Raw genomic sequence first — 102,488 nt, forward strand, 5'->3', positions numbered from 1 at the left:
ATACGGTGTTTTCAATTTGTACAGAATAGATAGAATATTCTATTAAAGTTGTGAAACATGATCGTTGGTGCCTGTCTGATCCGTGACGCTTCCTGAGTTAAGTGAACACCCCTTTGCCTTTGGTAGGGAATGGTGAAGTGTTTTAACATGGCACACTCCAGCTGTTTGCCCATGCGGCTCCTGGCTCAACATCCTCCTTTGTTGTCAAAAGCCAAAGAACAGGAGCTCTTGTAAACATTAAATTATGGAGTTCTTTGATGTAAATCAGAGCAAACTTGCTTAATTTGCAAGTAAACAGTCTACAGTGTTTTGTAGGATTTGGGGTTTTTAGGGAGGCAGTGTCATAAGGTTCCACATTATCTGTGCAATTTGGTCATGGACTGAATGAGGTGCTGGCAGGCAAACCGGTTTATGATGTGTTAAGATATTCCCACATCAATACCTCGCAGTCACAAAATGTGTAACACTGTTGCTCAGGTGACATAGTGCTAGGGCAGGAACGGGGGGAGAAGGCAGGAACAGCGATAGGTTCTGGGCTTTGTTTTAAAAAAAGTAGATTTTGTAACCTACCACTACACCTGCAGTGCACTGTGGCAGGCACAGTGTAAAGGCACGTCTGACAAGGAGGGAATAAGGAATGGAGCTTGCCCATATGTAGACTAGCTCACAGCAGTGCCAGGGATGCTAGAAACATCAAATAAGAGTTCACCGGGTTTGTTCCTCTTTATATTGGAAGAAATTCAATGACAGTTCCCCCATCCTGAAAAAGCACTTTCCACTACATGGTTAAAGGGGAGTGCTGCTACCTGGAGATAAAAATCTGCAAATTAGCACACCGAAGTAATTTATGTGCATGAATCCTGAAAGGCGGACTTTAATTTTGAGAAAACGGGAAATTCCAGAACATGCAGAGCAAATGTGCCAGCATCCAGGGAGCTCAAATGAGATGCGTGGATAATGAAGCTGCCTAGCAAGATGTTCATCCTAGGGAAAGTGATGGGAAAGCTGAGCTGGGATTCGTTCAAGCAGAGTTCATGTGAGTTGACACAGCCTAATAGACAACAGATCTTGTCAAAGCCCAGCCGTGCTCTTCCCATTGCAGATCTCGCTGATAGAGGCAAAGATGAGCATTTCTTAGACTTCTCTGTTTTCTATAGACTTTTTCTACAGGAGAGGTAACTAACTGGTACTTGCACAGCCCCTTCCTTTAACAGAAAAGAGTATGAAGAACTGATGAGTTGGTTGACAGAATGTCACGGCCAGATAAGTCTAGCCTGGATGGTAAATACCAGAAGTGATTAATTGTTTGAAGAGAAATTTTTTTAAAGAATCAATACTGGTGTTTTCTGAGGACTGGGCCTCAAGACAAGTAAATGGGGGGCCCTATGCAAAACTAGTGGGAAGTTTGAAAAATGGTGAGGTGATACCAAAAAGTGAGTCTAGGTGCATCTGTGCCTGATTGCCATCACAGCACCCCAGTAAAAAAACACTGAAGTCTGTGGGAACATGCTCTCATGATGCAGCCTTCATGTTCGTGGCTTCTCATTTGAGGGGGAAAAAAAAAGCTCCGTTTCTGGGTCTGAAAGTTGAAGCAGCTGGAAGTGCTCCAAGCGAAATTCATTTGGCGTGTTGCCTACTCGGGATGCACCATGATTAACAGCTCCTCTGCGCCTGGGTTGTCTAGGAAGAAAGCCTTGGAGGTAACTACACTGCTGCCCTATCTGATACAGAAGCAAATGGCAAGTACTCTGCTTCCAGCTGAAAATGATGCACTCCTTGTGCAAAAGGAGTCTTTTGCACAGCATTAGGGTACCTTCCAGGGAGTTTGGGATAACTGAAAGCTTTTGGTTCAATTTCAGTATGTTCAGTTATCTGGGGTTTGCTATCCAGTTAGGACTTGTGGTAGCTGGAAAAATTAAAATGGTCTCTGTGTGTTTCCACTCTCCTTATTAAACAAGCTTTTCCTGTTTCAAAATAAAGGAGACTTGTAATAAATTCATCCTTGGTTAAATGCTGCCTTGACGGCAGTTCCTCAAGCAAATGAGGTCTCACCGAGGCAGCCAGCTCAGCACAGTGCAGTCTGGAGGAGGCCCTCACTGGAAAAGAATGCATAAGAGGAGGTCAGGCTAGTTACAGCACAAGGAAATCGCTCGCTCCTTGCGAGCTCGGCGATTCGCAAAGCGAGTTTAGGATATGAGACATGCCCCAGTTGCCTGATGTTGCATTGAGGTAGCACATAACGTTAGGACCTTGTGCACCTTCTTCTGAAGCATCTTAGCTTGAGCCCTTTTGGAAACAATTATAGCCAGAAAACATCCTTTCTAGTTGAGCCTGTAAGCACAAGTAGTGGGTTATGCAGTTAGGTGGGAGACTTGCTTTTCCTGCTGCTGGAACATGTGTTACCTGCCCCAAAGCCTTGCCATCACTGTCCTTTACCTAGTCCCGTGGCATTTTATGCCCACCAACAAATCAATATCCATATTATTTCCCAAATAAAGTCCACAAGGAATTGATTTTGTGTCCATGTATCTGTTCAGGACTCCTCCCCTGAAGCTGAAGTCCTCACGGTTTTTAGCTTTGTTGCCCATATTTTTCATTCCAATCAGTGTGCAAACAGCTCTGTCTTTTGCAGTAGCTGTGACCTGCGTGTGGAAGAACCTTCATCCTCCCCTTCCCAAACAGTTTACAGTCATCACCCTAACAGCAGGCAGAGCTATTTTTTTCCATACGCTCATACTGCTGTCCTAAATACAACCAGCCTCTGACAGGCCAGAGCCTTGAATTCCAAACAATAAATGCCATAAGTCACTCCTTTCTGACATGCATCAAAAAAAAAAAAGGTAAAAAATCTAAAAAAATAATCCAGGCTTGTGCGTTGTTAATGAGGCATCATGTGAATGAAGACTGAACTGTTTGCCAAATGCCAGCTTTTGTTTCCAGACCGGCTTTCCTCTCTGCTGGTTCACCTCGCCATTACACAAGCAAAAATGTACGCTCCACCCAGCAGCACGCTCGCCTCTTGCACAAGCCGCCTTACCCTCCAGATTTTACCGTGGGAATTTGGACACCTTGTGGGGATGCCAAAACAGGTTAACACAACCCAGCGAGCGTGTGCTCCAATTGCCAACGCGGCTCCGCGCAGCCTCCTGGCTCATACGAGCCTTCCTGGTAACAGTCTTGCACTGAAAAAACAAAAATCCCCACTAGCAGATTTTCCTTTCCTAAGAGAGCCATCAGCAGCGACACAGTGGCCTCTCACTGACTCGCCCCTACCGTGCTGCTTGCCCACAGCATCTGCAAGGTAGACATAACCTAGTTTAAGAAGAAGGGCTGAAGAGAAGGGAAATGGTAGAGAAAGGAATTTACTCATTATTCAACATGACCCAAAGGGTAAAACAAAAAAAAAAACAACTAAAATAATAATTAGCCCCTGTTCAGGGCAGAAACCCAGCAGCATAGGATGATGCTGGAAAAGAAGGACCATTGGTCTATCACCGATGTAAATTTTTGTACTGTGCAAATATTCCTTGTGATCTTTTTGCAAAATAAATTCACTCTGGTTGTTGAGTCCACATTCATCCAACTTTTAGGAATAAAGGAGGAACTTGCTTAGCATTAATGTCTACTTGATCAACTGCATTACAGTCACACTTAGGAGGGGTTTGGGATTTTTTTTCCTTATTTTTGATATTCTTTTTTATTTTACCCAATTACCTGGTCTTCCTTCTTCCTTTTCATGGTCCTGACTTAAGGGACATTCCAAACTCTTTGATTTGCCTGAACAGAGAGAGCGCACAAGAGAAGGAGGATTAGGTGAAAAATTAGTATTGGAGCTACTACCAAAGCAAACTCCTGAAGTCGGCGATGGGATATAACTTGTTAGGGGAGTTAAAGCACTTGCTATAAAGGTCACGTAGAGCTCCTGCACACAAGTGAATAGTTCAAGGCGTTTTGATGCAGAGAAAAAACAATTAAGATATAACTGCTGCTGACATTGCCCTAAGCCGTTTCATCTCTTACCGCTTCAAAAAAGCAGGGAAAAACAAATTATGTACTTTCAATCTGAGATTTATATAGGATGAATTGTTGCTTAGCCTATGAAAAGATCAAAAAGGAGATCTTTGAAGACAGATTGCCTACAAAGAACACTGGACTGTTATTACACCAAGAAAAAAAGAGAGGTTAATAAGCACAGTTCAGGTCAAAACGTAGGCAAGTGTGTGTGTGCAATAAAGTGTTTGCAAGGGCTGCTTGCTCAGGCATTTCAAAGCTGAGCAGCAAGAGGGTAAATCACTGAGCCGACATCTGGAGCAGGAATGAGCAGCATTCCATGAGTGTTCGACTCTGCACTTGTAGTTTTGATAGAGCTTCTTTGGAAACTCCTGCAGTCAGAGATGGCTTGGCTCACATTAGGATCTCCTGGCCAAGGAGGAGAGGGGATGGAGCCCTCCCTCTCACCGCACCCAGCTTCATCCTGCGCCTTCTGTGGACCAGGTGTTTCAGTCCCTTTCTCATAGTGAGGCCAAAGAGGCTGCAAATAACCTGTTTCATTTGGGACTGAACCCTCTGGGAACTGATTGCTTGTATGGACAGGGTCAGTAAACGAGCAGCACTCTGAACGTGCACCCTCACCTTACAGCACAAGGTCAGCATGGCTCCCAAAACCAAGCAGGGGTGGAAACTGCATGTATGGTGCTCCCAACCCTGGTGAAGAGCTGCTGCCAGCAGCAGGAAGGATCCCTGAGAGATGGAGACCAAAAGGTAAAGCTACCTTTTGGTAGTCATCCAAGCTGGATGACTGGTAGTCATCCCATTGGTAATCATCCAGCTCCAGCCCAGCAAGCCCTGGCCGGGGAGGAGGACTGTTGCCCCACAGTCCTGTCGTCCATCCCTAACTCCCCAGAGCATCTGTCTCCCACACTTGGCCTTATCTACAGGTGCAGGGGAGGAGGAGGAGGAGACAGAGGAGGAGGAGGAGGCATCCCGGCCTCCCTTTTCCACTGCAGTGTGTAGCAGTCTCTCCCAGCATCCAGCCCGACCAGTACGCGGGGTTTGCTGGGTACGAGGAACCCGCCTGCACCATTTCACTCGGGGTCCGATTTCAAAGCCGGCCCTGATGAAGACGCTGGGTGAAGGCAAAGCAAACAGACACCGTAATTGCGGTGCGCTTTCTCATCTCCGCAGCGAGTTGCAAAATGTGCCGCCTCCTCCCTTGTCAGCCGGGCTTTAATTGGCTTTAATGAAGAAGCAATTACATGATTTCAATTTTTAATTAAAGGGGGTGGTGGTGCAGGGGAGGGGGGACTGACCCCCTTGGAGCATGGGCAATCTCCGGCTGTGGTGTGCAGTAGGGGTTGGGGGGGCTCCCCCCTCAACCCCCCGGGCTGGGAGGGCTTCGTGGGGGGATCTGGGGTGACTGGCAGGAGTACATCGAAGCCAGCTGCCTCCCAGCAACGCTGCCAGCACTTTCAGATCCTGCCCCGGCACCCCCGGGCAAGCTGCAATCAGCTTTTTCTTGTGTCAGAGCCAGCAGATCAAAGGGGCAGAAAATAGCTTTAAAAAAAAACAAAACAAAAAAACCAAAACAACAACCAAACAACAACCAAACCCCCCCCCCCCCCAAAAAAAAAACCAAACCCCAAAACCAAACCAAAACCAAAAAGCCCTCCAAAGCCAAACCAAGTCTTCCCCACACACTGCACCAGCCAGAAACGCCTCCTGGATAAAGTACCGGGTGGTTGTTGGCATGGGGAGGAGCTGCTGGGGTGGGATGGATGTCTGAAAGTTAAAGTAGAGTCACAATTTGAAGCTTATTTTATTTTATTTTAATTATATTTTAATTAATGCCAAGCACTAGGCATCCATCCTCTGATAGAAACACCCTCCCTGTGACCCTGCAGAGTGACCACAAAGGTGGCACTGACCCACCCAGCTCATGTGTTCATTTTTCCTATAGACACAACCTGGTCTGTCTGTCCTAATGTATGACTGGTGAGGGAAAAATGGAAGCACGAGGTAGAAGTCTCCCTTGGGAAACGGTGATAATTGCAGGTGCCAAACTGCCGGCTTAGTCGCTATGTTTTATTGCTCTCCCTGGCAGCCAAGAAGCCAGAGCTTTAGCCTTGACTTAGTTCCATATGCTGGGATGTCCTCCCTCATCATGTTTCAATAAAACATAATCGCTTTACGACTTCCTCTTGCCAGAGATAAAAAATCATTAAGAAAAAAATCTGGCGGCTTTGTGGCTGCACTGCGCCCTCGGCATTCCCTCTGCCCCAGCCAGCGCTGCTGGGCTTGCCCTTGGCTTGCAGGGGCTGATGGCCCCGGGACCACCGAACTGCCGACCGCGCTGCCCGATGCCACCGCAGCGGTGCCCCCTGAGCACCCACCGCAGGCAGGGCGGGTTGCCAGGGAGCGCCACTTCGGGGAGTGCGGCTCCAGGGAGGGGAAGGGAAAAGGAAAAGTGAAGAAAAGGGAAGGAGGACAAAGTCCAAGGTCTTTCTGAGCAATGAACAATTCACCTGCTCGACAAATAGAGCTGGAACTGGATGGCGGCTGCTGCGTGGGCGGGCTGAGTCACCCTGCTGCTGCCAGCCAGTCGCCCCAGCCCTGCGCAGATGGAAGAACAAGGTCGCTTTTAACCGAGGAGAAGTGAAACCTGCCTTTTTAAACACCCGGATAAGAGTTGGGACTGTCAGCACTGAGCCAGCAGCCTCTTCCATTTGAAGGCTGGGGCTGAGATTCCCCTTCAGGCTCCCTGCCAGGCCCCCCACAAACACAAACCTCCTCCCTCTGCCTTCCCACTTCCTTTGCCCTGGGGTCCCAGATGCTCAACAAAAGCTCATCTGCCTCGATGCCCGCAACAATCATCTATCACAGCCTGGAATTGTGGAGGGGATTTTTTTGCAGTGACCCTCAACCTGTTGATCTCCCAGAGAAATGCAGTCCACTCCCATAGGGATGGCTGTTTCTCCATGCTAGTACCCAGCTCTCTCATAGGGTTAAGGCCTTTTCCCCCCTTCTTCCCTCATTACTCCGGGATGAGAAGTCACTTGATCCAAGATGACTTGCAGCAACTGTTTATGAGGAATGAAAATAAAACCACTCTCCTGCAGTTTAGGCTGGAGAATGGGGTGCTGCATGTCAGCAGCACTGAGCAGCTGCCTTTCCCTGGATGCAGCCCCCTCATCCTCGTGCTCAGGTGTGAGCAGACATCACTGCTACAGCCATTCTTCACAGCATGAGAGAAGCAAGCAGAAGCATCAAGCAAGGCACCACAAGGTGATAAGCGATGGAATGAATGTGGCTAGAGGGGATTTCTGGGTGCTGGTGTGGCTCTGCTCCTCCTGCCCCTGGTCAACACTTTAGAGTTTTCCCATGGAGGAGGCAACCAGCCCTTGACACGCAAGTGAAACAGGAGCAGCCATGAGTCACCAAAGATAAAGGTCAGGCTCCTTATCGGCCATGGGAGAGGCTGTGGGCTGGGTGCGCTGCAAAGAAATGTGCTCAGAGGCCAGCCAGAGCCAAAAATCCCAGTGCCATGGAGACCTCTGCCCAGGGGATGCTGGTTTTCTTCTTCCATTGCCTATTTCTCAGCAGCATCCGATGATGATGATGGGTTTCAGTGGTGCCAAGTGGCACTGACAGGGTGGTTAAAGAAGCTGTGGGTGGTGAAGCACCCAGACAGCTCCCTGCAGGGTGCTTGGCTGTTGTCAAACATTGCTGGAGTGGCCACAGAGAAGTGCTGTCCTTCATGGCCAGAGGAATAGAAGGAAGAAAGGAGATGAACTCATTGACATCAAACATTTTTCCTCCTGTTCTCACGTAGGTTCTCAATTCAGGGCCTCATAAGAAAAGCTAAGGATTGAGAAGTGCCTGTGTAAGCCCAAAAAGGCTTTTAGAAAGAGGCAATGAAACCAGGCTGGCAGTGTCTGTGTCGGAAACGCAAGCCTCGCTTTGCCAGTATTTTGGCCAATTTTGCCAGTATTTGCTGTTTCTGCTCCTTGGTTATTTTTCTTGCAAAGCACTCACATCCATGGACATGAATCTCCCTTCTGGAAGTGCCCTGCCCAAGCCACCCCCCACCACTCACAGCCCACCACAGCTTCTGCTGCAGCCACGAATCCCACAGTTCTGACCAAGGGTTTCCAATTATGGGAATTGTGTCCTGTTCCATGAGTGACTCCTGCTCCAGTAAGGCTGGAAGAATGACTTAGTCATCTTGGCTGCCTGCCGAGCCATTTAACTCGTTTTGCTCCATTTGGAGGTTATTTCCGGGCTCCAAAGGCCAGTAGGAGTCCAGACTTCAAATGTTCAATAGTCAGTAAATGGATTGAGGAAACAAGGAATTTAAAGCAGTTTATCCCTGCTGTAGCAACATCGCTTGTTACACTACCTCCAGAAAAGCTCAGATAAACCTGTCCCAGGTGGTGAATGCCAGTCAGTCCTTACTCACAGGGGGGATCCCTCTTCTAAAGGACATCAGTAATTTGGGGTTAATAGCTAAGCTTTCGTGACATTTGTCCCAGCGAGCTCTCAGTGATTCCCCCACAGTAAGGGGATTTCTGTGTTTTAAGCTATCACATAGTGTTAGAAGGGTACTGTGTTTTCACCTCAATAAAAATCACTTTTTCCCCCACAGCTCTACCAGACACTGAGCAGACAGAGGGCATGCAAATGGGAAGGCATGGGAGCCAGGCTCCAGGGAAAACCCCTGGGAAAGGGGGACAAAGCTGCCCCCAGTAAAGCAGTGGGATGCCTTTGGCTGAGTGATACATCTCTATCCCCTCCGATCCGCTGCGTGTGCCATGGTTCATCATTCAGGGGCTTTAACCTGAGTGCTGGCTGCCCTGCCTCCAGGGAAATCTATTTTTGGCTTGTCCCTGGGGAGCAGAGCCTGGCCAAGGTTATGTGCCAAGCACCTTCATTTCCTCCTCTTAACTGCCTGCCTGCTTTATCACAAACTTTCTCACTTCATCTTTTTTTCCACTCATAAAGGCTGCAGTCACTGGTGCCTCCAGCAGCACCAGCACAGGCTGCCCCTGGGCCACCAGGCCACCAGGCTCATGGGGTTTCTGCAAACCCATTTCTCCCTGCCACCAGATCGTGGTTTCTCTAACAGAACAGAAGAGAAAAATCAAAGTCTCAGCTTTTTATGACTCAAGGTTCATCCAGGAGAAGAATAACGGCATCACTGATGCTCACCCAGCCTGAACCCTCAGCCCAGTGGGACAGCTGGTCTTGGCTGCAGGACCCAAGGCTGGGACATGCCCTGAGCTACTTGTTGCAAATGTTTCCCAAGATGGGGCTGGGCGTTTGAGCATGAGGTGGACTGAGTAACCTGGCAGGAAAGAAGAAAGTTTGACTTTTACATGTTAGCCCCATCAACAAATATTAACTTGAGGACTGTGTAGCAAGCAGACTGCTGCTATCCTCCACTGCACAGGCCAAAAGGCAAAGGACAGGTACAAATTAGGTGGCACATGGACCCCATAGCCTACAGTTCAGGGCTGTCAAACTCACCTCATACTCTTTTGTTTGGTGGTTGTAGTGGGGAAACAAATCAGCGACAGTTTCAATTTGGGAAAACTAATCAAAACTGGAAAAATACATGTTGCTGATTTCCCTTCTCCATTTTATCCCATGTTTTTAGTATTATTTTTTTCTCTCCCATGGTTTTTGGATTTCACTGAAGCACCTGAAGCTGATGTATGGAGAATATTTTTGGATGTATGGAGAATATTTTTCCCAGTCAGGCAACATGGCATCCTCGGCTCCCACCTGGCCCTAGGTGCAGGTTTAGGGTGGAGCAGCAGGGTAATGGTAGCCAGTACGGTCAGGGCAGGAGGAACATTGGCAAGGATGAGAAACCCTCAGGAGAAGGTGGGCAGAAAAAAATCCTAAACCCTCATCAAACTGCTTCCCTTCATACCTACCACAATGCAGTGTCTTGGCTTCAGAAAGAAAAATCAGTGGCCATAGGACGACATGAAACACAAGATCAGCTCTACCACCTGGACTGCCACATACACCAGCTGCCCAGGAGGGAAAGGATGCTCTTTCCCCTCCAGGTACTCCCCACAGCCTGGCCCTGGCCACTGCTGGAAATGATGCACTGGAGGATTTTGTTTGTGACAGCTTCTCAGCCCTTCTGGAGACAGGAAATGTCCCAAAGCTGGACAGTACCATGACCTCATCTTCTCCCCAGCTTCCTAAACTTTGCTGATGTTGTGGTTAGGCAGTCCTGTGATGGTTTTCAGTGTTTACTCTTAAAGTTTACACGCTGATAGTTAAAAAAAAAGCAAAAAAAAAAAGGCAAAAAGCAGAAAGCAGGGCCAGGAGGATGAACCAAGCAGGAATCTCGGTCACACGCTGTCAGGAGAGCCAGGCTGGGGCGCCGGGACACGGGTCACGCTGACGCCAGACAGCGCAGTCCAGCGACACTCTCAGACGCGATGCAGGACATCCTGCTCACGTGCACTTGTCAGTGCTGGACCTGCCACAGTCTCCACACGTAGACAAAAATATGACAAAGATGGTTACAAGCCACTTTACTGATCTTTGCAGATTTCAAAAGTGCAGGTAATCTGGAGAGGTGACCTTCAGTGTGACATGTGATGTCAGCATGTTACTACAAGGCCCCCCGCCCTTCATAATCTCTGGTAAATGCTACTGCTGTAGCACAGGGTAATAAAAGGCTGGCTGGTACCAGGCAGGCAGTGTCAATGGTGTGAGCCATAACCACTGGAGACTTCGTATGCATAGAGCACATCAGCATCAGTCAGGGCTGAGGTCTCAGACATTTATTACTGCTGCTGAAAAATAAGGATATTCCAAATATTTGTCCCAACAGACTTCGGAAAATTGAATGATTCAGTGGGGGAATGTCCCATCATTTTAAAATTGTGAGCTGTAGTCTAAACCATCTCCTGAGCTCATTAGATATGAGAAAATGTTGACAGCATTCAGAGGGGCCAGTAAATAACCTAATAGTTCAGGGCAGCACTTGGCAAGCCACTGGCTGGTCTTTCCATGCTTTTGGCAGAAGTCTTAGCTGAAGGGGAAGTACTGAGTCACCATGGGTCCCATGGCAACAGGGGGCAATGGGGCTCTCTTCTCCCTACTGACATAAATCTTAAGGTATTTGTGGATCCCCCCATGGTGCTCAGCAAGCCACTCCATGAAGATAGTCATGGGAACAGGCTATATCAAGGTCTGCCAGCATTTAGGCAACAGTCCTGGACCAAACCCAGTCTGCTGGGTCCATACCTTCCTTGCCTGCTTGAAGATGCATCCAGGTTCCTCAGAGCTGTGTCAAACTACACACAGACCTTGCAGCAGCTTTCCACCTGTTGTACTTCTGCCATATGGACTTGAAATTGGGCCAAGAGGCTCAAAGATATGTGTATTAGGTGGTGGACCAGAGCAGGGAACTGCATGACCAACAGGTCAAAAGAGCAGATAACACAAGACTGTTTTCCATTTTTATTTTTGTAACCAAACTACACACCTATACAATGTCCAAGAGCGGAGAACACACTACAAACAGCACATACAACAGCCGAGGCTGCTGGGGAGAAAGAAAGCAAAACAGCTGCTGACCCCCAGGTTTTAATCCTGATACTGAGTTTAAGTGCCTGGAATCCTCCTCAGCCAGTTTGATTTGGCACATACCACCCTTATTTGGCTGTCTTCTGCAGAGCACAGCCAAGCACTGGCTTACTGGAAATGACATCTTTTTTTCCCCAGCCCCTCACAACTGCTCCATGACTGTCTGCAGCAGTTTACAACATGTAATGGTAACACACTGAGTCAGTGGGATGAGACATTCCAAGCTTCTCAGGAAAAAAGAGTCTTAGTCAGATAAATATTAGTAAATTGAGCAAGCGGGTCTACGTGCTATTGCTGATTAATCCATGGTTTGCGTATGGTACAGAAAAAAATCTCACAGATTGAGCAAAGATTCTTCCGCTGCTGCCCTTGTTTAAATTAACCCAAAAGCTCCGATCTTGCTGCATAACATTTGCTGTAATCACTTAATGAGCAACCTTGGTGGCCTTCATCTCCCTGGCTGAGACCTTTCTAAGTGAACTGCCCCTAAGACAAGAGCTTCTTCACCTGAATTTGGGCATCTTGGAGTGAAGTGCCTGAGCTCCCTCTGTGCTCATGGAAAGACCTGAACACCCCCAAAGGGAGACTGAGCCTCCTTGCAGGGTATCTCCATTATAAGCAGCTGGCCCTGATGGGCTCCATGTCCCTCCAGGAGGTCCTGCCTGCAATTAAAAAAAAAAAAGTTAGGAGTATGAAGATGTAAAAAAGATGGAGTAAAATGTGAAAAGCATGAAAAAAGCACTACTCCTTACAGCTTTTCCCTGTAGTAACCTATACTTTTCATTTACAGCTATTTAGGGGTTTTTTGAGTACAAATTTCCTAGGAGATCGGGTGGCCACTATACTGAGCTCCAGATATAAGTGCCTCTGGATACAGCTACACCCTAATATAAACATGAAGGGCAACAATTTACAGTGCAAGACCATATGTTTCTCCATTACTAATCAACTTCAGCTGCCAGGATTATACTGTCAGTTCTGTAAACCAGCTTTTTCCCCTACAGATGTCATATTGAAATCATTATAATAAAAGCAATTTTACAGTCTTTAGTCTCCACTTCCCTCTGCTGCTGAGAAGTCTGCATTAACTCCAGCCAAATTAGGGGTCCTTCTCCAGGGACAGGCCCCTTGGAGAGGAGGTGCATGCCTCCAGGATTACAGAGTGACAATGGGAATAAAACCAAGACAGCAGCAGAAACACCAGTACACTGCAATAGCTGATGGCTGCAGCTTGAGCTCGTGCATCTTTTGGGAGGGAGATGCAAAGTTGGGGCCAGCTGTAAAACTGGACAGACTAAATTGCTAAATCCTACAGGTCCCACTGATGGGCATGTGGGAAGAGTCACTGTGGAGTTAAATTGACAAAACCCCTTTTTTTTTGCATTTTTCCTCACTGTGAGCCCTACTCATCCTCATCCTTGACCTTAGAGCATGGGCTCCTCCTGGCAGTGCCTGCATTGGTTGCTGTGCTTTGTTACCATGACTCACGTAGCTAAGGCAACCCCATGTTGCCAGGAGCGGGGTACACGATGCCTCATACTCGGAAATGATGATCAAATCCCTTCTCTGGAGCAGGCACTCACTTAAAGGACATGTGTCATGGCAGAGCCAGTGACACAGTCTGCAAAAGCTGGCGCCACCCGCCCACCCATCGAGGCTGAGTGTGACCATCCCATCCCACCCATAAAAAAATCCCTATACACAACACACACCCCCCACATCCACACCCACATACAAGCATCCCCTTTCAGTGGCCCAATGCTGTTCCCTTCACTTGGGAGAGGGATGAAGCCACACTTTCATGCCAAATTACCATGTAGGCTTTTAAAAATGCCCTTAATAGAATGGAAATTGCTTTGGGGCAATGCAGAGGGTGGTACCAGCAACCCTGGTGAGTTCAGGAAGAAGGAGATGGCCATTATGGGACAAGGCTATTATGACTGAATGTCAGCCCATTTCCCATCAGCTTCCCCTGATTAGCACCCCCCCCCCCATGTTATTTTCCCTTCTTTCTAAGAACAGAGAAAAATTCCTAAATTGTCAAATTCCTGCAGAGTTCTTGTATTTGGTGGGTAATGAAGGGCTGGTGCCTGATGACTTTTATTAATGGCAGCCATGGTAGTTGTATTTGGGATCTCATGCACTGTTGAGGCACAGCCATGGTGATGTGGTGGGCTGCAAGAAAAAAAATTCTTCTCTTTCTCTCACCGGTAACACAACGAAACCTGAACTAAAGACAGCGACAGACTTCTCCCAGCTGCCAGCCCCAGCTTGGACAAAGACAGCAGCAGGCATCTGAGCTGCAATCACCCAGAGCTTCTATTAGCTGAAGTCATGGTCCTTAATTGTCAAAGCCACCCACTACCTACACATACTCAAACTACCCTCTGACACCTGTACCAAACTTCGGTGCCAGGGTATGGTGCAGGGCCATATCACGTCTCTTACCCCTCTCCCCAGGTGCACTGAAGAAGAAATTATAACTCTGCTGTCAGCTCTTCACCTAAGTTATAGCACTAGTTTTTTAAAAATAAGGCGATATACATTTTTTTTCTTATTAGTTAAGCTAATGCTGTATACTTGTGTCAGCAGTGACCAGCTACCACAGCATGCACTAGGATTAGTGCTACTTACTTGTAAGCGATTGCCATGTTTCCCAGGTCAGATTGCTCTGAGCTCCTTGAAGTTCTCCATTCTTTCCTGAGGCATGTTTCCGTAGGAGATTGCTCATGCTTTAGCTTTGCTGCCCACTTTGGGTTCAGTCAGAGTCACCTTTGCTTTCTGTCTCAGGTAAATAGATTTTAAAAATCATTTTACAGAATTTTTGCATGGTCAGAATATCAGACACCTAAAATGATGGTATTTTAATGCAATGGACTTTCTTTTTATATTGTTATCCACTTAACAGGCCCATGTTAAGTGAAAAAGTGGAACCTTCATACAATGGACATATGTTCAAAACTAGGGTCCCTGTTCTGCAAGAACCTCCCTTTTTCCACACTGCAAGAATTTTTTCATGTTTTTTTCCTAATAATTTTTTTTCTAGCAGTTTTCTAATTTGGCCAGTGTTAAGGCAAGTTTACTGAGGTGACAGGTGGAGGAGGCTTTCAATATTTTAAAATGATGGATAAATGTACAAGAAAAATCACTCAGATGAAAGCAAAAGCAGAAAGACAGAGACCAAAGCGGGCTGCTGACCCTGCATCCACAGGTACTAGCTTCATTTAAAAGCGAATTCAGGTTTTTTTACTGAAACTTTTGAAGCAAGGTGTGCACAAACATGCCAAGTCCTGCAGCCTTTCCACACTGGAAGTCTTCCACCAGATGTTGCTTGTGCTCCTGACTTGCTGCCTTGTTTTTTTGCTCTTTTTGAAGTGGTGTCTCATTTCCTGTGCACAAAGACCATTCTCTGTTTCATTTTGGGGTCAAATTAAAAATACCCTAATGATTTCTGCTTAAATCCAGCTCTGCTCCTTGTTGATTCAAGCACCCTTATTCTTATGGGGCATTTTGATCAAGAATTTGTTTTACAGAGCAGACCAGCATTTATCCTGAAAATGTAGATGTGCAGCCTAATTGTAAGTCAGTCTGGGCTGTTTGCCTTATGAAGCGAAATAAATCATTATGAAAAGTGAGATATAGTGTCAGGGAAAAGCCTGGAGCTCTTTACATGCCAGGCCACAGCTACATGTACGGTCTGCAGCCACTTCCCCACCCCACAAGCAGTGGCCAGCATGCCATCACTCACAAGTGATGGCCAGCATGGTCTTCCTACAGTGATCTCCAGCCCATCCCTCCCTGAGAAGCTCGGCCAAACCATTCCTGGCTCATTCATCAACCCTGGGAGCACTGCACAGCCCCCATCTTTGCTCTGACCCTCCCCACAGATGTGCACACTGCAGTGAATTATCAAAGCGTGGCCGTGTACTCCAGCAGATGAGTGATTTGCAGCGGAAATGGGTTTGGCTCTGTCTTTGATTGGTTCCCGGGAATGGGCTTCTGACCCTGCTGAAGTCCCCAGGAACGCTGCCAAACTCTTCAAAGGGGCCAGGCCTCACCTTGTAAGCTCACCTCTGGGGTTTGGCTTGCACCTGTAGAGGTGTCGGTCCTTCAAGGAAGATGATAGAGGAGAACAGGGCTCAAAGTCCAGAGGGCGATGCTACATAAAGTACATAGCTGAGCAAATACTGGTTTAGAAACAGTGTGAATAAGTTCATTAAGCAAAGCCCTGCCCTTGGCTGCAGCATCAAGGCAGTGGCTAGGAAGCTGCATCAGCCTTGTGTCAACTATCGTAAAAGAGTAATACAATGAATGGTGTCCAAGAGGAAGGAACTGCAGGCTTACACGTGCCTCTTAAATACTACCTCCAGCTGCCAGAGGCTTTACAGGGCACTGGCCAGACTACAACTGTGGTGCCCTCCTGGGAAAAGGGAGTGGGCTGGGGGGAAGAAAATGAGATAAATCGAGTAATTGCAGGGAATAAAGATGGGGGGAGCAGTGTTAATGCAAAACTGGAGAGGTGGGTTGCCCTGAGGAAAGGATGAAGGAAGGGCTGACGGTGATGGCGCAGAGCTGGTTGGATGTGGGGCCTCAAATGAAGCCAGTGGGCTTGGCCAAGTCCTGGCTGAACATCTTGGGGTGACCAGGGCTGGACTCAAACCAGATATCCATGAGAGATGGCAGCGACCCATCACAGGCCCTGCTTGGACCCCTCTGCCCCAAGTGGAGATCGTGCCAGGGCAGACCCAACGTGGTGAAATTGCCCAAGTCAAGGACCACAGGAGCACAGTTTTGGGAGCATCATGTACCCAAGTGTGGATCTGAGAAGCAGCAGGGAGTGCTTAGAGGGGCAAGCTGGGGGGGCCTCAGGTCACAGTGGCTCATCCTCACCGGGGGGGGGGGGGGGGGGCCGCCCCGGGGGGTGTCGGCAGCGGGGGCGAGGGGGGGGCGGGGGGGGGGGGGGGGGGGGCTACCCCTGCTGGGCAGAGGAAACGAGGGGCAAGGGGGAGCGGCAGGCAGAACTGGGGTCCTCTCATGCCGTGGCCGCTCCACCCCTGCCCACAGCGGCAGCAGAGATGGGGCCCGTCGGGGAGGCACCCCCCTCCACATACCCAGCCCACCCGGGGCAGCCACCAGTACCCTCCCTTTGCTCCCTGCAGCCCCCCCGCTCCCCGCAGCCCCGCTCCGACGGGCGAGGAGCGCGGCCCGGGGGGCCGGGCGGGAGGCGGGGCGGCGAGGGGGCGGCGGGCCGGGCTCCCCGGGGGAGGCACCGGAAGGCGCCCGGCGCTGATTCATTGCAATAAATTGTTCCCATCGCGGCGGGGCTCGGTCATCACCGCCCGAGCAGGAGTCGGGGTAACAGCTGGAGCCGGAGCCGCAGCGGAGCCACCGCCGGGGAACGAGGATGAAGATGCAAGCCGAGGTGATCCGCGAGGGCGAGCTGGAGAAGCGAAGCGACAGCCTTTTCCAGCTGTGGAAAAAGAAGCTGGTGGTGCTGACCAAGGACAGCCTCAGTCTCTTCCCCGACGGGCACAAACGGGCCAAGGGCAAGGAGCTGGGCTTCGGCTCCATCCTCAAGGTGGACTGCGTGGAGCGCACGGGCAAGTACATCTACTTCACCATCGTCACCAAGGACCGCAAGGAGATTGACTTTCGGTGCCCGGACCAGAGCTGCTGGAACGCCTCCATCACCATGGCCCTCATCGACTTCCAGAACAAGCGGGCCATCCAGGACTTCAAGAGCCGCCAGGAGATGGAGCAGGCGGCGGGCACTCAGGAGCGGCGGCTGGCCCGGGCGCCCTGAGCCGCCACCGCCCGCCCGGCCGGCCCGGCCCCAGGTGAGCCCTCCCGGTCCCCTCCGCGCTCCTCCCGCGGTTCATGGGGTTTTAATCTCTTTTTTTCTTTTTTTTTTTTTTTTTTAATTTATTTTTTTTCCCATGCGCTTGCTTCGGGAAATCGAACGGGCGTGGGGCTCCCCACGCACCGCTCGATCCCTTTTTGGCCAGAGGGACCGCCGGCCCCGCCGCCGGCCCGCGGGGGTGCCCGGCCGCACCCCGAAACCGGCCGTGCTGCCCGGCCGCGACAACGGAGCGCTTTGGGCCGCGCTGCCCCCTTCTCGGTGCATCGCAGGAGGGGGTTCCTCTTTTCCGATGCACCCGCTGAGAATTTCTGGTGGGAGCCGGACTTACTGAGGGTACGGCTTGGAGGTGGTGGAGGGGAATAAGAAATGGCCCTTGGCAGTGCTTTCCTCACAGAACTTGCTAAAAATATGATACCTATGAAAATAAATGCTCAGTGCTTAGTCTCCCTTGAAAGCCCCCCATTTTTTCCTGTGCCATGCTTCCCCGTTCATTTAACTAACCCACTTTCTCTTGTTGCCTTTAGAGCATACCACTGAATGATAAACCAGATCGAGTGTCTTGGACTGAAATGGGACAGGGTACCAATGAAGGAAAGCAAAGAAGAGAGCTGGAATCAGCTTGGTTTTCTCCAAGCCCGTTGCAGCTGCTGAGCAAAGAGCCCTGAGCTTTGCCTGAGATGCATTAAAGAAAAACCAAAGACTTTTGTTACAGGACTTCTAGCAAAGCATCCACGTGTTTTGAGTGGCACAGCTTTGTGAACTATTATCTCCTATTTATGAGGCGCAAGGAAGATTCCACACTGACTGGTGGTGTTAAACACAGTTTAAATTATTTGTAGTATCTATATTTGTATTTATTTTGTTGAATGTCTTTCAGCAGTTACTGGTCTTAATATTGCTTTTGCATTAATGTGTCCATTCCAAATAAATTACTTGAAATGTTCACTTTTTATTACTGTACTCTGGGCTGCAGTAACTTTTGTCGAGGCGTGTTTGTGGATACGGCAGTGGTGAAGTGGCTTAAAAAGAGTGGGTAAAGCTCAGCTTTTTGGTGCCCTAGACTGGGCAGTGGGAGGTGGAGGAAGCCCAGATAAGCTGTTCGTGTTTGACCTCGTCTCCTGACCAGTGAGGGAGAGGGTGTTGAGGTTCAATTCTAGTCAGTGGTGGAGGTAGAAAAGCCTACCACAGCTTGGATAAGTGCTCCTTTTAAAGTGCTTTCCCATACAATCAAGTAATGGAGATTACAGAAGGTGCAAGAGTTCCCTGCAACAGTAAAGCGCTGCTCTTTGCAAACACCCTGTGTCCTTCCCCCAGCCCTTGTAGCTTAGTGCTGTGCTAAGGCAGGAAACTGGATTCTTGATTTCGGAACAAGACCGTCCATGCTCCGTGGAATTCCTCAGCTTTGCAGCAAAGCAAGCTGAACTTGCTCACCTCTCCTCACCTCTGCAGTTTCTAGATAAATGTCTCCAGGATAACTCTGAAGAATGGAGGCAGGCTCTTTTCCTATAGCACCCGCACCAAGAAGCATGGAGAAAAAAGAAGGGGTTTTTTTGGATAAAAGTACTGAAGTTTTATTTTGTGGGGCTCAATTGTCGCTAACTAACGTGAGCTTCCTCACGATTCAACTCTGGCAGTCAGGATTGTGAGCTTAGCAGGCAAAGCACTTGCTCCAAATTTGATAATTTCAAGCAGGTATTTTCCCCTTCCCAATATCAGTGCAATTCTTGCAGGAAGGAGACTTTGTACTAGAGGAAGTTGCAAAATATGTAATTACACAGGCCCATAGTAAGAGCAAGAGAGACTCAGTACGGGGGAAAAAACCTGGAAGGAGGGTTGGCCCAGTTTCTGGGAGGCTCTGGCACTGCAGTGTGGTACTTAGGGGCTTTGCATCCTCCTTGCTGGCTCTGCTACCACCCACCAGGCTCATGCAGGGTCAGGGTTGCAGATGACTGAGCTGTGGATGTAGCAAACCTCTGGCCACAGTGTTTGAAAGCCTTTGGCCTTGTTCCTCTCTAGCACGAGAATGCTGGGAGGTACATTTAATGCAGCAAAATAATACCCGAATTTTACTCCCCACCATTTTCCTTGGTACTATTTTGCGGGGGTAAAATAAAAGACCAGCACTGGCTCCTAATCCTCTCAGTTTCAGTGAATTCAAGCAGGAATGCTGCCTGACAAGAGGTGAGGATCTGAGGATATTGCCTACAATGACAGCCACCACTGCGGGGGGCTGGGGGAAACCTGATAGCTCCTGGGGTCCCATGGGCCTCAGTTGCTCCAGCATGATTCCAATGCCTTTGCACACTGATCTGCTCCTTACTCTAGATGCAAATGTTGACAAAATGCAAGGATTGTTCAAATTGCTTTATTTTAGGTTTACAGAATCAAAAATAAAACTCAAAACCATCTTTATTTCTATGGAAAAGTAAGGCAGTTACTTTCTTGCACATGAGTTATTGGCTTTTCATCTCTCTCAGTGAGATTTTACTCTTTAAGAGGTAAACAAACAAACCTATATTGACCACTAGCTGTAAATAGCCGAAGGAGGAGACTCCAAACTGTTTATATAAAACTCCACCAATGGTTGGGCCCACCGTTCGTGTCAAAGGCTGCACTGAGGCACAAATCCCGAGCATGGCACCTAGGAGAGATGGCAGAGACACACAGGGTGAGAGCAAGTCTTGGGATGGAATAGCAGAGTGGAGCATGTGGGATCCCCTGCATCCCTAATGGTTTTCCCCTACAGTAGTGGCAAATCACTTCAAATAATTTCTTGCATTAATTTATAGCAGTCCAATTAGGGTTTGCTAAGGTTAAGGACTCCTGGAGGCATGGGGACTAGTTTCCACCACGAGCCAGCTCAGCTCTTTACTGGGCGGTCTGTGTGATCGTAGCACTGCCCAAAAGGCAAGTGGGTGCTCACCACTGCCATCAGCAGGGTCCAAGGATGCCTTTGGCCTCGGAAGATGCTGCTGAACATCGCACCCAGCAGAGCTGGTAGCTACTGCATGGGATTAGGGATGGACAGGTAGTTTCTAGGGTCGTGTTTGAGACTTCCAAGCAAATCACACAGATTCTTCCAATCTCATAAGTACCTGAGTGGGCCTTGTTCCACTCAAGCTACTACTGCCATTTATTCTCTAGTGTGAAACAGAGAAACAGCTCTTGAGGGCTTAGCAGGAGTGAGAGGGTTAGGCCTAACTAGGTCTTTAAGAATAAATAAATAAAACCACAGATAAAGACTGAACACCCTTGAGATACTCCCCCACCTCCCTTTGCAAAAAGAACAGATATTTCCATTTGGATGGGTATGCAAGCCCTTTTCCCGGCTGGGCTGGTTCCCCCTCCAGCAGTCCTCACATTTGCATCATTTACAGGAACCCAGAAGATGGGGAAGCACCTCCAGTTTAGTAAAGGCAGGGGTTTTTTTTCATGTACAGACGAACAGCCAGGACACGACCCAGAACACAAAGCTGGCCCCCAACACAGCCAGTATGCTCTTTTGTCCTGTGGTCTTTGTACAGGACAGTTGTCATGTTCAGGGGAGCAGAAAATACAAGGCCAGCCAGAAAATCATTAGCCCCAAACACCAAGAGGAATGGCAAGCTGGCAGCATATATAAAAAATTTGTGCCCAGTTCTATAATGATTTTTGCAATTATTTTTTTACTATCAGTATGACTATTTGGGCTGCTGGCATCAATTTTCCATTAACATTCATTGAGTTGTTGTCACCACACCAGGCCAGCAGCATCTGGGAAGGATGAGGAGGATGCTGTCCCATATACCAGAAGATGTGGAGCTGAGTGTGATATTTAACATTGGGAGCCACGGGGAAATGATCCCCAGCTCCCAGAGAGAACAGGCAGCCAGGTGTTCTTGTAATGCCGGCCAGCAACTGCTGGGCTTTTATCAGCATGCTTAAAATACTTGTGCAGTGAGCCCAAGCCGAGGGCGTAGCCATGTGGAGAGGGAAATCTCCCGGGAAGCGCTGCTGAGCGCTCCTCCCGCGCATGGGAACACAAAGGCGATGGGTGGGACCTTGCCTTGACCCTTTGCCAATGGGAACCATCCCACAACCACTGAACTCTCTGGGCAGGTTTTGCAATTATTTTTTCCCCTCCAGGTATTTGAATTAAACTAATTACTAAGTACAATTGCCAAACTGGCTCTTATGATTGAGGAGGCACTTTTTTCCCTTTCCTTTTTTTTTTTTTCTGGAGCAAAAATCCATCCTCTTAAAAGGCCGGGCTCTCCCTCTGCACTTCTCCAACATGTTGCTGAGAAAGATAATTTCTGTTTAATGGGTTTAAATTAGATCCCTCGTGTCAGACATCCTCAGGCTTTGGGACATTGTAAATCTCAGCTCTGCAGCACGTCCCTAGCTCTGTTGCAAAGCTGCACATGTGATGGATCTCATTTCAGGCAAGACCTTTAACTGGGACAAGTCACCATGTCAGCAGAAAAATTCCTGCATTGCTTTGCGCAGCTCTGCCAATGCACGTGGTCACCTTCTTCATCATGGCTATTCTACTTTCTGCGCCTTCCTTGCCCTTTTTTCTCCCTCTCCAGCTTTTTTCCCCCCTTTGCCTATACCTGGCATGACCTGTCCCAGCCGGGAACTCATCCTCCCCTCCCACCCCGGCCCTCCTCTCCTCCCACAGGTTTCAGGGTTGGGTGCTGGCAGCTCTCCAAGATGGGCGACTCCTCTCCAGCTCACATCCTGTTGCCGCGCTCAGATGATGGTGCTGGCCCAGATCAGCCACACGCCCATGGGGCGATCATTGGGCCTGATTTAACGATTAGGTCATCATTGCCAGCAGCTGCCTTTGAACCAGCACAGCCTGAGCGAAGCTGGGGGGGTTTAGTGAACCAAGCCCTGCCTGGCTGCAAATTCTCCTCCTAAGGTTGTGACGTGCAAGTAAAATCACAACACAGGAGCCGTTAACCAGGGAGGCTCTGCTGGGCTTCCTGCCTCCCTCCCCCAAGAGTAGGGGGGGATCTGTGCAGAAACAAGACCTTCATTCTTGGGGAAGGACTAGGGTTGACAAGGAGGGCTTGTGTGAAGATGTAAGTTCCCCTGGGCTCGGGACTCCCCTCCCACCAGCTCACGCGTTCAGCTGAACAGCACGTGCATGCGTGGCTGAATTTTCCCTTCCTGCCTTTGAAGATGAAGAGAAGGAAAAAGAATATCAAAGGGAAAACAATGAAATAATTTCTGCTACCTTTGCTTCAGTGCAAAGCCCCAGCCATAAGCAAAGAGCAAGTGCCAAACTCATCAGTCTTGGTAGGAAGCAACCTTGGATCGATCCTGAAAGCAGGATGGGTGCAAGGGATGGTGCCATCCTACCTCCCACTGTTCCCTTTCCAAGACATGTATTTAAAATGCAAGGATGAGTGACTCAGTGTCTAACAAGGGCAGACAGGCTACACTCCTGCAACACCTCATCCATTCCAGCCCTTTGCTGAGATGGGCACCTGAGCTCAGCCAAAATTCCAGCTCCTCAGAAAGCTTTTTCCTGGCCCAAAGAAAAACCCCTTTTGGGCTCTATAGGCCCAAAGCTGACAAAAACATCAGGAAAAGACAGCAGCACGGTTCAAAAGCGATATTTCCAATGGCAAATTCTCAATGTGTGATTTCCTTGCTTTAACGAAAAGTCATTGCAAGTTAGTGTTCAGATTTCTGACACAGTGACAGCAAAGCTTTTCATAAGAACAGATTTCCATGCTCACACTGAGGGTTTCTAATGCACCACCAAAAAGCTCTCTTTGCAGAGCTGGTCTGGGGCTGGCATAGGAAGGAGCAGCCTCTGGGAGGCTGTATGGGTGGAGCAGCAGTTGCGGAGTGCCACCCACGGCCAGGGATGGATGGCAGGCATTTTAACAGCCGCATTTCTCTGCGAGACACCCACGCCGTCACTGCTGCAGCTGCTGTGGAGAGGCAGCTTGCCGGCTCTGCTGTGTCAGGCATTCCTGCCTTCGCCCCGGCCCCTGCATGGGTACATCCAAAACAAGCACAAAACCATTAGATGCCTCTTCCTTTTGAAATGTTGTAAGGAAAAAGCATGATTTGAAAGGTGAGGGAGGAGTGTCAGAGACAAGGTTTTGGCCCAGCACCGCAATCCTCCGAGCCAGAACGTCCCTCCTCGGCATGCCGAGTTCTGAGCCAGCTATAGCTCTGCAGTTTGTAGTAGCACTTGGCATGACATCAGCCCAGGATGGATGGGCAGGAGAAAGCCCCCAGTGGCTCATGGCTGCCCTGATGATCTGCAACCCCCTCCTGACCATGTGCACAGCTTCACAGGCTGCCTTCATCCTGCCCTGCAATCCTGCCCTGCAATCCAATCCTGCTCTGCCAAATGGAGACCATCCATCCCACTGAGGCACAGGCTGGCCTAAAAACATACGCAAGCAGGGAGCGGAGTGAGGCAGCTAAATCCATTTTCCTCTCCGACCAAAGCTTGCCTCAGGGCTTTAAAAGCCAAGCAATGCTCCGGTTTTCCTCACAAAACCCCTTTGAGAAGAGCCTGGATGAATTCCAGCTTGGTTGTATGTCCCAAAGCTGCTTGGTGCCCTTCCCCCCAGCTCTCCCTCGCATGAACATTACTCTAACTCATGAAACAGCAAATTTTCTTCTGGGCTGAGTGGAGGGGCTGAGATAGTTCCCAGAGAGGTGAGGACTGAGGATAAGTGGTCCTCCCGGGTAGAAATATCACACTTGGAAATCACAGGCTCCCAATATTTGTGGGAGATGTGGTGGGTCAGCTCTACAAATAAACTACTGAAGTGGTTTTCAGAAAAGCTCTTCATTCAGAAGCATCTCAAAAGTGCTTTATAAACTTCACTAATGGGCTGTGCAAACTATAACTCTCATTCTCAGTAGGCTCTGTGCAGAGGTGTCTGCTCAGACGGCTGCTAGGGAAGATGAAGGGTGCAAACTGGCCGAGGAAGGCTCAGCTAAAGCAAAGAGACTCTTGGGTACCTGCTCTGGGACCAAATCCTGGAAGAGCTTGAGCAAAAGGTGTCAAACCAGGTTAAGCCAGCTCCATCCCAGCACAAACCCAGCAAGGCTCCCATGACAAAAATGTTGGTATATTTCCTTCATCGACAGAACTAAAGCCCCAGGTATAAAGACTTATGTGTCTACCACTGCATTTCAGCTGCCTCGCACAGAGAAATACAATAACTCTTTGACTGAAACAAGGCCAAAACAGAGAGAAAGGCGGCAATTACTGCATCAGGCAAAGCATGTTTGCAAAGGGTGATCCAGAATACCCTGCTGAGATGCTCTAAGTTAAAAGGTGTGAACAAACGGCCCTCTCAGTCATTGTCATGGTGGAAGAGCAGCTTTTGGGTTTTTTTGGTTTAGTTTGGTTTGGTTTGGGTTTTAGCCATACCTTGGCTTTCCATGGAAAGGAAAGTTTGGGAAAGCCTTCTCTTTCTGCACCCACCACTATGGATATCAGCAGGTGGCACAAGACTGGGAGGAGTGGGTCATGGGATGCTTACTCAGTGTTGTTCAGGTTCATCCTGTATAACCCAACCAGACTCTGTTCATGTGCTCTGCTGACACCCATTGTATGCAACTGCCCAGAGAGATCTGCTGGGGAATTGGACATTCACCATGACTGTACTATAGTGCTTGATAGCGGTGGTGTGAGCTGGGAAGCACCTGATGGACTCAAAACTGACAAAATACCAGTCTGATCTTTTTTGATGAGTCTTACCAGTGTCAGAGGAGGGGACAGCCTTGGTAAGGATGCTGTCGGTGATGGTGGCCAGCATGCTGAAGGCAAACACCAGTGGCACTGCAATGATGCAGTAGTGCCACACAGTCCTCATCAGGGCCTAAGGGACAGAACAGAACAGACCACAGATCATTAGAGAGTACAGACGGTGACTCTGTGTCAAGAAACAACCTAGAAAAAAAAATCACGAGTCAAACCCGTGACTTAGGTGAACTGTGGGAGCCACAAATGATACAGGATGGTGCGGCTTTGGCTGTTGCAAAGGTCTTTCACAGCCTGCCATTTGTATTCAGTGAATTATTCCAAGCATGCGGAGCAAGTAGCAAGTGATACCCTACAATCTGGCAGCACGTTTCTCCGGCACTGCTGTGGGTATTTTTAGCGTCTGGGAATTAGTGACGTCCCTGCACCCTTCCCCCTGTCTTCTGTCTTCTGTCCAACTCCCGAGGAAATGTTGAACAGCAGATGTATGTGGTGTACTTCAGGAAGCTTCCATTACTTATACAAAACAGCCTAGAGAAGGCTTTTTGGTTCATTATCATAAATAATTAAAACTAAACTGAGCTTGTCAAAATAAATGAGCACGGTGCATTATGTAACACTGTACCTTTGGGATTTCTAATCCTGTTCTGCTGCCTCCTTGCTAATAAATTCACCGAATTCAGTAATCTGGAATAGGTCTTCTGGCCATAAATGCACATTAGCGAGCATAATTAAGGAGAGTAATGATTTTGTTATTGCACATATTCTTAGCAGAGACATCCCTCCAGCTGTTTAATACTGAAACAAAAGCAGTGAGGCTCCCTAAGCCGTGGGGCTAGAGCGGCTCTCGGCTCATTCACATGCCCTGCTGGTCAAATGAATGGATTTCTCTGGGGCATAAAAAGGAAATTCCCCCTTTATTGCAAGTCTCCTACCCTCACCCATGTCTCAAGGTGTGTTATTGTGGCTGGAAAACATTTCTGTCACTAGTCTAGCCAGAAGTTTCATTCTCTGGAGTTCTCTGCCCCAAGATCTTGTTCTTGCCTTTTGGCTACAGAAGATGGAGAAGCCCAGAGACATTGCTCACTAATGACTTGGAAATGTTGAGGTTTATTCCTAGTTCCTCTCTAGAGTCACACACAGCCAGGTTTTTCTCCTTGAAGGAGCTTTTTGCCTACATTTTGGTTAAGAACTAGGCACTTCTGATTAAGGAACCAGAGAACAAAGACAGAGGAACAAGTATTTGGTACATAAATAGAAGGAAGGAGAGTAATTCCTTGCTAGGGCAAGTGTCATTGTGGGACAACATTGTGCAGCTCATAGGAAAAATCAGCTTTAATCCCTCCTGCTTTGTACAAATTTTCTCATGAGCTGGAGTAAGTGTGCAGAAAAGAGCAGAGCCACATCTGTGTCTCCTGTAAAACCAGAGGAAATGGCTCCTTACTTCCATGGGGCTCAGGAAGAACTGATCCAGGCAGAGCCCTGTCTTTGCTACTCCTCAGCTGCTGGGTAGGTAGTAGATTTTTTGACCCGAGCAGATATGAAGACATTTTTCTGGTGAGGGAGGCAGAACCAGGAGTTTCAGCAGACAGACTCAGAAAGCAAATGCCTGGGAAATGCAGGCAGCGAGGCAGGATGAGGCACAGCCATGCCTTCAGACAAAGAGAAAAACTTCCCCGTCGCAACCGCCAAGCCCTCCTACACCCCTGCCCACGCTCTCCTGGCTCGCATCTGCAGATCAGACACTAGTTCTCCCCTCCTCTCCTTTTCCAGGTGTTATTGCCCAGCTCCCAGCCCACCCTTTTCCTTTCCCAGCTGCCTAGTGCTGGGAACATCCTGCAGCCTCTTCCCAGCTGCAGTGCTGTCTGTCTGCTGCTGCTTGTGTTAGCCTTCCAAAAACACTTCAGCTCACCTTCCAGTGATATAAAGATGGGTTCTGGAGTATCTTTTATTAACAGCTAGTATTTTTCCTCACTTCCATCCTTCGGGGAGGGGAACTGCTGCATTTGGAGGCCACATGCAGCAAGGGCACAGCAGGTGGGATGCTCCTCCACCAGCAGCTGTGCAGGATTAAAAGCTTCACCCATTAACTTCCACATTTGTGCTTGCTGCTGTGCCGGCACTGATCCCCACCCAGACAGAAAGCCACCCCAGAAACGGATGTTTTCTTGGCAGCCGCTCAGACACAGATCTTTTTAATAAGGCGTCCCGGGCAAAGAGGATCACAGCTGCATTTGCCTATGAATAGTTCTCATGGGAAGTCATTGCTGACCCTTGTCCCCAGGACTGTGTTGTCAGGATGTCCACAGCCCTCCGGGCTTGGCATAATTGCCTACTCTAAGATGATTTCCCTTCCCGGCTTCCAGTTCCCCTCCTTGTGCAGCCAATGTGAGCCTCCCCACACTGGGACATCCGTGTCCCTCTGTGTGCCCCTCCACTGCCACTGAGGCTTTCTCTCCAACCTCCACCTGACTCCAGCCTTTCCTGGAGGTCAGTGAGACCTCAGTGCACAAAAGCTATTTACTCCATATTGCTCCTCTGCCTCAGTCCCATGGGAGGAGTTTCAACACGTGGATCCAATCTCAGCAGCACTCTGCCCTGCACCCGGCTGAGTGTGCTAAGATCTCCAGATGGGCCAGGTCCACCTTGGTCCCACCTAATTGCTCCCAGCCACGACCAAAACCAATAGTATGACCTTCAAAGTCCTTCCCAGGCCATGCTTAGGAGGACCAAGCGCTGTGCAGATGTCCCATATTAAGGAGGCACGTCAATGCCAGCCAAAACAGAATGACACCAATCACAAGGGACCCTTTCCAAGCATTCTACACCTAAGAGAATCTCCGTGAGCCCCAAAATCCCAGAGAGGGGGACCACACTCCATCTACAGAGCCAACCCTCCATCTGCATCCATCCTCCCTTTCCAGCCTCATCTCAGACACATGATTTAGCCTCAGATTAGCTAAGATGTGTAGGTGCTTCATCTCATCCATGCAGCTGGGAACCACAAACCTCAATCCCCTCCAGGACTTGGCCCTGACCTCCTCGTGGCTGTGGTATGGCTGTGGGAATGGCACTCATCCTACCTGCACCAGTGGGAGCCCCAGCGCCCCAGCAGCAAGGCTGGAGGCCAAATCCTGCAGGGAATGTTGAAAGGCTGATGCAGCTCAATTGTCCTTGGACGGGACACAGAGGGGACTGTGCACACCCTTCCTCCATCCCTGTGGCCTGGGTAGAGCTATCAGTTCCCTGAATGTGGCTTATCTGAGCAAACACAGCTGCCAGCAGAGCTGCCTACATGAAATCAGTTTTCCAATTACCCTTTGAGATTGACATCAACCGTCGCCCAAGTAGACACAACCAGCAACAGGTAATATCACTTATCTCAAAATGGAGGAACAACATTATTGCCTTGCTGCCTCCTTCCCCAAATCATCTCACCTTGGGAGATTAAGTAAAAATAAAGGCCCAGAAGAAGAGTGCACAACCTCCACTGTCTCACAGCAGCGTACAACTGTAGTGATTTATTTCCCCCCCCTCATAATCTTCATTTACTTTCTGGGTAGTTCAGGAAAAGCAGTTGCTGACAAGACTAGGGCAGGATTTCTGTGCAAATCCGGTGACTCAGGAGGGACTTAGTGAGTTTCTGTGAGAGATTAATATTTTTTTAAATCCCCATAACTATTACTCACACAGCTCTTTATCATGGTTTGGCGCAATGCTTACGTTGAGCGCAGCTCTGTTTGCGCAGAGGCCCAGGAGAGATGGTTTCCCCTGCCCTGAGGACCACCCAACAGAGCCAGCGGTGGCATTTCACAGGCAGGTCTCATGGACCTCGTGTCACTGTGTTATGAAGGGCACCGTGGATGATCCCACACCCGCCTTACCATGCCTAGGCCCACGCCGGCAAAGACGAAGACGCTGAGTCTGAGCAGTGTCATCTCTGTGCAGTGGTTAGCGAGTTTTCCAACAACCAAACCCTGCACAACCTGGGAAAAAAACACAGGAGCACCATTAAACTTGATATATAATCATTTAAACAAACGAGAGCTGCTACAGCACTGCAAGCAAATGAAAGGCAGCAAATGGGTTGTTCCATCGGGGTTTGTTTTGACAGAAAAGGACCTCATTGCCACAGTAAACAGTTGGAAGACATGATCCGTTATTTCAAGCATTTTGCATCCTAGGGAGAGAGCTATCCCATCAGCTGGAAGTCTTTACTCAGGGTGCATGACTTAGTTTACCATCACTGCCTCATCACCTGCAGTGAACCAAAACTTTCTAAAAACTCTTACAGATACAAATTATTTTTTCTAAGTTGTGATTTTCTGTGAAATTCAGTTAATACTAAGGTCTTCATTCTTGGCAAGTCCTTCCAAAGAAAAACTGTACCTTTGTATGCAGAGGAGGAAAATGCCTGTACCTTCTCTTGCCATTATTTTAAACTATAAATATACAAATCGGTTGATTCATAATTTTTAGGCATGAAACAAGTACGGCAGAGATGCTAATACCCAGTCCCAGCAGTACATGCAGATGTAAGGGGTGAGGAACTGGTTTTACAGATTTTAAATAAAAACTGGGGGAGAGGGGGAGGGAAGGAGGAACAAAAAATTTAAATCTCAGGAATTATTTGACTTTTCCAGCACTTTGCAGAGCAAATTCCCTCTTTTATTTCTCTGTTCAGCATCTCTCATACTTCAGGTGATGCTGGCCCAAGTGGACAAGAGAGGACAGAGGCTGGAAGAGATCACAGTGAAAATAGACCTTGACTGACTGAAAGTCAGGGGAGGGACAGATAGGAATCTACTGAGTTTTCCCTGCCTTGAAAGGGTTTGTATGATCCAAATGAAACACCCCCCCCCACCAACTTGAAAGAAGAGCTCTAGTTCAAAATGCTCTGTTTGGCGGGATGGATTTTTTTCCATGGCAGTCCATCCTGCAGAAAACTTCAGTGGTCTGCTTGGACCAGGAATGACTCTATGCCACGCTCAACCTTGCTGTAGTAGTCCTAAGGCTGAACCCCAAATTTCAGGAAGGAAATGAGCGCAAATTAAATGAGGAAGTAAGTTATTAAAAAGAAAGGAAATGTCAATTTATAACAAGCAGTCCAGAAAAATCAATTGAATTACTAAAACAAACAAACAAACAAACAAACTAAAAAGTGAATAGTAGTAAAAATAAAGTTGACATAAAGAACAATAGCTACAAATGAATATATTTCCAACAAGCTACAACTTCATGGAAAACCATCAAAATTTAACCCTTCGCTTTGCTTCAGAGCACAAAGGATTTCTGACACAAGGGCACATCACAACAAGCCAGCGTTTTGGCTCCTAGGAAATGTTCTTCCTGCCTCCTTTTTGTCCTTGTCCCTGACTTTCACCAGGGCTTGAGAGCTTGGCTCACATGTGCCCAGATGCCATGTGACAGTGGCACAGGTCCCATGTGTGTTTCCTGGGTTGTGTCACCTGCCAAGCAGCCTCTGGGACAGCAGCTGAGCTGCTGTGGCGCAATGCTTGGACAATACATGGGGTGACCTGAGTCATCCTGACTGAAAGCCCTGCCGTGGACATGAGAGGAGGCTGATACCGGCCCCAGCAGCTCCTACTCAGGGGGTAGGTGGAGAAGTCACTGAGTGACGCTTCATTAAGCTGAGTGCTCCAAAAATCGTCATTAGCTTTTTGCAACTTTCCAGTCCCTCCCACAGGCTCACCCCAGCTGGGGCTGTGCTGAGTCACATGGGATGGGGGCTGAGCCTCGTTGCAGGGCATGGATTGACTCAGCAGTGGCATCACCTGAACCCCAGTTTGGCTCAACTCAACCACTGGAGGAAAGGAAATGTTTCCTAATTTGCCCAGGCTTGAATGGCATATTTAACTGGGATACACCATACAGGCACAGCCTTATCCCTGCCCTTCCCTGAGTCATTGGGATATATCATCAGCAACTTCCCAGAGCAGCCAGGTCTGATGGCCTTGGGAGTGGTTTACCCAAAAATGTCTCCATCACTACACATGAGCACCTAAGCACAGGCAACAAGCACCACTGCAGCAAAGCAAGGCACTGAGCAGGAGGATCTGGCAATGTGCAGGCCCCTTGCTGTCCCCAGAGTGAGCAGAGCAGAGGGGTGGTCCTTGTGCCAATGCTGGCATTCCACATGGGCTTTCCCATCACTTGGGCTGTGGCAATATAAGCACAAGGTAAAACATCACTGCTGAATCAACCAACTTGGCAATGGGACTATTTCCAGGGGCAAGCATTAGCCCAAGTCACCTGCTTTCCCTCTGGGGCTGTGCAGCAATCCCTGGGTAACACAGACTGCAGCCTCCCCCATGGGTTATCTGGACTGCCTGCCTCCCTCCCCAGCACAGTTGCTGCTGATCCATCCATTAGCCCAAGCAGGCAAGGCCTATGATGTTGATTTTGGACACAGAGCCTTGATTTAAGTGCTGGATAATATTTCCAATCACAAGGAGCTCTGACCTCACTTTCCAGTCTGAATTTAAACCTGAAAACCTATTACTTCCAGCCTGCATTTTCCCTGTCCGCAGAGCCCTTGGATTGGCATGAGCAGCAGCTGCCTGCACAGGCACATCTGGGAAGGTGAAAGTGAAAGGTGGTTCATGTGCACTCTCCCATGTAAGATTTTGGACATGTGTTGCCATTACCAGGAGGTAGCAGGGACATCCCAGGTGACTTAGCCATAACTGCTCCCATGGATAAGCTCTGGTGGCTGATAAAGCAGCAATGGGATTTATCCTTATTTTCATTGCCGCTGGTGTGTTCTGGGCTTTTCCCTTGCACATAAACTCCCCTAAGATCAACTGAGATGGGCCTTCCCCTCCCGTATTTCATTTTGCCTAGATGGTGCTTGCCTTTGTAACCTGACCTCCTTTGAAGTCGGGGAAGAGCCAGTGTACCTGGCTGGAATGCCTTCTGTCATCAATAAACAAAAGAGAGAGGAAATTGTTTGCAAGTGAAATAACAGGCACTGCCTGTGGCTGTGTACACATGTCACAGGAAAAACCAACTCATCTTTTTTTTCCTCCCCCTTCTCCTTCTTTAAAGGCAAATAAGTCTCCCAATAAATGCATAAGACCAGCCAAATCTCTCCTTGGCATTATGCTGGATCCATCAAACTGGGGATTTGTTACACTAATTCAGCGAATCACATAGAAAAATACTCTCTGCTTCTATCACTGTATTTGGTTTCTGGGAAGGCAGCAGCTCCCATTTGCTCAAAAGAGCCAATTACCCATTTTATTGTTAGCCTCTAACAAATTTCAGCAATTCCTTTCAGGATGGAAGAGATTGTTACTCTCTGAAGGTTTAAGGTGCTAGTTTTTGGAAGGCTTTTGAAGCAGTAGCCTTGCTGCATGGAGCCCCTGCTGAGGACTGGAACCGGCAAGTAGCTGACCGCACCAGTGGAGGTTAGAGGAGTTATGCAGATGCTCAGCTGGTCCTCCATGCTCAGAGGACATGGGACTTTTTCTAAAGATTCTTCCATCAGCACCAATTGAAAGCTTGACAGAGCCCAGCAACAAAAGAAGTTCCCTTTCACCCAACAGCCTGGAAATGAAAAGATATGAGAAGGTCGGAAAGGCAGGTGCAGCAGGCCAGATAAGCTGGTGCAGCCTAGTAGAGAAGATGCAAGGCCCCATCCCTAGTGCAGATAGCATGATTCACATCAGAAGCAGCCTCCCACGCCCTGGACCTGTATCTCTCCCCTTTGAAATTGTGCCTGGCTGGGAGTTCCCAGGGCGAGTGCAGTGCTGGCTGGGGTGGGACGCGGGTGGGCACCAGCTGGGGCACACCACAGGGGTCAAGCAAATCACGAGGCCTTTCTGCACAGGGTTAAGGTGGTACAAAGCCCTGGGCGGGGCAAAAGGGAGTTGTTTTACTGACACGACGATGCCAGAAATCATTTGAGAAGTAGTTCAGGTCTTGCAGAGGAGCAGGAGGGCGGTGGGACTGGAAGGAGAGCTGATGGTGAGGACCAAACTGCTGAAGGCAGCACTTTGCCAAACAGGGGGAAGAGGCTGGTGTGTTTTGCTAACTCCAGCCTAATTACTTTCTTTCCCCCTCCAGCCCACCCCCCTCCACAGATATAAATCCTTCAAAGCAAGGAAACTGGAGAACTTTCTGTTTGTTGTTGCAAGGTCCTTTCACCAAGTGGGTTTTCCCCCTAGGCATACCTGGCTGTAATTAAATCCCTGGCTCTTTAATCATCTCTTTTGCTGTGCAGGGAAAAAAAAAAGTGAGAGGGACAGACTGGTGATAAGATGATATGCAATGTAAATCTCTCCTCCAGGAATCTCTCTCATCTTTTCAGGATCACTCCGTACCAACTTGTCCCTCCAGAAGCTGCATGGCTAGAGGTGGGGTTTGTCTAACAATACAAATTTAAATGCAGTAAATAGAACAGATGTCTTATGATTTCTTGATCCTCAGGGGTATAAATATCTACCCCTTTGTCCCACCCAGAGTTTTGTTTGGTGCATTTTGCTTTGGTTTTTTTTGAGAAAAAGTTCTTAAAGGAAATCTTCCCCCACCCTCTCCAGTGGTTTGAAATCTAAGCATCAGATGTGACTTCAGATATCAGCCAGGTACTCAAGGTATTTCACTTGCCTAATCCTCCAGCAGTACTTTCCAAGTCACATAATACACCTAGAAGTTCTCCATGCTGTTGTGATTGCAACTCCAAAAAACCCAACAACCTGGTGCCTAGGCCCATTTCTGCCCATTATGCAAAATTAAATTATTTTAAACCATTATGAAATTAATTATTATCTGGAGGGAGACTGAACAATATCTCACACTCCCAGGCATTCACTATGAGGGAAATTTCACTTGCATGGCTTCTGAGATGAGAGGACTCTGTAAGTCCAGCCCTGGAGGACAGAGGGATTGTGTCCCTGACAGGCTCTCATACAGCTTGCCTGAAGACCTACAAGTGATCAGATAAAGATGCTTCAAATACATCATGAGCAAGGGAATCTCTGCAACGCAAGCTGCCTGGCACAGAGGTACCTCTCCTGCTGTCAGCCTTCCCCTCCTCATTTTGTTATCTCCCACATGACTTCTCCTCTGCAACTTAGGCTGGCACAGTCCCAGTTCATCAGACAGCCCCACGCTATCACAGTGCTTCAAGCATCACTGCAGAGACCCGGATGGCTTGAATTATTACCCCCACTTGCTATTTTGATTTCCCCATCAGTCCATTCCAGCCCCAGCCATATTCCATTTTCTAAGCAACAACTTTGTTTCCTCATCAGACAGTTCTTCATCTCAATGCTGTGACACCACCTTCCCACGTCCTTCTGTGACCTTGTCTGGCTCTGTCCTGACCCAGAAGTTATCCCTTGTTCCCAGCCTTCCTACCCTCACTGTGCCTAAGCCTGCCCCATACTTTCCCATATCCTCTGTTATTAGATGATGCTCTTTGCCTAACCACAAAAAGTAAATTGGCACCGGTTTCATCCAGAGAGCCAGGAAGCCCCCATTCCCTGTGGACAGTCCCTATGGAATTTGATGGGAATGTTTATAACGTGTATCAGCAGATGTATTATTTTGGGCAACTCAAGACAGGCTGGGAACAGCAGCAAGGCAACCTATGTCCCTCCATACAGGGGGACAAGTTGCAGCAAGTTGCACAGTGCCAGGGTGAAGGGTGACCGTGCTGTGGGCAGCCAATTTGGTGAAGTAAAAAGAGTGCTGAGAACAGCCCATGCCATGAGCAGTAGTCATTGGTGTTACATGTATGGTGTGGTGGGGACAAAACCCATCACCAGTGCCAGCTTGAGCTGGTAGCAAGTGCCATGAGCTGTTCCCACGTGGACAGAGCTGATGCTCATAGAGGGAGGCACCAAGAGAGTTGCTCTGGGAAGTGGCCAGCCAAAACACACAAAGTTCCTGTGCTTCAAATCAGCCCCAAATCTGCCTTCTAAGCCTGCAGGGTTCCCCTCAGGCTGGGCATGGGACACTCCCCTTCCCCTAGATTTTGGGGTCCTGCATGGACATAAAACATCAAGATGGGACCAAGCATGATGAGGTGAGGCTGAGGAGCTCCGGATCGGATCCCTCAGGTGATGCCTGAATGAGCAGTGGGGCTAACTACCATCCTCCATCTGCAAAGGAGCAAACACCTCACCTCCTTCAGGGTTCATGTTTCTGTGCCGATCTCCCCAAGCAAAGAGCTGTTTGAGATACTGATGATGAAGAACTTGAGTTGCCCACTTAAAATTAGGTGGACTGACCCAAAGCCACTCCAAATCTCCTCTCTAGGTACTCTGCCACTGACTTGCATGGGAGGAACGAGGAGAGACAGATGCTTACAGTGCATTGGCCACTTCTTACCACAGTAGGTTAAATGAGGCTGAGAAGCTGAAAAACTAGATTAAGCAATTGGAGCATAATATCCTTGGGGTGGGAGAGGAAAGCAGGCAGACACCATTGCTATTTGAGTCATCTCGGGATTGCTGATCAGGCTGGGAAAGGGAGCTGCAACATCACATTCTGTGCAAGAAGAATATGTTAGTTTTGAGAATATTTAACTTAAAAACCAGAAACTACAATAACACAAAGAAATAATACTATAAAAATTGCCAGGATTTGGCAGACCAGACAGTGCTTTTGTCAGTGTATGACTTTCAGGGAAGAGCTGAATAAAGGTCTCAGAGAAGACTTGCTTCCTGTGCTGTTCCCTGTGCATCTCTGAAGCCACTTGGTGCATGTAGTATGTGCTGGGAGCAGGCAAGACCCTGGGACACAGTCCTGGTTGTATCAGCTGGCTGTGCTGTGCAGCTGCCCAGGCACTGTGTTCAGTGCCTGCAGGGAGATTTAAAATAAACAGGACATGGATGGATACTTATTTTCCCCTTCATTTCTGTGACATCCCCTTCTATCTATGAAAGTCCTATCCATTTTCAAGTCCAGGGAGAGATGCAAATGTGGGGACATGTTTTCTCTAACAGGAGGGCTCAGAGCAAGTCCAGGAGGATGGAAAAATCCTCAGTATGTTTAACAGAAAGGCAAACTAAGGAATGAGAAATCAAGGCTGAGAATTTGGTTGATGAAATTAATTGAAAATTACATTATATTCCTTATGAATAAAGCTATAATTTACTCAGTGAAGTGGGGAAGCCAGTCAGCAGATATTAATCATCGTTCACCTATCCAGACTGGTGGAATTTACTTGCTCCTTAATCTGCATTTATATCTCAGCAGTATCAATTCACTGTTACAGCAGAAACAAATGCATCTGAAATGCCAGCTTAGGGAACAGGAAGGCACACAAGCAGATCTGGGGCTCAGCAGGACATAGCTGGCACACATTCTACTCCCTGCATATGCCTTCCACTGGAGAAACCCCAGCAGAAAGTAGCCATAAAACATTAACCAAGTTACTCTCTGTGAGAGATATCTTTGGGTGGTTCTAGCCAAAGACCTGGAAGTAAAGACAAAAAATCTAATGTTTTACAGTAATTTAAAAGCCAGATAGTGAGAGTCTAATTTGGTCCAGTAGAGGATCTTGTTGCACTTAAACCAGAGCAGAGTTTGAAACTGCCAATGATAAAGTGGAAAGAAGAAATGACAAAGCAGAAAGCACTGCTTTGGAACCTCCCAAGCAAGATGGCTTTCTGCCACCAAGAATCAGGTGTCCTGGCCCTTTAAAAAAAAGTAAAGCATTATCCTCTTTCATTTTTGGTGTTCTGACAGCAAACTTCAATGCACGAACATGAAGAAGAGAAGTTTGTACCCTACGACCACTTCACTGCTATATTTCTGATGTCCAGTGTCATGCCCTATATGAATAGCAACATGGACAGAAACTACAGGGATAGATGAAAGCAAACTGCCTGATAAAAACCAGTTTCTGTGTCAAATGTCCCAAGGCAAAGACTCTCCAGCAAAGTAGATACTGCACCTAAGCCTGCAGGCCACTGCTGTGTTAGATCTAGACTGTGGCAATAGGCATGATTGGCCTCTGTGGGATGAAACTCTATGACTATGGGAAGGGTCAGGTCCCTGGTTAGCACTGACATCTGATTATCCATTAGGAAGCAGAGTGGATGCTGTAATTCCTGTATCTTCCAGGGCTGTGTCTCTATGTGGGGTGCACCAGCACGGCAGCGGAGGTAACTTTATCTACAGTAGTTTCAACCAAACTAACCTGGGAAACAATAGCAGTGAAGACAGATAGATATTCCAGACACAACAGCAGTGTCCTGAAGACAGATATCCTGGACCTAACAGCAGCACCCAAGCCCAGCATCTAGCAACACTAAGCCACTCCTGTAAAAACACTATTGCCGCCCACATTACCCAACTCGAAACAAGTGCACCGCGGCCGTGCTGCAATCCCAAATTTTATTTCAGTGTAGACACATGTAACAGGAATTTAACTCACATATCTAAGCTAAAAGCACAATTGTGGGGAGTCCCTTTACATTCAAATGGGGAAGAAGATTGGCCCTTCTAAAACCTGAGTGATTCCTGCAGATCCTGGTCTAGGAGGCAGCATACAAAAACTAATGTAGGGAAAGCCTCTGTAAGCAGTGGAGTTTGGGTCAGAAGCTTGCTTTGGAAAGCAGCTGCAGCTTTCATGCTGCAGACCAGCAAACTGGTCTTCTTCACAATAAGATTGAAAGGGAGAGTGCATCCAGCTTGTTGGAGATGTTGAGCTCACAGGACCAAGAGACAGCTCACAGGACCAAGAGACAGAAGTCATCCCCACAGACCTGACATGGCCAAGGCACCATCTCCTCAGCTCCAGCCAGTTTACTCTGCAGAATCCACTTGCTGATGTACAGCCATGTTCATCAGCTGCTCTACCAAGATGCCCAGATTCCGTGAGATCAGAGCAGAGCCCAAGTGACTGGCAACACCATGCCACATCGAAATCACAAGGGAAGGAACTAAAGCTGTCATTTCCCAGATGAGAAGCTCCTCCAGATCCCACAGGAGCTCTGTGGCAATGCCCAGGAAATGAAGGCAGATTTAATAACAAGACCACCCTCCTTCAGGGTATTGCTTAACTTGCATTCCTACCTTGAGGCTTGCTTATAATCATCTGCTGCTCTTTCTGCAAAATTATTAGCCTCTTCCTCCAGAAGGAACACTCTGCTATAACGAACACCATATTTTTTCAGCCCTGCTACTGCCTAATTCAGCTGACTTTTCCCTTTTACCCATTTTGGTAGTCTCTTAACCATGTAACCATGTTCCATTGCCCACCTTTTTTTTTTTTCTTCTTTTTTTTCTTTTTTTTTTTTTTTTTTTTGAAAGTCAAGCTTGCTGTGCTTGTTTCCACACAGCAGAAACAAGTTCTTCCTCTACACTGAAGGGATCTGTGAAAACACCGGTAAGATCATGTACTTGCATAAATGTACAGGGTGCTACTACGTAAATGTAAATATGCTAACTTGCACCAGGAAAAAAACCCAGCCAAAGTGGTTTAGGTTCAATGTAAGTTTTTTTACAAAAAACAGGACATATCAGCCTGAGGAAATTTTAGCTCCACAGCTTAAAGACCCACAGAGAGAGACAAGGGAAAGAAAGCTTTCAGGACACTCTTTCCTCCAATTTCTTCCCATTTTGAGGAACAGAATAAATTTGGAATAACTTCTATTTTTGCAGCCAAATACTGTATGGCAGAGCTAGGATTTGCCTGTCAATATTACACCTGGATTTGGAAGATAATGTGTCAAAAAGGTAGAAAATTAGATAGCAGTGTAGCTAATTTGTCTAAAAGGGGGACTTACACTTCACTTACCATTTGAAGGACACCAAAATATGACATCAGGTATCCAGACTCCACTGCTTCCAAGCCAAAGAAATCCATAGAGATGATGGAAAACATAATCATGAACAAACCTATAAGGAGGGTTAATGTAAAGGATACATCAATGTACTTGTATTGCATATAGTGGCCCAGATCTTGCTCTCAATCACCCCCAGTATAAGCCAGGAGCTCTCCCTGGGGTTGCCGGCACTGGATATAAACATGAGCAGAATCCTATTCAAAGTCATTGTAGTAATTTAATCTTCCAGTATTAACTTTTTTATCCCCCTTACTTTCATCTTTAAATAATGTGACTATGTAGGCTGCAGTTTCAGCTGTTTATTATAAACTGGTAAATATTTGTATCACTGAAGCCAAATTAACCATTAAGACAGCAAGAAAACATTTGTTTTCTTGTTCAGACAAGACTGTAACCATAAAAATAATCTGATTGGATTCCTCTCCCCTTTTGCCTGACTTCAGATTTTCACCATGGGGAACAACCCAGTGACATCACCCAAGATGCAGAGATTTCACTGCACACCTCAGCAATGATGTCGGTGGCACGTGATAAATTTCTTGTGTGGACCAATAGTGGTGTCCACACAAGAAAGTACAGACAGAAACAGCATGGGCTGAGTCTGCTTTTCAATTGAGGCAATTTCTGAAAGTGTAACGGAAAATGCCCAGTCCGTCTCAAATGAAAATAAGACAGTGCGTTTCCCCCACCGCCAAACACACACAACTACAGACGTGCTTACACATGCTCCCGTCCTACACAGAGAGCCATCAAATTAAATACATTATGGCAAAACATTGTGCTCCAAGCATGGTATGGGGTAGGAGTCTGCTGCTTCTCCTAGTGTCTTGGGCACCTCAGAAAGACCAAGACAGTAAGAAATTGGGGTTCTCTGTGTGTCAACAACCCCACAACATGCCTGTGAGAGACCACTGATCCTTTTGGGAACAGAGAAGAGAGTAGATGACCCTTAGAGGTCCTGCCTTCTCTTGTAGGATCCTCTGAGTTACAAAGACTGGGTAAAAAGGGAGCTGTGGTCCTCTTCTTCCTGGAAAAACAGGAGTCCAGGAGGCAGTATGTGAGGACTAAGAAGACAGCTGGTGGCCTGGCAAAGTTAGTCACTAACATGGGAAGGATTTTCAGGATTTTCCTGGAAGGATGAAGAGAGTGATCCCAAATTGCTGGTTAAAATGCTGCAGAGGACCTAGTCCCTTAACAAACGAGCATCCAGCAGCCAAACTGCATCACTACCAGTGGAGCGCCTGCAGCAACAAGGACCTCCCTCCAAGCACCCCAAGCCTTTGCCTCGAGGCAGCACCACCTTCCCAGCCTAGGACTTGCCACAAAGCCTTTCTGAACCCCACCAGAGACACGTCTTCCCCCCTTAATGGGAGTAGCTGCATTCCAGCTGTCTCCATGGCATTGGGGGAGAGGGATGGGGGGCACGAAGGGCGTCCTGTTCTGCTACTCTACAGATATTTGGAGAAGGTGCCAGGGAGCTGAAGCTCATGAAGATCTATGGCTTCACCACACCCCTTCATGGAGAGCACCCCATCCTTATCCAGTTACTTTGAAATTGCTCTCAGCTCAAGCCAGCTTAAGGTAACATGCAAATAGCAGTATTTACTCACAACACCCAAATCAGGCAACAGGGTTGCACAAGTTTATAAAAGGCACACGTGAAGAAATGAAAGAAAAACCACACTTGGTTTCACTTGTAGGAAGATCAGATTGAAGCGGGCCCTTCATCCTGCTACCCCACTGCAAGTACTACCTAGGAGGGGCTCGTCCTTCCTACATACCTGGCGCTTCTTCCTGGTACCACATGCCAGCTTCTACAGCTCCTCTCCCCTTTGAAGTCCCTCATCAAGTTAAGGCAGATTTGGATCATCCTCCTCCAAACAAACTGCTTTCTTTTGGAGCAGAGGAATAGACTATGCTCTTTAATTAGCATTATACATTGCATGGCTCCCCTGGAGATGCAAAGGTCTTTTTTTTTATCTATTTCTGCATGGTCTCCTAAAGTCATGTGGAGAAGGGAGACCTGCTTGCCCCCCTTCATTCAGCAACTAAGGGGATCTTTTCAACTGGAAACACATTTCTTGGTGAAACCCACAAGGGGAGCCCCAGATTGAACTAGAAAAAGGTTTTATGCTCATCGGAACAAGCATTTCTTGCAAAGATCTCAGCAGGTTCCCATGTGGGTAGGCTACAGGTCAGCTGAGTGCAGCCACATAAGTAATGATAAGCCTCAATTCACACTGCGAGGCTCAACATGAAAAAAAAAAAAAAGGAAAATGACAAAAAACATCCTCAGAAACCTCACCCTTTTGGAGGAGGTCTAAACAAGGGGTGAACTCCTTAGAAAAAAACCTGGCACCAGTGGGATGAATAACAAGGATTATGCAGCAGAAGGCAGGGAAATTGTTTATGAGATGCAGTAATGAGAGGAAAAGCACCAAGGAAAAACAGGAGTGCAAACTGTATTAAAAAAAAAAAAAGATGTGACATGTCTGAAAGCAGCCTGTGGTTTTGGAGGGCCAGCTTAGCAATCCTCACTGCAAGATGGTATGAGTAGGCAAGCACAGCTTCTGTGGGACCGTCAGCCCTAGGGCTCACTGCAAAATCCTGTTCCACACGTGAAAGAAAACCCTTTTAAAAATGGGATGCAGGTGCTAAACCTATGCAATTGTGTTGAAACCAGATTTTCCAGAGGCATCAGACAGCCAAAGATTCATACAAGCAGGTATTTTATCAGTATTTTCAAGGCCCTGGAGATTTCTGGTCAGTAAGAGGTATGTTCGAGATTTTTATTCTCTTGTTTTTCTTTCTGTCTCTTATCTACCACAATGAAATGAGGCTCTCTTTTCCCAGGTCAGTTGAGAAGGTAATTCAGCCGTGTTGGAGACGTCTGCTGCCTGTCAAATCCCTGGCAGCTGCCTTTCTGCAAGAGGCACAGAGCCCAGGTCTGCTTTTATGCAACACAGGGAGGAGGTTCCCAGCCCTGCAGCCCTCCTGGGGAGGGTCTTTCGGTCTCAAACAAGCTAATTTTAGACAACAATGAGATCCATAGGGAACAAAAGATTTTCTTCAGTGTATATCACAAACTTGTTTACAAAGTAAATAGAGAACGGTCTGTAATTTGGGCAATTAATTAATTATACAGTTGCAGCCTGGAGATGAAAGGTAAATGAGCTCATGAGAAGCTCAGCCTCTAGCTGTGAGCCTCAGAGAATTAAGTGATGGCCAGTTCCCCTTTCAGCTGCCATCAGTTATTCAGTCACCTGAAGTGAAGGGAGACCTGCAAAGAGAAGTCACTAGGATTTTAATCACTTTTCACTGTAGTGCAAGCGCTACCCGTGTAGCAGGAGTGCCTGAAGTGAACCCATTCCTATCCTTACTGAAATACTCCACTCATTGACAGACTATTAGCCTGACTTAAATCTCAGCTTTGCTGTCTCCATCCTCTTTGCCTAGAAATTGCCTTGCAGTTTTCAGCAGGAGATGTTTATTTTGCCTGGGTGAGCATTTTTGCTTTGCACGGGGAAAGAAGAATGGATTCTCCAACAGGCAGGAATTGGCATTTCAGCAGGAATGACCAGAGCAAAGTGTATCTCGCCTGGCCTTTGGAAAAAGGAGAGCAAGCAGGAAATTACTGCACAGATCTCATATGGATGTGGTCTCGGGCATTTTTAAACAGAGAAAGGAATGCTACTTTAAGATGAGAAATGAGCCAGAATCAGCAAAGAAAACCTCCCTTAAAACATCTGTCTCATTCTATGAAATGCTGTAATTTTATACACCTTTTAGAATACAGTTTTAGAAGTTTAGCTTCTTAAGAACCAAAAAAATTGCACTATTAGGGCAAGCCAGCAGTACATTGAGATTGTGTCCTGTCTGCAGTGGCAGGAGTAGGACCAACTGGCATAACTGATCTCAGTAGTGTCAACTACACACAAACGGGGGAAAAAGATCAGAAATCCTTTACTTCCCTGTGTATTATTCTACAACTCCAGTTGGACTTGTTCTCCCAGTGACACAGCAAGGAATAACAGATGAGCCTGACCAAGCCCAGAAATGCCACCCCCTTCTGATTCAGCCACACTCCACAGTCAAATCTACTTTCATTTGTAAACTGAATTTACTGTTTATAAATTAGAATTTTATTTGTAAATCATGTTTCTTATTATTTAAACGTCACGGGCTTCTCCAGACAAAAGCAAATTGGAAAAAAAATGCAAAGTCTAAAAGCTAAGGTGCCTTAATTCCTCTCTTAAGATCCCTGTTTGGAAGGGAAGTGCCTTGGTTTGTTCAGATGCATGATATATACGTGTTTTGATGTGCACAAAATTCAGTTCTTGAAATCATCATCAAGAGAAACTGCACTTTGTGTTTGACTGGGAAAGGACCCATGAAGATTTTCTGTGTGGAAGGGCAGAGAACATCATCTTGTCCTTACACACCACTAACAAAGCTGACATGCTAACTTGTCTCTGGTCAAGTATGGGGAGAAAGAAGTTAGAGGGTAGGCAAAAATGAAGATTATTAAATGTGGCCAAGGATATGTAGTCAGGCAAATTGGGAGATATGGACCATGCCAGTACAGCAACTTCAAAGGAAGCAGGGAAACAGGCAGGTTTGGGAAGGGTTTGAGTATCAGCCAGTTCCTACTGTGACACAAAAAACTGAGCAGAACATGTAAGGAAGAGAAGAACAAGCACCACCATCATGCTCAAGGGAAGAAATATGCTGTGGCTCTCCTGTGTGCAGCCTGATCCTCTCATCCACCAACAGTTTTTAAGCTGTTGGGAAAACGGTTAGGATACACATACACCTTAAAATCACTAAGTAAAATCAGGAAGGATCTCAGTGTTTCCAGGAGAGGACAAATGATTTCCTTCTGCTCTGAAGAAATTGCAGCCTAAATAGAAATGACAGACAAGGGGAAAAAATGTTTACAGCCAGGGGGATGGAGTAGAGAAATTAAATTATTTGCCAAATGACACAGATGCCTATGACAAGTAGTCTGTTTTACATTAAGTCCCAGGGTTCTGACCCTTTGTAGCTGAGACCATCTGAAAGCATCCAACATCAAGTTAGGACCTGAATCGCCACTGTTCTATGATCAAATGCAATGTGCTCTCAGTAACTTGAGACAAGCCTGGTCTACACTGTATGTCATCTTATTTTAAATACATCAGCAATCATGGGTAATGGGTCAGATTTACCTATGGGAAGCCCAGCCAAGACCTTGACTATAAAAACTTCCATTACTCCTGGAAACTTCATCAGACGTAGGATTTCTCTGATGCTAAACAAGCTGCCAGACTGTGATGTACCTACAGAAGACGACATATTGATTAATACTCTGTTTATACAGGTTGAGGGTAGAAAGTAAAAAACTCTGAAACTATCTGTTCAGGTTCACCACCCCCTTTCCCAAAAGGCACTTTTGTCTCTGCTGCACCAGCTTTCTGCTGATGGCAGGAGGTTGGGAGCTGGTGCCAGGTCTGCATGCAGAGAAACCCAGTGAGACAGTGGGATTGCCTCCCATGCCAGACCAGACTAATCCCCAGCAAGGGGTCCACATTTACCTTTTCTGAGATGCATATCAAGCACTGGGCTGGAAGACTGCAATTCTACATGGCAGAGTGATTGACACACAGGAAATAATACTCTACCATAAGCAGAATTTAGGCATTAAAGTGTCAGCATTTCAAGGTCAGGACCTTTTTGCCCTTAAATGCAACTCTAAGGTACTTCAGCAGTTCTTGCAGCATGTCAATCCCCTGTCCTTATTCACGTACTTTTTATCAGAAACACTAAATACTTACTGTGCTCTGTCACATGCTGGTTTAACTTTGGTTTAGTCTGTGAAGGGATCCAAACCACTGCTATCAGGGTATTGATGAGACTTCCCACCAGCCCAACATATGAAGGAACAAAAATGCTGCAAACAGAAAAAAATACAGGGAAGCGGATAAATATCATAAAAAAAGACATTTATAACTCCATCTTGCAAAGTCTTGGGCACTTGGATGAGAACAATCCTCTCACAGTTGCAGTACTATAAAAGAGCTCATATCCCTTCATGGAGGGTTTGGATATGACCACAATTTGAAGTTTTACCAGAAGATGGCTATTGCTATCAAGATAGTTTATTGTTTTTATTATTAATAGAGTATAATACAATGTTTGAAATCTGTAATTGTCAGGGGAAAAGAGCTCTTCTTGGTTTAATGAAGCTTAGAAATCTTCCCACAGACAGCACAGCATCTGCTTATTAGAATCCATCTAATCCCCATCTAATCACCAACTTCATTCTTCTAAGCATCATCTCACCCCTTGAAATTTCTCAGTGAAATCAAATGAAGTTAAGGAAAGCAAAGAAAGTACTCAAGATGATTAAGGATGGTAGAAAACAGCCTACAGCCAGAACTAAACCCACCAGAGATACACTACCACTTGAAAAGGAGACATTAAAAATAACAAACATTATTTACAAAACCTTCTGAGAAGGTAATCAGCACTTTGACTGATGCACTTCCTTTTCTCCAAAGGTGCCCAAAACCAAATCAACACCCCTCCAACTGCCCATCTGAGCCTCAAACAATGAATCTTCAACAGAAGTGGGGGCCACATCCTTAGAATGTAGACAAAGTGAACAGCAATTATTAACTACAATTGTACAATGATAAAAAGAAACAATTACAACTTATCTAAAAAAAACAAGCACAGACATGAAAAAATCAATAGAGCCAGTAATTAGTCCTCAGTTATTGCTGTCCTCTTAAAAGGGAAGGTTAGGAAATCACTCCTCCTAGTCTTTAAGGGTATATGGGAAGATTTCACATTCTAAAGGGCTTTAACTCTGACAAACACAGATAGAGCAAAGTCCAAGGCTGGAAGACTGAAACTCAGAGAAGTCGAGCTGAAAACAAAGGGAGAAGTATGTTTTAACAATGAGAGCAATTATCCACTAAACTAGTTCATTAAAAGTCTCCCCTGCCATAGGAACCGAGTTATTTGAAGGGTTTTCTAAAACATGTGCTTAAAACCTACCACAGAAAGCAGGTTTGGGGTGGGAATGTCCAGCAGAAATAGCAAAGGCTTGCGTCACAGAGGGCACAAGACTAGGAGACCATCATGGTGCCTTGGAGGCATCGCAATTTAAGCACTTTGGACTTCAGCGAAGTAATGCCTAGATTTCACCAGAGAAGGCTTTGGGATGTGTGGGCTGTGCAGACTCAAAGTGACTGTGCCATCCCTGCATTCCCAGCAACCCATGCTGCAAAAATAAGATGTAAAAGCGAGCTATGAGCCACCAACTGATGCTCCCTGTGAGCCTGCTGATGAAGGACTGCTTATTGCCTGAATTTTTACTGCTGATTTCCCTGTCAGTCCATGGTGTGTGGTTTTCATGGAATAACCAGCAGCACTAATTGTAAATGCCTCAAGTTTCCTCTATGCTAGAGAAAGGTGCGGTCTGAATAATTTCTGGAGTATTATTTAAGTCACAGAGCAAGACAGCTGAGGATTGAAATGCAAACAAGTAAGAAAATCATCAAAGAGAAAATACATATACACACACACACACACATTCCTACTAATAGCAACGACAAAAGTCCCAGCTGAATATTTTTATTCTCATTAATTATTATTAATAAAAACAAAGTCAGATAGTATCTTTCTGCAAATAGACTTAGTGCAGTAATTTAGACCTGCTGCCTTCCATCCTCCAAGCTGTTCCACTAATTAACTCAGACCACAAAATTAGTCATTTACTGGATCATTACTTTTTATTTTTAGTGCAGCAGATTGCCACTTTCTAATTTAAAATTATCTGCCAAAGAGTTCCCAAGTGACTGAAATCAAATTTGTGGACACAGATTTTCACCCAAGAAATCCAGAATTTGTACTTTACATTGGGAAAAAAAAGTAAATTTACTAACAAAATAAAAAGGATAAAATAACCAAAATAAGTAACTGCAGCTGGCTAAATGTTTGGTGGTTTTCTGGTTTGTGGGTTTTTTTGGGTTTTTATTTTTGAGGTTCTGTATTTCAAGCTTTCATTTTGATATTGAAAAAACACATCACAAAACCTTTCATTGGACAGAAAAACTTCCTTTCTGGTCCTTTTTTTTTCTCTGAGGTTGTCCAGAATCCCACATACCAGTGTAAATATGTTTTACTCTTCTCATCCAAGAACAATTACAGCAATCAATGAGGGAAGGATCCCCCTGTAAAACGAGTAAGCAAATGATGCAGTATTTCACTGCAAGCATATGCCAATTTGTTGCTGTGAAAGAGAAAGGAGAACCTTGACAGTTTATGTATTTGGGAAAACTTGGGCTTGATGTAATGGATTTGTGGAATTTTTTACATCTGGTCACTGAAGTCAGAGAAATCCAGTAAGATGTGGAGCTCAAAACTGTGTTTTCCAGACAAGCCCGAAGCATTCAATATCCACCTTCTTAAGCACAGCTTTCTGTAACTGCTTTATCTTTTTCCACTTATTAAGTACTATCATTCCTTGATGGAAAGGCAAAGGTGGTGAAGGTACACCCTCAAATTAGCTGCTCCATTATCTCATCCTTCAGCAGGGATAAATAGTAAAATTTGACATAACTCACCTGTGTCCAGGAAACCACCTCTTACATTTGTTTGTTTGCTCATTTAAAAAAGATGAAGTGAAACCAAGGGTCATAAAAATGCCATATTGACACAGCAGGTTATTAAGTTTTTCCTGATGTATCTTAATTTCTGTTTTTTCTAATGTTTTCATTACAATCCATGAATTATACAGGATGACACCTCTTGTGCCACCCCTCCAGTGTGGCATCAGTAGAGCATATCCTCCACAGTGAAAGGCAAGTGTTTTACTGGGCTCCTTTCCTGACAAATGGTCACCTCTGAAGCCCTCTGAGGATAGCTTTGGGGTTTCGGTAGGTGAGGGGCTGCACACATTCTCTTTTCCTGTGATAGGAAGACATGCAAATATTTACACTGCAATGTAAAGGGACGCGGGTGCTAAAACCAGGGCAGATGTGCTGAAACATTATTTCTGGCAGCAGGAAAGACAAATGCCAGTTGATTGAGAAGACAGTGTTCTTCCAATGATGCTGCCGGATGCTCAGCTAGAACTGTTTCATGTCACCTCCAATGAGGAAAACTCTACCTCCACCCTCAGATGTTGTTGGGAGAGGAGCTGCATCCTTGCAGATGTGGGTGGGAAGGAGGCAGTGGTGGCTTGGAGGAGTCCAGCAAGCAGCAGGAGGGTAAGGGGGGGTTTGTACCCCACAGCAGCCCTGAGGAACAGCGCTTTGGCAAGGGGTATGGTGCTATTGACAACAGAGAAAACATCCGGCAGTTAGCACTCTGCTGTGCTCACTGGATCCTTTTCTGCATGTCAAGCAAGCAAAGGACCCAGAGTCAAGCTGTTGACCTTATTTCTTACTAGTTAAATGAGGAACAAGTGGCACAAATCAGAGCAACTAAGGTAAAGGTAAGACACTATGACCCCTCAGCAGAGTCAAAGGGTACGGCGGCAGGGTAGGAATGCTTACTGGGCTGGTGGCTCCTGCTGAATAAGACTTGGCTCATGGTCACTTGTCTCTTTTTTTATTTTAAGATTTAAGCATGAACTCTCATCTCTGCTGATATCAGCCAAAGTCCTTCTTCATTCACTTGTGCCTGTTTGGCTTATCAGGAGGAAGCTTCAGCAGGAAGGGATGCAGTGGCACTATTAAGAAGCACATCAAGCAGGTTGCTCCCACAGGACCGTTTCCCATCCTCTTCCCCTTCCTGCCCTCTCTCTCATCCCTCCTGGCTGTCCACAAACCAGCCATGTGGAACCAGAGTGAGCCCTGCCAAAACCAGAAGCAAATTTCCTGAGCAGGGTGGAAGAACAAAGGCTGTGGGCAGGACTAATACAGTTAAATTAAAGGGAGCAAAAGGGCACAGCAGCTTTGACAGCTGAGTTCACTGTATGGCCTCTTCCAGCTTTGTGTTGATTAATAGATTAAGAGCCTTTACTGTCCTGTGCTTCATGGCCAAAATAACTTGGGTAACTTTATCTGTGTATTTCAGCATGTTGCTTATAATTCCTTTGCTTTTTCATCTGGAGAGAGGGAGTCCCTTGCTGAATTTAGTCAGCAGCCTTCCTTCTCCCCTGGGGATTTCTGCTAGCAAAGCCCCTCTCAGTTTGCCAGCTAAGACCGCAGCTGCCCACTATTCTTTGTTTTCAGCCTTGCCATGAAATGGAGAATAAAGCCCATTGCCCTGTCCTGCATGGGACTGATGTGTCCCAGGGTCCTGCTGTCAGGAGGATGCAAGGATTTTGGCTGCAGGAAGGAGCCTGGAGGAGGACTAGTTTTTGCAAACAGGAGCAGCTGCAGCTTGCCCTGACTTAAAGCTTTCAGAGAAATAAGAAGAAAATGTAAGTAGAGGGACCTGGATCCCAGGAGCCCATAACATCCACCAAGCACTGCTTAACAACCTAACAAAAGGTTCTCCTTTTCACTTTCCTGAGGCCATCAGTCAAATGTGGTGGATGCATTAAAAGCAGCCTTTTAAAGAGTTTTAAAGGATTTAAAAAGTGGGATGGCCATCCCAGGGCACATTTGCCACAGGACCCACAGTGTGGCCTGGTACAAGACTCATTTGGTAGCCTGTGGCCATGGAGAAGGGACAAGTGGCTGACAGCTGGGATTACACATCTGGAAACTCTGTCCTTAATGCTGGTGGGAATGCAGAATTAATGATTAAACCATTAATAGTAGCATCATGGTAAACAGATCAAACCCCAAAAAATCCTAGCATCCAAAGCCAGCTGGAGGAGGGTTGCATTTTTACCCATCTAACACTTGACCAGCCTCTGTATTTACTGGCAGGTAAATCCCAACGTGCACCACACCTCCCAGCTGCAGCAAAGTGAGGACCTACTCTATGTTACCTCATGACCTGCTCCCATCAGGGTCAGTTAGTATGAGGGAAATGAATGGAATCAGGGTTCAGTTTCTGAATCAAGACATAACAGTAACAGGTGACAACAAGGGCTCACAGAAGTTCTCCAAATCCTGTCACATGTCCCTGAAGTCAGAGGTGGCACATGTGAAGCACCAAAAATATACAGCAAAGTATACAGCAAATGCAGCTCTTGGAAAGCAAGGCCTGGCCAGACAAGTATGTGTGGGTGTATAAACACATATGCAGAGCATTTCCCAGTTGCTTTGAAGCAATGCTTTCTGCAAAACTTCCATGAAAAACACAATCTCACAAAGGCACGTGAACCATGCGGGCATCAGGTAGTGGCACAGGAGCAGGAGAGAGGCCACTGATCAGGCATTTGCAGGCAGATAATATTTCCAACTTGCAGACACGGTGCTTGAAGAGAGTCCCTCTGGTACCTACCAGCCACACCCCTCAGGCAGTGCCGAGCCAGGATGGGCACCAAAGCCTCCTGCTTCCACCGAGGAAGGCTACGGCATAACAACATGGAATACAGTTTTGGGCTCCAGACCAAATTCCAGTCCTGGCTCTGACCTTGCTGAGTGGCAAATCCCATCTTCAGTTTCCTGTCTGAAAAGGCTGGGACAGACCCATGGAGGTACTTAGGGGCTGCTGCCAGCCAGGAGGCTGCATTCAGGCTGCGTGTGCCACGAGATGGTATCAGTAGCTCTCCGATTAGCATTCCAGCCACAGACCCTGCTCTGCAAAACCCAGGAGAAAAACACGCTGGTGTAATTGCATAATTAAATGTTGCGTCAATACAGCGATTCTTTCGAGGAGGAAGCAGTTCCCAATGATTAAAGATCCCTGAGGATTAAAGGATCAATGTGTATTTCAGCAGTGAATGGGACTGCGTTTGTTTTCTTTCTCTTTTTCTTAATAAAGTCAAAGTTGAACATGGAGACAGCACAGATTGTTTTTTAGTGACTCACTCCTACTTCAAAACTGCACTGCATAAAGCTGGCATTCATAGCCAGCCCAGATTCCTTAAAGAGCTCTGAAAGGACTCTCAAAATATTTCTTTGATTGCAGTTCGGCCACACTGTCCCCTCATACCCTTAGAGGGGCAGCTATGGCTGAAAAAAAGCTGGTGAGTTAAAAAGAAAAGAAAAGCAAAAAACTGAGGTGAAACAAAGAAAGTTCAGGTGAAATCATGACACCAAACCACGTGCTCCAGTAAACAGCTTTCAGTCTGCAAGAAAGTGAGCAGTGACCATTGTGTTCCTGATAACTAAGTGATACATAAACTTAGTACATAATGTAACTTATTGTAAATTAGTGATGGTTGCATTCAAGGAACCTTGTTTTACTGCTTTGACAATGCTTGCTGAATGCGTTTCATTTTTGACCCATTGTGATCTAGTCTGTATTGTTGAGATTCCTCCTAAAAACAAACAAAAAAAAGCACAAAATTTCACTGAAGTTTCTTAAATAAACAAACCCAGAAAAGCCTCAACCAAAAAAAGATTCACTGAGCCTACAAAATTTTTACACATTTCCTGGTACGTTCACGACAATGTACAGAGCTAGTCCAGCTTCCACAGCCCAGGGCAAGAAATGGCACAGTAACACACATAAACCTGGACAACCAAGTGCTCAGCAGATTTCAAGGCAGTGCTGCCAGTGAAGGGTGGCCAGTACCCTCCAGGACATTAATAGTGCCTTTGAGAGGAAAAAAAAAACAAACCCCAAATCTTGCTTTCTGCATTTCCTATTCCCTGCCTCATGGACAAAACATCAGACAAAGACATGAATAAATGTGCTTTGAATCTTTCCCCCAGCTCTCCTGTCCGAGCACGTGTCCAAGCACATGAGACAATGGTACATTAAGCACAGAGCACAGTTAATGCCAGCTGAAGGAGTGTTAAATCCCAAGGGGGAACAAATGCAGCCTTTAAGGGAGATGTGCCACAGAAAGATGCCCTTTCTCACTTGCTTCCTTGGGGTCAGGTAGAAGGTCCTTCATAAGAGGTAGGACAAATCACCTAGGATAAATCACCTGTATTTCACCATAATTCCTCAGTTAGACTTCTTTGGTTGCAATTTGCACATTTTTTCACTGGGAGCCTGGGATTTCTCTAGAGACAGAACATAAAACTCGAGTGGATAGCCATCTCCACCCATGCATCAGCAGGAAAAGGAGAGAGTTTACTGCCTTGACAAAACTGGAAACCATGACCAGGGTGTCCTTTTTGCCACATATGCTTTAGATGAGGAGCAGCAGAAGTTGGCTGCTGATTTGGGAAGAGCAGGAGGCTTTTTTTCATTCTGTGAACTTGACACCAAAGCAGGCTGTTCAAGGAGGTGGTGAGACTTTGCATCCACACCCTCTGCAGAGCCCCTCACAGGGTGAGAATGAGTCATCTGCAGACAAGTGTTCATTCAGCTCCTTATTTCTAATGGCAGCCACATCTGGAAAATCTGGGTGGTGGGAAAGGAAAAAAATATGAAGAGGGTTATGGGCAGTGACCTGTTTCCATCAGAACTGGGTGAGGGAGGGATGTTGAAGATTGGCACTGGTGCATTAGCAGGGCAAAGAGCCGAGAGTGCTACAGAGGAGGTATGTCAGAGGTGCCTCGTGCTGGAGACATCAGACAGAGGATGGGACAAGGCCAGGACCTCACAGTGATCCCCAAAGTCATTGGAGCCACCTGTGCCTTAACTTCCCTTAAGGGACATTCACTCCTGTGTGTTGTCACTGAACCAGCAAAAGGAAGGTTACTGGTGGGACTTGACACTCCATCTTGAAGAAAAAACATTAGGTCAGTGGAGGGCATTGAATAAAAACACCTGGGTTTCTTCCATAGGGAAAATCCTCCTTTGGCAGAGCTTCCTAGGTAAACAGTGCTCTGTATGAGCGGATAAGGCTGGCTGTCCATCAGGGGCTATGCAGCAACAAAGCGATCTGTCTCTCACAAAAGTCTGCTGCCAGGGAAATCCCAGCTCGAACTAACCAGCTCCTGCCACAGCTCCAGCTCAGGCACAGCAGATCCCGCTGCCGGGGTGTGAAGGAGATGGTTGTGGCAGGATGCTAATTCCCAGGCAGCTGGAGCAGCCTGGCTGTGCCAGACTGTGCTGCTGCTTGATCCAACACAGCGCTCTTCCGAGGAACTTGCCTAATTGCCGGAAGAGGCGTATCAGTTACACTCCAAAAAGATGTGGGCGGATTTGCATGCTTTGCCCATAATCCGCCACTAATTTCGAGTATCATTTATTCTCGTGTGCTCTTTTCTGATAAAACATCCTATTTTCAAATACTGCACTTTTCTAATTCAAAGCTTCACTTGTATGTGTGATTACTGCTTTTCCCTATTGCACGGCATAGACAGTCCCACTGGCATCTTGGTGCACTGAACACCTGCGCATTTACATGAATTTATAACAAGCAGGGGAATGAGCTGCATTCCCCAAAAGATTTTAGCCAGCTGGCTGGCTAAGGCATTGCTTGACTCACATTCATATATAGTATCACCCTGTATGTCTAGAAATGGAGAAGAGTAGATAAGGATGAGATATGACCTGCACTTCCTGAACGGGGGCTTGCAACATCTGGCTTTGGATGAGCTGAGGCAGGTCAAGATAGACATCAGAAAGTAGGTGTAAGTGGTCAGTGCTCACATCAGAGGCATCCCACTGGTGAGGCTGGAACATGTGCTCTTCAATCTGTCTGCGAATGGTCTGGCCCAGCAGTGAAGTAAGAAAGTTTGCTGAGGATACACAACTAAAAGAGTACTGGGGAAAAGTGCAGCCAGTGGGGAATTGCATATGGCCCTTAGAGGGCTGAGGGATTGGGCAATAACACGGCAGTTTAAAGTCAGTGAAGATTAAATTTAAAGTGATGCATTCAGGGAAAACAGGTCTTAAATTCATATGTGAAATTATGGTTTCTGAACTGCTTATTATAACTCAGAAATGAGACCTCTGGAGATCACAGACTATTCCACAAAACCATTGGTTCATTGCTCAACTAATCAAAGATTAGGGATTGCCATGAAAGAAACAGCAAGTTGAAAGAGAACCTCATTTAGCCACTGTATAACCCATTGGTTCACCAGTATTTTGAATAGTGCATGTAATCCTGATCCCCTCCTCTAAAAAAGGCATCTAAGAAGTGGGATAGGCTCAGTGGATAGCAATAAGGACAATTTATGGTAATTGGCTTTATGCTTGAGGAGGCTGAGAGCCTTCACCCCAGGAAGGAGATGTCCAAGGGACATCTAATAAAGGTCCACAAGTTTTTGAGAGACCTGGAGCAGGGAATTGACTGACATTAGGAACTGACTGACATGGTCATTTTCGCCACAAAAACTTGGAAGCACCAAACAAAACTGTCAGAGACTGGTTCAAGAGAAAGAGAAAAGCCTAATTCTTCTTGCAACATATAGAAGGTCAGTGGAGTTTGTTGCTACCATTGTTGGGGAAGCAAAAGGTTTAGACAAATACAAGGAGAGATTAGATAAACACTTGGAAGAATGATGCATTGAATCACAGTCATTCATTCATATCAGGAAATCCCCTGAGTTGAAAATATTTGGAGGCTGGAAAAGTAATCAGAGAAGTATTATGCAAGTTTGTCCCACTCTTTCTCTTCCCTAGGATTCTTACCATGATTTTTATCGGAGAAAGGATAAGGATACCAAATCACATTGAGATGCAAGTTCAATTTCCTCCTCTACATTCAGAATCAAAACCATGTCTCCTATCACCACCTCACAATTTTTGCTCATTCACTGGAAAGTGCTGCTTTTTTTCCTGCAGTTCTTAAACGTCCCAGAGAATAAATAAGAATAACCACAACTCTCACTTTGTGCTTGGGACAAGCAGTTGGGAAAGGGTAATGTTACATTTCAGTCTAAGAAATGTTCATATATCTTATCAAGGGACTGTTTAATATAACACAAAGATGCAATCTCCCATCTCTTTTTCTTGGATACTCTAAACAAAGTAATGCAAAGTAGTATTACAAAGTAGTAGTTTTTGGGGGTTCTCCCCCACCTTCTTCTTCTTCACGGTTGAGCTTTGTTCCCTAACAGGTAGCAAATCCTTTAGGATTCTGTTAGTTTTTGGTTTTGTTTTTTTTTTTTTTTAATTATTCAATTAAGCAACAAAAACTACTCTTCCAAGCTCAGAACGTGGTAAATTATTAAAACGCTCCGTTTGGGTGTGTCGCTGGGTAAGGACTCCCACGCACAGACTGGTTAGAAGGTGAGCAGTGCTTGCTAGACTACTCGGTGACTCACTGCCGAACGCATCGTTAATTATATGTTACAGCATGTCTGACTTCATAGAGTACTGTAGGTGGTGTGAAATAATCTTTGAATGAGTTCAACTTTTTCCAGCTTTTATGAGGTTACAACACTTCAGACTCCAAAAGACTCAGCTGGGCAGGAAACTGTTGAGGATTTGCTATAGTAACCTGAGCTGCACTCACAGCACATCAAGTCTCGACTCACACCAGTGGCTTTGGAGAATCTGCAAGTTTGGCATCGATTGGAGTTGTTACCTCCCACCACCCTGAGGTACTCACTTACTCAAAGTTGGCTCAAAGCAGTGTGTGGGCAGAGCTGAATTTTGCTGCCCAAAGATGAGGGGTGGGGTCCAGGCAGTTCCTGAGAGGGGAAGGGGTAGGATTTGGCTGGGAAAGAAAGCACGAAGAGAGCTCTGGCTAGCCAGAACCCTGCCTTTTCTGCTGGCACCAAGGAGCTGCAGTGACTGCTATTTCCAAGAGGACCTCTCCCACCTTCCAAAAACAGACACAGACACCAGATGCTCTGGCTTTCCACAAACAGCATGCCTTCTCAATACCCTGGCACAAGCAAGTACACAACAGGACTGTGGGCAAATAGTCTGATGCCATAGGTAACAAGCTATTTTGCCAGTGCTTGGAGGTGTCCCAGCATCAGCCCACTAGGGCAATCTAGCTTCTTCCTCTGTCAATCCCTTTTGCAAGCAGGGATCTGGCAAGGCTACTGCAATGATCCCAGAGAGCAATCCTGGTGTCACACAAAAGCAAGGAACCCCTCTACACCCCACACCCATAGGCTATGAGGTAAATAAATAGTGAAGACATTGACTAGCCAAGTCTGACACTTAAATTTCATCTCTTACCAAGACTGGGTTCACGTGATTGACATTTTTAAGCTACGTAATCCCTGGCAAAACAAGTCAATTCTTTACCTTGAGGTAACTAACTGTAAATGCAGCATCCTACCAGACGTACGGCACAGACTGATCTTGCCTTGGAACAAGTATTGGCAGCCAACACCTCTTACTTCGAGGTGTGAAAAACCTTGCCATGCTTCATCAAGGACTCCAGCATCTTTTGTCTAATGAGACCTTTTAATGAAATAGTACATATAAGGACTAATTTCATATGGGAAGCAGTGTTGGAAGGCTAATACCCAAAAGTCACAAATAAAGCATTTCACATGTCAGGTGGAAGACTTTCCAGCATCCCACTCCAACCTCTTTGGTTGCACAACAGGCCCCCTGAAACCAATCCTTTCTCCAGCAAAGACAGAGCCTGCAGGCTGTGGTGCAGCTGATTTGATTTCATGAAGAGTTTGACCCCAGAAGGAGGCATCTGCATGAGATGAGTGAGTCACTCCATTTCAATAATGGGCGAAACCATTAATTGAAGATGCACAGTTTGCTTGTTTGGGCAGGCTTCCTATGCTCAAACCAGGAGTGGTCTCCCTGCTACTGTATTTACTGAACTCCTCCAATTAAGTACTTTGTTTCCCTCATCCATAACAACAATGGTTTCTGCATGTTAAATATATTCAGAAAGGAGGCTGCTCTGTGTTTCATAGCTGCAAATTGGAGTAGCTTTCTCCTCTATACAGTTTGTAGGAAAAACACTAGCCAAGGAACGGCTTAGAAACTTCTCACTAAGTGATGTACTTTCAATTGCTTTGTTTAGCATAGTAGGAAATAATTTTTGGAGTTAAAAAGCACATCCAATACTAACTAAAGTTGCTTGCACTTTTTGGAGCAATGAATCAAAACCAAATTTAATACTTTTCATACCAGTCAAACATAATTGCAGAGTCTTCTATGCATCTTGTGTATTTTGGTGGATTCCAGCATTGCCAAAGCCCTGAACAAGAACACTCTTTAGCTGCAAACCTGCTGCAGCAATTGCATCTCAAGCTCTGCCTCACACACCTTTGCTCTCAGTTGGAGGCACTCCCCCTTAGGGAAAAAAAGCACTTTGTTCATTCTTCTCACCACATTTCATCTTGGCCCCACTACAGAGACCACCTACAGGGATGCCAGTTAGTATCAACTGCATTATGCTGAACTGGTATTTATGGGAGCACTCGGTGGGAACCACATCTTAGGCAGCCTCATGGGCAGCTCTCCACCCAGCCACTCGCTTATGGCAGAAGCCTACTCTGTTCACCACCAAATGTCAGCAACTGCAACCTACCTGATGGACTAGTACAGAAAAAGCGAGGCAGAGTGTTTACTGTATTTCTAGTTGCATTTAATTGCAAATTAGCAGCTGGAAACAAGGAGGGGTGAGGGATGTGTGAGCCGCCAGCTGTCTGCAGAGGAGTTTGGAAACATCCGATTATCTAGAATAGCAGAATACTCTGAGCTGGAAGGGACCCACAAGGATCATTGAGTCCAACTCCTAACTGAATGGCCCATATAGGGATCAGACCCTCAGCTTTGGTGTTATCAGCACCATGCTCTGACCAGCTGAGCCATTTCTGTAGCTGCGGTGGGCGAAGCGCTGGCCCACGGCACACTTGGGATCTGCTGTACCTGGAAGATTTACATTTCAAGCCATCTGCTGTTGCAAGAGGCAGAGCCCACACACTTCTTTGTCAGGACATCTTAGGGAACAGCAGTATTTTAGGTGCTACAACCAGGTGACTGAAGGCAGCAAGGGGCCATGTTATTTGGTGGTTGGCAGTGACAATGGTTTTAGACTGGCACCTGTGATATCCTGGAGCCTTGCAGAGGCTGCCTGCTTTCAGTAGGGGGATCAGGGAGGTCCACATAAATGGATAAACTTACTGATGAGGAAATTATTTACCTTTTGAGGTTGTTGGCTTTTTTCTTTTCTGCACAGGGAAAAAAAGTTGTGTGTTTTCATTTCACATTGATTTTATTTTTGGCAGGGCAAAAACATGAAAATGGAGACTCCAAAGTGCTGCCAAGCCTGTTGGACATATGTCTGTACAGCACCAGGGAAATACTGGGATGTCCAAAGTGCATAGATCCCCAGACCTGGGTCCACATCAGTCCTTGTAGTAGTCCTGTTACAAAGTTTTCCTTTTTTACATACAGAAACAGACCTAATCCAATGGCAGCTGAAAAACCTCACAGTTTAAATCTAAAAATTTATCTTCATAACACCCCTGTGGGTAACAGTGGTGCAAACACCCCAGATGTACCCACAGCAAAATGAAGCACAGAAATCTTAAGTGCCCTAGTAAGGTCCCATAAAGATCATGGTGGAAAAAAAGCCCTAAAAATCAGGTGTCTCGCAGTTAAGTTTAGTGCTCAGACCAGCGGACCACAATTTTCCCCTCCCCTTTCTTTTCCCTAGATCTCCCAAAAGCCATTTTCTGCCCCAGCCATAACTCTGATGCACAGGAACCCAACTTGCTGTGTCTTGCAGCACCCTGACAACACAACACCAGCACCTACATATTACAGCACCACTGATGAGAGAAGCGCACACATGTAGATTTTTGAATTGTGTGACATCCCTATTACTGTTTGAAGAATTCTTCCCCAGGAGCCTTGATATTGCACACTGGTGTCTGCTGGCCCAGCTCAACAGGAATCAGCTCCCTTAGAAACAGGTTTCGCCCTAGGGACGCATCCTGGAGCCCTGACTCAATTTAAGCATGAATTTGAGTCAGTAGAAACTTGTCTGAGTAAAAACCACAGGGTAAGAGTAAAACAAGCCATGCAGATTCTGAGGAATTAGTAAGAAATGCTGCAATCCTGGCTGCACCACAGGCATCACAGAAAAGAGGTTGGAAAATATCAGCTGGGGACTGTCAACTGATAGTTGGAAAATATTAATATGGGAAAGATGCAAGCCAGTAAAAGCTGAAAATGGTTTACAGGATCAGGCCCAACATCAGCAGTGTAGATATGATGGCTACCAATCCTCATCAAAATGGCAGCAGCCAACACAAAGAGCCCAGCCAGAGTGCAGAGATATGGATTAGCAGTAGAAAAGGACCGGAAATTCATTGCTCTTCAGTAAGTTATCAGATAGCAGCAGCTGAGTAAAAAAGATGGCATGAGTTTAGTACCAACATCTTTACCTTTAATCCCTGCTTCAGGTCAAGGCTAGTAATGGCCTCAAAGTCCTTTTTTTTTACTAAATTACACAAACTGAGCACAAGTTTTCTATATATTTGCAGATATAGCCAGCATATCCTGTATTTCAACTACACAAATATTGTGATATCCTAAAGCACCATGGAATTTGAAGGCATTAGTGATGTTCTTTTTGGGTTGCTTCAAGTCTGGTAATGTTTGCCTTTAATTTCTTCCACAGACCTACTTCTTGTAAAATCCAAGCATTACTGAAAGAGAGTCTTAAAAGATCACTAAACATGTGGAAAAAATTTATCCCAGAGGGAATATGAAAGCCATCTGCCCAAGATTCCCTCTGCACTCATCCTGCAGACGCGAGCAGCAAGAGATCGATGCTCTGGTGGTGAACACAAAGTGGCGAACCCTGTCTTGCTGGCATCAAAAGAAACTGCACATCCAGCTGTCCAGAGAGCTCATTTAGCTAAGAGCATATTAGCCCCTAGGCTAATCAGTTGGATTTCCAACTTTATCAGTTGGAAAGTCCCAATCATGAGTGCTAGCTGCAAGGGGGAAGAAAGAAGAAAGAAAAAAAAAAAAGTAACAGGGAAAGATCAGGCAGGACAAGCCTGAACATGTTCAGTTTGTCCTTCCTACGTTACAATTATATCCTCATTCCTCAGAGCAAAAGGCAGTTCAAAGACACAATAAACCCCTTTCTAGTCTTATGCTTCTCAGGAACGTCATTGGAACGGAACTGAAGTGGTTCCCAGAGATAAGGCAACAAAATAAAATTAAACCCTTCCCTACAGCTACACTTTGGTAAAATATCAGCAGAGAAATAGAGGCACCGTTCAGACATAACTATGGCATTCATCTGAGGAAATAAGACTTTCCTTAGAGGTTTCAAGCTCATCAATTTAGTATACTGCTCCTCAAACTCTGCACTGTTCCTTTCTTTGCATTGCCTTTAAGGCTCATACTAATTTCATTTTATGGGTTGGATACTATTTTATTGTCAGGAAATGTACACCCTTTTGGTGTACAACTTTATAAATTCTTCAGTTTAGGTCCCAAGAAATCTGGGCTAAAGCAGTACAGACCATAGAATGGCTTTGGAGCAGGCAAAGCCTGAGGGACCAATTAAAACAGCCACCAAACTGGAGATTTCTAAAGCTTTTCTTTCTTCCCCTCAGGCCAACAGAGGGGACAAAGAAAAGAAATAGAGTTGAAAGACAAGGCAGGAAGTATGCTCAGGATGGACCTGGGAGGTCTCCAAGGGCGCACCCATCCCATCCTGTCTCCCTCCCAAACCCAAGAAAGCAAAACCAAAGGCATGGGGCATAACGATGTCACAGGGAGCAATTAAGTGGCAAGGGGAAAATAATTGGATTTTCAGCTAAAACCATGAGTCCCTAAACAGCCCTAACAGCAAAGCATTTGGCAGCTGCAAACCTAGACAAGGAGAAAAAAAAGGCTCCATCTTCCGTTACCAAACCACACCAAGACCATCAAGCACTTATTGAAAAGTCATGATACAGTAAAACAACAGTGGTTTTAAAAAATATTTTTGAATCTCCTTCACCAAGACTTTGATAGAGTATAGAAATTGCTCTGCCCATCATCCCAGCTCTGGGATCTCATTTCCGACGTACACTCATGTAACTGTTACAAACTTCAACCCGGCACAGGACAGACATCTTTTCTACCATGATGGGACTATATGAGAACTTAATTACTCAACTAAAAAGCCACAAATACTCTAGACTGACTCAATTCAGGTGCACAGGATTTTTTTCCTGCCTTTCACTGGGTCAGGGAATTTCTTTCCACCCTTTTCCAGCCCTTAGGAAAGGGGCACATGGCTGAAGGAGTCAGCAGTCATGAATAATCAGGGAGGGACTTCTCTAGAACAAGGCAGCAATGTGAAAAAGTCTTTCTTCTGGGATGACATTTGCATGACCGAGGGATGACATAATAAGTCCACAAACAAAAAAGGCTTTATACCCGCATGGTGACTTTTGAAACTTCTCTGCACTGACTTAGTCCTTCCCTTCTATACAGAAGCATCACATTTTGGGGGCAGGAATTTAAGCTCCATCTGCACCAGGTCAATCATCTTCTCTGCAGCCATGGCTGTATCTCATTCTTTCCGACTAACGCAATCCTACGACTCACATTAAGGATGCCGTTTTATGTGGCACAGTGTTTCCCTGTAGGACTGAAGGGATTTATTTCTGCTCTGGTATAAGGGCATAAGAGGCAGGCCCAGGGTGACAGACCTATCTGGATAGGAGAACCATCAACATACTGCTGGAGCCACCTCAAGAGGCAAGGCCAGTGCCTGGATATCAGCTTGCAGTGATGTAGCAGAAAGAAAAGGTAGAAACAGTATTGCCAGAGAGTGAAAGAGGAGCAACATGCTAAGACCATGCCACTCCCCACCAAAAAAAAATAAAATTAAATTAAAAAATCAAGCCCCTGTTAGACCCTTGGGACCTGCTGAAAGAACTGAACAAAAAAAGAGGTGCTGAAGTGCTACCAGAGAAGCTGCATGCCAGGACACATCCCTGCGAAGGCAGCCCGAGTACTGTGTGTACCGCCAGGGCACCAAACTGGTGCTGGAAACCCAGCCAGGGTGTAAACTCATGGTGAAGATGATCAGACTGAAGCAGAACTAATGTTTCACTTCCAGCATGGGCTGTTTGCCAGATGTGGACCTCTGCTGAGAGTTAACTGAAATGCATTTGAAACTCTGCACAAAACCCTCTACTTCACAGGTAACTTGTTTTTAAGGAGAGGGCTGAGCAGTGATCTGAGGTGTAAGAATTAGATAGTTCAGACCCCCACAGAAAAGTGTCTGGGGACTTTCAGAGAGGTGAAGCAGGCACTACAGGAATGATGAAGGCTGGACCAAATCCAGCCTCCCAAGCCTAAGGGGATTCGCTCATGCTGCCGGGAGCAGGGAAACCGTTTCTCACCAGTATAGGAAATTGAGTGCTTGGCAACAAGGAAGGCAGCTCTCCCACAACTCCCGTTACGCAAACAGCTGCCTTCTGCTGGGTTTCAACATGCTTCGCTGCTCCAAAAATAATTTCCTGCTTGATTTGTTACCATTAGCAGGAGCACAGAGTGCAGCATGAACAATTATGCCACTCCACACTGGATCCAGCTAGCCACTGAGTTCTAGCAAAAGCCCTGATCTCTTTTTTTGGCTGAGGGGTCCGATTGCGCAGGAGGGAAGGTAAGCGGGGTGATAGTATAAGCCTTCTCTTCCTTTCTGAGGGGTTTTGACGCAAGCCTGGACAAAAGTACCTGTCACCTTTGTCCTTCCAGATCCTTTTCCAGAGCTGACATTTCCCAGCCCTTACAGTTCCTAACATTTATGGCATATAACTAACATTCAGCAACCAAGCAAGAATCAATGACAATATAAAGTTCAATGACAATATAAAGTTCAATGACAATATAAAGTTCAATGACAAAGTCACTGCCTGCTGGGCAATTAGGAGATGTTCTGGGCCTGGACAGAGTTGCTGGAATTCTCCCCCAGCACAAGAACCCAAAAGCTACTATCACGCCTTCTTGCATTCCACTGAATGACTTTGTGTCCCCTTTGGGGGTTGCTGGAGTAATAACAGTCCAGCCCAGTGCTTTGGGAACAGCAGCACTTTCCTTTCCTAGCTGGACTGGAATTTGGATATCAAATTTTGCCCTAAGGTGCATCTGATTTCCTGTTCCCTATTCCCAGCCCAGGCATCTGCATCCCCCTTCCCAAGGGCCTGCCTTGGGGGGATTCCTCCATGGGCCTTCATCAACAGTGCTTTGGAAAGCTCAAGTAGTGCAGAGAGTTAAAGATTCCAAGGCCTAGCACTTCAGCAGCATGCTCCATGTCCTGTGCACCACCAACAGCACAGCACACCAACCTTCCCAACTCATGGCCTTACACAGCAATTAGCTGGTATCTTCCAGATGAAGTTCAAGTAACGTTCAGCAAAGAAATGAAGCGGCTAAGTAAAACTCAGTGTCACCAATTAAAACAGCAGCTATAAAGCAGGATTCAGAAGGTGAGAGCGCAACCACAAAATCAGCCTATTTTAAGGCAATCTTCTTATACTTTGAAATCAAAGTTGTGCAATGCCACATGTTTATGCTTACACATTGTAAGCCCAAAGAGACCATGAGGGACCATTTAATCTGATCTGTACCACATGAGCCTTACCAACCTTTTTTTTTCCCAGTCATTCTTTGAGCCACACAACGGCTTATGAAAGATGTCCCTTGACTAGAAGAATATAAGGGATGATGAACCCACCATTGCTTTTGGGGAGCTTTAACAGAGACTAACCTTAGAAGGTAAAGCCCTAAAAAGAGAGGAAAAGTCCCATCAGCTGTCCTGCACATAACTGCAGAATGACACCCCAGCTTTCACATAGAAGACAAAATATGAATCTGAGCTGACCCAAATGCCAGGTGAAGCCCCTCCTGTCACAGTCACAATAAAAGGGAATAACCCTGCAAAGAAGGTGATTCCTCAGCTGCTAGAGGACCTGAGCTGGGCAGTAGGACAGGACTGGTGGGAAGAGTGTGCAATCTGGTTTCTGTGCTCAACTGCCCCATGTCTGCAGCAGCTGCTGCTCCCACAGCCCAAGGGAGTTCAGATAAGCAGCAGCTCAGCTTTTCCAGACATAGCACAATTCCTGTTTACAGCCTCTGGGCTAGTCTTTTCAAAAGAAGGAGCTAGGTGTCTATTCTTGCAGGAAACCAGGTGTGTAAACAGTTCAATTAATATGCCCAGCAAACTGTGCTCTAGCACAGCAAAGAGGGCTAGTGGAGACAAGCCAAGAGCACAGGAGCCGATGAAGGAAAATACTTTTAAAGAAAATGCTTAATTAGAGATGGGCCTGGGCCAAAAGTTCATATTTGAACACCTGGAATAGCCCAGGGGAGAAGAATGGTAACCTGAACCCAGATCCATGTTTTGTAACTCTCTCCTCTCCCAAATGAAGTAAACCCCAGCCCCAGACCTAACCATCACACAATCTGAGCTACAGGGCTCCAACAGCCAAAGCTTGGAGGTCTGGTTTTCTACTTACAGCCTGGTTTTGGCCAAGTCGTCATGCTCAGCTGCTGGTGCCCTCTGTTCCTCTCACCCCACTCCACCCAGTGTACTGTTGAGGGCCCACTCTGCCCACTCAAGAGCATGCCCCTGGATGACCGACTCATGGTGGAGATGCCTGTCCAGTGTCTGATGGCTCATCCATTTGCTCCAACAGCCATGGCATCCTCAGCACTGTGACCAAGCCCAACTTTTCACTGCACTGCCTTCTTCCTGCCCTCACAGGTGACAGCTGCACCTCCTGGTCAAATCAAGAAGACTGCCCTAACACAAAGCCAAGTGGCTCCACTCTTGTCTGTAAGACAAATATTGACAGTGACCCTTAGTTTTGTGCCAAATCCTCAGATTTATGGCTTGTTTTGAATGGTACAACCTCTGTGGTAGGGAAAGCCCTCCCTGTCATTTATGAGTGCTGACAGAAGTGGCAGACTCCCTTTTCTTCCCCACAGCTCAGTTCTCAGGAACTGAAAACTAAATTTTCCCCACACTTTACCATCCCTTTCGACTGCAGATTTTCTTTATAGCAGAGTCACATTTGACAAAAAAAGGTCAGACCCATCCCTGTAAAACTGCTCTGTCACAGGCACATCATGCATTTCAGACAGCTTGCAAGGCTGACTAAACATTTACTTTTGGATGGCTCATTCCCAAAGTCTAGAGAAAGATCCTAGTCTACAATAAGAGAGTGCCTGGATGTGCCATCAGATGGCTTCACTGCCCTGTTACAGGGTGCCATTTGCATTCCTGTGCTTTCCCCCTCACTGGGTGCCACTGCTGAGCTTGCTGTCACATGCCCCTCTCAGGGCAGACCTGCATATAGGTCAGGCCTTAGCTCCTAGCTGGATTATTCTTAGTAAGTATTTGTCACTCATTTTTGTATCATCTGACCTCGGATCCTGTTAGGCTGAGGTAGGTGACTAATGCACTTGGCTCTTGATTGCTTTCCTGGTGGGCATCAGACCTCTCACCAGCACAGAATGGAGTGAATTGGCACAGCTGGAGAAGAACAAATGGGATTTTCTCACGCTGGATGCTTCAATAATCAAGGCAGTGTTTGTGTTTTGAAAACCTTTGGAACGGTTTAGGTCCATTGCTATTCAGAGCAGTTTTGCACCGTGGATGCACTTTTGGAGCTATTGCAAATTCTTCCCTGCTGTGGCTGAACCTTCATCCCAAAGAAATGAAACAATTTAAAAAGTAATGATCAGACTTTATACAAAAGCACAGGCAAAATTTTATGAGTCTTTCAAGGGCCAAGAAACTCTATTTGAAAGTGCTTTCCACACAGCCCCTAGGCAAAATCAAAATGATGCAATTTTTGGTAGGTAGTACAGATTACAATCAGGCAGTTAAACATCCCAGACTGTGTAATCATATGCAATGAGAACACACGTGGGTGTAGTGTGAGGTGTGAGCCTGGTGTCACCAACCACAGGCTCCTCTGGTTACCCTAAAGGAGTTATTCAACAAATGCTTTAAAAGTTTCTTTTCTAAACATTAGTAGGTCCATCTAGAAGAAGGTCTCTTTCTGTCATGAACAGTAGTTCCTGGAAGACTGGGAAATGTACAGAACTACACTGGAAAACATTAGCCATAAGAATTGATTCATCATCTGTCTCATATCCAGCTGTGTCTGGACAGTTGGAAAGGGGAGGGAAAGAAACCCATCACAGACAATATAAAATCTGTTATACAGCTTTATATCAGGAAAGAGCCTCTCTAACCTTCTGTAGGAAGTAAGTTCAAACATCTGACACATGAGCATCCTCAGCTTTAATAACCATTACTGTCTTTCATCCCCCCCCATTTTTTTAAAGTCTGAGAACAGCATTTAAGACTGGCCTCCTTTAAGCATTGCTCAGATGCTCCCCAGATGGCTTTTCCAAGGGGATTTATAATTATTCAAGTTTTTTAAAAGAAATATCCTGCAGCAATCTTTTAGGTTTCTGGGCCTTGCCTTCCTTCCTCTACAAATTTCTTTACCCAGAGCTTAATTTAAAACAAACTCAAAGGAAACACTTCCAATGACTTCAATATGTCTCAGATCACATACCCTGGGGTAAAAGAGAAATGAACCAAATCTCATAAAAGAAAAGATGGTGCAGATTTCAAAGGGTTTCACAGTGAAGTTTTGTGAAGAAGTAATTAGTCCAAAAGTCTTAGCCTAGAATATAATGAAATAAAGGAACATTCAGTAAGATGTTAATACTGCATACTGACCACAGTGGATTCGATGTATAATCAATCCCCTCTTCACCAAGAAAAATAAATTAAAATCAAAGCAACGGTTGCTATAACAACAACTAAAGCAGGAAATCTCTGATTCCCAAAAACTCTCAAAGTTTTCAGATTCTGAAGTACCTTAAATGGATCAGGTTTCCAAAAGTACTAAATTCCTATCTGCTGAAAATCCACGTTAGACATCCTCAAGTGGGAGGCTGACATAAAATCACAGTCATTTCTGGAAAGGCTGATGACTGTGCTTCTGTATTAGAGGGCAGCTGGAGAGCAGAGCTGAGCCCCTTACTGATGGTAAAGCAAAGCAAATTATTCTAATGAACATATAAGGTCTTTGTCTCTCTCAGGCCACCTAAGTCATCTCCCAAGCAATAGTTAATTAGAACAAGACATGCTACTCCTCCAAAGCTGCTGCTCCACATCCCCCAAAATGGGGTGCAACCCTATAAGACATGTTGTCCTGCCAATGCTTATGGGGTGAACCACGAGAGTTTCTACATGTGCTATGGCACAACACACTGCTGGATCAACACACAGTGCTAAGCCCCGTACACCAACAGACTCTCACCATGGCGTGTGGCCTCTTGGATCCCACCATTAGCATTGCCCTCCTCTTGGATCAGCATCTCTCCTTGCTAGCAGCACTTAAGGTAATTTCCTGCACCACTTGACACAACACAGGGCTCAGCCTAAGTGGTCAGGAGCTTGTAATTTGAGTGCTACAGAGAACATTTGATAGAATCATAGAATGGTTTGGGCTGGAAGGGACCTTAAAGATCATCTAGTTCCAGTCCCCCTGCCATGCACAGGGACACCTTTCACTAGACCAAGTTTCTTTACTGGAAGGTGCTCTAAAGGTCTCCCTGGAGCCACCTTCTCTCTAGGCTGGAAAACTCCAGCTATTTCTGTCTTCTTAGGAGAGGTGCTCTGATCATCTTTGTGACCCTCCTCTGGACTCACTCCAAGAGATCCACAACCTTCTTATGTGGGGGGCCCCAGAGTTGGATGCAGCACTCCAGGTGGGGAGTCATGAGAGCAGAGTAGAGAAGCAGAATCCCCTCCCTCAAGCTCCTGCCCACACTTCTCTTGATGCAGCCCAGGATGCCAGTGGCTTTCTGGGCTGCAAGCTATGGGTCACACTGAGCTTCTCATCCACTGGCACCCTCAAGTCCTTCTCCTCAAGGCTGCTCTCAATCTATTCTCCATCCAGTCTGAATTTGTGCTTGGGATTGCCCCAGCCCACATGCAGGACCTTGCACTTGGCTTTGTTGAACCTTATGAGGTTCACATGGGCTCACCTCTCCAGCCTGTCCCTCTGGATGGCATCCCTTCACCCTAGAGTATCAACCACACCAGTCAGCTTGGTGTCATCAGCAAACTTGCATTTAAGACCCACTGTCCAGGTCCTCAACAAAGATGTTAAATAATACTGGTCCCAATACAGCCGCCTAAGGGCCACCACTCATCACTGGTCTCCATCTGGACATCCAGCTGTTGACCACAATTCTTTGACTGAAGTGATCCTGCCAGTTCTTTATCCACCAAGGGGTCCACCCATCAAGTCCATGCCTCTTCATTTTAGCGACAAGGATGTCATGCAGGACAGTGTCAAATGCTTGCACAAGTTCAGATAGATGATGTTACTCATTCCTTCCTCAGCCATCCCTGTTGTAGAAGGCCATCAAATTTGTTAGGCATGATTTGCCTTAGTAAATCCTGTTGGTTATTGCCACTCACCTCCTTATTTTCCATGTGCCTTAGCATAGTTTCCAGGAGGACCTTGCAGGCACAGAGATGAGACTGAGTGCTGTGTAGTTACCCAGGCCTTCCTTTTTCACCCCCTTTGAAAAAAGGGCATTTTGTTTTCCTTTTCCAAACACTGTGAACTTTACCAGACTGCCACAGCTTTTCAAATATCATGGATAGTGGCTTGGCCACCTCATCCACCAGTTCCCTCAGGACCCATGGATAGTTCTCATCAGGTCCCAGAGACTTGTGCACCTTTGGGTTCCTTAGCTGTTCTCGAACCTGATCTTCTCCTACAGTGGAAGGTTCATTCTCCTGGTTCCTGCTTTTGCCTTCTGTGACTTGGGCAGTGTGGCTGGGACACTTGCCACTGAAGACCAAGGCAGAAGAGTCATTGAGTAGCTCAGCCTTCTCCATATAAGAAGCTAACTAGGTCTCCTGTTTCCTTCTGGAGAGGGTCTACATTTTCCACCATCTTACTTTTACCACCTACATACCTATAGAAGCTGTTCCTGTTGCTCTTGATGTCCTTGGTCAGATATAATTCTATCAGGGCTTTTGCTTTCCTAAAAGGATCCTGGCTACTTAGACCTGACTACTTAGAACTTTCTATATTCCTCCTAAGCTACCTGTCCTTGCTTCAACCCTCTGAAGGCTTCCCTCAGACACCCTCTGTGCCTGAGTTTGTCCAGGAGTTCCTTGTTCATCCATGCAGGTCTCCTGGCATTTTTGCATGATCACTTTGTTGGGACACATCTCTCCTAAAATTGGAGGATGCAATCCTTGAATATTAACCAGGGAGGGTTGGGCCCCTCTTCGCTGCAGGGTTTTATCCTATAGTATTCTACCAAGCAGACCCCAAGTGGCCAAAGTCTGCTCTCTCCTGAAGTCCAGGGCAGGAAGCTTGCTGTGCACCCTCCTTGATGCATTAAGCACCTCAAACTCCACCGCTCCATGGTCACTGCAGCCAAGGCTGTTCCTGAGCTTCACATTCCTTACCAGCCCCTCCTTGTTGATGAGAACAAGGTCCATTGTTCCATTGTCCATCTCCTCATTGGCTTCTGTATTACTTGGCAAAGGAAGGTATCATCAATGCATTCCAGAAAGCTCCCGCGTTGCTTATGCCCAGCTGTGTTGTCCCTTCGAGGACCAGAGCTTGTGAACATGAGGCCACTCCTATCTGTGTATAGAGGGTGTCATTTGCTTGGTCTTTGTGGTCAGATGGTCTATAGCAGACTCCCACTATAATGTCACTTGTCTCTGCTCTCCCTTTAATCCTGACCCATAAGTTCTCGGTTGTCTTCTCATCCAACTCCGGGTGGAGCTCCATGCAGTCCAGCTGGTCACTGACATAGAGGAATCTGAGAAGCACCAAGAAGTTTCTGATGCTGGAAATACCTTCTTGCTTGGCTGCAGCAACCCATGGTTTCTCAGGTTGAAGCGACAAGCCCTAACAAGTGCTGGGGTTAGCCTGGAGATGGCCATTCAGAAAATCCTTTGCCCTCTGGCTGCTTTCACTGCTGGAATGCTTCACATACCTTTGGCTCTGGTGGTGTGCCTGTGAGCAGGGTTTCATAAGGAGACTGCAAGGAAATGAAAACCCTGGGTGGGGCCATGGAAGCTGGTGTAGTTCATGAGAAGGTCACACCCTTTTCATTTCACTCTAAACACCCCATTCAAGCAGCCTGACCTTCACCCTGGGCCATGGTGAACTGGAACTCCGTGACAATGGGGTATTGCATCTCCCCATCCACCCAGCAGCCTCCTGCTCATCCCAGCAATCTGGCAGCAGTAGCCAAGAGAAGCACTGGGAATGGTTTAAAACCCAACCCCAAACTCTTCCGAAAGGACTGCTTTTCCACTCATCCTTTACAGCAGTCATATTCTAGGCAGGAGGAAAGCAGGAGAGCATCAGCAGAGGATGTGCTGTCACCCTTCTTCTCCTGTTTCCTTCCAGCCCAAGTCCCTTGGTGCCCTAATCTTACTGCACCAGGTGTCACAATACATCTAAAAGCACTAAGTCTGTCTCTTGCAGAGCTTCACGTCTCATCTCCCTAACTCCAGGAGTCTTACCTCCTCCCAGTCCACCCTTCACATGCCAAATCCACACATTTCCGTTCATCCTGACCTTCCCTCCCTCCCTTGTCTGATAGTCCTTCCCACACAAGCGCCACATCCTTCCTGCCCCAGCCTCACCACAAGGCTGGGTTTGTTCGCTGAAGCAGATCAGAATTAAACATAAGCATGACCCTTTGAATCAAAAGGATTAGGAGACGTAAAGGAGAGAGCTGCCCATATGAATATGTACAGACATGAAGGGAGGAAGGTAGTGCCACCTCATGATGCCCTCAAGGTCCTTCTGCTAGCTCTTGCTGGGCTCAGATCTGTACTTCAGTCCCCTGCCTCTGGGATTCTCCCACGACCACCCCATTCTGTGGTTGACTGAGGATTTTTCTCTGCTTTGCTAAAACAGCAAAAAGCTGGCACTGACTCAACTAAAAAAAAAAAAAAAAAGTATGGTAATTTGGCTCACAAAGACTCTGCCTGTCCTCCAGAACACCCAGGGATGAAAAAGAGAATACATCCAGGAAAAACAGGATGTATTCCCTTAAGGTAGTAGATATTTGCGTGAGCACACCTCGTGACAGAGAGTCTGCATCCCAAAGGCTGTATAATCTAAATAGCAATATTGTAAATGTATCGGATGAGGGAAGGAAAAACCATCTCACTGCCCTATATTATGCACGAGGAACAGTAATGCAGAGGGATGGGATGACTTACTCGCAAAGCAGGAAAATCATAGCAGAGCCAAGTCCCAAATCCCAGGTCAGAGACTTAACCACAGTCTATTCTGCACTTTCTATTTTCCGTTAACAAAGAAAACAATATATCTCTGGATTTCAATCCCCAGTGATACTGCTGGATTTGCTGCCCAGTCATGAAATATTCCAGGAGTGGGAAGAGCAGATGAAGCTCTAGTGAGTCATGAGCAGATACTGCCTGATTGTATAACCTGCATTATGAAGGTCATGTTCAGCCCTCCAACATGACCTCTGCTAGTGAGGCCAGACCCAAAATACCTTATGCCATAAAATTCCAATTTTGGTTTTGTTGTGGGTTCCCCCTCTCTCTCCCATTTTTTACACTCATTCCTTGGGGCTGTCAAACCAGGCTTAACAAGAAAAAGCAGCCACCACCTCAACGCAGCCTTGCAGCAACACAGCTAACAACCAACCAGGCAGGGCATCATACTGCACAGAAACCTAGCACTTTCAAAGCATCAGGAGAGGGAAGCAGTGTTCAAACATCCGTAATTGTTTAGCAGAGTTGATTTCACAAACACACACGCTTTTGATTGCGATCTGGTGACCACGCACACAAACCAGGGTTTTGCTTGCCCGCCGCCCCCTCACTTTCTGACTCCAGGCATGGGGCGGCAAGGCAGGGCAGCTTCCCCCAGCACACAGGCATGATGAAAGCTGCAAAAGAGAGCAGGGAAATTTCCTCAGCTTCCCCTGGAGATATCTTTTCCCCCATTTTATTTTCTAACTGCCTGTTTGCTTGGGAAACTGCTGTCAGACCATGGAGAGACACCAGGCACATCATACCAGGAGTCCCTCTTCCCCTGGCTCTGGTACAAGTCAATTCCCAGCAGCCCCCAAACCTCAGCTCTGTCTAAGCAGAACAAACCAGCCACAGGAGGAAGGTCTGATATTTTCTCAATTTTTTTTTTTTAAATGACTTTTCACATTGGTTTCCTTGGGAAAATGAGGCAGCCAACCCCAAAAGGCAGAGATGCCCAGGAGGAAGGAGGGTGCTGTGGGGAGAAGGGCAGGTGGCCGTCTCTTGAGAGCTGGCACAGCCACACTCACAGTCCTCCCAGCACATTCCTGCAGAAGGCTAAGTAGAAATAAGGGTTTTGAAAGAAAACGGAGAGCACCTGATAAAGCTGAGGAAGGGGCTGCCAACAAGCCCCCAGTTAGCTCAACCCAAGCCTAGCTCTCCTCAGCCATACCCCATAACCTTCAGGGCAGCCACAAGGCATGGGCTCTCCCTCAAGCTGCTGGCTCCTGCCCTGAACCCCACTCTTCCTCCCTTGGGAAAGGGCCCCACCTACGGGTGAAGGACCAAGAAAGGGCTCTTGGCCCCATCACCACACCTTCCCCACTGCAGTTCAGACTGGGGGTTGTAGAGAGACCATAGAAGATCCAGGTTCATGGAAGGTCAGCAAAGGGAGAACAAAGGTACCTTTGCAGTGCAAGGGTAGTCTTCCAATAGGTAAATGGGAGAAAGCCAGGGGACCCAAACTTAAAAATTGGTGGCCTAGAAGTGAAAGGCAGGTTAGAGGTTTGCAGGAAGGCAGGGCTGGAGATGAGCTTAGTGCAGACCTGTCTGTTGCATGAAAGCAGCACAGATGGAAAACTGCCCAGGACCTGCATCCTGGTGAATTCTGTTCATAATCCAGCATCAAACTCCAGGACCATTGACCACAGGTACAATGTGCTTATACCAGAGCCAGTTCTGGGACTTGGGTGTTAAGCAAGCAAAAAGCTTAGGAAGCAGACAGTTCCCTGAGCTGCTTCACAAGGACGTTAAGTGATGCTGTAGAAGCACCTGTGCCTCTCCATCAAACACAGAGTCTGAAAAACAAATTTAGGTGTAGCTGTTTCTGCTGTAAATGCCTAAGATTAGGTGAACTCCACCCAAAGCACACTGAGGCATTTCCAAGGTTCAAGAATAGGTTAAACGTCATCAGAACTAGAAAACTCTGGTGCTGGGAATAGACGACAGAAGTGCCTAGACCTGACCTCTGAACCAACAAGTTGTTGAGGGATGATATGCATGATCCTCTATAATAGACCTTACAGAAAACCTTGGGTTTTCTTACAGAAAGCCTTTGGGACCATGGCTTCCAAAACTAAGATAGTTGTCATGCAGAGTAAATGAGAAGAAGAATCTCTAGATCCTCTTTTATTTTTTGCAGAAAGCTATAGCTGAGGGCCTCTGCACCTTCCCCAAACCATCAGCTCCTTGGCAAACAGCCCATTTGCTATTCTGTCCCCATCTCTCCCAAGGCACCACAGAGCTCAACCAACAGTGACAGACCATGCTGCGGATCATGGATGAGTTGCTTGCTGGCAAGCAGTCTCCATGCCCCTTTCTCCAAAGTCCCTTGATACAGAGGACAAAGAAATGCCTGTACGAGCATCACCAATTCTTGATGCTTGGCTGACCAGCATCATCCCAGGCAGCGAAATACCATAGTTTCTGCTGGAAGGGAGCAGGAGCAGCTCCCAGAAGCAGAATGCCCTGCTTTGTCCTGAAATGGAACACAACCCTCTCACCCTTTGCCATGTGCCCACCCGCCTTCCCAGCTCCCAACCTTTAGCCCTTTCAACACCCACAGTTTTTCCACTCTTTATGAAGCCATGAGAAATTCCCTGCCAGAGGACATTGTTCAAATAGGTTATTAAAAAGAAATGCAATTCCCTACTCCAGGCAAACAAGCTCCTTCTTTTCCCTGTGAGGAAGAAGGATAATAGCACAGCCAGGAAAAAACAAAACAAAACAACAAACTATCCCCAAAACCTGCTGTAATAACATTAAATAAGAAACCAAAGGAGTTTAGCCAAGAAAATCCCAAGTTCAAAGGAATAATTGCTCCAAAAAAGATTTAAGCCTACAGCTGAGTCACTAAAATGAAGAAACCTCTCCGTGTCCATAGAAAGCAAACAAATCTTGGATCATGCAGCAGAGCTTCTCTACATCCTTGTTAGAAGGAAAGAAAAAAGCAGCCAAATGCCATTAATCATAGTCCTAGAAGAAAGGATGAAATCTCTGTAATTAGCTACCTAGGATCATCTTTTCGCTTTTGAAAACTAATTCAGCTGCCTTCTACCTTTCACCTACAGCGCTGCCACAGAAGTCTACTATAAATACCAAATCACTTGTCTCCAGGAGTAGGCTCACTTGCAACAGGTGGTCCCATAACAGCTTTGCAGTAAGTATGCACGGAGGAGAAACATTTACAGAGTGCAAACGGAGCTTCTTTTCTTAGTCACCTTATGTGGATGAGCTGTTATGGAGTTTTCACTCTCCAAGAACCTGTAGACCTCAGCTGAAGCAGAGTTATTTTCAAGCTAAGTATTTTATATCCACAACTCTGATCCAACCGATCAATTACCAGAAAACACAAAATAAATTAAAAAAAGCATACAAAGATGAAAACACTTTTTCAAATGTTTAAGATTACAACTGCTTGTGTTAATAAATTGTCTCATACCTCAGCCCCAGGTGGTGTAAATTTGCCTGGCCATCACCCTGCCCATAGAAATCCTGTTCTTCACAGCTGTACACACAGTTTGTACAAAGGTGAGTGTACAGGGCTATATATTCACAGAATATTCCGAGTTGGAAGGGACCCACTAGAATCACTGAGTCCAACTCTTAAGTAGATGGCCCACATATGGATCAAACCCATGACCATGGTGTTATTAGCACCATACTATGACCAAATGAGCTAATCTCTGGGAGTATTAAGAGCAAGATCTCCAGCAATTAAATTCAATAAGGCAAAGCCAGTTCTCAAGCAGTGGAAAAGGCAAAACCACATTTCACCAATGAAACATGTTCACATCTGACTAAAAGTCATAATTCTTTTACTACAGCTTCATTCAAAGTTTTGGAAAACTTGGGGGGAAAGTGTAGCACTTAGAAGAGGAAAGGCTGGAGCTGGTGGTTACAGCTTAAGAGCAGAGGTCAGGATCTAACATTCAAAAAATCCTATCCAAATCAGAACAGTACATTCAACTCCCCCAGGGCTCCCTTAATGAATAAGGGTTGACAAATATTATTCCAACACAGAAAACAGTAACAGACCAGCTCTTTAGGTCAAATACATCAACAGTAAATACAATACAGAAGAATAATACCAAAATTACATCAGCTGAGGAACTGAGACTGATTTCTACTCTCTTTCTTGTATACAAAGCACTGCTAACATATGAATAATGCTGTCCACAACAGACAGGGAATGCTGGCAAGCTTTGTGGTGAGGGAGAGCAAAGAACAGAGAGTGGACAGAAATCTCCAGCTTTGCTCTTCAGTGACGCAGCAGAAACACTTAGATTTTAATTGGAAGGTGATTGAGTCATTCTTCTGTGAAAAAAATGGAAGTGATTACACAGCTCCAAGTACAGCTGGAGCCTTCGCATACAAATGTGGGAAACACGCAGGGATGATTAACAGCCAGTCTGTGGGATACAGCAACAAGGCCAAAGAGCCTCAGATATGTCCATAATGCAATATCCATTTTTTTCCCTTCAGGTCTGTGCCTCAGACACAGCCAGAGGTGCTGGAGAGGCTCTGGGGGCTGTTCCATGGCACAGAGCTGCCTTCAGCTGCCTGCACAGTTGAATTCCTGCTCATCACCAATATCAGCCAAAACACTAAAGCCCAGTAGATTATTCCTCTAATCTTTGCACTGAAATCTGGCAGAGGAGCTAAGCACATTGTCAAAGCAGAAGTGGGATTTGGCTTCAGCAAAGGTTGTTACCAAACACCCAGAGCGGCTTTCTGAGCCTGAAGCTGCTTTTTATTAAATCATATCCACCCTCTGGATACCAGGGTGCTCAGGAGGGCCCAGCCAGCACGGTAGAGTTTGTCTCTTGTTAACAGAAATTCCTGTCATCCTTCCAGAGGGATGCACAGATCCTCATGGAGAAAACCAAATACTGCCGCTAGACAGGCTGCTTTCCCCAGTCCTGCCAGGGGACCGAAGAGCAGCCTCACATTCACTGTGACAGGCTGTTCCTGCTGCCGGGCAGGATCGCCGAGCCGAAGCTGCCCTCCTCCGGATGCGAGGGAAACAACTACTCCATGGGAAAGCCAAATGCTAAATCGTTTTCCAGGTGCAGGTGCCTGACTTTCCCATAATTACGGGCAACGTTCACTTTTCTCAGTGTTATGCTGCAGGTGCAAAGTTCAAGGTCCAGAAGCTTTCAAAGTAAGTGGGGAATCTGGAAGCCTCCTGTTGTCTGACACACCAAACCCCAAAAGCCAGACTGCATTCAAGCAAATGTCTCTGTCTGATTAAATGAAACAGGAGATTTTCTCCTACTGCCAGTTTTTCTATAAACCACTGACTGATGCACACATGGGAAAGTGAAACCCCATAAATTTTTTCTAGATAACAATGCTTCAATATTGATGTTTAAATAATGCATACAACCAAAGCCAAGCACTGATGTAACCTTTACTTTCACACAGTTAACACACAGAAGGGATATAATCACTGTATTTGATTGAAAATAATACCTACTAAAACCAGCTCTCAACCAGCAACTTCTATAAAAACTTTTAAATGCTGATTAGTTAATATTATTTATGTCTACAATTTTCATTTTATGCAACCGTGTAGCAACTACAAAACAAATCCTCCTAGCCAGCCTTGTGTCACTTGGCCAACACAGAACAGGCACCAACCCCAATGGAATTAAGGAAAATCTTTTCAGATTTTCAAGCAAGAGGAAGAAAACCCCTGAGATTCTGCAATGATTAATTTGGCCAAACACTGCCAAGGTACAGCAGCAAAGAGTTTTCAGGGCTGCAAAGTTAGTGTTTTACTCAATTAACCTATGCAAAGATTTGAGACACGAGGTAGCATCAGTGCAGCACCAGAACACATGTGGATGCACAATGGGGTCCAGAGAGCAACACATGCAGGAGATGTATCACCATACACAGTCGGCAGTGCTTATGGTAATAGGACAAGGATGAGAGTGATTTTTACTCTCCATTTTGTGGGGTAGAGTTATTTCCATGCCAACCTGAATCTGAAAAAGCAAGTGTCCATAATAAAAAGAAGTGGAGAAAAATAAATATTTCGAAATTCACAAGAGTTCCCCCCCCCCCAGCAGAGTAATGCTGGGGAATCTTCCTGGAGGGTTACAGCCACATGCACTTCTCTGCCTGCAAAGTTCTCCAACACACTACACCTTTTGAGCTTCCTTTACTATGAATGGAGAGTGCTAAATTCAGTAAAACCAGACATTTCTTTCCCATGGTAGAATACAAGAGATGGTGGCAGCCTCCTATGATGTGCCAGGTTATGGAAAGCAAATAGGGAAGTGGCAGGCATGTGCTTCATCTTGCTGGGACAGGGCTGGACCTGCTCAATATTTTCCCCCACTGTCCCAAGCTTGCCTTTCCTTTTCCCAAGGTCTTGCTCTATATTGAGCATCTCCCAAGAACACCAGTTTCTCCACGAGTTTCACACTGCTCCCAATTTCCATTTCTCAGTTGCACAACATCATTTCTTAAAAGCAGACCATGCCATGTGTGCTACTTTTCAGCACACTCAGCTCCAAAGGGAAGACAACCAGGAGAAAGACAGAATTCACTTCTCAATTCAGCTTGTTTTTAAATCAATTTAAGTACATAGAATAGACAGAAGGTGATATTTTCAATAAGCTCTCCTTAAAAACAGTGGGAGTATTCTTTGTAGTGGTACGGAAAGCAAAATTTAGAGTTCTGATATGATCCTCTACTGCCACCAGGAGTAAGATATCACAAAAGCTGGGGGCAAGCTAAATATGCCTTAGCAGCTCCCCCTCAGCAGTTGCAACAAAATCAATACCAAAAAAGTGGGCCACTCACCCAAATTTGGTGGAGAGAACACCTCCCAGGGCAGAGCCAATGATCATGCCTATTCCAAAGCAAAGACCCAGCTTCCCCAAGGCATCAGCACGCTGGGAAGGAGTAGTCATGTCTGTAATAACCTTCTGAGCACCTGCAGGGGAGAAAAAAATTCCAATCTCTTGAAAGAAGCTTGCCATAGGGTCTGAGCAGGTGCTCTAGCAGTTCCCATGGTTTTATTGCTAAGCCATTAAGAGCGGTTTTTTTCCTTTTTTTTTTTTTCCCAATTGAAACTTTGCTGGGCTGGTTTCTGTCTAGAGGGAGTTTCCCCAGCTCACAAGTTTTGGACTCTGGATGGAAGAGAGTCTCCAAATAAGCATTGGCCCTCCCCTCTGGGATCCCCACATTCCATCAGTTTTGAACACAACAGCCTGATCAGCAGAGATTGTCAAATACATTGAGACACTCTATCAATTTAATGTGGAGACAAAAGCCCCTTTGGGAAGTACCTGGTGGTGGTGTGGGAGAGAATTATAGAGACCAGATTTCTGTTGGACTCTATGATCTTAAAGTTCTTTTCCAACCCAAATGATTCCATGATTCCATACAGATCTTCAGGCCACAAAACACAGTGCCTGCCACAAAATGGTCCTTTCAGCCCCAGGGCAAATGTTCATGCACAGTGCTGAGTTGAATGGGTTCAGCCCATCAGTCATGAGAAACAAAAACATTCAAGCCACTCAAACAAACCACTTCACAAGTGGCAAGAAGCAGCTCAACCCCATTTCAACGTGAGTCCTCTTGCACGAGTTACATGAACTTCTAGTACCTGAAGTTTGTTTTTTACTAGAAAAATATAGGAAATGTGAACTGAAGCAGAACTTCTTGGTGGGTAAAGGAAGGTGTTTCCGTAATAACATTATTTTTTACCAACATGTTCCTTTTTCCAGGAGAAGGTGAAAGCTCTACTAGTGAAGGGACTAGCTAGGTCTACTGGTGAAGGGACTCGAGCACAAGTCCTCTGATGAGAGGCTGAGGGAGCTGAGGCTGTTCAGCCTGGAGAAGAGGAGGCTCAGGGGAGACCTCATCACAAGAGGGTTGGTCTCTTCTCCCAGGCAACTATCAGTAAGACAAGAAGGCATGGTCTTAAGCTCTGCCAGGGGAGGTTTAGGTTAGATATTAGGAAGAAATTCTTTACAGTGAGGGTAATCAGCCATTGGAATGGGCTGCCCAGGGACGTGGTGGATTCTCCATCCCTGGAGATTTTTAAGATGAGACTGGATGTGGCACCTAGTGCCATGGTCTAGTAACCACAGTGGTAGTGGACCAAGGGTTGGATTTGATGATCTCAGAGGTCCTTTCCAACCCAGCTGCTTCTATAATTCTATGAAAAAATCCTGTCTGCAAGAAGGCAGCTGAGAAGTCTGGGATAGCACTGCTGTCAGCAAGTGACTTTCTCCCATGTCTGGGTGGTCAAACCCAAACAATTTGCTCAAGATTATACAGGAGGATGGAACAACAGGCTACTAAGTGCTGCTTCCCATAGCTAATACATCTGCTGCCTCATGTTCTCACCATTTCATCCCTGAGGACCATTAAATGTTCCTCCTACCCTCCTTCATGCTGTTGAACCTGTTGAGTTCAATAAGCAAGAGGGGAAACAGGCAATAAAAGCAATTTGGAAGGCCACTTAGCCCTCACTGACCTTACCTGGTATCCCATGCATAAACACTCCTGGCAGCCTGGAGAGGAAGAGGAGGGGGATACTGGTGGAGAGGGACATAAGCAGGAAGAAGACACTTCCAGATGCACCAGAGAGAATTAAGGCTGCTCGGGCACCAAACTGGTCTGCAAACCTGGTACAGAAATCAGTTTTCTTTTTAGAGTTAAAAAAAAACACCAAAAAAACTTCACAATAGTAAATCAGTTTGGCTTCTATTTGAGGGAAAACACAAAACACACAAACAAACAAAACCCTCATAATACAAACAAACAAAAAACTCCAGCCAGATCAGGTTTTTGACCCGACTCCAACTCTTTGCAGTAATTTAACTCCAACTACGCTGGGAAAAGTCTGAGAGTCCCACAGAAAGGGTTCTGAGCAACTGGGGACTATGATGACTATAAAATAGGCCTTAGATAGTGTTTTTGCTGCAATTTCTCCTTTATTTTATTGAAGTTGCATATTTACAGTTAGCAGAGGAATATTACCTTACATAGCAAGGTAATATTACCTTACATAGCAAATAGTTGTGCTTACACCAAGAGGAACAACCTCCCAAAAAATGCCAAGACTGGTCTACGAGCAATGCTAAGCATAATTAATTTAAAGGCTTTCTGTTGAGGAAGAGCTACAGGTCAAAACTTAATTGTTTACAGGAAAGCCAGGAAAGTTTACATTTGCTTTTTGTAACCTGAAGACCACAATTTTCTACATTGTCCAGGGTTGATGTGGGGTTTTTTTATTTTGTTATTTAAGAGTAAATTCGATGCTTCATCTTCTCATGGCTAGTTAGGAGCACCAAGGAAGAACACAGAAAACTGACCTAAACAACATTTTTCTCTCTCTTATTCCCCTTCTTCCTTTTTTTTTAATCTACCTTTATACTGGGGTAAAACCAGTTTCACACCTAGGAAAATCCATTTTATCTCAAACCTACGTTGCAAATTTTGGCTTCAGTCTGGCAGTAGACACCTTCAGTCCCAGACAGATTCTGCTTTGCCATTTTATTTCCTTTCAGCAGCTCTTCTGGATATTAGTGAATGACATGCACAGAGGAAAACCAGATTTCATACGGCATCAGATCCAGAAAGAAATATTACTCCAGATATGTATATTAACAGAAAAAGCATTTAAAAATGGGCCCTTTGTGCCATCTCCATTCTCAGGAACATATTTTCTTCCAACAGCAGTACTGTAGTAGTGTAGGATCAAATGTTATTGTTATTTATTTTAAAATGTGTCCAAGGGCTTTTAGAGATCAGATCCTCGAAGAGCCACACACCACGTATTAGAGGATCCTGTAGTGCTCACAACAACATTAACCAGAAAAGTAAATCCCATGCAGGAAAACTGAGGCACACACCAGCTCCCTATCTATTTATTACTTTGTTAATCAGTAGCAGAACCAAGAAGAAAAGTTAAATTTTCTCAGTCTCATTTTAGCTTTTTTATCTCTGGATTACACACCTCTTTCATTTTTTTCCCTGCTCTTTGGGAAAACATTTCCCCACCACTGTAATTTTGGGGCTCTTTGCATTTTGTTAGGATGAGAAAAGTGTATCCCATGGGGTGAAGAGGCAGAAACCCTGAGTCTTTTCCACTCTTATTTTGACAGATGAGTTTATAGATGTTCTTAAAATATTCATGTAAGTCTAACTTTGTATTCAACATGAATGCAGATACAGTGAGATTCAGTTGTAGAAATTACATGACCCTCAATTATTTTCACTGACAGCTCTACTTAACTACTCTTTTTTTGGTTTCCCAGTCACAAGACACTTCTAAGGTTACACATGGCTATAAAACATTTGCAGGATTAAGCTGTTAGGACCTGGACTCTGAGGACTCTGATAGTTTAAGCCGTTCCCAGTATATTGTTACACTTTAATATGTATCATTAAAATGTACCTAAGTTAACATAAAGCCTGCTTCTATGTTGCACTATTTCTATTTATAGCATATATTTCTCCCTTGCTTGTTATGAAATCTTCAAACATTTCAATAGGACCACAAACCAGAGCGAAATTATTTTTATGAAAATATAAAAATGTCTGACCTTTTCAGCTATGCAAGGGGTCATGAGAATCATTCTCACTTACCTTCCGAAAATGTAACCTCCCACGAGCTGGAGGACACCAAAGATTGTCTGGAGGTAGCCAAACCCCACTGAATCCAAACCTAGGCTCTTTGCCAAGTACTGGAAAAGAAAAAAACCCAACAGGTCAGGGGAAAAGAAGCATACTATATTTATGAATAAAGAGCTTAATGTATGTGTGAGTACCATACCCACAAAAAAGCACTTTCTTCAGTTCCCCATATCTGCCTACAGATGAAATCTTCATTGGGGCAGACACGGGCTGCTTAATAAAGAGCAAAGGTCTTTGTCCCACACTCTGAAGATCAGAGAGATGTGATAAAACCCATCAATTTTGCACTAGGTGACAAATCTCTATCACCATTTACCTTTGTGGTCCAAAAGAACAGAAAATATTCAGCAACTGCTGAGGGGGATAAGGGAAATTTTAATTGCCTTCCTGCCTCCAGATCCTGCACTTGGGGCAGTCCAAGCACCCTCCAGGAGATGACTGCAGTGAGGTCTTGGAGCTGTTGTTTAACCAAGCAAGCTGGAATCAATGGAAGTACAACAGGGGAAAAATATTGCCTTTATTTGTAATCTGGATGATGCACCCACAACCTGAACTTGCAAAGAATAACAGAGGCATACCTTGAAAAGTCACAATACTTCAGATGTGGATTTTTGGTGTTGTTTTTTGTTTGGTTGGTTTTTGTCTTTATTTAAACACTGTATATTCAAAGGACAGCTATTTCTTATGGTTTGTGCCATCTGCTAAGATTTGTTTAAAACTCTGAGCCAAGTTCAGCTCTCAGAAGGTGTGGAGGTGCCCCAGCTCTGGCCACTTCCCAAATACATGGTCTTTTCCCAGGTCCCCAGATCCCCTACAACTGATCAGTGATTGACTACACCAATCTCCCATACATAAACTGCCTCTCAGGTCTACTGAGTCAGGGCACCATGGACTGATTTAGTTCCAGAAGAAGGAACTTGCCTCTGGAGGCACAAAACTATCAGAGAGATCTCTGAGAAAGCACGGGCTCTCCAGAGACAGGGGTGGACAGGCATATCATAGATCCAGGAGCTCACAAGGGCAGGAAAGCTGCCCAGCAGAAACAGACCTGGGGGTGTTGGTTGACAGCTGACTGAATATGAGCCAGCAGTGTGCCCAGGTGGCCAAGAAGGCCAATAACATCCTGGCCTGTATCAGAAATACCGTGGCCAGCAGGACCAGGGCAGTGATCATCCTGCTATACTCAACACTGCAGAGGCCACACGTTAAATTCTGTGTCTCGCTTTGGGCCCCTCATGACAAGAAAGACATTGAGGTGCTGGAGCAGGTCCAGAGAAGGGCAACAAAGCTGGTGAAGAGTCTGGAGCAAAAGTCTTACAAGGAGCAGCTGAAGGAGCTAGGGTTGTTTAGCCTGAAGAAAAGGAGGCTCAGGAGACACCTTATCACTCTCTACAGCTACCTGAAAGAAGGTTGTAGTCAGCTAGGGTCAGTCTAGCTGGTCAGGTCTCACAAATAACAAAAAATAGGACAAGAGCAAATGGCCTCAAGTTGTGCCAGGGAAGGCTTAGATAGGGTACTGGGAAAAGTTTCTGTACTGGTTGTCAAGCGCAAGACTGCCCAGGGAATTGGTGGAACCACCATCCCTGAGGGTATTAGATATGTAGATGTGGCACTTTTAGGGACATGGTTTGGTGATGGACTTGGCAGTGTTAGGTTTATGACTGGACTCAATGATCTTAAGGGTCTTTTTCAACCTAAAGTACTCTCTGATTCTATAAAAACAGACAAAAGGGTCCAGTAAGCAAGAAGCAATGAGTTCCACTCAGAGGTGGTTTATTACACAATCAGAAAAACCCACCTCTGATCTGAAACCTCTGATTTCTGCTACCTGCTGTTTGGGTCACTCTCACACTGCAAGCAAGCAGATACAAATTACATCAGCTTTACTCAGAGCCATCAAATGAGGCTCTAGGTGCTACTGCAATACAACTAATAAACCAGCTTTTTATTGCCTGGGCATACCCCAAACACAGTCACAGCTTGCCTGCTAGGTAGGAATACCAAGTATTCCCCTCAGTATCAAGAATACCTTTCCCCTTTCCTGCTAGAAACTCTTTTCTGACTTTGCTGGAATAGCCTGGCATTGAAGGAAATGTGTGCTGTGAACCAAGAGAAGCCATACTCACAGGTATGATTCCAAACTGCATGAAGAGAAAGGTCAGGTCTAGAGCTGCAATCAGGTAGGCAACAAGGATCACTTGTCCCCTCTTAACATCTCTCGAGTGGCCACTCTCCCCCAGGGTCTCGTTCCTCATTCCTGAGGCTTCTTCCTCACCTTCAGAGATGGCTTTTGCATTCATCGTGCTCATGGAATGACTTGTTGCAGGGCAGGCTGAAAAATGACACGAAGGCACTTCCTAGGCAAGAAGGCGAAGCCTAGATAAGGTGCAGAAGCTGAGTGTACAGTTCAAAGCTTACAGTGTGAAAGGTCCTAAGCCAGCATGCCACGGATTTATTGTTTCCTTTTTTTTTTCTTTTTCTCTACCCTTTGCTTACTTGCCAGGTAGGATCAAAGGTAACCACAGATTTGGTTCTTTAGCCTTGTCCCAGGTGGGCTCATTGCTTCAAGTGCCATCACAAGGAAGATCAGCTTGAATGTCCCAGCAAAGTGAAAGTGAACATTGCCCTAAACAAGACCACGTGACAAATTCTTCAACTTTTTAACTGTTTCACTTCCTTCACTTTTATTGCCTCTGGTGGCTCAGAAGAGATGACTGTTTTAATTCTTCATGAAAGGCATTTTGATACTGGTTTTGGAGGCTGCAAGTGAAGCTTGCAGCAGAACAGCTATTTCCAAGTCCTTGTGCTTCTTGCAGTCAGTTTATGCAGATCCTGGAACACGCATAGGTCTTGCATGCAGTTAGAGCCACTCTCATCAACACCTCTAGCTGAGCCATTTCCCCTCCTCTATCAGGTGCTGCAAATTTATAGAAAATCCGAGCTAGCAAATTTTCACATGTGACTCCACTCAGACTACAGATTACCAGCCAATGCCAAAAACATAAAAAAATAAAGCATTAAATCTACAGAAACCATGAGGTGACTGCAAACTGGGGAATCAAATAAGTAAGACTCCTTTGTTGGTTTTGTTGTTTGCTTGCTTGTTTACTTGGGGTTTTATTTGTTTGTCTGCTTGCTTGTTTGCTTGGGGGTTTATTTGTTTGTTTTCTTGTTGAATCCTGGAAGTCTGGTTGAGCATTATCTTTATTTTAAAGAGAAAAAGAAAGCAGAGATCCCAGTGCTCTGACCTTGTAGAATTACAGGACTTTTGGAAGGAAGGGAACTGGAGATCTCATGTACCCTGTGGTTTCAACACATCAGTTCAGCTGTGGCTTTTTCTAGGCAATCTTTGACAAACTCAAAGAAAAGAGAATTGCCCACTCCCTGGGTATCTGGGAAAGACATTTTTCCTAATGTCCGATCTGGATTTCCCAAGCTGTGGCTTGTGCCTGTTGTCCCTCATGGGGACATGCCAGTACCAGCAGGAGTCCAGATGCATTATCTCTGGAGCTGCCCTTCCACTAGTCGAAGATGACTGTTAGATCATCCCAGCCTCCTCTTTGCCAGGCTGAACAAGCCAACTTCCTTCCATCTCTTTCAATATTAGGTACTCTAGAACCCTGAACTTCTTGGTAGCTCTCCCTTGGGTCCAATCCAGTCTGTCTGCACATCTCTTGAACTGGGAGTCCCAACACTGGATCAGCCTCACCAACACCAAGCAATGGGGAAGGATGTCTCTGAACATCCTCGTTATGCTCCTCCTCAAAAGCTCCACTGCATGGTTTGCCTTATCCCCAAGGAAAGTGCACCCTTGGTTCACACAGCATTGCTGTCATCCATGGTCCTCACACTGTGGGTGCTACACATCCAGTTGGGCAAGTCGATATTCTGCCCCAGGCTTGGGGCAAACTGTTGCCACTTCCATCTTGTTGAAAACCTTGACGTTTTGGTTGATCCAGCTCTGACAATTCATGCAGACCTTCCAGCCTGAGGCTCCATCGCTGACTGTGTCAGCCAGTCCCTCTAACATAGTAACACCTCCTTTCAGAAACAGAGGCTTGACTCACCATGAAGGCTGACACAGACACATCAATACAGAGACATGCACAAGTGTTTGCTGGCTCGGATCTGGAATGGTTGACAGAGCTTTAGTTTTCCAACCAAGTCTAGGGAGAGTGAACTGTAAGATTTCTGAGCACACCTTTTTATTCAGCATATCATCATCAAGCCCTGGGATTTGCTGAAGGTTGCCAGGCTCTACTTCCTGAGAAAGGAGGGGGAAGACCAAAGGTTAAGTCTTTCACCGGGTGTGGATACCATATCACTGGAGACTGCACAGAAACAACCTTACACAAACTCAGACAGAGCATGAGTAAAAAAGCACCCTAAAGAACAACTTACCTACAGCAATATCAGCACTCAAACAGATCCAACTCAGATCCTGGACCCCAGGATGTGTAGTTGTTAGCGAAGAAGGAAGATTACCCACCATATATCCCAGTTTAGCAAAGGATCAGTGCTCGACATTTAGTTTATCTCAGAGTGAAACAATGGGTTTGCCTGCACTTTGAATGTCCTTCAGCACAGTACCAACATTATTACTCCCTCATTTGCACTGGATAGGCACAATGTACAAATTACCAGCATTGAATAGAAGAGTAAAATTAATGACAGAACTCTGTTTATGGAGGTTTTGAGACAACCAAAAAGGAAAGTCATGCAAACGCAATGTGAAACACTGCATACAGGAAACCTTGCTGACTTGGACTTGAAAAGCGTCAATATTTTGACTGGTGAATTTGTCTCAGCAGCAACTGAAAACAGATCCCAGCAAGACGACCAAGAGAAGCAATGACTTGCAGATGCAGCCACTCTTCACCAAATATGAGCCTCGTCCTGACAGGGCATGCAGTGCAGACAGCTAACCAGACACATGCTCTCGCTTGGATTTAGCTTCTTTTTACTGGCATTGGCAAGGGAAGTGGAATAAAAAACCCCAGAGTTTCATTTCCAGTCTTTGGGGCAAAAGACACAGTCCTAAAAAGTAGGAAACTGAACTTGGTGCCTGGTGTGGAGATGTCCATGGAGAATAAGCTGTGATCGTCAGGCTTGGTTCCTGTACATCTTTGGATGCCGCTTGGGAGCTCAGTATCCAATTCCACTCCTTAGCATCCCAGGTCAGGCTGCAAGTAAGAAAGTGCCCTGGGTCCAGCTAAATGATCCTCTTCTTGCAATAGTCTATTTGGGCAGGACCATTTACGTCCCCATCCCTGCATTTTGGCACAGACAGGACAAAGGCAAGAGGGTGGGAGTGTTGAGCCACCTTTACAAGCCATGAGTCAAGTCATGCAGATGCTGCCCTGGCCCCAAGGATTCAGGGATGCAGCTGTATTCTCTAAACTTGGCCAATATGTTGGCAACCTCAAATTATCTCAGTATCCTCTCACAAGGTCTTCTACACAGGAACTTGGATTTTCCTGACTTTCAAAACCCGATTTTTGAAACCTTGCCCTATGAATCAGTCAATCTAAAGGCTAAATGTGGCAGCAGGAGCACTGATGGAAATATAGTCAGTGTGATTGACACAAGGCAGATCCTCCTCCTCTCCTGCGTGAGAAGTCTGACTGAAAATGTCTGCAGGAGCCTAAGTATGATGGAGATTAACTCTATTCCCAGCTACACTCTGCTGAACATCACGTTTGCAGCCATCCAGCTCGAGACAAGTTCATTTATACCTGCAGTGATAATGCACCATTAATGACAGATGGCATAAGCTGGCACTGCATTTTTATCTAAAGACTCCTTCTGGCTCAATTATAGACTACACCACAGGCAGCACTTGGTCACTGACAAGCCATCTTTGAAAAAGAAAAATAATTTTAAAACTGGGGAGAAACAGGTTATGAAGAGGAAATTAATTCACTTGGGTAGGAAAAAAAAACTTTAAATGGACAGATATTTCAGGGAGACTATGATGAAAGCAAGCAAGGAGATAAATGTCTTGTGATAAAATTGCAGATTAGCTATGCATTAAGCCTTGACACTTATTCTCAACATTTTTGGAACATTTACAGTTGCCTTCCCTGGCATATCTTTTCTGAGGCCTATTTTTCTGGTGATCTCTGAAAAAAAAACAGAGTGGGAAACCTGAGAACATCTTTAAAAATTTTCAGAAAAGTTTATTGTTTATGTTACTTGGGCAGAAATCTTTTCTTAAATTACTGGAAATGGGAAGCAAGGCCAGCAAATGCACAGGGAGGGGGAAATCCACCCACGTCAATACCAGAAGTTGAAAATGTTGGTTGAAAAAGGATAAACTGTGGGGAAATAAATCTTGAATCCTTCTCCAAATTTGTATTTTTAGACAGAGGAAGCTTAACATGATCTGGAGGAACATGAGGTACACTGGGTAGGATTCTGCTGTCTACAGAGGGTCAAAACAAGCCTTATAGCCTCGAAAGAGCCTTGAAGAGGGATTGAAGTGCAGATGTACTGCCCAGCAATGAAGGGCACCTCTCAGGCCTCAAATCCTCTATGAATGTGAGCTAACAGGTCTCTTCAGCTAAGCAAAAAATCAGTGGGATGACCCAAATCCTGCTCCAACGTAGATCAGTCACAAATCCTTGCCCTTGTGGGTATACATCCATACCCATGGCAAGCATGAGAGCTGGCTGGGAATGCCAGGGAGGGAATCGCTGCCTCTTGCATTCAGCAGAACTTTAATTTCTCCTTGCAAAGAGAAACTGCATTTCCATGGGCTGTGTGCTGGGGGTACCAGGAGGGACATGAGATGAATAGTTATGAGCATACTTCTCTCTGCACAAGAAGGAGTAAAGATAACCCTTCCTCTCTTCAAAAGAACATCACAAGGCCACCACATGAAAAACAGTGAGGCATGCAGATATTCAGACAAGGAGGGACATAAAAACCCTTTACGGATACACAGTCCTCAGGGAGCTATTGTCCTAGGGATGTTTCTTAAACTCTGTAATATGAGAAAGGAAATGGAAGAAATATCTTGAAGTGATTCCTCAACAGCGAGAATGCAGAATTGCTGTAATGAGGGAAACTACTCAACACCAGCCATGGTCATTGGGAGCCATCAAACTGCAGGATCTGGCCTGATCCTTCTCTTCCCCCAACCCTAAGACTAAGGGAACAGGCCTCATTTGTATTCTGGTGAAAGATTTATACAGTTAAGTAAATAAGAGCATAAATGGCCCAGTATTGCCAAAATTATATCCCATGTTTGTTGACTGATTTATTCCTTTGTCTAATTGTGTTCATGAAAAAAGCAGCCCACTAATGAATGGAAAAAGACTCCACATGGCCAGCAAAAAAAAAAAAAAAGCCATGTTTAGTTTACAAAATAGCACAGCCTTCAGGGATTTTCATAAAAACTGAAGAGACAGTCCAAATTGACAATGAAATCAGATTTGTTATGGCTGCTAAATTCTTGGCTTTTTCTATGTGTATATTAAATTGCAAAAAAGCAATTATTTATAATTTGTTTTTATAAAAATGCTGGTGTGCTTATGCTGTTTGGCAAATTATTTTGTGAAATGGAAAAGGCTATTGTTCATTCTCTTGGTAAAGTCTTTGTTACTTAGCATATTAAACTGCAAATCACATTTTATCTGAAAGGTCTCTTCCAACCCAAACCACTCCATGATTCTATGAAATATGGCTGGTTATTATTAACTTTTTAATGGTAAAACCCCAAAGCTCCAACTAATATCAAGGCCCCATTTGGTGCTCTGTAAACACAAAAAGAGGTTGAGACTCAGATGAGTGAAAAGTATTAAATCCTCCTTGTCTTGCAGATGGGACTGTAACAGACAGAGGTGTTTAATGGCTTCCCTGAAAACACAGAGGAAGTCTGTGGAAGAAGCTGGAGTCAGATTCAATTATCCTTTGGACACCAGTTCTGTTGCTTAACCACAGGGCAGTTTCTTCTCTCTAATATTCTGGAAAGATTAAAATAAAAGAGAACATTTCTGAATGCTGGAATTTGACAACAAAACATGCAAATGGGGCAGAGACTGTGTCAATTGTAAAAGTTTTGGAAAAATCCCGTGGCCTGAATTCATGAGAGTTACACCAAGAATAACATGACCAAATAGGAAGAAAAATCTCAGTTCTTTGTATCCATCCAGTCTTACCGGCTCCAGCAGGACCTCACCAGGGCAGAAGCCTCACACACATGCTCACACCGAGTGGCACCTTGCTTAGGATTATTTCAGCTCAGCCAGAGTACTCACCTCTGAAATTATCCCCCAGCTGCTGCCATTGCTGTGGCCCACCTCTACCCAGAATCTCTCCTGAGCAAAGAGAAACCCTTCAGGTTTCAATGAGCTGCTGCCACGCAGTGGAGAAGGGCTGCTGGGCTGTCCAGAGAGCAGCCACTGACCTCCTTCAAGCGAAGACATCAGAAGGCAGCAAATGACACCAGCCTCTAGTCTGCTATGCTACAACACTGAAGAATCAGCAAGCAAAAAATGACTCCTTCCTTAGTGAAAGCCCAGGTCTGCTGTGTGACCTGTCTCCTGGGCGAGGGGGTGGTCTCCCCCAGACTTGACATTCTTCTTCCTAGTGCTCAAGCCACACTTGTTTTAAGCAAGAGTGACCTATCCATCTCTATAGGAAACTGTGATTAAAGGACTGGTTATACCATCAGCTGCTGAGCAGGGTCCAGGCAAAACTCCACACACTAATAAATGATGGTGACAGCCCAGAAGCAACGGATGCTTCTGCTGCCTCTGTGGTTGTGTCTTAAGCTTCCTGGCATGTTGGCATGACCGACCTTTAGACAACTCACTGCTGGATAATAGATGAAGCCCTGGGCTCCAAGATACACACAGTGCATTGGAGATCCAAGGTTTACAGCCAAAGAATATGCTAGAAGTGACAAATCTGGATACACACAGAAATAGAGTCTCATACTTAGCCTGCAATATGCAATATTTCATTCGGCTGGTATTATACAGCCACCTTCTGGAATTGCAGCAATGTCTAGAATGCAAAAGCTGTTTATCATTTAAATAACATTTAGGCCATTATAATTTATATGAGAATTGTAACTGATTGGGGCTGTATGGAGCTTCTTGCTGTGGTTTGCTGTAGGAATGCTGCAGATTTCCTCTGCACACATTACATTCTGCACACAATGGGAGTCCCAGACATTTTCAACTAGTCTCAAGCCTTCTGCCTTTACCAAAACATTTTCCTGTGTCAGAATCAAACAATTGCCTGATTTATAAATCTCAAGCATTCAGGAGACCACCAGCAACACAATGTAACAAGAATCTCTCTGTCATTCAACCTTCCAACAAAGCTATACACAGCACAAACAAAACACGGATATGTATCCAGCATTTCTGTTAATGCATGTTCCTGTGTAGAGCAATTAGAAGAGGGAAAGCATGTGTCTGTAAAACCTTGCACATCCCAAATACGGCTTCCCCACACAGAGAAGGGTCTGTGCTACAGGCTCAGACAAATCCTTACCAGCTCGGGGCCAGAAGAGACATGTCCCCTCCCAGACTTGCTCCATTCAGCTGGCTGGTTTCACCATATGGACTTGGGACCTGCAAGGAACCAACATGTCATGTGGAGAAAAGGGAACAGCTCACCCCATGCTCAGCTGGCTCCATCCACTGTATGGGTTGGGGATGAACCTGTGTTGCAGGTATTTTCTGCCTGTGAGTGGAAGAGGTGAGGCAACGGTATCCAGAGTCATGCAGGGCTGGATTTATCAGCAGCTCAAAAGTGGAGGAATATGCAAACATAGCTAGACAACCCTTGATCAATTTTGGCTCTAATTGCCTTACAAAGCCAAGGTTGTTATTTTTCTCCCTCTAAGGAAACACCTCATTTCAGGTGAAGGCTTGAATTGGCCGTGTAAAGTCAGAGCTAACCCTGCAGTTTAGACTGTTGCAAGTTGGAGCAGAGCATGCACTCCTGCCTGTCATCCAAATCACTCAGGAAAAACAAAGCTTTTAAAGATCTAGAAGACACCAGCCCTTGGAGGTATCTGCTCTAGCAGCTAGGCCTCCATCCCCTGCACTAGCAGTAAAAGCTGTAGCAAGGTCTACTTTTAGATTATTACAGTCTGGATTTTAGTCAGGAATACAAGAGCAATGACAGCCTTACGACTGCTGGTTTTTGTTCAAACCATCAGAAGGCTCTGGGTACCCTTCACTGTTTCCTCCTGGCCTTCCAATCCAACCTTTGGTTGGATTCACCTGAGATAAAAAGAAATTGAACCTCCTTTGCTGGAGGTGGAAATTCCTCATGGACTCCTTAGTACTGAGGTTGTAGGGGTGACTCACTAATGGCTCTTGAGTGGGATATGAGGAATCTTCACAGTGGTTTGGGGAAAATTTTCAAAGTAATTCAGCAAAACCAATGTTGAAGAATGAATACAACTCTAGCATGAACACATGGATAGAAGTGGAAAAGCTTAGAACCCTACTCTATCATATAAGTAAGTCCCTCTTGAAATATATCTGAAACTTCACCATTAAGAGGCCAGAACCTGCACTATTCGCTTCTCTTATTTCCAGTTCAACATCCATAGGCATGGCCTTTTTTCAGAGCAAAGGATGAGGATGCATTTCTAGTATGTTGCAGGTATGTCTGACACACACAAGAAAACCCCAAACCTGTTCAGTTATGTCTTTAAAGTGTTCTCTTGAAAGTTCATTGTTCACAATAATTCTTCAGAATTATTTTGGAACAACACCAGGAGCTATGAATTAAATTTGTCTCTCTTTGTAAAGAATCAGAGCAAACTTCGCACACTGTTACAATCCCATCCTGGCATCAGGACATGAGTGGCACACAGAGGCTTTCCCAAGAGAAAATCCCTAAGAACTATTTATTTTTAAGAAATATTTCAAAATAATTTTTAAAGCTTGTCTTCAAGATGATCACAGGCCCACAACCCAGAAATCAAGCAAGTCCTACAAATTTTTAGATTATCTTTGCAAAACTGCCCCAGGGAGGGTGCTAGGGAGAAATTCCCCAGCTTTCTACATTGGCTGGGTCCTGGAGGCCCCTGTTAAAACTGACACCAATCTACTCAGCAGCTCTGCCCAGACTCTCTCCTCACTACCTTCAAAAGAAAAAAAAAACAAACCCCACAACAATAAGGATTTATTCCTTGTATTTATTGCCCAGTACAGCCAGGGGAACGGTGGATTATATTCCTCCTGAGACTCATCAATTAAATAATTTACCAAATTCAGTCACCTTTGTGCAGGTGAAGCAACGACCACCACGAATCCCACTGGAAGTGCCCTCAGAAGCCGCAGGACTGCAGCGAGGCCCAGGACCTCGTTGGGAATGCCAGGACAGGTCAGAGGAAAATCTTACTTAATGGTTCTGGTGGCTGAAAAGACTCAAGATTAAATTTGCAGCCTGGTGGTTAAAAAAAAAAAAAAGCCCATTATCCCATCTGCAAAGCAAGTGCATTTGATCTAGAAAGCAATAAGTCTCCATAAACATAGCACCTCCAGATGTATTTCTTTCCTTCCAGAGTAAACTCACAACCACTTGGCCACTCTCAGCTTAAATGATTTCACCTGCTTTATATTTTCTCTTTGAATATCAGTGATGACCAGCTGACTCATTTTTACTTTGAGAAGTGTAAGACCTGGATTACTTGGCTTAGGACTGAAACCCTGGCCCCAATTCACCAGGAATTTTGTCTCTGATTTCCATGCTACCTGGATTTAATCTTCAGGTCTTTCATCTAGCTCCTCTTCTGCTTTTTCTATTAGGAAAACATAAGTTTCAGACTCATTCAGTCGTGACTATGTTTGAGAGTGTGTCTCATGGCTCACACTAGAAGAATTTGTACCATGTCATTTTGAAATGCCTTCATGTGTGACTGCATGCTCACTGGGGGCCAGTGAGATATCTGTTATCTCACACAGCATTAGTGTGTGTCTTTAATTGCACCTTTATGGAATTAAAGTGTAATTGATAGTCAGGTACAAATTCATCTCTTTGTGCCTGATCCTTCTCAGTCCAAAATTCATCCTACGTGAAACTGAGGGTCAGGCACCTGGAGCTCCTTGCCCTGCAAACTTGTTTTAGCAATAGCTCCTGCAAGAAGTTTCAGAGCAGCTGGTAAGGGTAAATTTTAAGGCTACAGAATAATCTGATGATTTTTCAACCTGGTCATAGCATAGGAAAAAATATCACTTTCTCCTGGTCTCCATCATCTACCAAAGGACATTACAATCACATGTAATCAGCAACATTTCTGATCACAGCCCAAGGTAACAGGTCCTTCCAGCCTCTGTCCAAAACTTGAGAACTAGCTCATTAAGAAAAAGCTAATCAGTGGATGTACTGTAAACCATTAGAAAGCATTCAAGTCAGTGTTACCTGTGGTCTTCCACCTTCTCTGCTCTGCTAGGTTATATGGCATTTAGTTTCTCTTTGCATCTATGGGATAGTGAAGGCTAGTGGGATTTGTGCTGACTGCTTTTGTAGATGGCACATACAAATCCTAAAATGCTGCACCATATTTAACATAGGCTGAGCTCCCAGCAATGAGTCACAGCACTAATTGTTCTGCATTATATAAATGTGTTCACAGCATGCTGCTGGATCCAGATACAATTAACTCCTCCCTCCGTAGGAATACATACCATATTGCGGGGAGGGCAGCTGTATTATAGTTAAACTGCTGTAAAATGAATGTGATGGACTCCCCCAACAGAGCTCATTGAACCACTCCCTTTGCAGGTTCACCACTGGGTGATGCTTGGTCCACATTCAAAGCCTGCAGCAAAATAATTGCTATGATTCTACCAGGAATATTATATAGTGATTGCTTTTCAAGATTAAGAGCAAATAAAATTGTAGTGCTGTGACTTCAGAAAGTTACTACACTAAAAGCAAATTTAAAGCTGTAGGCAAGAAGATAAATTAATTAAAGAATACAAACAAGAAGCCAGGGGGTGGGGAGGGAGGAAAAATTATCTCATCATGCTGCGTCATCGCATGATATCTCAACACCCCATCACAGGGAACACAGGGAGCAAGCCCGAGGGAGAGGCAAATAAGAAGAGGGAATCCAGCTCAGGGAGAAAGAGAAGGAACAGCCAGATCCCACATCATATTACTTTGCCACCCTCTCACAGGGAGGGAACCAGCCACAGAAAAAATGTAAAGGATACAAAACTCCTGGGGTTCCCTGAGCCATACCTGCCCTGCATGAAGCCAGACATGTGTCTCGTGGTCCATGTCCTCTACAGCTGCATCTGCTCCTCCTGGACTGCAAGGTTTTGAGTTGCCATTGAGCTGAGCCACTATCTGTCATATTCGAGAAGTTGTGGCAGTCTGGTGATGTTCCCAGTGACTGGAAAAGGGGAAACAAAATGCCCGCTTTTAAAAAGGAGAAAAAGGAAGAGCCATGGTACCACACATCGGTCAATCTCACCTCTCTGCCCAGAAAGATTATGGAGTGGATCCTCCTAGAAACTACACTAAGGCACATGGAAAATAAGGAGATGATTAGTGACAGCTAGCATGACTTCACTGGGGCAAACTGGGCCTGACAAATTTGGTGGCCACCTACAACAGGGTTACAGTGTTGGTGGATGAGGGAAGAACAACCTGGAGTTGTGCAAAGGATTTGACACTGTCCTGCATGACATCCTTGTCTCTAAAATGGAGAGACATGGATTTGATGGGTGGACCACCAGGTGGATAAGGAATTGGCTGGATCTTTGCAGTCAAAGAATTGTGGTCAACATCTCAATGTCCAAGTGGAGATCAGTGATAAGTGGTGTCCCTCAGATGGCTGTATTGGGACCACTATTATTTAACAACTTTGTCAGTGACATGGGCAGTGGGATCGAGTGCACCCTCAGTGAGTTTGCCAATGACACCAAGCTGTGCAGTGTAATCAATGCGTTGGAGGGAAGTGATGTCCTCCAGAGGGACCCTGACAGGCTTGAGAGGTGGGCCTGTGTGAACCTCATGAAGTTCAACAAGGCCAACTGGAAGGTCCTGCACATGTGTCAGGGCAATTCCAAGCACAAATTCAGACTGGGTGGAGAGTGGATTGAGAGCAGCCCTGAGGAGAAGGTCTTGGGGGTGTTGGTAGATGAGAAGCTCAACATGACCCGACAATGTGTGTTTGCAGCCCAGAAAGCCAACAGCATCCTGGGCTGCATCAAAAGCAGTGTGGCCAGCAGGTCAAGGGACGTGATTCCGTCCCCCTACTCTGCTTTTCTGAGACCCCACCTGGAGTGCTGCATCCAGCTCTGGGCCCCCCATCACAGGAAGGATGTGGACCTGTTGGAACGGGCCACGGAGACGATCAAAAGGCTGGAGCACTTCTCCTACAAAAACAAGCTGAAACAGTTGGGGCTGTTAAGCCTAAAGAAAAGAAGGCTCCAGGGCAACCATAGAGCAATCTTCCAGCACCTAAAAGGTGGGGTGGGACTTTTTATCTGGGAATGTAATGACAGAATGAGGGATAATAGTTTTAAACCAAGAAATTTAGAATAGATATTAGGAAGAAATTCTTTACTGTGAGAGTGTTGATATACTGGCACAGGTGGCCCAGAGAAGGTGTGGTTGCCTGATCCCTGTAAGTGTTCAAGGCCAGGTTGGATGGGGCTCTGAGCAACCTGGTCTAGTGGGGGATGTTCATGGCAGGGGGTTGGAACGAGATGATCTTCCAAGTCCCTTCCAATGCAAGCCATTCTATGATTCTGTGACAGCCAAGTTACACGTTAACCCTAATTTTTCACAGAATAAAGTGAATATATTATTCTATTAATAAATCTCGTCAAAGAATCATATGGACTCGGAGCAACTTGAAAAATCTCTTAAGACGGTGATGAGAGCTACGATGTATTTCATTACTCAGGAAGCACACAACGGGCTGCAAACGCGGTGGGAAAGGGGAATCGCGGTGGAACGGGCCCCGCCGTGGGGCGGTGGCGGGGCGAGGCCGCGCTGCCCCGGGGCGAGAGGGGGAGCGGGGCGAGCGCCCGGCTCTCCGGGCCGGCGGACATTAGAGGGCACCATTGCCCCGCGCATCGGGACATCCCGGGGCAGCTCCGGGAGAGGGACCGGGCACGCCGCGCTCGCCGGTGCGAGGCAGCCGGGCGGGGCGGGCAGAGCTGCCGCAGGGCGCGGGTACACGGCGGGCCCCAGCTCCCCAGCCTGACCTCCTGGCGGCGAGACGAGGGGCAGGACCTACAGAACGGGGAGAGGGAAGGTGGGGGGCACGGCCGGAGCGCAAACACTTCTTGCCGGGATCAGTTTTCCGCCAGCTCGGTGCTTGCGCCCGGACTGGGGCGATTAAAATTTGGATTCATTTACTCTTCCTTCGAACTGTTTTTTTAAGGTCTTAATCGTCAGGATTCTTCAGACACCCTTCACTTCTTGAGTGTGTGTCGCTTTCGCAGTCAGATTTCAAGAATCTTCTAGTTTTTTGGAGAGTTATTTCTTATCTCTAGATTTTGTTCCCTGTCGGTGTGTGCTGGGATCCTCCTGAAGATGCCCCTGATGCACTTACCGCTGCTCTTTGGCTTGCCTTCGGACCACTCATCTCCCCTCGGCAACAGTTCGGGCGTGAATGATCTCCTTCAGGACTCATGCTAGACTACCACTATTAAAAACCCTGTTTACTTAAGAAACATGAAACCAAAAATAAAACCTATGTAATGGCCCCTTCACCACCATCACCCCCTACCAAAAGTAGAAATAACCTATGAAAAGCTACTCCAAAAATAATATTACCACGGATCATGATGAAGGGTGAGGGGAATGTCATAACAAGCAAAATGCAAACCTCTCGTTTAATGCAAAGAGTAGCAATGAACAGGACCTGTGAGCATAGAGCATAACTTTGACAGAAATTATACCAACAGAAAAGCAAGGCATATAAATAAATAAAGTATTTAACTGCTGCTCAAATGTGACTACACAGTCAGCAGAAAAAGAGCCACCCTCCATGGGTACGTACTGAGAGCTCAAAATGCTGTTTGGTACCTACCATTCCCAGCCTGCTTTTCAAGTTAACAGCACAGCATTGGTAAGGCTCCCCACACCGCACTTCACAGAGAGCATCCTGCAAACAAGTCAGGCTTCCAATCTATATGAAGGGCCAGATGGTGAGTGGACTTCATCTAGTAAAACAACATGATGGAAAAAGCAAAAAAAAAGAGTGTGAAGAGAGAATGCGATGGCCCCTGGTGCACTGGCAAGTCCATCAATAGATTAGGCTAAATTCACTGCTACCTTTGTGCTGCCCTAATGATGCGCAGCAGCTGGACAGCAAAGCTGGCTATTCTTTTAACAACCAAGAACAGAAAGAATAAGAAAAAAAATAATTAAAGGAAATTAAATTAAATGAAGCATTTTTCTGAGAAGTTAGCCCTTGCATATTTTTGAGAACACAACAGAAAGCAATTCAAATTGAATTAAAGCTGCCAGAATCTTTTCAGAATTCTGTTCAAATTACCTTTTCCCATTTTAATCCCTAAACTAGCGGGGGTTTGCCCAGCTATCTAATAATCTGACATTTTAGGACCTTGTCAAGAAATGGAAAATTTTGAGTGTACACCAACTTGAATAATTTGAAGTGTCACTTTGATGGTAGAAAAGTCTTGATGAGGAGTTTGAGTAGTCTGTTCTAACTTGGACTTTAATTGCAATCAGTTTATTTAAGCAGGATTCCAAAGTACCATGCAAAATTGCCACTGATGTAAATGCAAAATTGCAAATTGCTTATGATCACATGTACAGTAAAAGAGAAGTGCAAGGGTGATAAAGTACCGATGTTTATTGGCCTGTGCCTCTGCTAAAGCAATTATGGGATATATAACATGTTCTGAAATGAAGCAATCACATGTGGATCACACAACACTTGAACAATCTCAAACACTGTTGAGTGTAGATGGTAACAGAATTAAAGGAAATGAGGAGAGAGCCAAGCACAAACCTTCAAGCCTCGGGGGCCCGACAATAGGTCTGCTTCTCTGGTAGCGTGCTGAGGACAATTCCTGCAAGAAAAGTTCACTCCAGACTTGCCAAAAGACAGAGGAGTGCTCCTCCATGGCACCATGTCATGGGGAGTATTTGCCTCCATATACAAATATCTCACCTAAGCTTTCTCTTTGGAATAAGTTAACCTGGAGCTGTGCAACAGCCAGCCCCATTAGAATGACAGTGCCAAGGCACTCTTTTGTAATCTCCATAACTTCTTATCAAATTTCCTTGGTTACTCCTTGCTCAGTTTACAGTGCAAGGACCTCTCTTCCCCTATCTGCCAAGCCATCAGGCTCAGCCCTGGCTCTGACAGTCAACCTGGACTCTTTCCAAACAGGAATAGTCAAATGCAATAAACCTCCTGCAATTACATTCCCTTTGCAATGATGCACAAGCCATAAAGGAGTTTGCTTTCCCTCCCCTCACCCCTTCAAAACAGAGCAGCCAGGAGGAATACACACTAGCTAAAGTCATTATTTTTTCTGACATAAGCAGATATGACTTGGATATTTTGAGCAAAAATGTTTCATTCTTCTGGGGCATTGTTCTAACCATAGCGGTAATTACTCTGCTCAGTGTTCTGGAGCAGGAATTTCTAAAGAAGTTAATAGGCTTGGTGGTAGGAGCTCTTGGGTAAGATTTTGTGGCTCATGTTAGGCAAACTGCTGGTTTAGAGGATCATAACCTACCCCTCTGGCCTTAGAATTCACAGATTCACTAAATTAAAAACATCTCTCTGTGCATACAGTATTTCCTCCTCAAATGGGCTGGATGCTCTCTATCTCCACGCAGAAAAGAAACACAGACACTGCTAGAACTGCCAGTTGTGAGCTGAAAGTGCTCAGGACTACAACCACTAGCTTAAAACATAAATGTATAGTGGGACAAAAAAAACCCCAAACAGTCAAAGTACCGTGGTGTACTGACAGTGAGGAAGTCAAACTAAAAAACAGAGCTGGTAACCTCAGACCCAAGCTGTTTACCTCCCAGGTGAGCTGGAAGGTGAAGTGGCCTCAAACACAGGCAACCTCCAAATGTTCAAACCGTCGTTCCTAACGTCCCTCAAGCACTGCGTAAATATTGGCTAACCTCCGAAAAGGGTTTGAAAGGACAATGATGTGGATTTTGCAGAGGGCACGCCCACATCTTGCAAATAGCAGGGGATCTTGCTCGCTCAGCTTTCATTGCAGGAATGTATAAAACCGAGGAGGCAGAACACAGGAAAGGCGGACGCTGGCCTCTCCCGGCACGGGGAGGGAAGGACGGCAGCAGGTTCGTGAGGACTCCTCACAAAGAGCCCCTGTCTGCAGCGACCTGGCCATTGCCTTTTGGCTCATGTCTTGAATAGAGGGCACTTTTTCAGCAGGTTTCTTAGGGAACTCAAAGTATTTTCTCTGCATAGCACATTTATTTCTAAACCCACCCTAACTTACATCCCAAGAGATGTGTCTGATGGCTGCTGGGACAAGTCCCAGCTGAACACTGTGACGTGTTCACCATGTTCCCCAGCCACCCCAGCTTGGTGTGAGACCCATCACTTCTCTCCTAGCTAAACCCTTGCTAAACTGATGCTCACCTCTTGCTTTCTAAGATGATATGCTCTTAGTGATGAGGAACTAGGGGAACCTTTCTTATGGCTTGCTCCCTAAATTATATCCTTTGGGTCAAGAGAGATCCACATGGCAATCTTCAAGGGCCATTTTGGGAAGGAAAGGACAGTGTGCTAACATTCACCTAAAATAGCCACATGGGTAGGTTGTGGCCCAGCTCTCATGGGAAACCACAAATGTCTGTTGAGACCATCACATCTGAACAGGTATCCTCAACAAAAAAAAAAAAAAAAAAGCCTTCACATTTCCTAAGTACCTGTGCTACCACTATTAGTGAAATGAAAGTGGTCTGTCTGTACCACTGGTTGGCAAAGTCTTCTGCCAGGTGTGACTCTATGCCTGCCCAGGAAACAAGTAGGGATCTGCACACTGAAGACCTTTGCTGCATCATCTTCTCTCGGCTGCAAAGCTACAGACCTCCTCCCCTGAGCAGCACATCTGTCCCCACAAATATCAAAGGATGATTTCAGGAGATCAAACCTGCTGTGACATCTCATTGTTCATCAGCCTGAGCACGGATAGACCCTTCCTGTGCAATGAGCAAGGCTCCAACATTCTCTCCCTTCTCTCTGCCAGCAGGAGCCAACCCTGGGTCCATGGGTCCAATACCATGGCCACTACTGGGATCTCCTGGCATGGCCAAACTTTGGGAACACCACAGAAGGTGCAGTACCTGGGACATGGTGGGAGCTGTCCCGGTTGATCCAAGCTCCTCACCAGCATGGCAAGGTCAGGAGCGAATGTTCTCGGCAGTGCTGGAGGACTGTCACAGACTCTGTCAAAGACATGGGCTGAATGTGGAAACACCACAGAGGAAAATGACTTATTTTGGTGCAGCTGGGAAGTGCTTTCCATGGGTCCAAAGACTAACACCCCTCTTCTTCAAGCTGACACCTGCCTGCTAAGGGAGGTCACCATTGTCCTAAGGGGCCTAAAGCTGCAACCCCTCCAGCCCTGAAGTAAAGCAGCACCTGGGCACTCCCTGCAGAGCCAGCACATCCTAGGAATTCATACTAGTTTTATTCCCTCTAGGGAATAAAACCATCCAAGTTGTCTTTGCTCAAAGGTTTGAATATCCCAAAGGCAAGAGCCATAGGAACATGAGGAGCTAGGGTATCCCAGTACACACAACACAATAAAGATCCATCCTTCCCCTTGTTGTTTGCAGATGAAAAACTCACCGTGGTAAAGACCCTCTGAGATGTGCATCAACATTATGATGATGTTCTGGGCCCAATTTTAGCACAGTGTCAATTATGCTCCCCCTCCTTTTCCTTTCATATTCCTCCATCCCAAAGCAACAAAAGGCAATGATTGCAGTGACCTCCAGAAAATGTAAAGCCCAAGCCAGCTGATCTCTGGCAACACAATAGCGAGATTAGTTCATCTGCAGTGAACAAACACGTATTATGTGGGTTTTAAAGTTAGGAGAGGAAAATGCTGTGGTTTTCATGTATTTCTATTCACTAAGACTGCAAGTTATTACTTCCATGCAGCTGAGAAGCTCTATTTTTAAAAATAGCCTTCAGCTTGTTTTGAAATCTGCAAGCATCTCCCTTTGTTTTGCAGCAGCGTAATAAAAAAAACCGAGCCACAAACGATCCCGTTTTCCACCACACGCATCACCTCCCCCGCCCCAAACCCCCGCGCTCCAGGGATGCTGAAAAAAACTCCTCGGGGAAGGGAGGGATAGAAGGCAAACAAACAACAACAACATAATAAAAATAATAATAAAAACACTCCCACACGCACCCTACGCGCGGAAAAGGCAACACGGGACGGGGGGGGGGGGGGGGGGCGGAGAGGGAACCAAACCCGAGAGTCGCCGGCTTGGAAGCGGCGGCGGAGCCGCGACCGCCGACAGACAAAGGGAGCAGGGCCGGCCGCGGGCGGGGAGCTCGGCGGCCGCCCCCCGGGGCCGGGCCAGCGCCGGGGCCGCCCCCCC

At 45.9% G+C, this 102,488-nt stretch overlaps 2 protein-coding genes across 3 annotated transcripts; one reads left to right on the plus strand and one right to left on the minus strand.

The window, feature by feature from the left end:
- Window positions 1-16,865: 16,865 nt before the first annotated feature.
- Window positions 16,866-18,422, plus strand: PHLDA2 (pleckstrin homology like domain family A member 2). Its single transcript, XM_027651272.1, has 2 exons — window positions 16,866-17,447; window positions 17,995-18,422. The coding sequence occupies exon 1, from the start codon at window positions 17,015-17,017 to the stop codon at window positions 17,411-17,413; it is 399 nt and encodes a 132-aa protein (XP_027507073.1). The 5' UTR covers window positions 16,866-17,014; the 3' UTR covers window positions 17,414-17,447; window positions 17,995-18,422.
- Window positions 18,423-19,819: 1,397 nt separating this feature from the next.
- SLC22A18 (solute carrier family 22 member 18) lies at window positions 19,820-84,534 on the minus strand. Of its 2 annotated transcripts, XM_027651385.1 has the most exons (10): window positions 84,035-84,534; window positions 81,861-81,958; window positions 79,749-79,894; window positions 78,060-78,192; window positions 44,836-44,951; window positions 44,230-44,340; window positions 38,974-39,074; window positions 29,084-29,185; window positions 25,197-25,317; window positions 19,820-20,111 (listed from the first exon to the last, which is right to left on the minus strand). In XM_027651385.1, exons 1-10 carry the CDS (start codon window positions 84,215-84,217, stop codon window positions 19,924-19,926), a joined length of 1,299 nt encoding a protein of 432 aa, XP_027507186.1. In that variant the 5' UTR covers window positions 84,218-84,534; the 3' UTR covers window positions 19,820-19,923. The 2 variants fall into 2 exon arrangements, with proteins under 2 accessions (XP_027507186.1, XP_027507188.1); XM_027651387.1 differs by lacking the exon at window positions 29,084-29,185.
- Between the last annotated feature and the right edge of the window lie 17,954 nt (window positions 84,535-102,488).

The sequence above is a fragment of the Corapipo altera genome, unplaced genomic scaffold, assembly GCF_003945725.1.
Source record: "Corapipo altera isolate COAL_440 unplaced genomic scaffold, ASM394572v1 78, whole genome shotgun sequence".
NCBI lineage: Eukaryota > Metazoa > Chordata > Aves > Passeriformes > Pipridae > Corapipo > Corapipo altera.

Coding starts and splice junctions, on each gene's coding strand:
- PHLDA2 (XM_027651272.1), top strand. CDS start 17,015: ATGAAGATGCAAGCCGAGGTGATCCGCGAGGGCGAGCTGGAGAAGCGA.
- SLC22A18 (XM_027651385.1), bottom strand. CDS start 84,217: ATGAGCACGATGAATGCAAAAGCCATCTCTGAAGGTGAGGAAGAAGCC. Junction 81,959..84,034: donor TGCAGTTTGGAATCATACCT/GTGAGTATGGCT, acceptor TTTCTTTTCCAG/TACTTGGCAAAGAGCCTAGG. Junction 79,895..81,860: donor GGAGGTTACATTTTCGGAAG/GTAAGTGAGAAT, acceptor TTTCTGTACCAG/GTTTGCAGACCAGTTTGGTG.